This window comes from Ixodes scapularis, unplaced genomic scaffold (genome assembly GCF_016920785.2).
Source record: "Ixodes scapularis isolate PalLabHiFi unplaced genomic scaffold, ASM1692078v2 PGA_scaffold3__209_contigs__length_174095766, whole genome shotgun sequence".
Taxonomy (NCBI): Eukaryota; Metazoa; Arthropoda; class Arachnida; order Ixodida; family Ixodidae; genus Ixodes; species Ixodes scapularis.
Window position 1 is genome coordinate 30,934,544 of NW_024609868.1, and position 130,109 is coordinate 31,064,652.

General features: G+C 46.2%; 3 protein-coding genes across 5 annotated transcripts; 2 read left to right on the forward strand and 1 right to left on the reverse strand.

Moving 5' to 3' along the window:
- The first annotated feature begins 8,081 nt into the window (after positions 1–8,081).
- On the forward strand, positions 8,082–70,165 carry LOC8025481 (basic salivary proline-rich protein 2). Of its 3 annotated transcripts, none has more exons than XM_029969173.4 (9): positions 8,082–8,299; positions 33,623–34,391; positions 35,555–35,651; positions 42,132–42,261; positions 45,230–45,405; positions 61,692–61,913; positions 63,182–63,307; positions 65,665–65,997; positions 69,477–70,165. In XM_029969173.4, exons 1-9 carry the CDS (start codon positions 8,277–8,279, stop codon positions 69,497–69,499), a joined length of 1,899 nt encoding a protein of 632 aa, XP_029825033.2. In that variant the 5' UTR covers positions 8,082–8,276; the 3' UTR covers positions 69,500–70,165. The 3 variants fall into 3 exon arrangements, with proteins under 3 accessions (XP_029825033.2, XP_040356683.1, XP_029825034.2); XM_040500749.2 differs by lacking the exon at positions 8,082–8,299 and adding an exon at positions 11,954–12,532 and having other exon boundaries at positions 61,695–61,913; XM_029969174.4 differs by lacking the exon at positions 8,082–8,299 and adding an exon at positions 11,959–12,532.
- A 27,953-nt stretch (positions 70,166–98,118) lies between these two features.
- On the reverse strand, positions 98,119–107,858 carry LOC121837163. Its single transcript, XM_042292686.1, has 3 exons — positions 107,840–107,858; positions 99,553–99,714; positions 98,119–98,354 (listed from the first exon to the last, which is right to left on the reverse strand). The coding sequence occupies exons 1-3, from the start codon at positions 107,856–107,858 to the stop codon at positions 98,119–98,121; spliced, it is 417 nt and encodes a 138-aa protein (XP_042148620.1).
- Positions 107,859–112,648: 4,790 nt separating this feature from the next.
- On the forward strand, positions 112,649–113,239 carry LOC121837164. The gene has a single exon (XM_042292687.1). The coding sequence runs from the start codon at positions 112,688–112,690 to the stop codon at positions 113,237–113,239; it is 552 nt and encodes a 183-aa protein (XP_042148621.1). The 5' UTR covers positions 112,649–112,687.
- The last annotated feature ends 16,870 nt before the right edge of the window (positions 113,240–130,109 follow it).

Sequence of the window (130,109 nt, forward strand, 5' to 3'; positions counted from 1 at the left end):
GTTCAATAACTTCAACTCTACTCCTTTCTCGGTTCAGGAGAATACCGTTGTTATAATAAGCACAAGAGACAATGGCCCTATGAATATAAATTTTTTTATAGGAGGTGGTTACATAGTGGTCGAATGGAAGTACGACACACATACACACAAACACACATACACACACACAGGCACACACGCACACACCAAACAAGATTAGCATAAAAAAGTGACATGAAAATGTGGAGAATGCCGTAGATAGATGAGACTCAGGAGTAATGCAAGAGAGGAAATCTGGGGTTGAGAACGCTAAGCAAAACATCTGGAAAATACTTCAGCATGCGACATATACTTACATCGCAACAAATTAAAAAGGCGGCATCTGCACTAGAGTTGTTTTGTAGGAAAATAGAATTATTTAGTTTTTTTATTATCCTTGCAAGCTTCATAAATTACATCCCTTCCAGAGTGTAGCGTAACTAAAAAAAAAAGGTCAGACAAAACGATTTTATTAAAATTTGCCAAACAAGAAACGATACGTGTACAAAAGCTGGAAAAAGGGTTTCGCAGTGTTCCGAGTTTGCTTACTTAAAAAAAGAATATAAAACAATAAAAAGAAAAGGGAGAGAAGGCTTGCAAAAAAGGAAATACTAACGTTTATGTCATAGCCAGAGCCCTGACGGTCACCATTAGTTTAGGGGGGGATCGAAGAGAAAATTGTGAAAGTGATAAAACACTAGCATAAGCTCGGCTAAGTTAGATAATTTATCGTAATAAAAGAAACAGAAATCACGATATATATATATATATATATATATATATATATATATATATATATATATATATATATATATATATATATATATATATATATATATATATATATATATATTTATATATTTAATTTTTCGGTTGTTCGGAAGGTGTACGGAAACTAAAAGCGTGATGCCCGACGACGTTTCCGTATCTTTTATACTTTACCAAAAAGGCACTAAATACTGTTCTTAAAAAGTAAAAAAAAAAAAAAACCTAAAAACTTACATATTAGTAAAATATGTAGTTTTACCACGGCTACACCATAAGAGAAATATTTCATCGAGATCAGTTCATAAAGTCAAATAATACAAAATACATTTTATACTTGGAAACAGAGATATCGAGCGCAAGTATTACTCCTGGAAAATAAATGATAGAGGTAAGAGGAAATTTGACATATTTGAATATGATATCTAGATCATAAAAAAAGAGATGCGTAAATAAAGTTGTTAAAATATATGACGAATATTTTGACCTATAGCCACTGGCAACTTGAAAAAGGCGGGGCTTGTCGGATACCAAACATCTCATTATCGATCCTCAGCCAATCAGATAGCGGCATTCACCGATAAGAACCCCGAAAAAGGAATCCCGAAGCAAGGAGCGTGAACATAATAAGCCATCAGCATGTGTTTCTGAAGCCACAGTGACAATCGAAATGTAAGAAAATCCTAGTTATCCTCTCCCCCGCACTCACAGACAAACACACTCTTCTGCCCTGCCAGAAAAAAAAAACAACACAACAACAACAACAAAGAAACATCTATATTTCACGATCCAAGGCAATGTTCTCACAAACTTTGAACTAAGTTAACGTTACTCCCCCCCCCCGCGGGGTTTCATTAACTTCCTATGTACTAAAACCGCGTTCTCGAACACCGTGCTTCGAGTATTGCTGTGCAAATGCGAGGTTACAACAACGACGCAAACATGATTTCAAGCTGCATCCTCAGTCTTTCCATCGGATTGCGGCCGCATGAAACGCTCTTTTCAAAATATGACTCGTCAAAGACGTGTAACATAATTCCCAATTGCGCTAGTTAAATAAATAAGCTGAATTTAAAAAAAAAAATTGAATTGGGCTAGTTGGTTCATTATAATCTAAAAAAAAAAAACAACTTAAAAGCACACACACAAAAAAAGAACGTACGAGGAAGAGACACGTACAACACGGACTGGCTCTCAATTTCAACTGAATTAATCGAGGCAGTCAACCCCCCCCCCCCCCCCCCCCCCCCCCCCGTTCTAAAAGCATCCCGTCAACACAAACAGCAAATGACAATGCTTCAAACATTCGTATCAGTTTAACGTGTCTACACAAAACTATTAAGAAAAAAAATCCTTCTCATTTAGTAAAATCTAAGCCGTGCTCGCGCACTTGTCTCCTAAGGACTTCATAGATTACGCTTCAACCCTTTCAGACTCGTTATTTGCTCTTTTAATAATTTCGGTTTAGTCTAGAGGGGGATCAGACCTGCTCCGCATGCTGTATACTACAAGGTGTCCCCTCGACTTGTTACGACCCGCTAGACGATGTTCACGTGCTCTTTCATTGAAACACCGCCCAGTCTGTCCAATGTACTTGCGCCCTCATGTTAGCGAAATCTTATAAACAACATTAGAGGCACAAGACTTAGTGACTTGCTTGTTCGAGCATTGAACACGTGTCTTTCTAATCATCATAGGACGAACTTTTGTCAGCTTGCATGGAGCGGAGAAAACAGCATTGACATAGAACTTAATTGCTATTTTCTTAAGGTAGCGCGACACCTTTTGCAAATAAGGTATCATTTTTTATTATTTCTTTTTTGCCGTTTTTAGAATCAACCAAATTTATTAAAAGAGAAAATAACGAGACCGAACGGGAAATAGATGAAGCGTATTTTATAAAGGTCTCAGGTGACAACTGCGTCAGCACGCCTTCGATTTTACTAAATGACAATGAAGTTTCTTTTTTAGGTAGTTTTGTATAGACGCGTTGAACTGATACGAACGTTTGAAGCATTGTCATCAGTTGTTTGTGTTTATGGAATCTTTTTATCTCACACTCTAAGAAAAAAGGGAGGAGAAAGGTAGCAAAAGCGACTGTTCCTCCTTGTTGCGGACAAGTTGCCCAGAGAAGGGAGGAACGGCAGTTCAGATGAAAGGAGGAGGGCGAGTTGCTCCTTGTTCAGTTGGCGCAGGGGTAGAACATCGCGCTACTGCCCAAGTGGTCAACGGTTCGATCCCCAGAGAAGTCGTCTTTTTTTTTTTTTTGTAAAGTTTTTGTTTACCAAAACACACATAAACAAACACAGACCTATGAAAGGAAAATTAAAGTCCTTATTATTCTCCGAGACGTTTTCCTCCTCCAGGCAGACCGGAGAAAGCTTTCGCCCTCCCGACCCATCTTCTTTCGGTTTCGTTTTTCGAGCACATCGCGCACGTTGTTTAATAAATTAATGTTGAGTTGATTGAGCTTCAGCGGCAGCGAAGGCCGCCTGTAATTCCGTCTTCTAGTGCAAATGTGCAGAACATTTCGGTTGCGTTGATGTTTTTACCCCTAGTTTTATCAAACGAGCTAACGAAGCCGCTAGAAACAGCGAAGTTCCGGAGCAGTGCCAGCAGCGCTACATACACTGGGTAAGACGGCCGTCTCCAATTTGCGGGACGCACGCGGAACACGCGGAACTACGGCAGCGAAACCACGAGGAACTGTGTCGACGTTTTCGACGTTATGGAAATCGCGGGAACTGCGTCCAAGGAAGGCAGGTTTTCCTGCCGGCTGCCCGGGTTCATTCCGTGCTGAGTTCGGTTCCGTTGTCCCGTGGCGAGTGCCAACCGGCGTTCAACGTGATTCTTCTGCGTGTCAGCAACATCGTCAACGTGGTTCTGTATTTCTTCGTCTCAGCGACATCGTGATGGCAGTGTTGTGGGTTGTGAATAGAAGACTGGAATTATCGCCGATGTGACCGTGTGTTTGCGTATCAGTGGTGTAACAACAAGATGAGATGACGTAAACTGTCGGGCATTGATGCCGCTGGTCGGGCCGTTATCGGAGGGGCCGGGGTGTCGCAGGATGACATTCCGCTTTACATTAAAGAGTTTAAAACCACTTGAGGGATTAGGTGCAGTCGATCGACGTGTGGATAGTCATGTTGGAACGCTGGTCTGAACGGTAAGCTCCTATCGTACAGTGGCCAATGTGACTGTCGGTCCCCGAGAGCGATTGCGCTTTGGGGAAAAGACAACACTACGAAAGTATGACGGAAAGTACGTATATTTATAATGGAAGTTTAGCATAAAAAAAAGACAGGCAAAATAAAAAAAAAAAAAACGCTATCCTTTATTTTACTGTTTAAATATATTACGGTTCCTGTAGAAACTGCCCTCTAAGTGGCGCGCTGGGATGAGCGCTAGAAGTTTTCGAGCTCGCAACGGCGCAGCTCCGTACACTTAACAGTTGTCGCAAGTCGCGGCTTTGACTGCATTCAAGTTGATCGAAAAGCGATTTCTGTGCCCGTGAAGCATCACTTCCAGCTGAGTGGATATCCGCTCTAAAGAGATTAATTCAAGACGGCAATTGCAGCTTTGCGCGAACAGCACAAATAGAAAAACGAACACTACAATATCAATACTGGCTACGAAGGGCCATGCGGGAAAACAAACTCATGGCTTGGAACCACATTGGAGCGGCTCGATTTATTGGCTTTCAAATAATTATGGCATGATCGAGCGTCTTCTTTTTAATAAGAGATTCATCCCCTGAGCCATTAAAAATAGCCTCAGATGTATGACATTGCTGGAAAAAAATGAACATGTTCGGAATATATTTTTTTGCTTAGGGAGTCACCGAAAAATTCCGTACGTTCAAAACGACCACTATAAAAGACGGAAACGCAGGGCTCGATAGTAGTGATCGGGGTAGTGTGTTGTTGTATTGATGTTTGTATATGCTATGGCATACATGCCTGTGTATGCGTTCCATATATGTTGACTTGATGTTTGTAGTGTGCGCAACGTGTCTACATGTGTTAGAGATTCCGAAGAAAAGGAAACGCAATTGTGGCGTAAAGAAATAAAAATATTTTTTTGTAAAACATGAATTGGGCGGTACCTAGCGCCACCTAGCCTAGCTACGTGCGATTACTCTGCTTGACACTGCCATCTGGTGGCAAGCGATTTAACATCCTTTTACGCTACGCGGCTACGCCATAATTTCGTGTTACCGTGCTGAGATAAGCCAAGAGGTTGCTTCGGATTTGCTTTTTTTTGAGAGCGGCTTTTGGTTTTGCGGGCGAATGATTTTCACTCCTCCGTGATGTGCGGTTGACGCAACGGTTGACGAAGGAATTGTGGCTCGAGGAATTGCAAAGGTAGGACATGAAGTGCGCGAACTGAGTGCCGGTTGTCTCCGTTGAACATCGCAGTGCTGACGATGAGAAGACTGAGTCACTGAGTGACTGCATGCTTTCGAAACGTAAGTTTCTTTACCTGCAGGGGTAAAGAAACTTCGGAAATAAATACAGTTCGCGGAAAGCTCGTGTTACGTTTTTATTTCCTGCTCCTCTCGCTTCGTGCAATAGACTTCGTGTTCTCGTTAAGCCTTACCGAGCTCGATTTGCTCGATTCGTGGCCGCCATAATGAGATGCAGTCGACGGAGGAGCTTTTCCTCCCCTGCTTAAGGGACGAAAGTTTCTCCCTTTCTGAAGAAACATATGTGTCAAGAGCGTTCCTCCCTTTAGGGAGGACTATACTGACCCTTTTTTCTAAGAGTGCAGTGGGTTAGCAAGACGGGAAAGTATGTTCACGCATGTGTGCTGGGTTGACTGCCTCGATTAAATCAGTTAAAGGTTAGCGCCAGTCCGTGTCGTACGTGTCTCTTCTTCGTCCATGTTTTTGCGCTTTCAAGTCCCACAGGTCACAAATAAATAAAAGGCGAATCTGAAGCAACGTTTACCACGTAAAAGCAGTTTCATTGCGACACTCCTCTTCATGCTGCTTTACTTGTTTGTTTGTTTTTTTTTGTTTTTTTTTAAATTTTATTTATGGTTTTAACTAAAGTAAAAAAAGAAGAAATATACGGTTCGGGTGTCGGCATTTCACTTCCCGTTTCTCTTGTAAACGCCGCCATTTTGGTGCTTAGTGCAGAACGGCCTCCATTAGAGAACGTTAAAATTCACAAATCCGACTTTTTAAGCTTTTGTTTTGCTCCGTTACGGACAGTTTTTTTACATTTCTAGAGGTCTGAGAACTGTTTCCCTCGATCCCAGGTGAAAATATCCAGAGAGTGGGCTGTGTCCGCATGCGCAGCTTCCGATATTCGGCGAAATAGACCTTTTGCTCATGCTCAGAACGGAGTTCACAGCCCAGTAGACAAGGATAGCAGTTTGCAGTAGGCGATTATTAGAATGGTCCCATATAGCACTCAGTCTTCCCATTGGGCTACAGACCGATTAAACGAAGAACAACGGTCAGTCTTCTGGGGTGTGCATCGCGGGGAGGTATTGACTAATCCGACCCTGCGCATTCAATCGACTTTCCTCTGTTTTACATTTCGACCGTCATGCCGCGTCTTCCGAGACACTCGGATAGGCGGTAGCGCCCCGCTCATCTCCTTCACGTCTTCTCCGCTGGGTGGCGCCACCTGCCTCGGAGTTGCGCAGAGAGCCTAGATTCAAGAGAGAGAGCAACTCAAACCATGGAGAGCGTTTGCAATTTAATGGCGGACGCTTCCTACGCCCCATAGGTCGCAAGCGCGTATGCGTTCCGTGTTCGCGTGGCGAGGAGAAGAGCGAGCGGGAGGAGAAGGGTGGAGACGTCTGGAGGCGATCAGCGCGTTCGTCACCTCCCCGCGGCTCGCATCGCGAACGCGGCCCATAAATAGGATTCCGGGTTTTCGGAGGTCGTTTTTCGTCCAATTCGGAGGGCGTTTTTCGGAGTTTATTTTATTTCCGAAAATTCGTAGCTTAATTTCGCAGTGTTTTCCATGAAAAATAAGCAAATGATATTCAGGTGTAAAGGTATGCTACATAAAAAAAAAACAAAAAACAAAAAAAAAAACGCGCTTATATAAATTCAGATTTCTTCAGCATGATTTGGTGTTGGTACCATTGCCATTGGCAACATTAATTCGTCCCACGTGCAAAGTTGCACACATGTGTGGCTTCGATAAACGTCGATACCTTAAAAATAAACTCCTAGAGGTAGTCGCTGGGAAACGCGTATTCATCCCGTCCTATTCTATGCTACCCCGCGGCTTCCCGAGGTGGAGTGGTAAAGGATGGAATTGGGAAGTTTCAACTGCTCCTCTTCCCGATTTTATGCATTCTCTGTGGTCCATAGCTTTCACTCCTTACAAAAACACAACCTCTCCTTCCTTTTAAAACACAAAAAGGTATGGCCCAAACCGGAAACCAATACAGAGGCTTTTGTCGTGACCCGGAAGTACAATGACGCCTCGTCCTGAACCTTGACGAGATAAGCGGTAAGACCCCTTTTGTCAATGATCCGAGATTTTAAAGTTAACTGTGGTGGCATTTTTCCGGGACCATTGACCCTGTGCGCTGATCAAACTTAATTTTAAAATACCGTCTTTGTTTATCTATTTATTTATTCGGGGGACGGGGGGGTCATTGGCAGATCGAAGTTCGGAGTTTATCGGATAAATCCGGATTGACCAAACTTCTACCGGCGGGCGTTTTTCGGAGTTTTTCGGATTTATCCGAAAACACGGAACCCTACGCATACACCACGTGACCTCGATGGAGCAGTTGTAAACACTCCGTAATCTAGGCACACCAGGGTTGCGAATGACACACCACGCAGAAGCTTTGGACAGTGCCTACGCGAGCACGCTACACGGCATCTCAGACAATCTTTCGCCACCGATGTCAAGCCTAGAAGACGATCGGATTTCGGACGTCGCCTTCGAGTGGCGGCCGTCGGATCGACGCCACCCCTTCGCTACTATACACTCCGTTCCACCCTACAATGGACCGCACAGGACGCTACAAACCGTTCCGGCCAATCCAGTTCCGCGTCAGCGTCACGTGACTTTCGGGATGGGCGCAGCATTGCACGGGGTGCGTAGTCACGTGATGCATTCAAAGCTGTGGATTGGCCGGGATGGTTTGTAGCGTTCGTTGGCGGTCCATCGTAAGGGGAAACACAGTATACCCAATGTCGAGTTTATGACTCACGCGTCCGTGCCCGAGAAATGACTCGACCAACGCAAATAATAGTTGAAAAGAAAAACGAGAAAATAGGCCATGGAACGATGAATGCCAAACGATTCATGCCCGTCTTGGCCTATACTTACACAACGTCGACGTGTTGGTGCCACCCGACCGGCGAGCTTGACATATCGCATCTTGCTTGTTTCAGAGACGGTGTCTGAGGGCCCATTCGAGACGTGTTAGTTGAGGGTGCACCGTAGTCTCCAGAAGGAGCTTCGCGTATTCAGCAGCAGTTGCCTTAGCGTCCCTGGAGTTGCCCAGCAATGGTACAGTCCTGCGGTGAAAGTTAGGTAACATTTTGGTATTTCCGAATTTGTGAAGTATATTTGATGTTGTCTCAGAAGTCCCGGAGTGTATGCTATTCCGCGATGCATTGGAAACACCGATAATCCGTCTTATACATTTTAATCATATGAAATCAGTTTATCCAATGATGAGGATGAGCGTGGAATTGTGCCAGAATCGTCGTGTGGCCTCTGTGGCAAAAATGTGTCCCTCCCTTTAAGGAGCATGATATCGATCGCTCTCTTCTCATTGGTTGAACTGGTTAAATAAAGACCAATGATTGGTGTTTTTCGCGGGTTGCGCTGCAGTATACACTAACATATTTATGACAGTGCAACGTGATTTACGAAACGACGAGTTCACGTGCAAAGGTTTAATTCTGCTGGCACACATTTTGATTTTCAACGTTAAAAACAATTATTAGCGTGTTTAAATGGTCACATAAAAAAAGCGTTTTTTTTTTTAGATAGTGCTTTTGTACATGCGAAATCCTTATTGTTGTTTTGGGGGGCTTTGTAATATTGTCAGAGAGAGTGACTGCTTTTGTGGCGGCAGAAGTTTACTCCAATACCAAAAAGCGATATCAACTTCTAGCCAATAAGAACACCGAAGAGCGAATCACGAGGAAAGAAGCGTGAACGTAATACGTTTCTTAACATGTTTCTGTGTTTCTTAAGCTCTCAATTTCTATTAGCGCCGAGATGTTTCGGTGGCGCCCTCTTGTGGTTTCCATCCGTGACGTCAAGACAGGGATTCGCCTCGCCGTGACGTCACGAGTTGTTACACTGGCAACTTACCATCAGTTGCGACGACAAGTTCGACGGTGTCTCTAAAAACACAGTGGACGCTAGGAGATAGCCATCGCATTTTGAAACTGACATCGTCAAAGTTGATAGTTTGACAATGTTCTTATGCCCATGGTTTGGCCAATCGTGGAGAGCTGACCGCAGCGGCGCTTTTGGTCACACATCTCGCTAATAGCTGCTAAATCTCAGGGGGCGGGAAAACGCATTTTATTTGCCTTTTACACCGACAACTAAACATTATGTCTGGAAGAAAAAAAAAAAAATACCGTGATTTAACTTGTTTTTGAAGCAACGCAATTCTGACGCTTGGGTGAAACAAAACGGTTGTCCTATATTTGTCCACCCTTGTCGCAAAGTTGCGTTGCTAGAAGAAAAAAAGAGCGAGCTCCGGGCTTTCAGCTTCCCTGACAAGAACGCGCGCTCGTGCAGTGCAAGCACTGTTCAGGGCCACATGCTCGCGCTCGTGGCATCAGCTGCGTCTGGGCTTAAGGTGAAACGAGGTATAGCATCTTTTTCTGCTTCCGTCTCAGGGGTCTTTCAAATGGCATTTATGTCGAAAACCTTTGGAGAATCCGCGAACCTGCGCGTGCCGATTGGTAGCGAGCTGGTTCGCTACTCGTCCAAAGGCCTTCGTCATAAATGCCATTTAGATGGCCCGTGGACAGGGATCTTACAGTGTACGCGATTTAGCATTGTGCCTAATGTTCGATCCTCGCGAGGCCTCCGACGAACAGCTTGAAGCACGCTGAACGAGGAATAGACCGATCTCACCAAGCGTTCCACGCATGCGTGACGCCGCCATAACTGTAGTTCACAGGAGGGAGGCAGACGCCAGTTCACGAGAGAGCTCATGTCGCCTCGTGCTCTGCTCGCGCAGACCTCCAGCAGGGTTGTCGCGCGTGCAGAAAGACTACAGCTCCCACGATGCAATGTCGGCAGCGGTGGCGTACTCAAACTAGCTGGTGAGATTGGTCTATTAATTTTTTATACCCCACGCCCGCGCTTTCCCGCGGACTGTCCATGGAAACATATACGCGCTTCTGCATTCCCTAAAAAGATGGAAATGTGTACAGAAAATCGGCAAACAATAATCTTACTCTTGGCTACGCCCTGCGTTTTGAAACAGTTTAATTTCGCCATAACGGTTTTTGCGGAAATGTTGTCCGCGTCTCGTCAGCACTTTTTGAGTTTTGCTTTGGGGTCACATCGGGTTATAATATAGCCGACAACAAATGCTGTTCGCAAGCCTGCCAAACACACCATGTCAGAAAACTTTTTGGCGCGCGAGAATCACTAACAGGTGATAAAAATATATTTGCAAATGTACGCTACTGATCAACACTTTTTGGGTTGCCACTCACACACACATACACGCAGACACAGACACACGCACATAAACACACACACACACACGCGCACACACACACACACACGCACACACACAAAGGTGGTTTATTTTGTCACCAGAAATAATTGGGTATTTTTGTTTTAGTAAGACCAGGTTTTTACGATGTTTGACAAACACATTCGAGTCAACATCGGGACATGCTGCGATTGTACACCATTATACGGAGTGCTCGCGGCGTGTGGATTGGACGCGGTCACGGCGTTCAACTCTGTCTGTCGTCCAGCCAACGCGTTGGTGCGGTTCGCACGCGACGCCTTTGCGAGTGGAATCACTAGTTGGCGACTACCATTAATACCTAAGCAGTTTTACAGAAGTTTAATCACACTACATTTCTCGGTGTGACCATTAATCCATACCTTGAGTGGTACAGTCAAGTATCAGAAGTAATAAAAAAATTCACAAGAATGTACAGAGCGCGACACTGTTAGCGCGAACAAGCGATCGCCGGTTTTTCTAGTTTTTATCTTTGAAACCAAAGGATGTTATCAAAGTTATTATTGCTACGGCAAGAGCTCATTTAGGCCTATAATGTAGGCGATAAAAATTCGTGCTTGCTAATACTACATAGAAGTAAAATACGAAAATGCGCCAATGTGTGTTCGCGCTAACGGTGTCGCGATGTGTACCTTAAAAAAAAACTATGACACTTTTTTCCGCTTAAAAAATCACGGGTAGTTTTTTGAAACGTAATATCTGTATGAAATGTAGTTTGTGTGCTGATTTACCGAACACAATTGCATAGTATTCAAGTTTCATATCCCATAACAATCGACACAAAGTTTTATTCATTATTCCGAGTGTGCGCAATTTCCATTTAGTATACACAAAATATTTTGTTCCTTGATAAATGCGTTGCGTTTAGAGTAGCCGTTTTGGCATTACAGTTCTGAAACCAATATGCCACTCCCTCATCTAGCCTTACAGCGGTTTGTACCCCATTATTTAACCAGATACTTCTTTTATTATTATTATTAATCGGGTATACAGGTTGCTGCAGCTTTAGCAGTTCCGCTGACTTCCTTAATACAAGCTGCAGTGAACCTGCTGCTAAAGTGGCAGGTTCTTTGCCGCTTTAGCAGTTCTGCTGACTTCCTTAATGCCCATTATTGACTGTGCCTGGTATACAAACTAATCATGGTGCCTTATTATTCGCGTCAACGCTGCTCTCAAACTATGAACACTGTCACTGAAGAAATCGCCTCCTTGATCATTTGTGCAGTCCTTTCCGGTATACTCTTGACGATTAGCTGCCGCATGTCCGCTGATTTTCAAATTGTACATTTATTGAAACAGGTTGCCGACAGCTTTGGACACGCTCTGCGTTACTTATGCTTTCAGTGATTGCACACTTAAGCTGTTCTCAATCTGATCTTAAGCTGTCGGCAGCACCACCTCCTCCCTCTCGGGCGTGCCGCCGCATCGCGACTGCCTCCGCCAGCCACACCACGGCTCTCTCCCCAAAAAGAAGTTTCTCGGTGCTTCTTCTTCCACGCGGCCGGTAGAATGGGACTCCGCGGCTCAAAATAGCCGCGCGGCAGGGAGGGCCGACACACCAACTCCGTAATACCCGAGCCCAGGGTTTGGAGCCGGAGTCTCGGAGGGCAACGCCGCAAGCCGGTCTCCGAAACTCCGTTGGAGGCCGCTTTCTTTTGCCAGCTCCAAACCGGTGACCCGCGTAGGTCATCGTCGTCGCTCATTTTTTTTTTTTTTCTTTTCGTGTGTGCTGTAACAGCTCTCGATCTAGGCCCAACGTCGCCCCTGAAGAATATCGTCGAAGCAAAGTCATCGTGTCGGCGCGCGTGCACACGGCCGTCACTGACGACTTCGAGACAGGATCGGACAGTGGAGTTGCTTTTGTTTTAATTTTTTTGTTGTTAATCTTAGCCTAGTCTTCTGACTACGCTCTGCAAATGCGACTCAGCGTCCTTGAGTGAGAGAGTGAAAACTTTTTTCTTTTTTTTTTCGCTTGTGGCGCGTGAACGTCGGACGTGGTACGGATGTCATCCGGATTCGATCCGAGGTGAGAATTTTTCTATTTCCTTCCATTTTGTCTAGGTTAGAGAGTCCATACAAGCGGCACAGGAAGGGGTGTCACGTTGCGAGCCGATGCAACGAAGAAATGTTGCCAAGTGCCGTCTTCTTTCTCGGTCTTTTTATAGAGCGTGACGTTCGGACGCTAATTGGTCAAGAGCAGGAGTTGTCCGCCGCCTCGTGTGACTCGTAATTGGCGTCCCGATACATTCACTTGACGTGCGATGCGATGGGTTTTGGGCGACCGAGTTTTATCACACGACGATCACTAACTGGGTGTGTGTGAAGTGGTGAATACTATACGTTGGATGAAGGGAACGAGCCGGGACTTCACACGTGAACTGGAGCTAGGCCTATTGCGCTCGCTTGGCCACGACTCGTAACAGTGGAGACCCTTTCGGAAGTCACGTGCAGATTATTGTAAGGTCAAAACCACCGCGCAATGGCGGAGCTGAACAACCGACATCGTGGAACGTGCAAGTCATTCCGTAAGATGGAGAACGTCGGAGCGCGGACTACGCTAGAGCCGACGAGCCAATCAAACAGCATCGAAAGTGCAACGTCACTTCGCGCTCATTACCTTTATCTCTGGCTGTGTTCCTACCTTCTCCAACCCAGACGTATAAAGTGTGCCGTGACGTTGAGGATTTAAGTTCGCCATTGTGTAGGGATTCCACAGCTACCAACAGAGGTATAGTATTTCGAAAGGGGTCTATTGTCACCGCACCATGGGTCCTCGCAAGAAAGGTTTATTTTGCGCCGTTTCTTTGTTGTTGTTTTTTCATTAAATTATGTTTTTGGTTTTACATACTCCACGTGCTTAGTTTGGTGATAGACGTAAAAAAGAATGAAGCGCAAACGTACTATACTACAGGGCTCTTCAAAAAGGAAGAGTAGATCTGCAAAAGACAAACACATTCCGCACATCATTGGATAGAGGAAAATTCAAAGTGTGTCTCACCTATGCCTAGTGACCCGATGATTCGTGCGTTGCAAGAAATGAAGTACCTATTTGATGTCTATCGCGCAACATAACTGGTGTTCATGTTGAGTGCAAAAATAAATCTCAAGGGACCATAAAGCTTTAAACTTTGAACGTTCTTCTGTCTAATGAGATGCAAAATGTTTTTCTGCTTTTTTTTTTAACAGTTTGTTTGAAACAAAATTGTGAAATATTTTTTTTAATAACCCTGTAATTCTTATTTCACAAAGAGTTCAACGTTCTCCAGGCCTAGCTGTTTGCCCTTGGCGGTATAACAAAACGCAGCAACCGCCTTCGGATGTTGTCTCTGAAGAAACCCCGACTGCAAGCGCTGTACGAGTTTCACGAAACTTGCGAGTCATTGTTATTGAGACTTCACTTTCGACACTGAATTGCCGCAACGGAACGCACGGTCCGCGCCTAATTGCATCGTATTGTGCGTGCCTAAAAGTCTTCGCAGCAACTTAGGCGAGACCGCTTGTTCAAAGACCATTGTTTGCTGCCACGCGCATTGTCTGTCGAGCGCGTGCGGGTTTCGGAATAGAGTGGTCAGTTGGGAGCGGTCACATACGTATAGGGTGTTTTCACCGACGCCTTTTCGTCCCCCATGCTGCTGTTATGAGCAGCCTGGCGCGTGCACAAGGCGAGCACTTTGAAGATTCACTTCATACCCTCGAATTGGTAGTGAACAAAAGCTAATGAGTTTCATCACGCTGTCATCTAACAACAAAATGGCAGATTGACGTCATGTCAAAACACACTATTCGCGACTCTAACTAACTATAGGTGGCGCCACTCATTCTCCAAAATGGCGGTTATAGTGAGGGTCGGAGATGCGTGCCGCTGTTGAGCCTGTCTAGTGTGCTGGCTTCAATGAGAGACACAAATTATTTCTGGTAATACGAGGAAGCTGGGGTGTTATGAGCGCAGGTCACCTCTTTACCCTGAAAACAAGAACGGTGTTTGGCGTAACATTTACGCCAGGATGCCCGTTTTAATTCTGGAGTGAAACCGAAACTAACCTCTATTTTGGATTTAATTTCTTGCTATACTTCGGATTCTTTCATAACTCATGATGCGTTTCACATCGTAATTATTCAGTTAGAAAAGCTGTTCGCGGAAGCTTTATTTTGTGACATACATGTTCGATCCAGGCTGATATTTGAAGTTGTTATAGTTGTTTAAAACATCTGTGCTGATAGTTGTGCGTTCTCGCTGCCTTTTCTCGCTCAGATAATTGCCATCGGAAATAATGAACTGCGGTTTTTTTTATTAGTTCTGGGGTATTTAGATTATTAATTGGTTTAACATTATTCCCAGCACAAGAATAAGAGAATAATTCAAATTTTTACAATATGTCCGCAAAACGTATAAATTAATAAACGGTACGTTCTCACTGCAACAACCCAAAGACGGAATTCGAGTCAGACACCTGAAGTGTGTCTGTGTTTTTTATATGAACGCGGTGACGCATCGGACTTTATATTGCATCCAGTGTTTGACTGTTTGTCTATTTTGACAACAATGTCCGAGTTTTTCATATGCTAAAAAGAATACAAAATTATATCTTGCTGGAACGACTATTATGGCTTTTTTCTTGTGATCTTGGCTATAATTGGGGGCATACATTGCCGCGATTTGTATTAATAATAATAATTTTAAAATTCAGATATTTCTATGCGTAATTTTTCAAGCTCTAATATAATTTGTTGCTTATGATCTAACTTTAAACGCGCGAACAAATATGACAATCGAAAGTGTGCTAATTATCATCACTGGTGCCAATTGCAGCATTTTTAATTACAACGTAATAAAATAAAAATAGTCTAAAATCAATGAAAACATTCTAGCTAATGTGATAAATCCGTATAAAATTACATTAATTGTGGGTAAAGTATATTTTGCTATCAAAGTCGCGACTGTCGAGAATCTGCAAAACGTCCAAAGTCGCCGCCAATATCCTTCCAAGCCAAATGCCAATATATATATATATATATATATATATATATATATATATATATATATATATATATATATATATATATAAATAAATATAAAAAAAACAGTTGTGTTTTAGTTACCAATCTTTTCATAACATTTAGTTACTTTCATTTTTACGGTCCGTCGTTTTGCCTTTACAGTTTGAAGGATCGCCTACCTGCTTGTACGTCTGCTCACTGCAGCACGTTTCGTTGGCGTTGGAAGCCGGTGAAACAGTAGTGAGTTTTAGTATTGCGTACACGTGCGAAAGCAAGCGCTGTGTGCTTGCGTTAGCTTTGCGTGTTCCACACTGCGCGTGCGCGGAGCCCAAAATTTCGGTCTTGGATTGGCGCATGGCGATGAGGTGCAAGCACAACGTGGGGCACGCAACTCTACGCAAACGTACAGCGCTTTCGTTTGCTTTTCTACGCCATATTAAAACTCCCTAGTATAAGGTACAATCCCATACCAGCCGCAGAACTACGTTAGGACAGTGCAGAGTGTTGTCTGCATTTGGAAATGACATTTTGCGAGCCATGATCGCGAGCAGTTCCGCCGTGCCTGCTGGGCAGGAGAATTGGGGGACCTAGGGGGACCCTCACTAGAGCGCTTCCCGTTTCCGCCGAGGGAGGGCAAGCGTCGAGCTGGAGACGCGAATAGGACCACTGAGAAGACATTCGCTTTCATTTATTTTATTCCCTTATAATGACCTTAAAAAGAAGATATCCATTACGATTATAATTACGCCCGGTCAAAAAGTGAGTCATTAGGAAGATTACTTGTCTGTTTTAGATAGCGAGTGTATATAGACTCTAAGAAACATGATGAATACGTTTTGTCTTTACTGTAATACTTAGTATGAAATACTAATCACATGAAACGTCGTGGTGTGTGTCAGTGCAGAGTATGACGCTCCGCGCTGTGACACAGATTTTTTTGAAGGGTGTGACATTTTTTTTTCTCCATGTTATTCGCCTAGTTTTTTTCCATAGATTGCAGCGATGGGCTCTGCCATGTGCTTAGCGAGAAAGCAGACGCACCGGATTTCTTTGAGTGCATATAGGTTGAGGAACAAGGGTGACCGAGCATATATTCGCTTTTATTTATTTTACGCGCTCATTATGACCATAAATCAGTCTTCGGCAAGTTACCGAGAAAGAAGGGAATTCGTTACGATATAATTAGTCCCAGTCAAAACGCGCGCCTTCAGGAAGATTACTCGATTGCTTTAGACGTAAAACGTAACCATAACTTCTCTTATTACTTTGCATCCAAATTCCTCACCCTGGTTTATCCAATTAAGTTCAGGACAAGTCAAGGAGTTAATGTGGCAGATTTGCACGGCTTGCATGGGCTTCTCTTTTCTTCTTTGTTTAAGCTTTGCATTACATAAGTTTAGCCTTGATATATATATATATATATATATATATATTTCATTTTTTTATTTCATTTATTTGTACCTCACAAGCGTCCCAAGGGGGTATACATGAGGGGGGGAATTCAACAGTATACAAGGAAAACAGAACAGTTAAAATATGAACACACATCATGCAAAAATAACAATATAATTAAAACACGTGGAAAATATACATTTCAATTTACGCAGTATTGAGCACACGCACTTTTAAATTCGTCGACATTTACTAAAGTCACAATGTTGGCTGGAAGTCTGTTCCAGTCGGAAATTGCCAAGTGTAAAGGTGACGTCTGGAAAAGTTTAGTATGTGACGTTTGTAGTAGTACCTTATGCTGATGATCAAATCGAAGAAAAATACGGTGTGGCGGCTTTAATAGTTCAAACTTGAGGAGTCGGTTATTATAATAGATGTTATGGATGAAGGTTAGCCTAGAAAGTTTTCTTCTGATAGAGAGGAGTGGCAAGTCTGCTTTTTCTTTCAGCTGAGATACGCTTGTGTGTCGAGAATAATCTTTGTAAATAAATCTGCTTGCCCTGTTCTGAACTGACTCTATTTGTTGAATTAGGTAGTCTTGAGAAGGGGGGATTCCATATGATAGAGGCATACTCTAATTGAGACCGAACATATGATTTGTAAGCAAGTAAACGAACGTCCGGAGGTGCCAGATATAATATTCGTCTTAGAAAACCTAATGACCTAATAGCCTTGCTAGCCACATAATTTACGTGGTCCTGCCAGTGTAGGTTCTCGCTCAAAATAACTCCTAGATATTTGCAGTTATTTACTTTCTCGGTTGATAGATGTCCTATTGAGTAGTTAAAACTTAATGATATTTTTTTTTTTGTGGAGAAGCTCATAAATTTAAATTTTGAGGTATTGATGCTCATTTGCCAGCGATCACACCATAAAGAGAGGGCGGCTAAGTCATGCTGTAGTGAGAGACAGTCGGGCTAGTTTTTGACAGTTCTATAAATAACGCAGTCGTCTGGAAAGAGTCTGACTGTAGAGGAAGTGCTAGTGGCAATATCATTATTATAGATAAGGAATAACAAGGGGCCCAAAACTGATCCCTGGGGAACTCCAGACTTCACATTAATACTAGAAGAAACATTACAATGAAAGGAAACTGCCTGTGTTCTGTTGGTCATAAATTCCCGAATCCAGTTAATTAAAGAACTCTCAATATTAAGACACTCGAGTTTTTTTAAGTAGGCGTTTATGTGGCACGCGGTCAAACGCCTTAGAAAAATCAATAAAAATAGTGTCAGTCTGAAGGCGCAAATGTATGTTTGTGTGTAGATCGGTTAATAATTTAAAAAAGTTTGGTTTCGCAAGACCGGTTTTTCCGAAAGCCACGCTGATTTATGAAAATGAAACCCTTGTCTACAAGAAAGTTCATTATATGAGTGTACAAAACATGCTCAAGAATCTTGCATGGGACACTGGTGAGAGATATCGGTCGATAATTACAAAACAACGATTTACTACCAGATTTGTAAACTGGAGTGACTATTGCATGTTTCCAGTCATGCGGTATAATGCTCTGGTCTAAGGATTGTTGATAAAGCTGTGCAAGAAGAAGCCCGGCATATGGCTGTGTAAGTTTTAGTAGCTTGGAACTGATGCCATCGGCACCGGGAGAAGACTGGAGGGGCAGGTTTTGTATTATATTGTTAATACCATCCGGGTCAATATTAATCTTAGATAATAAAGAATGGTTGTGTGCAAAATCACACTGGGGCAGCGGGTAAGACTCTTCGGTAAAAACATCTCCGAAGTATATAAGCAACGAAAACTATCTAGGCGTTCGCAGCAAGAAACAATAAGTAATAACCTACTTAGCTCAAAAACTAGTATACCTATTACTCCCTATCAAGAATAATGGAATAATAACAAATTCACCCGCGCAAACGAAAGTGATGCCTGCGCAATTTAACTATTCCTTTGATTTTGTTTTTATTATTATGCTCGCCCACTGTTGAGATCTTTCCATTGATTTCTTCTTATTATTGTTCTTGAATTAATGAACATATATAGAGATGCTAGCGATACCTTTGCAGCCCCGACAACTGACTGACAGCTAATAGATTATTTATGAAGCTCGGAAGTGGGAACTTTACGAACCGAGATGCGTGGGTATTTTTGTATTGAAATCCAGGCTATGCCTGCCATTCCGGTGGCAACGTAAGGTCACGACGCGCTGCCACGCGGTTTGCACGGTTAACTTTCTAAGCCGTAGAATAAATTGTCGTTGCGCCGATAGACCGCGCCATCCCTTTCTTGATGCTCGTATTGGAAACTCCTCTCCTGGCAACAGCTTATTAGTACATTCTTGTTCTGTCTAACACATATTTTCTCGCATAATCCAGGTTGAAATGTTTTATTATTTTTTCGTCCCGCATACCAGATACGAAACTTACGTGACTTGGAACGACAGGAAGCAGAAAACGTTGATATATGCCGACCCACGCTAAAAGCCGAGCTCCCACTGCTTATAGTCTGCTCAAACTGTTTGTAATGAGAGCTTTTCTGCGATGTGGTTCCATTTGGAGGCGATCGGTCGAGAGCGTCTAAAACACGGCATCATCGGCGCTCGTATTCAGAAAACCAAACACTTCGATGTACGGAAGAACGGTACAGTGAAAAACAAGGCCTAAAAAAAAATCGTTTCTTTTTATGGCCTGGAAATTAAATGCGGCGACAGCCGAGGCAGCTGCGCGCTTTGCTGCACACAGACTACAGACAACCACATTGCAACGGTAATTTTCTCATTAAATATATAGCTGTATATGTTTTTGCTCGGTAAACATAGCGGATATTTTTTTCTTTTCTTCCGATAAATTTAGTGGGGATTTTCTTGGTAATGTCGACATTGAGACGGGGGAAGGCGGGAAACATTTCTCCCTTAAAATTAGCGGCTAAATTTTTCCGATAGATTTTGCGGAATGGTTTTTCCGCTAACGTCATGGGTGTTACGTGACGGCGTGATGGGACACTGGAATAGCTTGCCTGATAGTGTTGTCAATAATCCTCCATGACGTGAAAAGTTACTAGTACCTCCCACCTACATATCGTCGCTTCTCGATCACCATGCAAGATAGGCACACCATCGTGTAAAACTGTACCACTTTTCACAATTCATTCGTACCTCGAACGGCGCGTTCGTAGAACTACCTCCCAGCATTTGTGCTAACGTTAGCTAATGACGCTGTGTTTAAAACTGCCTTAACAATGTCACTATGTTAGTATTGTCTTAATGGCTAATTATTTACATTCTTAAAATTTGTTGTTGCTTTTTGTTTTCATCTTTATATACCTGTCTCCCCATCCCCTCCGTAATGCCCAAGTGGCCCGGTGGCATATGAAATAAATTAAAAAAAGGGTCGAGCGTATTTTTATTTGTAAAATCCTCACCTCAAATTCGCTGTCGTATTGTCTGACTGTCCCATAATCATGTTTAGTTGTTGCTGTTTTGGTAACCACGTCCGCTCGATCAAAAACAAGGTACGACCGTACGGCCCGTCACATCGCGTCGGCGTACATAGGCGAAGGCGATATTGATCCGTTTATACTACTGTCAGCGTTAGCGTATGGTCGTGTACGCCCCGGGCAATTCCGGGGACGCGCGCTGCTGAGCAGCACCGGAGAGACAACGATCAGCTGAGACTGTAGACTTGTACACGTTACTGAAAAAAGTAACCGGTTACGATTACAATAACTTTACTGTGAAAAGCGACCCGATAACTATTACAATTACAGCCTCAAAAAAGTAATCGAAAAATTTCTCTAAAATAATCAATTACTTCCCACATTACTTTTCATTTAACTTTTTTTTTGTTACGGTAACATAATTCTCGGGAAGTCTCGCGCTCAGTTGTTGCAAAAAAAAGAAAAAGAAAAGAAAGCCTTGACCGTTTTAGCTTAGAGCTGAGTGAGTGACGCCAAAACACCCAATCCCTCTCGTGAAAAAAAGAAATAAAAAAAGAGCCGCTGTTTAAATACATTACTCACAAGAAACTGGATGAGGTCATTTTTCATACCCAAACTTAGTCTCGGGTGTACCAAAGAAAAATATACCCAGAAAACGAAGCACAGTGAAGTAGTCTACTGATTTTCCAGGTCGCGTGCTTAATAATTTCGAAAAAGAAAGAAAAAATTGATCGTTGCCCAGAGCTGAGTGACCCCAGTACATCTAACCCCCCCCCCCCCCCCTTTTCCTAAAAAAAAAAAAAAAACTATATTGAGAAAAATTGTAATGGGTAATTTTGTAATCGATTGCAGTAAAAAGAAATTCAATTACAAAAATGGTTACTCCTTAAAGGAAGTTATTGAAGAATTACAAGATTACAGCAAAATGTCATCGATTACAAGTAGCCTATTATTTGTAACCCGTTACGTACAAGTCTGGCGGAGAAATGCCACGGAACAAACCAACCAGCGCCAGGGCCGTCATCGACCAGTAGCGCCGCGGTGGTCGCGTCTCGCCGTTTGCAGCGTTTCTGGCGGGCCGCACTTCTGCGTTTCAGATCGAGCGGCCGTGTCTGTACCCACTCCTGCTGCCTCGGCCTGTTAATAATTGGCAATAGGAAATAAATTAAAAAAAATATCCCGTGACACCGTTACACATGACACCATGACACCGTTACATGACACCATGAACTCGCGTCACGCCGTGACGTCACGTGAGACCCTGACGCCAGTGACTCCATGACGTCACATGACATAATGACGTAATGTGCCACGACGATCCTACAAGAAACACGCCCGAGGATCCGCTCCGAAAACACGCCAATGGAGAGTTTTAGTAAATCACTCCGATAACTCGACATAAGACATAAGACAGACTGTATTTTGCACGATGTATCACCGTGTGACCACGGCTTTAAGCGTCGGTGTCACACCGCGCTAATGGATCAGGCAAAAGACGCTGTTCAGACACCGTCCGAGGTGCCTTTCTCCCTTGTATGAACAAGTCTTGTCATATCGGTCATGCAAGAAAACTGTCTGCGGACGACTTCGAAGCCCACACATACATGAAGCACACGTGGTTCGAACGTGCTCGCGACGCGTACGCAGACAATTCCGTCATCGCGTCTGCAGAGAAACTACGCGTCTTTTTGTACGATACATGATCAGCGGGACCCCTGCTTTAGACTGCACACCTGGCGGCGATAAACGCGGACTTGTTCGTATATAAGTAGCGCGTCGGTTTCTCGTCTTCGACATAAACACCGAATCGTTCGGGATGAGTCTCTCCCGTTTTTTTCTTGTCCTCACGCGGGCGTGCCGTGACCTTTCCCTTCGCTCGTGTCTTAGACTGCATTAGTTTCCGGTGCAGTCTCGACGGCGGGGGAAGGGGCTAAGATAAAAAAGACAGGCGTGGCTCAGCGGGCCACCTCTGCCAGCCAGGCGCCCGCCCGCGCTCGCTGCGCCCGCGGCTCGTCACAGCGTGTGCGCTGCGGCAGCCTTCGTCTGCGCCCGTCTAAATTTACCCGCGGCGTTCCGCGCCAGTCGCACGCGACACGAAAGTAAGAAAAAGCCGGCTCCGCATTAACCCAGTGGCCCTGCAGCCTGGAACAAGCGAGAGCTATAAATACGGGGACCCCGTGTGTGCACGCCACTGTTTGCGCTTCTGTTCTTCGGTTCGAATCCTATAACGTAACCTGCCTCCTTCTTTTGTTCGGGAAGTAAAGGAAGGCCGGGGATACGCGAGCCTGTGGTGGTGACGTAACCCTCGATTGTATCTCCTCCAGACGTTTATGCCGTCTTCGAATAGACGGCATGAACGCACACTACAAAATCCGGAGCGCCTACTTTCCCACGAAGCACTTTGGAGGGCCTATCGCTGCAATCTGAGCGGAGGCCTCGCCGAATGACGTTGCTAAAAAAATGTCTAGACGTGGAAAAGAAAATGGTGTGCCCTGTGACATTGTGCTTGACGTTTCACCCTGCTGAGTCTCACAGCATATACTGTTAGTTTCCTTTTGGTCGTTCGCCACGGACCCTCCGTAAAGTGCGGCGAATGGCTCTTTCCAGTGCTTTTGCTGGGAAATACACCAGATCTCATGGAGTGTGCTGGCGAGAAGGATGGGGCAGGGATTGAAGATATTTTAAAATCGTTACGACTTTTTTGTTAATTAGACGTGTGTGTGGGTAGCACGGTAACAGCTACACTAAAGCTGCTTGTGTTCGCGCTACAAAACATAAAAACCTTTCTCTCTCTCTTTTTTTTTTTTTTTTTTGAACTACGAGAGCAATAAATTTGACTCAAGTAAAGTTCGTTGGACCATTAAAAAAAGATCGAAAATTCTGCGTGTCGCTTTTTTAATATATTTTTTTTATCTTTGGTTTTGAAACAAGTTCGCTATCTTTACTGGATGGTCATCTATTACAATAGGCAAAGAAAACAAAAAGGTTTTACGAAATATTTTTTAAATTTAAAATAAAGCTATTTTTTTATATATTTTTAGCTCTATTTATTTTACTATCGAAAAAAAAAAACGGGCGAAACAGCAAGAAAAGCTAATTGCCCACAGGCATTACCTCTCAATTAAATAGTTCTGATGCTCTTCGGACACACAAACGCGATATTCTGTCAACTGCCCAGACATTAATGTCACTACATTCACAAAGACACACGAGAGCTAAATGTACCGTAAAATACATCCGGCAATAACCGTGCATTATCTTATTAACAGTTTTGTTTTTTTAAAATGTACAACGAAAGCGCCCGGCCCCGACGTAAGTTTTCATCATGATTCCTCGCTAACCGTCGCCGAGAACGGCCCCATGAGTATGCTCCTACATGTCCATCCATTAGGGGCTAATTATCTTATTCATTAATCACTCCTCCGTGTCTTGGAACCTCTGGACAACGTCAATTAAACGAGCCTTTTCGGAACAGCTTTTTTTTTTTTTTTTTTTTTTTTTTTTGTAAGTCGTTTAACACGATTGATGCCTCGGAGTCGGCGAATTCAAGTTAATAAGAGGTGATGTTTAGACTTTAAGACTGGGAGGGAGCTTAATAAATTAGAAGGCACAGATGAAAGGTGACAGACAGCGTCTCAACAACGTGTCTCAATTTCCTTTCATGTGTCAGGGTTGAAACATCATGATTTTAATACGCACCAGCTCGCCTGCGCTTTGAACATTTTTTTTCGTTAACAAAAGGGTTTTTGGTTGTTGCTTCTGTAGTTACACTTGGTTGATTCTAAATCGTTTATAAAAGAAAAAAGGGGCGTCAGGTATTCAGTGTGTGTGAATGTCGAGACTGCATTACCTTATTGTGCTCGACCACCGAAGTTTTATTTAAAGAAATGGTGAACCGAAATTTTGATTTCAGAAAACAATGCAGGAGCTGTAGGCGGGACGTTACAATCCCTACAACAGTACTCGTAAGGCGATATCTCGAATGGACGGCCGTATTTTTGGAAAGGAAAGGTCGAGATTGAACAAGGCCGACGAGGCGCGTGACGTCAACATATTTCGTTTCCTCCTCTTTTCGGTTCGCCCCCTTAAGGCAGCGAGGCAGCGAAGACGCGAGGCCGTTCCCTCTCCTTCTTGAAGAAACAAGACGTGAATATATCTGTCAAATGCGGCTCCTTTTCTTTTAGGAAATACGGTCATCCGTTCGAAATATTGCTGTATGAGGGATGTTTTGGCGTTTTTAGCATCCCGTTGCACGCTTTTGCTGCAGTGTTTTGTGGAATCCAGATTTCAGTTCAGCATCCCTTTAAAGGCAAAGTTTAGGTAGTCAGTGATTTGCCTTAAATTTGACTCTACAGATTAGTAGACATAATGCAATGTAGTAACACAGATTACCACTGACAACGTTTTCTTTTTCTTTCTTTTTTTCCGAAGGCATTACATTTTTATCTTTAGTCTCAGAGTCTTCATTGCCAATACTGGAAACGTGACGCCAAATGTGGTAATATGGGGGTAGTACAGCAATTGTTCCCGACAGGTTGGAAGACGTTCGATGGTGTAAAATAAATGCTTAAAAATCTCACGCGAAAAAAAAAAATAACACAAACCCGGGCAAAATATTGTGTTTCTTAGACAGCCTGCTCGGGTTGTAAGTTTTATAATATGCAGACTTGGGTAGTATCGCGATACTGTAACTTACTTTTTTGCTAACTTTTAACTGTAACTCGATATAAAAATATATAACCTATTTTGTGAACACTACCACGGGTTCGGCCATGCGCGGTTGGGTCCCACATTAAACGCTACAAAATAAAACAAAAACTGAAAACTTTTTTTACGTCGAAGCAAAGTGCCGGCGCAGAAAGCATACGTTTTTCTACTTCTCTCTCTCTTTTTTTTTTTTTTTTCATCGCGCGGAAAAGCGCGTTTAGCATTTGCTTTATTTCAACCTTTTTGTGCGTGGCTCTCTGCCCCGTCTTCACCCTTTCCGGCCTGATCGAACACCCCCGCCTCTTCAGCCAAGCGACAGAGCCACCTTGCGGAAATGCGCAACGCGTAGACACCTAAAGCGCGAAATACACGTACGTCGAAACCGTCCGATCCGACGTGCGAACTGCCGGAATGACCTATGGGGGCGATGGTTTTCGTAGCACCGGAGAGCGTTGAAAACCCTCGCCTCCGACCGTCGTATTGCGTGATTGGACGTCGGATCGGACGGTTTCGTCGTACATGTGTTTCGCGCTTAACGGTGACCTGTTCAACGCCGAACGAGAGCCTCTGTCGACGGTGCCGCAGCAGTCGCGGCGATGGCTTTCTTTTGCGAAAGCGAGTCGCCGCCAGTAGACCGGGGCCACAGACGATGTTTCTACTGGTCGACTTTCCCTTTCCCAGGGGCAGTGAGCCCGTGATTCACGGTCGAGTCTATTGTTCTGCGTTGCATAGAAGAAATTAAAGAGAAAAGCGGAACGCCATTCCGAACTTTTCTAAAACCCAAGACGGGGGCTACAAAAGAGGACAAACACAAGACGTCTTGTGTTTGTTCCCTCTTTGTAACTTCCGTCTTGGGTTTTAGAAATGTTTAACTGTAACCACCTTGCCTGCCTTATTACGTTATCTTCACGCATTCCGAGACGAACTTGTCTTGTTTTTGTCCACTCCTTTCTTTACCTCGCTGAAACGAGAGACTGTCATGAGTGACAAACGGGAGGTGTTACCCTGGCCCGGCTATGAACTGCACTTTTCACTGATCGCTGCACACGCTGCAAAAAAGTAAGCGGTGCCGGGAGGTCCTCTTCCTCCAACCTCCGCAAGCACCTTGGGATGAGTTTAGATTTTCATTTCTGCACACTGCCGCTAGGCATGGTGACGGAACGATGGAAGGCTGAAGCGTCGACAGCGCTTTCCAGCCTCAACGACTTTCCCACCATTAGAATAGTTGTTCTAGGCCTGAATAGTGCACTGTCGTTCGGCGCACTCGTTGAGCGCCTCTTTAGCTAAGGCCGGGTTGTGCATCAAAAAAGGGAAAAGTTAAGTGATGTTTGAAACGCAGTTGCTGCTGCGTTACAACATGAACTAAATTTGTTATGATTTAGTCCATCTTGTATCGAAGCAACAAAGGCTTTGATTCAATAAAGTCGGCTGCAATATCTTATATCTCAAAAACTAAAATCAGAGTTTTCTGAGAGCTCTAAATAAATATAAATTGTAGTCATTGCGTGTTGTCATCAATATCTTCACAGCTAAATTAAAAAAAAACAAAAAAACACGGAGGTATCTTAACAGTAATTAAGTTATTATGACGAATTAACTGAACCTCGTTACTTTTATATTTATTTAACTGTAACTGTAACGTAAATACATTTTGACAAACTATTTGTCACTTGAACTAATTACTTTTTTTTTTTTAAAGTAACGTACCGAAGTCTGACAATATATGATGTCACCCCGCTGAACAGCGCGAGAAAATTTGAATGTTAATCTTGGCATAACCTTTATTGTTCGTCTTCTCAATAGCTATTTTGAACTCAGAAATAATGAATACCGATTCAGGAAGAGTAAACCCTAGGAATTTCGAAAATATGTTTTGACTGGGTAACTAAAAAAAAAATCTTCGGAGCTCCTCCCGTTTTCAGCTGGTCAAGGTTGAATTGCGGCGTACCACCCCGCGCAAACTATGGAGTGGACAGCTTACCGCCTAGTTCTCTTTACATCATAGCCGCCAACTCATTAGCTATCGTTTGTCCTCTCGGTCTTGCATCATCGTCTCTTTGATTCTTAAATCTCGACCGCCTTCTATTCATTCCGTCTTCCGAGTGGGTGCCTTTGTGATGGAGGCTCAAAGAAGGTTAATGAGCTGGGATTATGTTTTGTTTTTGTTTTCGTTTGTTCGCAATTACGCAGCCGTGGTTCACCGCTTATACTTTTGCATAGGCCAGGATCTTTTTGGATTCTTCGAAAACACGAGATTAATTGCGTTGTCCATCATGGTTCGTATGATTAGCTTTTAAACTTGATCAAACAAAGATTAGAGAAGGTGTCGTTCGCGGAACGTATACACCAAACGCCCCACTCGAGTCTAGTACTGTCACAAGAAACAGAACAAAAATATACATAAAATAAAACGTAGTGTTACAGTGACTGGCAGCTTTAAGGCTCAGTCATATTGCTAATCATCATACGAAAGGTACAGTGTGCGCTGCAGACATTCGAGCGTTTTCGTATTCACTTAGCGTTGCCGGTTCCACGCTGCGCGTGTGCCAATTCCAAAATGCAGTTTTGAGGCTCCGCGCACGCGCACTCTGGACTCGCAGACTTGTACGTAATCCGTTACAAGTAACGAAATTACTTGTAATCCCTTACATTTATCAGTAATTTTGTAACGGAATAATTACATATTTTCTAGAGTAATTTTAAAGTAATTCCCTTACATTTTTGACGTAACGGATTCCTTGTAATCCGTTACATTTTTTTTGTCAGAACCAACCCCCCCCCCCCCCCCGCCCCCATTCTAAATAAAGACTTTTTTTGTTGAAGTCGAATGCATGCAGTGACACTGTCACGCGAATCGACTAGCGTAAAGGGAGGTTTGGCACTCTTCAGTTCCTCAAAGCCTTTTTTTGCAACACCAAGCCCCTGAATCTACCCTTTTTTTAGACCTTAACATCAATGTCAAAAAAATCCAAATGAACAATTCACGAAAAGAAAAAAAAAAAAAAAAGGGGGGGGGGGGGGCAAGGTCTTTCCACTTTTTTTTCTAGTCCTTTTGTCTTTTCTTTGCGATCGAAGACGGAGAGAGGAGGACACCAAGTGATTGTGCGCCTCTTCGAGAAGCTCGAGGCGGTAAGTGCAATGAAAAGAATTAACAATGTCTTTCTCGGATATAGTGACTACGACCATTTTCATAATGTCACAACAGAAAACAAAGCTCCGTCTACCCTACCCTTTTTGTGAGTCAGATTTTTGCGAGCATTTAGAATATGGTAACAGTCTTCCTTTCTTCTTCTTCCTGTTTTGCCCCAGCAGGACGCATCTTATCTCAAGCAGATATTTTTACAAATAAAACATAATGGTGGCTGACGTAGACTTGATATACTGGGCTTGAGGAGAGGGTCAAATTCGTGACTGGGGCCATAGCGCGGCTTACTTAGTACTCTACCCTTTGCTGCCCGTGGTCCAACAGACGTCTATCTGGAGAACACCGGAGTAAACTGCAGTCGGTTCGTGCTCCGTGCGTTTTTGAACGGCACCAAGAAAGGTACACACGGCGAACGTGCGTTCACATTTCCCTGTTTTAACCGACGTTCTAATTAAGTGCTGTTATGAGTGTCCTTCTTTTTCTTTTATAACTGATATTTATATACGTTTTATTCACCAACGTCTCAAGTGAGGCTCGAACTGTTCAGAACCAAAGGAAGAAGAATATCGATCCAAACCTTATTTATTATTTAATTATCACCTTACTGTTACAACTATGTTTTGCTATTGATGACTTCTACAGCTTCGCGATTTAGAGAATGGAGAATTTTAGTAGATCCGTACGATGACTCCGATAACGATATCCGATACTTCGCCGCCGTCTTTGCGTATGCATCATATCGTTATCGGGTACCGTTATCGTGGGTATGGGAGGTATCGGAAGGATCTACTAACTGCAACGACGAAGCTTTGCTCTACATTCTCGAGGGAAATAGTACTTCCCTTGCTTCGCTGAAAAAGCTCAATGCAGAGCATGAAGCATTCGTGAGGAACAATGTGACACTCCCATCCAGTGCCTCAGCTCAAATTGTGTTCAGCGTAGCAGTCGACATATTGAGTAAGAGATAATGCAAAATGTCTGACGAGACATACAAGAGCCAGCCGTTGCTCAAAATACTCAAGGTCATTAAAAGGAACAGGTGGCTAGAATAAGAACTTGAATAACCCTCTTCCCTTTGTTTCTTACTTGAGGACGATAATTTTAAAAGTAACGCCACGAAAGTAACAGATTACTTTTTCGGGTAACGGTCAGTTACTTCCATGGGAGGGTAATTGTAATTGTAATAAATTACAATTTAGCCTTGAGTAATTGTAAATGTAATTCCTTACTATTTTTCAGTAACGTGTACAAGTCTGCTCTGGAGCACGCGACGCTAACGCACGGTGCTCGCGTTCGCTCGTATACGCAATACTTAAAGCTCACTATCATGACAGAAGTACCTGCACGCCCCGAGCTTGTTCGAAGAACGTTTGCTTCATACATATGAATGTTACGAACCTTACGAACATATCTGCATTGTATTGTATTGTTTTGTATTCTGCGGAGCAGTCTCTTTGAAACGGGAGTCTAAGTTGGGCACGCCAGAAAAGTTAGTTTTAAGAAGTTTTTTTTATGTCCAAGGTGACAGGATTGCGTCATACGAGGAAGAAACACGTCTCAGACAGTGTCGTTCGCAGACTGAGTCCATTGACTTATGTTCACGCTTCTTACTTCGTGATTCGTTCTTCGAAGTTCTTATCGGCGACGAATGCCGGGAATCCAGACCTAGTCAAGCTGTTTCTAAGAACTTTTTGTCTGGTAGTTTCTCCGCAATTTCTAGAAAATAAAGCTTGATCGATTGATCTCATTAGCTAAGAAACGATAATGAAATGATCGTAACACGCCGCGCGCTGCGCTTTTTTTAAGCTGTCAGCGAGTATCGGGTATTTGCCAGAACATTATGGAACATGGGAGCATGCGAGAATGTTTCAGCGAGCTGATAAATTGAGAGAGATGTTGAGACGAGAGCGCGTGGGGACGTCCGAACGCCGAGCTCTCATTGGAATGATTCTAGTGGGTAGCCGTAAAGTTAGCTGCCTTTGTCTTCACTGCACTCGTCAAACGCATTAGAATGTGGAACGCCGGCGTCGGGCGTTTGGCTTTTGCTTTCGGATGTGTATGACAAGCGCAGTGGAGACAAAGAGAACCTTTGTCCCACTGCAACCTAAAAAAAAGAAATCCGTTTATGAAAGACTTTTTGACGCCCAAAGAGCTCTTTCAGCTCGTGATGAACGGGTTCTACAAATCGCATATCATTAGCTGCGCCGAAATGAAACTATCACGAGCGTAGAAAGCCTAAAGGCTGCTTTTCGGTACGAAAATTTGAAAATATAGCTGACTATTTCGTACCTCCTTTCCTTCGAAAGTTCTCGGCCTTTTCACTCCGATGCACCCGTGGTGTCCAAGCACGTCAGCCGAACCCAGCTCACGTGTTGGACACGAGCAGTGCGTAACTTGGACGTATGCGCTCGTCAACAATCAAACCGTCGACGAATATTTAAATTCGCGTTCGCGGCCAATGAGTGCCGTGATGGCACTTATTATTACTTGAAAATCTGAAGTTCTATTAGTGCTTAAAAAGAACGGTGGAAGGTTGGAGTCACCGCCTCTGGTGCCAAAAACACGTCACGACCACGTGACTTCTAATTTTGCTTTTGAGTCGAGTGTCAAAACTGAGAAGGTAGAAGTTGAAAAATTATTTCATGGCTCCTTTAAAAGGGAGAGTAAACGGAAAGCGAGGCGACACCTGCTGGATACAATATAATAACCTTGATTTTCTCATTAAATTAGTGAAGGAGAGGTTGGGAGAAAAACAACTGCAAAAGAGCTTGACGGGAGTCCCAGTCCGTCAAAGGCCGTAGTGCTGGATTTTGTACGTCACTACCAGGGGCCAGCGAGCGGCTCCGATTGGATACGAGTGCTGTGTCAGCGTTCGGCTGGAGCTCGTGTCCAATGAGCGAGAAAACGAATCCCAGCCGAATTCGACGCAGCACTCCTGTGCATTTTGTGCCCCGCTTGTGGTATCAGGTGGGACGTAGAAAATAAAATGCGACGGCCTGGTAACCTTGTCATCCACCTCCTTCCCTTTCATGTATCTTATTTTTATGCCGCTCTTACGCATAAACCAAAATTATTTTCTTGTTTTTTTTGTGTTTTTTTACGGCGGAGTTGTTAAGGGCTAGTTTCCCTATGATCGTATCCGCCAGCAAAATCATGTCGACACAATACTCTGGACAGGTACCGCCATCTATGAGCGACGGCGGTAGCTGTCCAGAATGTTGTGTTTTATACATGGTTAAAGTCAAGGAACAAAGTGAGGAAACTGTAGAATAATGAAGGAGACTCCTGTATTCTCCTACAGTTTCCTCACCCACTCCACCTAACCCTGCTCACAACCCTTCTGAAGTGTTGTGTTTGCCGGTTGGCTGGTTGGCGCCGTCATTCATAGATGGTTCCCATTTTGAGCGGTGAATTTTTAGCCAATCATGACAGAGTTCTCTCGGAACGCCTGAATGACTTTCATGGTAGCAAGGTTTTTAAATTTGTCGATGATTATTTAGTTTTTCCTAACCATGATGTTTGTCACTTCCCCTCGGCGGTGAACAGCCTTTTAACAATTTTTAGCAGCGTCCTAGATCCTCTCAAGCTTACGCACGAGGTATATACCTGTGGACAACGTCATACAGTTTTTAGATATCAGGCTCACACTTGCGGAGCAACATCTGTGTTGGAAATACCAACCGAGAGCCTTGTTGCCGTTCAATTCATCCCATTTGAAACTCGTTAAGAGAGGAATTGTAAATTTGTGCTTTGTGAACGCCATCAGCAGGTCGTGTCATCATGCGATGTCTTCAAGTCTGAAGGAGAAGTCAGAACGCTTGGTGGCTACCGGTTTTCCGGGGACGCTCCTGGTGTCGGTTGCAGAAAGGGTTTTAAAAAAGCTACGAGTAGCAACGAGTTCAGATCAAGATATGGTCCAAAAGAAACAAAGAGTGGCGGTAGTGTCTTGCATTCACAAAACCGCACACAGTCTCAAAAAGATAGAAAACCGCGTAAATGCTCGGGTGTTTTTTTCTGCACCGGAAAAACTTACCAAGTTGTGCAAACTGATGGACCCTTACCGCAAACCACAGGCTGGTTGCGTGAAAAAGCATCGCTGCCCGCTTGTAGAATGCGCAGAAGGAGTTGTCTATCAGATCCCGCTGACTTGCGGCAAAAAGTGAGCGGTACAGACGGGAAGATGTCTAAATGATAGATTGGCGCGAACATAACCAAAAAAGTGAGCGGACAGCGTGACGGTCATTTGTCAATGCACTGCCATGACTGTGGGTGCAAACCTGAATTTAGTTTGTGCACTGTTATTAGAAAACATAGAGATAAGACTGTAAGGAAAATTATAGTTGCGGACCTGATAAAAAAAAAAACTTCGGGGATCGATGTGTCAGCGTGGCGTCGATCGATTTGGACGACAAAGAGACACAGCTCTTGCGAGCATTGGCGTGGCATGGGATTTGTTGATTGGCGCGATGATGCGGAGTATTCATACCCTTGATTTTCTAACGATTAAACCGGCTGAATTTAGCGCATTGTGTTGTCTCGTTCCTACTCTCGTCCCTGTCTTGAAGCGCTATCACGTTCTCAAAGTCGCTCATACATTGCGGCAACCTTTCAGGCCTTTCCACTCTGGCTTCCCGACTTGCGGCCGGCCATTACTTCCCACCATAGTACAGCTTCGCTGGTCTGCCTTCTTCACCAGAGTGGAAAGGCTGAAAGTTTGTTGTAGTTAAGTTATTGCTTTTATGGTTTCGGTTCTGTTGGGACAGTGCAAGCCGTATTGGAGTGGCGGATCCTGTCAGAATCGACCCCAGTCTGTTACATTGGTGTAAACAAAGTACCCCCCCCCCCCTTTCCTGCCCAAAACAAAAAAACAAAAAACTATATAGTAGCCTCGAAATACACTTGAACCTTTCACTTCGGTAAGTAATAGAACACAAAAGAGGACTTCTTGTCACCTTGGCATCTCCCAAAGACGCTCTACGTGCATAGCATTTATAGGTCCTCTGTGAAGTCATAGTGTCACTTGACGTCACGGTGTCAGTGACGTGACGTGACGCTGGGTGACGCCGCGTGACACTCTGACATGTCACAGTGTCACGTGACGATCGCCACACTGATGAATTACGGCAACACCATCCACTAAAGAAGATCGCTTCCCTTTTACTAGGGTCACCTCCTCTCCATTGAGGCTTCATGCCACGTACGGACACGAAAGCCCTAAGAGCTGACCGTGTAAAAGCTACGTATTCAAAACTACAGACTCGCTCACAGTGCAGTCCCAGCGCGTGTGAAACAGCGGCATAGCCGTCCTTTCCGCTAAACTGCATTCAGGGCCTCATTTAGTTTCTGGACAGCTCAACCCTACGGTTTGCTCCTCTTCTCCTTACCTGACGTTTTCCCTTTCTCTCAATGTCCGAACAGGCGCCAGGGCGGCCCGTTCAGCCCGAGCGTTCCGCTGACGCCTGGCGGCTCAGTGGACCCAAACCGCGCGGCCTTCGCCAGCGCCAATCGCGGGTCCCCGTCCTCGCCCAACTGGTCGCAGTCCTGGCCCCCGCCACCCCCCGAAGAATCCCCGCAACCGATGTTCTACAGCACGGGGGGTCTGTTCCCGGCGCAGGGACCGTGCACCCCGCCGCCCCCGCCACCGCCGTCCATGGTATCCCCCAACGTCCACCACAACGCCTTCCCGATACCCCCGCCACCCCAGCCGGGGGGAAGGGTGTCCCCACGCAGCGCCGGTCCCAACAACGCTCCTCCCCAATTCCCTATTCCACCGCCACCTCAGCAACGCGGTGGCGCGTCACCGACGGGTGGCTACAGCCCTAACACCGCGCAGTACCCGATTCCGCGGCCTCCGATGCCGCAAGGTGGCAAGATGTCACCAGGGGGAGGCTACAACCCCAATGCGGCTCCCTTTCCGGTTCCTCCGCCACCGCCGCCCGCGGCGCAGATCGTGACGTCATCGGGCGTCAACCAGCACATGGCACCTCAGTTCCAGCTGCCGCCGCCACCGCCATCTATGCTGCAGGGAGGGATGAGCTCACCCGAGGTGGTGGCGCCGCCGCCGCCACCTCCTCCTCCTCCAGCAGTAGCACCTCCTATGGGAGGCCCTGGAGGAGCACCACCTCCGCCACCGCCTCCGCCACCCCCGCCACCTGGGGCTGGTGGACCGACTTGGAGAGAGAAGCAGGTGACGTATCGCTCATTTCCAGAAGTTTGGCGTACTTTTGCCAATGAGCGATGCTATATGCACTACGTAGTGCACTTTAGACGGAAATTGCTATATGCACTACGCGGAGAGCTCATGCCGCTCGGGCCACCCTCTTTCGAAGTGCGCGTGTATCACTGGGGAGCTCGTTAACACAGCCCCCCGCCTGCGTTCACGACGCTTCGCGGCGACAGTATGCGGCTGCTAATTAGAAAAGTTAACCAGTACACGCCGCTTCGCGGCGTCCAGCCGGCAACCCAAGCCCCGCTGACCCCGATCTGCGAAGTCTGCGAAGTTTCATCCACAACATACGGTAATTTTTTTTTTTTTTTTAAGTGTTCAACGCAAAAAAGAAATATAAAAACCGCCAAATGCCTCGACCAAACCACGTTAAAAAAAAAAAAAAAACGTAGACCTACTGCGATTCGAACCCGCGTCCACTTGTGTACGAAGCGTACGCCTTAACCTCAAAGCTATGCCGGAGCTTAGGCAGCTCGTTGTGACTATTCGTTTTATACGAGACAAACGTAGTGCATATAGCAATTTCCGGACGAGCTGCACTCCCGAGTGCATATAGCATCACTCTTTGCCAATATGGCGACGTCATTGTCAAAGATACCTACGTAAAGAACGTGGCACAGTTGGCGCGATGTCAACCAGACTTCATTGTTCCGCGAAAAGGATTCCATATGATAGCGACACTTGCGCTTCCAGTTTTGCTAACAAAGAGCCACTAGTCGACCGAGTCTGTTTACTCCTCCCTTACTTTGCAAGAAAGAGAAAGCAATAACACACATTTCTTGATAAAAAAACAAACAAAAGAGTTAGATGGGCAGACGAGCTGGTGATAATAAATCATAATGTCACATCCGAGACTCTGGTGCCGAAAAATTGAGGAACTCTCAAGTCGAAGGAAAAGAACAACTGTTGTCTGCGCCTTCGACTTGAAAGTTCCTTATCTTTTTCCACAACACGGTCTCAGGTGTTATACATTGTGGCAAATTTGTTCTTCTCAGTGTGCTTGTCTAGTTTCAACAAGAATAGAACGGCGACTGATTCATGTGCTCCCTTCTCAAATAAAGGAAGGCCTTAAAAAGTGCGGTACATAAAGAGTAATTGTTCAACGCTCCATTGGTTTATCGCAGATGGCAGCTCAGGGACCTCAGGACTTCAGCAACTTGCCGCCTCAGCTGCACGGAACACTCGGCAAGGACAAGAAGCCTTTCACCTACACTCCGGGTGGTAAGTGTACTCCTCTGTCTTCTGGTCTGACTGCTATGGAAGTTAAGGGAAATGTTACACTATAGGGACTAAGGGCATTGCGGAACAAATAAGAACTGATTTCCTTAATTGACGTACAAACGTCATTTTGTGGTTACCCCCATCATTCATAATAATAGCTTTCCGTACGAGTTCATGAAGCCTGACAAGAGGTCGAAGAAACCTTAAATTTCACATGAAAAAACTGTTGGAAAAAAATTTATAAAAAATAATATGTACCATAAATTTGTCAAATCTAAAGATAGCGAAGATCTGTAAAAGTTTAGGCATACAGAAACAAACTAAACACATTGATCAAAAAAGGAAAGAAGCTAAGCTTCAACTAAAGCTTCAATATTACACAACACTGTTTTATATAATATCCAGAAAAATAAGCCAGAGAAATTATGAAAAATATTTAACCGTGTCTTAAATAAAGCCTTAAGCCGGGGTCACACTACTCAATCATCATACAAAAGATAGTCTGCAAACACGAGTCACCGCAACATCCATGGTTCGAATGCCGCGTGCTAAATTTCCTCCTTGAACAAGTTGCCATGCGGCATTCGAAGCACGGATCTCGCGATGACTCGCGTTCGAATCTTTATGAAGATTATTATCTGTACGATGTATAAGCAGTACGCCTACGCCGTTACGATCAGAAAGCCAGGTTGTGGAGAAACATTGTGGAGAAAAATTACGTTGTCTGGTATGTCGCTTGCGAGTACTTTAAAGGGTAACTGCAAAGAAAAAAAAAGTGTTTTTTAAACAGCCTAATTGGGACAAGCATGTCACAAAACAAATCTTCCGCGAAAAAACAAATTTTTTTTTAGCAATATTTACGCCACCGGACGTAGTTTAGTCGGAGTCACAACTTCTTTACTTTTGAAACTTCCGCTCTTTTGACGCGCGCGGAGTGGCTGCTATACGTCACTCCGTGACGTATAATACCAACTTTGTGGCGCGCGATTTAAAACGGACGAAATAGCCGCAAACTAAAATCAGTCTCGCGCATTAAATATTGCTGTAAAAAAAATGAAAGCCGTTTACAACTCCCTGTAACGCCGAATTAGAGCGCAGCTCTTGAGGAGGAGGAGGGAAGGGTACTGAGGTTCACGTGTTATCGGGGGGGGGGGGGGGAGGGGTGGTCACGTGACCTTGGAGGGGTCATATGACCCCCTCGCCAAGGTCACGTGGGGGTCACGTGGCCTGGGGGTGTCACGTGACCACGGGGGTCACCTGACCTGAAGAGAAATTTTCCGCTAGATTTAGCGGGGAATTTTTTCCGCTAGATTTAGCGGGGAAATTTTTTCGCTAGATTTAGCGGGGAAATGTTTCCGCTAGATTTAGCGGGGAAATTTTTCCACTGGATTTAGCGGGCAAATTTTTCCGCTAGATTTAGCAGGGAAATTATTCCGCTAGATTTAGCGGGGAAATTTTTCCGCTAGGTATAGCGGGGAAATTATTCCGCTAGATTTAGCGGGGAAGTTTTTCCGCTAGATTTAGCGGGGAAATTTACCCATAATGCACCGCGCGGTTACGCCGACGGCGACGGCGACGGCGACGCCGACGCCGCTCAAGCCGGAAACGGGCGCTTAAGAGCTGCGCTCTAAAATTTTGTTGTCGGCGGAAAACTTGTTTTGTGACTTGCTTGTACCAATTAGGCTTTTTGAAAATATACTTGTTTTTCTTTGCAGTTACCCTTTAAATGTCTACTTGGTTAACCTAACCAACAGCACTTCGAGCTAACAAACAAAGACTACCCATGTGTCTACATTTATAAACATATTTAATCTTTTTTTTTTTTTTCTTTTTTCAAGATTAACTGATGAGAATAAAGCAATACCAGCGTTCCGAAGCATAAATAATAGTAAAGGAGAAGATGCAGATGACCTGAATATAAAACCAATCAAATTTGCTATTGACTTGCTGCTGCAGCGTTAACGTTCATATTCAAACTTTCGATGTTTTTATGTGAATTTCTTAAACTTATGCAAATTGCTATGTTTGTTTTGATATTTTAAGGTTGCGATATTAACCTCTTAGAAAACTATCGGCCAATATCAATACTATCTATTTTTTCTAAAGGTCTATGAAATCCTTCAAAGTAAACGGTCGGCATCTTTGGAGTGTTTCTCTTTATTAACGGACTGCCAGTACGGCTTCATAAAAGGAATATCTACTGAATCCGCTTCGCTGTCCCATAAAGAAGTAATCATTAATAATATCAAAAACAAAATGTTCACATTAGCCATATATCTAGATTTTTTTTAAGGAATTTGACGTAGTTAATCATAGTATTCTTGGAAAGAAAAAAAAAATAATACGATGTAACGGTACACGAGATCATGCACTCAATTTATTTGTGTGGATGTGAATTGAGGGAAGTTTCAGTCTTCAGAATTCTGGACAACTTCCTTGTTCTTAGCAAGACGGCTGCAGCGGCTAGCATTGAAACCAAAATAATACTAGATGTGTTTAAGCCTAAAGCTTGAAATATACGTATGAAGTGACAAAAAAGGGGCAGTTGCAGTTTTTAGACATCAGGCTAAGCCTTACGGAGGATCCCATATGCTGGACGTACGAGCCACGCTCCAAGAAGTGCATTCTCCAGCTCAGCACCGCCTAGTCTAAGGTTGTGAAGCAAGGGGTGGCCTGTATATGTCTTAAGGCGTCTCTGAAGAGGCCTTGTGAGCACAGTGTGGAAGAACGTTTCGAGAAACAGGCAGCGCGTTTGTAGAGGGCTGTTTTTCCTTTAATTGTTTGGATGGAGGTGGCGGAAAGCCTAGTCAAGAAGATTAAAAGGACACATAGGCAACCTCGTGAAAGAAGCTCAGTAAGGCCAGTTGCAATTTCGCGTACAGTATGCACTATATAACCCACGATCTTAGAAAGATGGCTGACCGGTACGACGCACCAGTGGCTTTTTCGGCACCCAACAACCTGTCGAGACTGTGCCGTATAATCAACTCCCTCGCAGATGCTGCAAACAAATTCAAAACCAAACACCGCAAAAAAAACAAAAAAAATCACAAAATGCACGACGGGAGTTATTTACGAAGTTCCATTGTCATGCGGCTTTGTATACATTGGTCAGACCAGGCCGATATTTTAACTTTCGCGCACGCGAACATGACGCGGCAACACGAGCAACCTCATCAGGAAATCTGGCCACGCAGTGCTGCCGCTGCCCTTGCTCCCGCAATGGGACGACACCATATTTTTGGCCAGATACCCAGATAAAGTATGTAGAGAGCTACACGAGGCATTTGAGATCAAAACCAGAGGCACGAGGAGTTCAAGTGACACATAAATAACCTTATCGGCAAAAGAATGCAAATTTCTCGATAGAGCGGTGCACCGGTTGTACTCACGACTCGCGTTTTTCACGGCTGTACAAGGAATTGGTTTTTCAATAAATGTTAGTTGCGAGTGCGCCAGTGTTTGCGTCAACTTCTTGTCCCTACTTTTTTTTTTCGGTGCTTGTCTACGATCATAGACAAGCACATAGTGCTTGTCTACGGTCATGAAGCAACTGGTCGATATTGTCCCATTAATGCATGTACCTACCCAAACCATATAGCAGAGCCGTATATGCAGAGGGTTTGGCCATTTGTTGAGAAGTATAGGAGACAAATGAGGAGGCGCCATTGGCCGAAAGCGGGCTGGGCGTGTTCCAGGGCGTCTTCAGAAATTTGAAATTCGAATGTGGCCAACCAGAAACCGGAAATAATACCCTGGTGGTGGTCGCGGGAAACAAACCTGATAAGTGCATCGGAGTAACTCTCGGTGACTTAAAATACGGTGCACGTGATGTTTCAATCACAGTCATCCAAAATCATGGTGGAAGAGTGCAACTAGCGGAACGATCGACATAATCCGTACGCCAAGCGCCGAGGGCCGGGAATCTGCCGTCCGAGCGGTCACACTCTGTGCGAGCAAAACAGAGTTGAGCGGCGCATTCGTTTCTTACACCTTTCTGCATTATCATGATCGATGCATCACCTGCAGCCTATTTTCAACCATAAAAGGTTACAACTTTTAACTCTTACGCCCTTATGAAAACGACCAAAATTGTTTCTCGCTACCACCGTTAGGGGATTCTTTTCGGCTTCTTGTTGACCAAGAGAGCATGCCAAGCTCACTTTCTGCGTCTGGTGCACGCCCTGGCTCTGCCCGCGCCTCCCATTGACAAAACGCTCTGTATACACGGCTCTGAACCATGGTATCGCATCCACCAGGTCAATTTTACCACCTTTAATAAACACATTGAATCATAAAAAATTCAGTCATAATTGTCCATTTAAGGACTCTATGTTGATATTATCCACCTTATAAGGTGTATTTTTTTAATAAAAAACGTGTTATGTTAACTAATGAAAGGCGAAAGACACTTCTGTGCATAGGATTAAGAAGGAAAGTTATTATTTCACTGGTGTTAGATAAGTGCTGACCGCGAACTGCCATCTCGGAGCTGGGGCCTTGTAGCAGCTTTTTGCCCCCGGCTACCGTCTTTCTTTGCGAAATAAAATACAATTTATTTATTGATACTGTGTGATCATATCCCCTTCCTCCCCCCCAGAAAAAAAAGAAAAAAAGGGGGGGGGTAAATTTAAAAGAAAAACGATAGTATGTGCATGACGAAATGAACATTTATGCTTATAAGTTATTACCCGTGACAATTAAGACTACGATAACATTAGAGTAAAGGTCATGTAAGCTTTTACATGGGCCTCACATTTATGTCAATTTAATATTAAGCTGAAAGACACTGTGCGAAACGGTGACAAAAGATTTTCGCTTATGATGTAATGCTTCAGTAATAATAAAAAATAAAAAGCTTTTTGCTAAAAATAAAGTCTGTTTCCTACACATAACCGGGTATTAACAAGAAAAAGGAAAACTCCTGTAAACTTGAGACTGGAATATGACGTTGTACTTCTTAGTTTGTTTGTTTTTTGCTTTTGTTGTTTTTGTAAAACATCGTTTGTTACTTTGAGGCTTCCATTACAATATTTTTTATGTTTAAACTTCCAGCTTCTAATAACGTGGTAATGAAGATCTGAAACGCGATATTTTTGAAAGCTTTGACATGTCAATAACGGTCGACAGATGGAAGATAGCAGCCTAAATCTACGCAGGAAAGAATAACCCGATTTAAATTCATATGTTACTGTCTCTTCTGTGACTTCAGCGTTCGACCCGACCTCCTTTCTCTCCAGCGGAAGCCGGATATACAATACTGCGGCTCGCGTATGCGCTGTAATCAAGCTGCTGATTGAGGAAAAAAAAAACACGAAAAGATCCATTGAATTGAGTTTTGTGCTGGGGGTGCGGGGAAAAGGACCGATATAGTTTTCATTTATCTCACGAACTCTCCACCGGCATATGCAATGAAAAGAGCGATCACGCAAATGGAAATAAAACACTGGTGTAACATTCCTGCTTGCTGTGAAAGTTAGTGACAGTCTTTTTTAATCTAAACAGGACGGACCAACCTCTAATTTAGCGGACTTCATTGAGAAATGTCAATAAGGATAAAACAAACTTATTTTAAAATCAATGTAACTATTATTCAAAAATACAGTAAGAGCGATTACTTCAGTACCAGCTTGTGCCGCTGTCGTCTATCTGGCAATTATGCTGAAATTATTATTTACTTATATCTTTTTACGTTTTGGTTTACTGATACCAAGAGAAGGCTTCTTCCTGGTTTCATAAAGAGTGTTACTGTTGTGTCTTGACTGAAAGAACTTTTGCGATAAAGTATGTTAACAGCTCCGGCCTCTTTTCTGTTCCTTTCAAAGGCACTCTTCACTATAGTCGGTGGTAGGTTAAGAATTCAGGAAAAACTCCATCCCATATCTTTCCACTTTAGCAGAGTGCACACTGTAGAGAAGATCGCATCCTCTCCAGCGTTCGCTCTGCGAAAGTGGAGAGAAGTGGGACGAGTTTCCCCTCAATTCTTAACCTGTCACCGAGTATAGTGTTTTATTTGCATGATTTTACAATGAAGTGAAGGGTCATTGGCATGCAGTATTTCTAAAATAAACGGGGCACCCGTTCTGAGCTGAATACATTTTGCACCTCTTCTCAACTCCCTGCCCTCTTTCTGCCCCCCCCCCCCCCCCCCCCCCCACCCTCCGCCCTCGAAAAAAAGATAAGAAAAGTGGCAATTGAAATGGAGGTTATCATTTTTAGTAATCACCTGCTCATGCACGAAAACCAATATATCTACGTTCAAATACGCAAAAAAACAAACAAAAAACAATTGAACGAGGCATACATGTACGTAAAATAAACAGGCCACCAACGCCCAAGGGAGAATTAAAAACCCACATCTGCTGACATGGCGATTGCTGAGGGGTCACTGCGCCTCCGGCGTGTCACCTCCCCTCAGACAACGATGTCGTCGGCATTCAAATGAGCGGCTCCCGTTGCGTTTCTGCTTCGCTTTCGCAGGCCTTGATCTGTCCGAGATCAAGTCGCCGAGGATCCAGAGGCGGATTGAGGCCCGTCAGCAGGCAGCGGCGGCTCAGGGCGAAGGCTGGGGGGACCCAGCCAGCCAGGGAGTCAGCCGACAGATGGAAGGGTACTGACAGCCTTCCTGCTTCTTGTCTTTGCTTTATTTTCAAAACTTTTTATGACTCGTGTATAGACGTTTGTTTAAGTACGGCCTTTGGGCACCACCATATTGCTGCTGACGTGTGTAGATCGTCTGATAGTCAGTCCTTGCTAAGGCTTGCCCACTATTTCCAGACTGGCGCGCAGACAAAGAATTTTCAATCCACGGAGGCCAGACTAGAATTCAAAGCGTGACTGCCTGCAAACTTCCGTAGACTCTTTTTGAAATTCACATGACATTTCTTTGAACTTCGGAATGACTGATTCTACATTGGAGCGTGGCCCTAAAGCCCCAGGATACTTCTTCTTTAGAAGTAATGAGAACCAATACGAATGACAAAGCACATTCCTCTGGAACAAAATGGCGTCATTCAGTTCAGTTTCCTGTTGTGCGTAGCCAATCGCTTCCTAAGACCTGCAACGTCACGCAGTCGGCGCTTCGAAGAATGTCGCAATGTCGCTACTTGTAGGAAGCACGAGGAGCTCCTCTTATCTAGGAACTTTAGCGTAGCCAATCCTAGTAGCCGACGAGCGAAAGCGCAACGTCACTGCGTCAGTCACTTTCTCTGTGAGTGTGTTATTGTATGGGGGTCTTCTTCTAATTCAATCAAATGCAGAAAGTGCTCCGTCGCGTTGGGCTTTTACTTTTGGTTGTGTGTATGCATGTGCGTCCGCCACTGTGCAGGGATTCCACAGCTTCCAGGAGAAAGCAGACTTTTCAAACTGGCATTGCTGTACATTTACAGCGGCTATCTACCAGGCAAAAAAATACCTCACCGGTCTGTGGGCGTACTGGTAGAAATCGAGAGAGAGAAGGAGGAACGCCGAACGCCAGACGCCGGCGTTCGAACCACTAATCATTCCAACCAGAGCTTGGTGTTCTGACGTCCCCGCGCTCTATCGCCTCCTCCTCTCCCTCAATTTCTACCCGAATATATGCACGGCGTCATGGTATTGCGCAGAAGACAGCTAGCACACATGCTGAGAACCCGTTCGACAGCCCAGCAGGCGAAAATGTCAGCGAGAGGAAGATGATTATTGGAATGGTCTATATGCGTATAGACCGTTCAAGCGCGGCATGCGACAACATGTTCGAATCATTGAGTATAACCGGTAGTGCCCTTGAGAATACAAACGGTGTGAAGTAAGGATAAAGTTTCTGAGGACACTGAAGGCTGCCATTTTGTAAACTCGGAAGAGTTTCCACGTGAAAACAGTGAAATCGCCAACGCAGATTGCACCCCCCGTTATCAACAATATAAAAGAGAACCGGATGAATACTGCTCATGAAATATCTGTAGACAACGACAACGTCTTCCACGCGGAATATAACCATCAATGCGACAGATTCGTTATATAAACTGCACTTTCTAAATTGCCCCCATCCACGGTAGAGACTCCGAATGTCGTTTTCGATGGATGCTGACATCCCACTATCTAAACATCCAAACAGCAAATTTGACTTTTGCATTGTCCTTAAGATTTTTACGGTAGGCATTACATGAGAAGGTGAGACAGCAAAATTAAATGCATAGGAGTAATCAATCACTGTAGTCACTTCGTCTGGCAGTGTCATGGGCAAAAAACAAAACAGGCGGCTATCGTCCGAGACCGTCTCACAATTCCTGTCACCATTTTTAGAGCGCAGCTCTTAGGCGCCCGTTTCCGGCTTGAGCGGCGTCGCCGTCGCCGTCGGCGTAACCGCACGGTGCATTATGGGCGAAGTTTCCCGAAGGAACCCGAGGTCCTCCTGAAGGACCTCGGGTTCCTTCGAGAGGACCTCGGGAGAACCTCGGGTTCCTTCGGGAAAACCTCGGGAGGACCTCGGATTCCTTCGGGAGGACCTCGGGTTCCTTCGGGAGGACCTCGGGAGGACCTCAGGTTCCTTCGGGAGGACCTCGGGAGGACCTCGGGTTTCTTCGGGAGGACGTCGGATACCTTCGGCAACCTCGGGGGGGGGGGGGGGGGAAGGTCACGTGACCCCCCCCCCCCCCCCGATGTCACAATGCCCCCTCCCCCCCAAGGACCTCGGGAGGATCTTGTGCTCCTTCGGGAAGACCTCGGGAGGATCTCGGGTTTCTTCGGAAGGACCTCGGGTTTCTTCGGGAGGACCTCGGGTACCTCGGCGACCTCGGGGAAGGGGGTCACGTGACCTCCCCTCGAGGTCACGTGACCCCTCCCCGAGGTGACGAGACCCCCCCCCCTCCCCCGAGGTCACGTGACCCCCCAGTACCCTTCCCTCCTCCTCCTCAAGAGCTGCTCTCTAATTCGGCGTTACAGGGAGTTGTAAACGGCTTTCACTTCTTTGGTTGTAGAGTAATCGCCTAAACAGTCTTAGGCATTAATTATCTAGCTTGCTGATACCGTTGATACAGTCAATATACTAGTACAAATACCTCGCCATTCCGGGAAGCCATAAAGTAGAATCGACATAAAAACTCCTGAAGTTTTCGATTCGCGAAACATCACATATACTGAAAAATACATTTCAAGCATTATTTTTATGATTTTCAGTGCTCTACTGAAATAAAAGGTAACGCGCAGACGAGTTGGGGGCACATGATTATTGAAAAGCGCAGAGAAATTGGACACAGAAAAAAAAAAAAACATGAAGCAGTGCAACAACAAAAAAAGAGGGGACAACACAACGAAGTGTTGTCCCCCTTTTTTTCTTGCGTTCATTGTTGTGTTCTCCCCCCTTTTCTGTGTCCCGTGTGTCGAGGTTTTCTTTTAGTAATCAGTTTAATACGATTATTTTCGGGCTTTCAATTATACGTCCGTAAGAGGCGTGACATTTCACGACATAAACTTTAACGGCGCGACTTCTGCCTAACTAGGCTCCCCCACACTCACACGAAAGGTCCTTCCAGCAAGACCCTCGACGACACACGGCTCGTGCTCCGTCAACATCGTTCTTATTCCTTTTTCCCGCGCAGCCTGAACCTGGACGGCTCCCCGCAGCAAGACCGCTACGCGGACCCCAACCGAACGCGCGGCCAGGGCGGCTTCCGGTCCCCGGAACCGACCGACGCCGGAAGAGACTTCGTCCAGTCCAAGTCCTTCCGGGTCCTGCAAAAGATCACGGATACGGACTCGCCCGACTACCAGCCACGTACGCAAGTCGACCTTGCTCTCTTACCATGACTTTTAGCGAGTCGTTTTCTTTCTGCGCTCCGATAACGATACCGGATATTGGGACGACCCCCATTGCGCGTGCCCTGAATTACTGGGTCCTTCGGGCACAATACGGTTCCAGGCTGTATACGCCTTGGTATCAGGAGACTGAGGACTCTCCCGAGTTCGCCTTGCACCACCAACCCAACTGCATGACGTCACGCGACTGTGATGGCGCTGCTGTCGGCGCCGCGCATGCGCGGACGATTTAATTCACACGAATCTGGTTTCAGCGCGCGCGCTGCCTACACTTGGTGTGGGCAAACGCGAGTTTGTTCGTAAACAGCGCATTGGCGTATGGCCACTGACAGTTTAGGAAATGTCGGGCATGGTGAGTCCCGTGCATCTCATTATCGCTCTGCAACCAATCAGATTGCAGCTGATAAGAACGCCGAGGAACCAATCACGAAGCAAGACGCGTGATCATAATCGTTCTTAAGCGACTATAAACGCAGTTTGAATTTGGCTACAAGCTTCGAGCATCAGATTTAATAACGTAGACACGAGCTTTTGTTTGCCTCATGTGCCCACGCAACATGTGGAGGCCCGCAGGCATCCAGACTGACGATATCGAACAAAGCGCGCAAGGCTAACCTTAAAGAACGATTCAAACACTTGCGTTAAGTCCGACCGAGAGCGAGGGTTGCTATGGCAACAGCGGCGTCGGATCCAACGAAACCTTACAGTACATTTGCTCGAACGATTGTGCTGGCGTGTTGCACCAGTATTTTTTGCCACAAGATACATCTTTAACCTCTATGAGATTATTTACACCTTTCGCCCCTACCCGTCTTTTTTTTTGTTGGAAAGTACGAGATGTCACCACCAGGAAGAGCTGGAAGAGCTACCACGCATATTAACAAAAGCGCCCTAGATACAATCTATTAAAAGTGCATACTTAATCGTTGCGATCTCATTCCCATGCCGTTTTGGGTACTATTATAGTCTGACAAAAACGAAACCGATCTGTTAAAAGTCTAATTTCACCCGTGACACTTTACAATGGGCCAGGGAAGAACGGCCCTTTATCGAGGAACATTTTTCTTACCTTTTTAATTTCTTCTCCGGAGCTATATATATTCTGCTTTGCCGCGTATTTGTTTGTTTGCGTCTCGCAGAACTAGGTGGTGGGTAATTTGTTTTGTGAACGGTCCAACCATCATTCATGCGCTCTCCTTGCGCAGCATGCGCACTACGAAACTCACAAAGGCTCAGCTGCTATACTGAATATCGGATGTTGAAGACCTCTGGAGAGCGCTCGTGTACTGAAGTGGCCAAATTTCTCTTCTTCGGCGGAGTCGAAGAAGAGACTCCGCCGAATAATATAATAAAGAGCCATATAATTATGCGCAGTCGCCACTGTACGTTTACACAAGAAATTATAAGCATTTGACTCTACTCTAAACCCTATTGACTTTGCTGTTAGCCACCTGCTGCGACGGCATTGATTTCCTTTGTTCTAGTTTTGAAGTGGTTAAGAATCTTCATATGTGGGACACGCTTGTTTTTTTTTATATTTTTACTCGGTTTTCTTTCCTCTGTGTGAAAATCAATGCCACAGCTATCACCATCTCCGCTCTTGGCGTCACTCTTCGTCATGGTTTTTTATGCACGCAAAAATATAAGCGTTAATAAAGCTCCCATTGACAAGCTCTAAACTAAACTCACACACAAGAACACATAGAAAAACAATTTTAAGAGGCAGCAAAGAAAGCGATTTCAGCCTTGTCGCTGCCTTGGCGTCTGTCACCCGCATTTTTTAGAATTAAGGTTTTGTGCTGAAAAGTCTGCCCGAGGAACTTTAAAGTGTTCTGACAAGAAACGAGCGTGTTTCTTCCTTTCTTTTCTTTTTCTCGAATGACGATAACACAAATAAAAAATAAAAAAAAACTATGAATAGCAAGGCGGGTAAAAAGGGGCTAAGCAGGAAGGAGGAAGGTCTTAACGATTATATTACCTCTAAGAGCTCTCGAAAAGCCGATTGGCCATTGTTTCCAACGGACAACAAACCCGCCTCACCGTCCACCGGACTCCCCGTAGATCGCTGTGCGCCGAAAACAACATTAGGTCCGCACTTTGGCCTCGACGGGTTTTTGTGGAGTGCCGTTTGTAAGGCGAAACGAATCGGCGATGTTTTTTTTACGCTATAGTAAAACCCATGCACACACAATCCGTCTCGCATCCGCCGAGTGTACTCCATTACCAAGGAGTGGTACGAACAACCAAAGTTCACCGAGGCTCTTAAGTGTTACACACAAAGTGATGTCTCGTTAATATGGGCACCTCAGTTCCCTCCCCCCCCCCCCCCTCCCCGCCCCCAATAAAAAAGAAAGCTTTTATAATGTGAGTAGATTATTATAGCGAGACAAGAAATGCATGCATTTACCCTGTTCGTCCCCAAAAGTGTGTATATCGTAAGGTATATATGCATTAAAGAGTTTCAGGGAACCGTTTTATAGCACATCCGATACGGTACGTGGGCCCTCCGGTACGAACTGCGCATGCGCGAATCTTCCGCTCCCTTACCGTAATGAAGACTCGCGCAGTTCGTAGTGGAGGGCCCATGGTACCGTATCGGATGGTCAAAAACGGTTCCCTAAAACTCTCCATTAACGGAATCCGTATTACCGAGACACGACTGTGAATCGACGGTAGCGCCACCTGTCGCGTCTGCTTGTAAACGAGCATTATCAAAGACATCTCGAAACATACGTCGGCACCAGACATGTACACGTTATCTCAAAAAAGTAACGAAATACCGTTTCTCGCTCAAAAAGTAACTAAATACGTTACTCGTTACTGATTCTCAAGAGCAACGCGAGTTTTTTTTTTTAAGTAACGAGTTACTTTTCACGGTACTTTGACGACTAAATACGCAACTGTTTTTGTTTCATGGTTTATTGTTTTCTCTGTAGTAGTAGTTGCGCTTAAGCAGTAGCTGTCTCTCGAAGTTTTCGTCAGTTATGTTTCCCCGCTTCCTTGAAAATACATCTCCGGCGACGCCGAAGGGTCGTTCTACCGACGCGCTCGAAGGAACGGCATGCAGTGTTCTTCAGCAAGAGCTGGTGGATCTGGGATTCCCCTCTCTCTTGTGTTCTCTCTGCGTCTAAAGTTCGAAGTTGACAATGGGTTCTGTGCCTTCCCGCGTTGGCAACCTCCAGGTTTACGCTTGATCTGCACTCGGTTTAGAAGGTTCAACCAGCGAACCTTATCGTGTTCCCTGGGTGAAGGACATTCCCAGCTGTAGAGCTCAGTACCGCAACGTTTATCGCTGAACAATTCAGTCGAACTGTTCGACTGACGTGTTCAGCGATATACGTTGCTTTACTGTCATACTGTTTAACTTGTTTGTCGGGATACCTTTATCATAATAGATGCATGCTCAGGTTAGAATTAAAACAAAACGGTTTAAACGTTGTTGTACACATTACTTCTCAAGAGTAACAAGATACCGTTACTCTTAAAAGTAACTACATACGCTACTCGTTCCTTTTTTTAGAAAAGTGACTAAATACGTCACTCGTTACCAAAAATAGTACCTATAGGTAGAAGTAACTGGTTACTTGTAAGTTGTAACGCGTTACGTACACGTCTGGTCGGCACACACCTCGGCGCGCAAGGGGACTTCTATCGCGTTGTTGTCGCCGAACGAGACTATTATTGTGCGAAGGCGTGCTTCGATACGAGCTCGTCGAAAAGCTTGGCGTTCGGAAAAGTGCGTTCACAGAAGTGGTTAATGACGGAACCCACGTACAAATCGACTACAAACACGCCGATTTTTTTTTTAATTGCGTAGTTTTACGGGTGTAGCAATCATTTCGGTGAGAAGCGAAATAGGTGTCGCGTCGCGAGCATCTAATCATCGTTTCTTGGACTATAGAAATGCCGCATTATAAAAAAAATAAATAAAAAAAAACGTTAAAGACTGATTTATGTAACCTGACACTGGAACCTTGTAAGCCGCGCCCTCAGTTTCTTAAACTGTCAGTTATCGTACTTTTTTGAATACATTCTATTTAGCTACACTCCGTTTCACTCCGTGCCCGACAGGAGCGTAAGCTATGATCCGATAGAGTCGATCACGCAGCCCATAAAGCGCACCGTCATGGCGCTCGTCGTTTTTGTGCATTTGCTATCGCCATGGCTAAAGCAACCACACACAGAAAAAAACGCGTAGAGTATAAATAGGGTTTATTTGATTTAAATCGGATTAATTTTATTCAAATCAGGTATGCTTTAAAGCCGTGACTCTTTTTCATGCCTGTATTTTTAAACGTGGCAGATTGATCGATCAACCACTGATAGCAGTGAAAAAAAAAAGTTACCGTAAATTTGAGGTACAGTTTAATAAATAACTTTTTATCGGTGTAAACCTTGCCATACAAAAAACAAATACGATTGTGTTATTCTTTTTTTTTTTTTTAGTTAGCTAGAAAGCTTTATTTGTATTTTTTTTTTCGCGTTCTGATTTGCTCGCAATAAGACACTGCTTTTCTAGTTTTCATTCTTTCGAGTTCTGACCAGTGCTCGCAAAAACAAACAAACAAATGAATGAATGAATAAATGAATGAATGAATCAATCAATCAAAAGGACGTTACGTAACTACAAACGAACTGGAAGGTAGAAAGAAAGCTAAATGCTCCGAATTTCTCGGAAGAGCACCGCTTTTTACTCATGTTCAGTCTGACATAAACCTTTCTGGCTTTATCTCAAAAATTTTAATTTTTACGTCGCTCCAAACTTGTTCTAAAGTACAAAGTTAAGAAACAACCTGGTGCAATAAAAAGAAATCTTCGGTTTTCCTGAAATTTAGAGTGATATTTCTACGCCATGCTATTGTGTTTATTCATAAATATGTTGCACTATTTTGTTTCTTTCAAAGTTACAGCGCTGCGAAGTGTACCTTCCACGTCGACCTTTTTGCCCAATGCCAGACGGGATTATCTTTCGGTTCCGTGTATTTTATGACTGGATACATTTTTTTCTGTACTGTCTTCAAGTATTGGGCTCAAGTTAAAGTATTCTACTAATTAAACCAATACCCGCGTTGCTCGTCCTTTGCATTTATTTAACCAATAAGCCTGTTTTTCCCTTTAAAGTTACAAGTTCTAGGAGGTTTAGCCGATTTTGCCCGCTTGTAACCGCTATTACTACATTTTTTTCGGCAGGAAGTAGTAGAAAAGTGAGAACAGTGGTGCTAATTATATGGAAACACTCATATCTACATTCGCGATGAAATGGGAATGTTTAAGCCGCCAAGCTGGTTAAACTGTTAATGACGGTTGTAGGTCCGGCTGGCAACGGTAAACCTGTGACTTCACCGGCAGAAATTCGCTCAGACGTCCGTTAAGATTAAAAAGAACATATATATATATATATATATATATATATATATATATATATATATATATATATATATATGTATATCAGTGTGTCGAACCGAAAAAAATACGGGTTCGGTTACGGTTCAGGTTCAGGTAAATTTATTTTGTTCCAGTTCAGTTCCGGTTCGATTAATTCGATCCGCGAACCGGTTCAGAAATTATAAATGACAAATTGCAACATCAAAATAAATTACAAATAAAACATCTGAAATCAGCACATACGAAACGGGATACATCGTAGTGTAAGGCTCAGGGATTTCTACCAGGAATGGTTTTTTTATGTGCACTCAAAGGTTACCTCACCGACGTTTACGCATTCGGACTTCATCTAATTGGGTCCGACGCAGTAACTGTAAAATCCGCGACCTCCTTACAAACCCACTTACAAGTAGAACTCGCTAACTATCCCGCCACCTCGGCGTGTAAGCAATTGAAGGAACAGTGGGGAGAAAATACAGCTTTCTTTATTTGAACTAGTCTTCGGTAACTCAAATTAGACCCTTAAAGAAGTTTTCATTAAACAAGATACGGAATATGAAAAACACTTCACCGAACGCAACGCCAGAAGGACGTAATAGGATAAATATTAAAATAGAAGAGTTCGCTGTCTCACAAATATGTTAGCTTCTAAGTGCCTATACGAAACCGGATGCATTATTATCAAACTCCACAGCCTTTTCTTTTCTCATTCCGATGGAAGCAGGCTTCAAGAACTCGCGCGTTCTAGAAACGTGTTATGAAATGAGCACACAGCAGCATTTAGGATTTACGAGATTGTAGCAAAATAAAATCCCGTGACGCGATATTTTTTTTTTTTTTTTTTTTGCACAGCTTTTTAAATTTTTTTTTTTTCCGTGCAAGCCACGACCAGCGCAATACTGGTTCCTATGTCAAGATTCATGGATGCAGCGTTTATATTCCTAAGACTGAGTGGAGAAGAAAAATATGTAAGCGAGGTGTGTGTCAGTTGACGGCACTTAAAAAACAAATGGCATTGATAGCACATTCATTGTCAACAGCGCGTGGCCGAACCGTTTTGACATGAGCCGGTAACCGTTATTTTTTTTTTTCCGGTTCAGTTCCGGTTCGGGTTCATCGCGATAACAATATAACGGTTCGGGTTCGGGTTCAGTTCCGGAAAAAATGCCGGTTCGGTTCAGGTTTTCGGTTCGGTTCGGTTCCGGTTCGACACCCCTTATATATATATGTATATATATATATGAGTGAAATATAAAAAAAATAAAAAGTAAAGAAAAATTATAAGTAAGGATATCGAGCGCACAAGCTGCCCGTGTCGGCAGGAGGGTTTCTTGAGAAGTCCGTTCTTTGTTCCTCTTGAAACCAGACTCACGAATTCCTCTAAGCACTCACATGTATCGCAATAATTCCGACGAGTGCGAGAAAATTATTCAACTCGTTGCATCGTTCGACGTGACAGGGCGGAAATCGAAACGAAGTCGCTAAGCCTAAAGATCCACACAACCACCCTGATACCAATTTCAGAGTCACGAGTTTTAAAGGGCATCCGTTGTAACCCTGCCTCCACGTGCATGCACTTCGCAGAGGGACGTGCTATTGCTTCGACTCTCTGGCGGCACCGGTGCTAGGCAACACTTCTGTCAATATACTATCGTCCCCAGGAGCCAACGCCGGCATCAAAAGCGAAATGCCGAAACTCTTAAAAGCGGCGCGCGCAATACTAGTGGCACCCACCTAATCAGCGCTAAATCAGAAAGGCGGCAGCTCAGACAGAAAGCAAACACCGCAAGGCGGGGGTGGCCCCCTTGTGAACCTAAAGAAAGACTTTAGGGAACCAGAGACGACATGGACCGCAGAGCACACGCAATTATCGCCTGTTTTCTCCTGGTGCAGTTTTCTTTTCGGAGGAACTGATTGCCACATGCTTAGACTTTTTCTGTACGTTGCTTCAGAGGAAAGCCAATAACGCATTATATTTCCTTCTTTCTCTCTACTGTCATTCTTTCGTGAGGTCTCGGAGCCTTGCCATCGTGAGACAAGACAACATGCGCGCTGCAGTCATAAACAAACGAATCTGGTTGCCACTAGTTACGCCCTGACAGAACGTCTTGAGCCATGGTAACGACTTAAACCGTCTGTAGTGCACCTATTCTGTGGTGACTATCTCAGTAAACACAAAAAAGAAGATAGTAAGCAGAGAAATTTCGCAGCGTGTAAGTTCTGGATGTCAATTCTCTGTAGAGGATCGAGCAAAATCATCCAGTTCGTGCATTTTCTTTTTTGTAGCTACATTCGAAGTTGGTCGTTTTTCTAGCACTCGTTACAATTATTGCAGCACAGGTGAGTGATTCGCGGAATTCTTCAAACTGGTGTAAAGAGGGAAAAAAGACGGACTTCTCAAGACGCCCTTCTGCCGATGAGGGCAGCTAGTGCGCTCGATATTTTTACTCGGCAGTTTTTTTATGTTTTTTTAAATATTTTATTAGGATAAATAAATACAAATATTTTCAATCTTAACGGAATTCTTACGGAAATTCTGCCAGCGAATTCACAGGTTTACCATAGTCAGCCGGAAGTACAACCGTTACGAAAAGCAGTGTAACAAGCTTGGGCTCAAAACATTTCCACTTCATCGCAAATATAGGTATAAATATTCGCATATAATCTGCACCGCTGTACTTACTTTTATACAAATTTCTGTAAAAAAAAATATGTTAGTGGCAATTACGATTGTTTTCGTCCGGCTTTTGTGGAAAATGTTCAGCTAAAGCTCCTAGAACTTGTAATTTTAAAGGGCACAACAGGCTTATTGGCTAAATTAATAAAAATGGAAAGCAACGCAGGTATTGTTTCAATTAGTAGAATACTTGAACTTGAGCCCGGTACCCTAATAAAGCATAAGAACATATATAGTCATAAAATACACGCAATCAAAAGATAATTTCGTCGATAGCATTGGGCAAAAATGCTGGCGTGGAAGGCACACTTTGCAGCGTTGTAACCTTGAAGGAAACAAAATGATGCAACACATTTTTTTTATTAATAAACACAAAGTGTATTGGAGAACTATCACTGTAAATATAAAAAAAAATTGAAGACTTTTTTGTTTTAATTGTCCCTTGAAATTTAATAACTTTGTACTTTAGTTAGGACAAGTTTGGAGCGACATAAAAATTTCAAATCTTGGGATAAAGGGGTAATCATTTATATATCATTCGAAAGAACGTTTTAATAAGGGCATATTACATAAGTATAATTGTTGTAGCTAATTAATTGTCTTAGATTACTACTCAGAAATGTAATGACAAAACGTCAAAGGGGCCATGTTTCAGCATTTCTGACGCAAAATATGTAATCTCTACAATGCTGTGCATATGTAAATAAATAGTTCCCATCATCTATTAAATAAAAAAATATTTGAGATTTATAATATTTGTAGTCTGCATAGTACGTGTCACCAAATATGACATAAACGAAAACTTCTAAAATCGAATATACCGTTGTGGCGCAATCAAAACATTTTTCCTCTTCAAATATGTTTGTTTTGCAAAATCGTTTTTGGTAACGTCCCTTACATATGTTAAAGAGTAATATATATATAAAAAGATTGGAAAAAACGAGAAATATACTTCTGAACTTACGTGCATGATCTTGTCTGAAAAAAGCCCACTATCGTTTGTGACGTCACGGGTAGGACAGTCTGGTACAGACCAAGCAGATCTTGGATACCTCGGCTCGTCAGCTCGCTTCATGCGCTGTTAGGGTAACGCGCGGCAAAGCCTGTTTCACGCGTTGTGTTTATTTGGTAAAGTGAGATTTGCAGTATACATTTTACCGAAGCTTGAAACCGTGGCACGCGATAGTCGTGCTAAGAAACTCTTTCGGCGCTGAGGTGTCGAAGCGCTGGGATGGTGGTGTGCTGTTTTCTAACCCAGTGCAAAAAGCTGGATGATGAAAATAGAATATTCAGCGCTTTACCATACAACAACATCTACCAAGTCGAATAGGGTTCCTTTATTATTATTATTAGTAGTATTAGTATTATTATTATTCGCACAAAATAAAACTGAGAAAAGAATGTCTCGTCAGATTGAAAATAGAAAAGTGAAATTTGAGAACCTCTCCCGTGTAGTAAACACTTCACTGAAAGCGACTCCGTGTATCCTGTGGGTTCTAATGTGTTTTGTGAAAGCTGGTCTTTGATTAGTTCCAAGTTGATTTCTTTTTGAATTTTGTAAACCAGATACCACACATTTCCTCATAATAACTGACACTAAGCAGCGATTGCTGGCTTCCGGAGTCGTTTTAATTAAATCCTTGCGCGTTTCGACGCGAAATGTGCGGCCCCCTCGCGACCGAGGTGAATGGGGTATTATACCCCATTCACACGACCGCAAAGGTACCTTTCTCTAAGGGACCTTTATTCTCAGCGGCCAATCAATTAACGATCTTCCGCGCGTGGCGTGTGCTCGCGACCCAAGAGCACGGGCTGATTCGCCGATAGCAGAGGGACCTATGTTAAAGGTACCTTTATGCTGACCGTGTGAATGGGGTACTAGTAAGTCGGTGGCACTTCAGCGTTCGTATAAATGAGGTATACTCCTGCTATGAATTGTTACCGTTTGTGTTTTTAATCTCGCAGACCCAGATCCGCATAATGCGTGATCCGCTTCTCAGTGAACGGTTTTGAATTTTTAATAAATTCTTAGTAAATAATGATTCGAACAAATAATAACCCTGTCAGACGGGCACGCTAAATAAAATTTAAGAAAAATGAGATTACAGCTCGGCCAATCCGCGTGTTTAATACGCCACGTGGCGCGTGCAGGCGCCACGTGCAGAACCAGGATAACGGGCTGATTCGCCTAGCGGTGAATGACATTCGATCAAATTGACATTTACTTTTCCGTCTGACAGGGGTATTAATCAATCGCCGGAATTTGCTGGGTCATGTCCGACAATTTAAATATTTATGAAAATGTTTGCTTTTTTTTTAGCACAACTGAGTTGCGATGTGTCACTCTTTTTTGCCACATATGCATGCGTGAAAAGCTAAGTGTCAATTGCTGACGAGAATTTGCTCGTCAGCAACTGTCGAGTCAAAACACTTGGGTAGAAAGAAGCGTCGATATTGGCAAGCTCAATGTAGGTAAAACAAGTGTGCGGCGCTTTGCAAGACAACTGTTAGCGCGTGCGCAGCTAAGAAGAAAGCACGTCACTTACTCTGGTGAATGCAAAACCTTTTTCTACAACAGCATTCACAGATCCTAAAAAAAAAAAAAAAAAAGATTAGAGAGGCTGTGAATAGCTTTGACGCACGAAGCGTAAACTTAAGTGTGAAGCTACAGAGCTTTTTTGTTTATTTTAATATAAAAAGCAACTTTAAGCCGCTGTTATTCAATAGAAAAATTACTCACACAAAAAAGTCATTACACGTTGTTGTTGTTTTTTTTGTTCTTTTTAATAAATAAGCCGTTTTTGATCGGCATAGATGCGAAATAACATAGCCAGTCCTTGCTTTGACATAGGGTTGTGTGCTGGCATCCTGCCAGCTGCGTCACAGAATGGCGCCCGCGAGGTGGCGCCACCGAAACATCTCGTCGGCCAACAGTGCACGAAACCGCCCGAGTTTATAAACGGTTCAAGTTACTTTACGTCGCCGCTTCTTCCGATCACGTCACACGGAATATCCGCTGTCCCCCAGCCAATCAACCGAGTCGGTCGGAATGAGTCACGGTGACGCAGCATTTTCCCAGAGAGTTTGTTATCCGGTCGCGTCGAGAGTGCACACTTGGGGTCGAGGACCACTCCACGACGGGGCGCGTCGTCCCCCACGCACGGTCTCCGGGAAGCCACTCCGAGCGGTGTTTGGTGGCCTGCCCTCTTTCCTACACGGGGGCCGCCACTCAGAGTCCGCATCAATGATCCGCGTGTACCGTAGGGCCTTCCGCGCTCGCCGCTGTGTAAGCCACCGCGCTCTCGTGCGCCATACACGACCCCAATTTCAGAGCGGCTTCGTTTAACGCCAATTGCCTCCGACTGCACCCCGCGCGACCACGCCCCGGTCCGGTTATTGGATCTTTCCCGAAGCTCGTTCCAGCGTCGGAACGCGATGAATTGCGGATGCGGACTCCCTCTGCTACCACAACTCCGTTTCGCCGTACGATGGAGCGCGACCGACGCTACGGGCCGACCCGACCAATCGGGCGCTGCGAACGTGTCACGTGACTATGCGCGCCTTCAGAAATGTCTTATATGAATGACCGTATCGAGAATTGGGCAAGTAAGGTGTATAGATAGGGTGTATACGTGGACGAATATCTGGGGCCCTAAACTCGTCAAACACAAAGTTCGCGCCGAAGTTGACGGAGCGCACCGATTGGACAACCACGACGATGACTTTGCGCTTTTGTCGCGGACGTCCAATCAGCGCGCTCCGCGCACTTTCGGCTCCAACTTTGTGTTTGACGAGTTTAGGTCTCCTGGGGCCCTAAACTCGTGAAACACGAAGTTGGGGCCGAAGTTGAGGGAGCGCACCGATTGGACAATCACGACGATGACTTGGCGCTTTTGTCGCCAACATCCAATCGGTGCGCTCCGCGAACTTTCGGCCCGAACTTTGTGTTTCACGAGTTTAGGGCCACTGGCCTCATTTGCCCAATTCTCGATGTGGCCATGTATGGCTGCATTTGTGTGCGGGTCTCCTCGCGAAGATCACGTGACATGCGCAAGCCATTGGATTGGCTCCGTCGGTTCGTATACCGTCCGGTGCGGTCCATCATAAGATGAAATGAACTATACTAACGCGCGATCCAGTGGCAGTGTTTGTTGGCGCTCGTTTTTCTCGTCGTGAGCGTGTTGGTTTCGTGCTGCTATATTTTTTTTTTTTCTCGGGTATATCTTGTGCGGATGTGTCCTCGCTTCCGTGCCTGCTGCTGACAGGTCCTTGTTTGTTCCCTTTCCATTTATCGCTTTAGTTGTCTTTTTTCTTTTTTTTAATCTTCGAAGATAATCTAGGGCCGTGCGGCTGTTGATGCTGCCAATGTATTGGTGTTCTTCTTTTCTCGCACGCCGTTATATAGTTCGTGCGGCAATCATTTATCTTTCGAAGCTGCTTGTGCTTTGGAATTTATCGTATTCCTGCGGCGTTGAGCGTCTGCGCGAACGCGGTCGGAGGCCGGGGAATGCTCCAGTAAAGACTGCGTTTCACGTGTTGCGTTTACGTCGTAGACTGCGCTATTACGGCTTCTTGACGCTTGTTTCGTCAGTACGCTCTATCGAGTGGATTCGTGCTCTGGCTGCTAGATCCGTTTTCGACTGCCGCGTTAGCTTTTAGCCGTGTATACGAATGTTGTTTCTATTGACGTCTGCCTTCTCACTCAAAATAAGCCCCCTAATGTGAGTTTAGCTTCGCTTTAATTTTGATGTGGCTTGCTTTCTTTTCTTCTTCGTTCTTTGACTCAATGGTGAGGATGGCGGGCTGTCTGTTCGGCCTTTTGGTTTGATGTCACTGATCTACGCGCTCCAAAAATGTACGTGAGTTCGCTCTTCTGGGATTTTAGGCGGATCTCTTTAGTATCCAGCGTGGAACGTAAACGCACCCTCGAGTCGCTTGAGGCTTGACGAAAAGCTGCAAAAATAGGCTTTTTTTTTTTTTTTGTTTAATTTTCAATAATGCATTTGTAGACAAAGACCTGTACACTTTGCCACCTCCTTGGCGCTCGGTAAGTTCGATCCACTCGAAAAATGTCAGACCGTATACTCTTCAAAATAGCACCTTTAAATACGTATGTTGTGTGCCGACAATCGACGAATGGAATTTACTGCCCTACGTCTGCGTGCATACTTCGATCGTTGACTGTAGTGAATAATAATAATAATAAATAAGGCATATTCGCAGTATATTATAAATACAAATAAATGCATCAATAAAACTTTCCTGCAGAGCACGGCGACAGCCAACGACGGCGAAAAACAAGGATCCCAGCGAATACCAAGTTCCGTGTTCTGCGGCAAAGTGAACTCACCGGCTTTTCATCCCTAATTCCAAAGATTGTTCCGGCCATTTTTTTTTTTTTCCAAGATTGCAAAATGTGTTTGAGGTACTGGGTACAAGATAGAGAGAAATGTAATTAAGAAAGTGTAGCAAATACTCTAGACTAACTGTATTTACAAGATACCAAAATACTACCAAAAGTATTTGAAATACAGTATCTTGACTACAGTATTTAAGATAGCCACAAGCCTAATACATACTGAGCCTTGTGCGTCAATTTTCTGCAAAGCACTGGAAGAGTCAAGCACCGACGCCCAATGAATTTTTTCCCGCGAAAAATGATGTCTCCTCCGCGATTTTGAGCATGACGTCCCATACGCTCAAATGAGGCTCGGTACCACATCGTAGAATTAATGAATAACTAGAAAAGCTTTTTTTTTTTTTCCTTGTCCACCGCCATTTAATAGGTTCCTTTTCTAGATCTTGTCATTGGTTATTCGAGTGTTCTAAGGAAAAGAAGACGCACGTAATTTTTTTAATCGTTCTTTTTGTGTTTGTGTGTATGTGTAGAGGATGACGGCAAGACGCTAAGCAAGACGTCTGCGCCATCTAGTGGCGCCCAGGTGTGCCGTATTTCAAGGGTGACCGCACAACGCCTGTCTTTTTTTTCTTTACTGAAATCTGCACATTTGTTCTTTACGCTTTCTTCCACCCTTGAACGCGAACGTCGCCCAAGGAGTCGTAACATGTTTACGCAATTACATCCTCAATGTCCAGAATCGCGGACTTGCAGAAGAAATGAAATCTCCGGTGAACTGTACCATAGAGTTAATGAGAGCGAGCATTCAGCCCCGCTTTGAATTCCTTTCATAAAGTGCGAAGCTCGGTCCATTCTGAAAGAAGTCCTTCACTTGGGCAACGAACGCTTTGTGCGCACTTCGTACATCGCACAAAAACCGACCGGTCGGTCGGCAGCGCATCCTCGTTTCTTTGCGCAACTAACGAGCGTATTAGTCGCGACTCGCAGCCAGCCATGCCGCGAAGAAGGCGAAGCCACTTTGCGCGGGAAGTGTTTGGCGCCGTTAAACCACTTTTCCCGCGCTAAAACAAACGCGCGCGCTGTTCTACCGATGTGGCGCGAGCTGGCCAAGTCGCGTGCGCGCCCGTTGGTGGCCGCCGCGAGGGCGATGATCATTTGTCTGCCAGGCACGCCGCTGGACTGGACGCGGAGGAAGGAAGGAAAAAAGGGATGCGAAGAAACGTTTCTGCCGCTTTCACGTAACGTTGGAACTGTCAATCGGGGACAGCCGTAAGGGCGAGGGTGGGGGGAGAGACCGCGTCGGGCCGCGCGGTCTGCCCTGCCGTCGAGGCTATCCAGTTGAAAGCGAAAGGTGTGCAGTCGACCACGAGGGTCGAGATGGAGAAAGTGCTCGTGCGAGTGGCTCCCTACGTGCCCTACACGAAGAGTAAGTCTGTGCAAGTTCCTCCGCGCTCGTGGCCATGTGTGTAATGATGCTTAGATTCTGGGCGGGGGAGCTGTTGCGGATGGAGTCTATTTTGGGGACTGGCGAATTGTTGGCCGAAAAGATGTTGTATTGTTTTTGAAAAGCGTGTTATCGTATTTGTTTTTTTAATATATATATAAATCAAAGGTTCGGCAGTTGTTGATAAAAAAAAGGCGTATGCCAACTCTCTTCGCATACAAGCAAATCATCTTAAAAGAAAAATCTATTGCGCGGGTGCGTAGAAGAAGGTATACTTCGTGTATAATATATATGCATATATACAATACCAATTTGGTTTTATTTGGCCGCTTAGATGTCAATCTTTTGTATAAAGAATTAGCTAAGATTTTGCAGCGGAAATACTAGCAACGTTGGTTTTAAATCAGGGAATACGGTGTGTTTGCGTATAGCATTTCGATCCAGCAGACCGTAAAATATACTTTGTGTAAGATACTTCACCTCTGCTAACCTGCAATACTTGGCGCGGGCGGAAAGAAAAATGTTTTACATATATATCAAGAGACAAGCCTTGCACTTGAAGTTTGCGGTTACGGTACCAGCTATTCAGAGCTCACACCCTTCGAAATACAGCGACTGTACGTGAATTTCTCCAGATTGTTTTGCCAATTTTCCGCTCGTGCGTAGATCGACTCATTGTTCATAAACAAGCGCGCGCGCTCCCCCACAGGAACATAGGGTCATTGCGCGAGCGCTTTTTAACCGTTTCTCAAATAGCGAAGCATCTACGCGTATCCGTTGTTCCACAGCCGGAGCCATCGCCTTGACCTAACGTCGTAAACACACGAGTTGGCGTACGAACAAACTTTCACGACTTCTTGCGGGAAAGCTCTTGCCGGCAATATCTCGTTAAGAAAGAATTTCCCACACTTTGTGTCCGGTTTTGAAACGGAGAGCGACCGGCTCGAGGTCTGCCATCATAACGCAGGGAACGCACGACGTAAACACACGGCCCTCGAAGACATCTCACTACTCGGAAGGCCGTTCCGCCAACAACGTCGTGTCTCTTGTTTTGTTTCTGTCTTCGCGTCTTTGGGTTACAAAGCACCGGTCACACTTCTCGTGCACATCATACCAGAGACACAGTCTGTAGACATCATGAAAGAATGATCTGCGTGTACACGCCTCGTTCATGTTCAATGAATGTTATGTCTCATACATACGTATGGACTTCGAACATTTCTAAAGACGGTTTTTGAATGGCCAACGACTATCCATACAAGGAAGAAACACGCTTCAGACAGTGTATGAAGACTGACCTTTGGCAAATCCTTTGTTCTTTTTCCAAATGTTTGGGTGTACGCTAAGGTGTTCCCTTTGTTTTCTGACGTCTCCTCACAGCAGCGCCTCCGCGGCCTCGCGAGGAAGATGAGATGCGCTTCACTGGACTCCGCCGGGACCAGATCCCGTCGCGGTCCTTCCAAGTCCTCCAGAAGATGACCGGTGCCGACGACCCGCAACAGGGCTACCAGCAGCAGGGCTACCAGCAGCAGGGCTACCAGCAGCAGGGCTACCCGCAGCAGGGATATGGCCAGCAGCAGTTCCAGCAGGAGCCTCCGCCCGGTGAGCGCGGGCCACTGACTCCTCGAGGGTAGAGAACTACATGTATTACAGACGACGGCAGTAAAGTCGCGATGGGCTCCCGACAATTTTTTACAGAAGCTATATAGTTGTACCTTAGCGGTGGATAGTTTCCCGGTTGGTCAGAATGGGGCGTAAAAGCGCTGATAGGAAGGTATGACGGAAAAATTTCAATCAATTTCAATCAATTTTATTTCCTCTCCATCTGAGAGGGGAAGGCAGGGAAAAAAAGCAGCATGTCGCTACTTGACGAAGCCCCCGCCTCCCCTTTACATCCGCAGCGCAAACCTCCAGTATGTTAATTTCTTTCTTTTTGTGTGTGTGTGTGTGTATGCTTTTTTGTCCAGAGAAAGGTCACAGTCCAAAAAACCTTCATAGTTTGGAGTTTTCAAGTCCCTCCTATCTGCTTAGACTAGCTTTTTTATGTTTGAGTTTTCGATCGATCAGTTTATCGAACAGGGGGGGCGAGTGATATCGCTCCCGAGTGGTGGTCGTGCAGTCTCAGTGGAGAAAGGGAGGCAAAAGGGTGTCCACCCCTTTCTCCACTGAGACCGCATGACCATTGGAGCATGGCGTTTTTCATTGGTTGCACTCATGAGAGGAAAATCCAATGACTGCGGTGGCCAATGGGAAGCAGCGATGTCCGAATTCGCTGCTCAATATGGTATAGCTAGTCAGCTGGCAGATTCCATAGTCCACAGTTCGGAGCTCTCGTTTTTAATCCGCTGAGTAACTTTATAATTGGATTTTTTTTCTATTATAATTAAGTGGAGATAGACCCGTCGTCGTGCCTGTAAACGTGACTGGAAAGTATTCGTTCCAAGGTATATGTAATAAAATCGTTACACGACCCTTTTTGGTTTGCGTTTGTTTGCGGGCCTCTCGAATTTGGCAAGCTCTCGACGGAATCTCGAGCCGCGCGCCTGAAGCTTTGGCGAGCGCACTTAGTGACTATTTTTGTGCCAAATGTTTCTTCGTGCGTATGCGCTCGTCGCCATAAACGCTCGGGGATACGGAAGATGTCGCAATAACCTTAAAGCTAAGCCCAAGGAATGCACAGGTGGTTTATAGTACGCGCCTATTTGGCCGACCAAATAATTTTGTAGAACGCAAATTTGAGTTGTTTTTTGTTTTGTCTTTGTTGCATTGGGCTAGACACGTGTAAGGTCAGTGTTTGGTAACGACGAATGCGAGTATAGTGGACCATAGATATCGCTTCGAAGACGTGACGATCATTATTATTCCTACAGATATTCGTGAGTACTGCAACCATCCGGAAGAGCTGGACGATGCCACGGTCAACCCGCGGTACCGAGGTCCCAACATCCCGTCCAGGTCATTCAAGGTGCTTCAGGAAATGACTGGTGCGGACGGCAGTGAGTACACAACACCGGCATTTCTTCTTAAAGCAATGTGCCAGAAAACAGGGGGAGAGGAGGAGACGCCAGAGCGCGGTGACGTCGGAACGCCGAGCCCTGCAGTTGGAATGATTCGGACCTTTCTTGTTCGTGTTGGCCTCACTGCATGACGTCACAGTCCCACGTGGTGTCATCATGGTGTCATATGAAGTCACAGCGTGTACCCGACTCACAGTGTCACGTGATGTCACAGTGCCACGTGACGTCATGGTGTTACGTGACGCTACAGTGCCACGTGATGTGACGTCGCAATGTACGCGTTAAATTTAGCGGGAAAATGTTTTCGCTAAATTTGGACACAAATGCCATGATGCGCTTTCGCGCCTTTATTGTGTCTGACGGAATTTACAAGCCGGGCGATCTTTTCTGCAGCGATATAACTAACATTTCTTTTCTTTTTTTTTTTTTTAAGACGTGATTTAATAGAAACAATGAGTGTCGTTTTGGGGTAGTCACCGAAGACTTCATTAGGTCCGACCAAGTGAAAACACGGTTAGTTCATATTTGTTTAAACTCCGCGACTTCCGTCGGATCACAATCGGCGGTTTACGTTCCTTTTCCTTTTTAACCTCATTAGTATTTATTATTAATTGGGTTCGTATCTTATAGCACACTTCCTTTATCGCGTGCGTCATTACAGACCGGAAGTTTCTGGTCATATAAAGATAAAAATAAAATATGCGCACTCTTCCTCCTGAACAGTTTCAATTTCTTATCTGCTGGGTAGCGCACTGCAAACACTTCTTCTGCCTCGCTCGTAAATGATGCAACCTCAAATTCTGATTACATCTACCGACTTCCAAAAGATAAAGGAATTAGCTGGAATATATTAATGCGGAGCCGTTTATTTCCGCGTGATATTCGCGTATAAGTTCTCCAGTCCGTTTTGTCCGAAATAACTTTCTACCGCGGGGGCTTCGAGGAAGGACAAACGTGTTTTCAAGACCGCTATTTGACGGCAAACTCACCAAGGCACAAAAGCGAAGAACACGCCGAACATCTCTGACACCAATTGCAACTTTCCTTATGGCCGGCATAACTAAGGTTGAGGCGGCCGATAATGTATTGACAACCGTGGGCGTACTTTACCAGAATTTATCCTGCCCGCATTTAAGACGAAAGACACGTGAAGCGCTGGAAGTCGTGACAGTGACTCTATTCACGTTTAAAAAAGAACAAAAAAAACTTGGGGATTCTCGTCCTTGTAGATGCGCACACGCCACTTTTGCTCGCGGATGATTCGCGTCATTTCCTCTGAAAATTATTTCCCACTTCCATTTTTAACTTCAGTTTTAGACGGAAATGTTGTGGTTGTAAGTCTCCTTGACCCGGTCTAATGGAGGTTTCTCGCGTGCCCAAAAACTTCCCTCGAACGAGTGTGCCTGCTCCGGGAAATTTTCTTCAAATTCCGCAAATCATCGTAACAACCTGATGACCTTTACACACAGTTGGGAGCCCTCGATGGCGATTACTTCACCCAAAACATATTCGTCCCTCGTTTCTGTATAGCGTATTCCAGCTAGACGTATTAAGTAATAATCGTTCTTTACCAGGTGTTCGATCACGTGGGTATTGTCCCATGTCCCGTAGTGTACAGAAAAGAACGCGTTCATACATATGTGCGTGGTAAGCATGGTTGCTATGCGGAGAGAAAGTCGTCTGCGTCTTGCGCAGGAGTTTCGGTGACGTCAGAACGACGTCGAGCTCTGATTGGCTTTGATTGAAAGGAGAGTGGGTAGACGTCAATGCTAGATGCCTTAAAATCTACCCAATAGGTTTTTTTTTGTTTGTTTCAATTAGCCAATAAGATTCTGGCATTCTGGCATGATCGCAACCCCTGTGCAAAAAGCAGACGAACTTGCGCTCCGCATACGGTTGTAAGTGGCTTGCACGTGACGTCACTATCTGGATTGTGGAACTGGAAATATAACTGGAGTCTGTCTGGATTTCTGGTTTTCTGAAATTCATCCTTTGTCTGCAAACTGGATTTCAGGTTTCCGGAAACAATTCCAGTTAAATTTCTAGTTCCATAACTCATAATGTAAAAAATTATGCTAGTTTTTTTTGTTTTTTTTTTTTTCTGTAGGGAGTGCACTGTGAATGCGGTCTTTCCTACTTGTTCTTGCCTAGAAAAAGTAATTCGGCGATGCGATATGTATGCTGAAGAAGATACGCCCTCACCAGCAAAACCACCGCAATGTCCGCCGGTGTGACGTTGGTGCAAGCCACGCATTCGTGGGCGCAACAAATATCAACTTCACCTGCTGCTCCAAAGGTGGAGTCGTTGAAGCAGCGCGTGGTCCTTCTCTCGACAGCTCCCTTGGCCCCGTCAGTCTTCCAGCATCGTCAACAGCAACAGCAACCGCGACAACAGCAACAGCAGCAGCAGCCCGGACAGCCCAAGCCGCGCAAGACGACTCAGATGACCATCCAGCTGGGCGGTCCTTCTAGCGAGCAGGGCTACACGGGACCCCCGGCGCAAGGGGGTGTCGTGTACACCCCCGAAAAGGTGTTCCCGCAGCCCAACGTGCCGGCGTCCATGCAGGAGGCCGAGGCCGAGCCGCGCAAGTACACCGGCGGACACATCCCGTCCAGGTCCTTCAAGATGCTCCAGGCCATGACGGGGGAACCCCAGGGGGGACCGCCCGGTAAGGGGTCTCTATAGCTACTTAGCGTCCCGCTGTTGGCTCCGAAAGCCTTTCACAACGATGATGAAGAACCATCTTCGTATTCTTATTTCTATTACCTCTTAGAATCTATAAAGCATCGACATGCGAATGCGAACCCAGGGATCATACCTTGAATCCCCACTCCTGCCCGTTTCAATCTAGATGAGTATCGTACCGACGTGCGGTCGTATTGAAGACCTCAGACTAGCTGTGGTACCGCACTGTCTAAATTTCACCTCAACAGCAGAGACACCAGACGCCCATTGGGGCTACCTTCCCTCTGGCTAAACACACACACAGCACACTTATTTCATGTGTGATATAATACGGCCAGGGGAACATAATGGAGGGGACTGATCGTCACGATACGTAGAATATTTAGCTAAAATTTGTTGACTAACTTTTTTTTTTTAATTTGTGAGAATAGACATAGGGTTCCAATTAGAAACTTGCTGAGCGCCATCGACAACCACTAAATCAGTATTTTTTTTTATAAAAAAGGCGCGGAAAGCGCAGTAGTGGGCTGAAGTTACCGCTCGTGCAACAGGCACAAGGCTGGACCTATGTTAAGAGAGGGAAACACTGCGCACGCGCGTTGTGGCACCGCTATAGCCTTGCGTCTGTTGCACGTGTGGTAACTTTAGCGCTCCACCGTGCTTCCCGCATGCTCCGAGCCTTTCTAATATTGACTGATCCAGTTGTTTTCGATGAAGCTTGGCAAGTTTCTAATTAGAACCATTTGTTCATTTTAAATAATTAAAGCGTTAATTGACATATTTTAGTTGATTAGTCGACTGCTCGTTACGATTAGCACCCCTACACACTGTGTCTCTCCAACCATAAGTTCCAGGCTTCCTTTCTTTTCAACACTTCTGTCTCTCTCTCTCCCTAACCATACAACTCACCTGCAGAAACTGCATTAGTGTAGCTTTCACGGCTTCTTTTAAACAAATCTGTCTAACTTAAAAAGAAACACCCTGCATATATTTGTGTTCGTTGGTATTTAATATTTACACCAAACAACCAGCGGCGCATTACAGCGGGTAGAGCGAGAAGAAAGCAACACAAACTCTGTTCTTGAAAATGCACTGATATTGAAAATGGGGTAGATACTGTAGAAGCATCAAGATTAAAAGTCAGGTTTATTATCCGAAAGGAAGGACGCCATGTCATTATACATAAACCAAGACAGCAGCAGCAGATTCCACTCAGTACTTCTACGAGGGACGTAATGAATATTTCTTAACTTAGGCGCTGCACAAAATGTTTCTTCAAATATTTTTTTTTTTAAATGGTCCGCGCGACTTGAGACATGGCATGCCCTCAGCTTTGCCATTCGCAGCACAGTTTTTCAGTTTTCTATAGTTTATCTACAAGGTACATTTGATGAGGTTCCCCTCACGTGCCTTAAATAGCAAGTCTTGCCAAAGAGATTTAGGGAATCTCTTTTACTTTCTCTAGGGCTTTATACAAAGTTTAGGATAAGAAACTTCGAAGAGTATAGCCAGATTTTTTAACGGTCTGGGTGACATAAAGATAAAAAGAAGAAACCGAGTCCCACAAATTGAGCATTAGTGTTGCAACGTAATTTTTTATCGTCAATAAAATTTCATGATTGGGACTAGATCGTCCTTCGCTCCACAATTGACTTAGACACACTTATCAGAATTTAAACTCAGTGCCAAAATCTTACACCGTTCTGATACTTTCAAGTCAAGTCAAAATGTGTTTTTATTTGTAAACAGGATGTTAGTTAATAACACTTATTCAGACTTACACTTATTCAGTCTATAAAGTCTTCAGACTTATTCAAGCTTGCACTTATTCAGTCTATAAAATATTCAGACTTATTCAGTCTCTAAAATAGGAGCATAACTAATATTGCGCTTCCCGGAACGCGTCTCCGACTCGTGTGTTCAGCGTCCAATGTGGCGCGTAAGTTTGTCTGCTTCTTTTGCAGGGGTTCTGGTGACGTCACAACGCCGAGCCCTGATTGGCTCTGACTGGAAGGATAGTGGGTAAGCCTTCAATCAGAGCCAATCAGAGCTCGGCGTCTTTCCGACGTCACCACAACTCCTGCACAAGAAGCAGACGAACTTGCAGCGGTCCCGAAGGGGCAACAAATGACGTCACAAAAGCCGGAGTGTTACGCTGTCAGGTGTCGCGATCCTGGCGGTTGGCCGTGGCAGTTCCGGTCAAAAACAGGAGTAAACTCGTGTGTCGCTCTGTCGTCGCGGCGTTCCAACTCCTGTCGGTCGAAGCTTCCGCGGACTGTCAAGTTGGAGAGCCACCTGCAGCAGAACAGGCGTCTGCTACATCCACCACAGCTGTTGAGGCGCCGCCAGGATCGCGACCGATGGCAGCGTGACGTTTCTATGATGTCATAAGATGAAAATCAAGAGACCATTTTTTTTTTTATGCCGTGTTCACATTAGTTGGAGACGCCATCCGAGCACCATACGAATTATACCTATAGTATAGTGACCGACAATTTAAGAAACGCAGAGCGTGGTGAACCCCCAAGTATCTTACTATCGCTCAACAGCCGATGAGATTGCGCCATTAACCAATAAAAACACCGACAACCCACCACGATACGGAAAGCGTGAATATAATATACTATAGTCCCTACGTTTATTAAGCTGTCAATGACCTTAGTGGAATGTTTTGCTGTTGTTTTTCCCCCATTTTAGACGTTTGACGCTGGATGCAGGGTAAGGTAGGCCGTTGAGCAGATGTTACAAACGGAAGACTTTGTGTGACTGTACGGCCGCAAGCTACCGCGTCCCTGTCCATTTCATAAAAAAAAAAAAAGCAAAATAAAATAATAGACACACGAAAAACGATACGAGCAGATCTTTCACGCTTGCCCCTTGTTTTACGTGTTTGTTCTGTCTTTTAATATTTTTTTGTTTGTTTTACTTCTACAAACACGATCATTGATTTATTTATCGCAGCCATTAATTTCCAACCGCGTAAGAGCGTCGAACAAAGGTATTTATACTCGAAGGAATAATTTGCTTGAATAACAACTTCATTAAGATCATTAATCATCAAGTCAGAGAGGTTTTGCCAAAAACCTGTCCAGAAGCAAAAATCCAAATCCAATGGGTGTTTTCGGTTTCAACCGATTTTGTATTTTAGACATTGACGGATGTTACTTTTTTTTTTCGGTTAACACCGGAAAGTCTACGCCCTAATTACTGATCAACTAATTTTCTGCAGCCAATTCCAATTTGTAGTAATCTTAAAAGCATGTTACCTGTTTCTAAGTATTGAATATTTTATTACATTTTCGTGGTACATATTTTCTAGTCAACGATATCACATTACCTCGTTTATCCTCAGTTTTTTTTTTTTTGTTTTTTTTTTCTTTTTTAACGTGCCGCAAAACTTTGTTGCGCACTCATCCTATTGTGTATGTAACATGGTGGCTTTTTTTTTTTTTTCTTTTTCAGATGACGGCTCGACAGAATATTAGAAGTCGCCCCCGGACACGCAGCAACCAGTACAACCTTTCTTTTCGCGGCAGTTTCGAGTGCGCCGCCACCCAACACCAACATGATGCTGATCTTCAGCTCGCGTATAGCCGATTTCGACAGACTTGGGAATGTATGCGTGCGTCGCGCCAATATTTTGCGTACGTCGGCATGTTCGTGATATCGACAAATACGCGTTTGCCAGCGATTCAACTCTATACAAAAAAAAAAAGTTTGTGAGGTAATTTTTTTTGCGGACACGGAGTCAACCAGTCGTGGCACGAAACAGAAAAATCCCAACTCGTATTTTTTTTTTTTTTTTTGTCTAATTATATTTTGAGTTTTGCGATTCGCTGAGATTCTTGTAATGTTTGCCGGGGATTCGTTGTCTCGTGTTCTGTAGGAAAGCAAACTCACAGACCCTCTTTTGTTTAGGATGTACCAATACTCGCGAGAGAAAGTCTGAATGTTTACGCAACAACGGTTGGGATTGGGGGAATGCTCCCCTGCGGCATAAAACAACATCCTCTGATGAAATAGCTTTGCAACAAAGCAAGACGCTCAAATGCTATTTAGACGCTGAGAAGATACTTGTTTCACAAATACTCATAATGCTTTTGTTTTACTTTTTTTTTTAACGTCGCGATTGCAGCAGTTGTGTTTCCGGATGGGAAAATGAAAGTAGGCGTAGAGACTTGGTGTTTGCTCAAGTTGAGTGTAGCTGAACCTGAAAAAGGTTCGTCGCGCTTTTCAGGTGCTAATTAGACAGCCGATGAGGATAACAGTCTAGTCAGTCCTTTCTGTGTGTGTTCTGACATTTTGTTTTCTATACTTTTTGTTTGTGTATATTATGAAAGAAAGTTGTCGCTTGCGATTTAATCCGTACTAACGTCGAGAACAAAAAAAAAATGCATTCGAAATTGTCGTTTTCGTGCACATTTCTATGAGCCAGACAATTAAAAAAAGACGATAAAAACAGTAGAATGTCTTTAGTTTCGATAAATTTCAGGGTTTTCCTTATCTATGAGGATACTCGAACATTAACGTCATATCGTTGCCTGTCTGAAGATTAATTATAAGGTCAGCGACAGCTTAAGGAACGCGGGGCGTGGCCTATTATATTAATTCACCCTTCTTGCTGCGTGATTGGTTATTGGGCATTCTTGTCGGCTAACGCTGCAATCTCATTGGCTGCTGAGCTGTAAGTAGACGTCCGGTACACGCCAAGCCCCGCGTTGCTGTTACAGACCGTATGCACATCTCACTTTCTGTTTCGAGTTCGATGACTGTCTAAACTTGTTAGTGGGCTAATAAATTTGCTTTTGTGTAACAATCGAGGAAAAAAAAAAACGAGCTCCTACAAAACAGTCCTAGGGCCCTAAGCTCGTCAAACACAAAGTTGGAGCCGAAAGTTCGCGGAGAGCGCCGATTGGACGCCGGCGACAAAAGCGCGAAGTCATCATCGTGATAGTCCAATCAGCGCGCTCCGTGAACTTCGGCCCCAACTTTGTGTTCGACGAGTTTAGAGGCCCCTAAACTTATGAGGCAGTTTGATATCAGCCTGTTGGTTCACCTGTATTACAGGCCGACTCAAAGTATCCCGTCCACACAAGCTCCAGTGACCCCTAAATCGTGCAATTGAACCAACGGGTTGTTTTTCTACTGTTTCTTTACATAAGTATTGTCACGTCTGCATTTTTGTTTTTTCCTACACACACTCGCGCACACAAACGAAAAAAAGGCAATCGTATAAAATGGTTTGGTTATTTCTTTTATTACTCGCGACGGCCGCTTTGGTTTCTCGCAAAGAGCAGCCGTCTTTGTTGGATGCTGCTCTTTCGCCTTGTTTTTGTTGAACATACACCGACCGTGGCCGCGCGTGCTGATGAAAATAAAAGCTCGTTACGTCACGACGTTGCGTACGAGCCTGCTTGTTCTCAAACGCGGAATGCAGCTACTTGTTGTTTCCAGTCCCGCGCACTCGCTAACGAAAGAAAACAAATAAAAAAAGCCACAAAACTAAGCGGCGACTAAACTTCCGTTTTCATCGGCAGCCTCTAGATGCGTTGCTTCGATTCCGGCATGCATCGATGCGCCACACCGTATACACACCACAACGTCCGCATTGGCGACGTCCTCATTGTTCGAATGAGATAAGACACAACTTCCTGGAGACGCCTTACCCGCCTTTAAGACGGCAGTCTCCCCGATGTCAAGTCTATCGGGAAACGAAATAACGAGGAGTCCTCGTAGTAGTTGTTGTTGTTATTGTTGTTGTTGTTCTTTTTGTTGTTTTCGCAAACTCGTCTTGAGACAAACCAGGAAAAGAAAAAGAAAAATGGCGGTCCCCAGCTTTTCTTCTTAAAAGCCACAGAACGAAACCGCGACCGATTCTCCGCCAACTTCATTACGACATTCTCGAAACTCCTGTTCCGCAGGTGAAGAGGCCGACGAGAAACAGAACGAAAAAGAGAGAACACGTAGGCCACGAGAGAAGGACACTGCGGCTGAGGCGACGGTGCGCATTTCAAAGTCAGACGTCCTTTAGTACTTCCTGAATGAAAGTCGTTTTGTCCGTTGTCGGTTTTCGTTTCGCTCGCTCTTTGACTGCGAGCGAACGCCACACGTCGAAACGCCGGTTTCCTTCTGAAATATGTCACCTACTGTGCCGACAGTCTTCCGCTTGCGAGATGAACCTTGATTCTTTTCTTTTCGACGTGTCATTATACACAGAGTCCCCTTTTGTTATCTTCAGAATAAATGTCAATGGGTCATTTCATCTCAAACGTCCCCTAAAATAGAGAAGTCCCCTGACAGGGACTTCTCTTCAGGAAGCGTGATGACGATAGAGCGAGATCCCTACTATGCTCCGTTCCATTTTACCACCGACTGCGGTGGACGCTACGAACAATCGCAGCCAATTCAGCGTTGTGCACGCATCAAATCACCTGCGCGTCGCTGCGGCGCTCTCGAAGGTCACGTGACACTAACACGGCATTGGATTGGCTACAGTACCACGTAGCGTCCGCTGCGGTACATCGTAAGGTGAAATGTTTTTGAAAGGAAAGGACCGACTGTAAGAAAGCGCAGAAAGAACGAGGGGTCTTGTTTCGTATGACCTTACCACTGACTTGTATGATCGGGAAGCTGGCCAAGAAAGAAGTTCAATTTTCGTCAGAGTACGGTGCTATGACGATGAATGAAGCAGGTCAGTCGGCACAATCAAGTCGTTCTGCGGTTCGTGCGCGGATGCTGACGAGTGTAAGTAGGACATTTTTTTAATTTTTAATTTTCTAAACTAGGATGATAGTTGTCTCTAGTTCACTCATCCTAATGTTCCAACGGATCTCTTGAGTTGCAATGATTGCGGCATTTCCGCTGAGTGGAATTTTTTCCCTACATCCCACGGTAAGAGTGCTTGCGACGGAGTAGGGAAACAGTGAAGCGTTTGGCAGCAGGGGCCAGTATTCAAAGTCTCTTTCAGAATCAAATTATGACGCCCTATCGGCTGTTCACCTGGGTTTAGAATAACACTAAAAATATTACAATTCTCTAAAATAAACAAAATGGTTGAGAAAGAAAAGCGATCCTGATTAAAAACAGGATTCAGCTCAGCGGTCCCGGTCCAGGGGACCATGGAGTTTTCATCACTTCAAACTAGCATCACCTTCAACGCTGCTTACTGGATTTACGTCCTATTCAGAGACACAAGAATTTTCAGTTTTAAAATCGATTTTAGGCTTGTTGTCCTAGTTCAGAAATTTCACCAATGAAAATCACAGCAGCAGAAAAAAACCAACGGGGCGTAAGCCTTTGACTGCCGCATGACAAAGAGCATAGTGCTGCTGCGATCTGTTCAACACCATATACCCGGTGTCTCAAAGAACGGCCAGGCTCTTCAGAGCGACCGCAAAAATCGGTTTCTTAACCTATCACGCTACGATTTTGTACAGCGTTGCCCACAGATGGTGCATTTTTTTCTATAAAACTTGCAAAGATCTAACTTGTCTGAGGAAAAAGTAAACAAAAATAAAAAGGCTTAACTCCTATGAAAACGCAGCAAAAGCATTGGTCTTCAAACAATAGGGCGCCCTATAGTTTGAAGACCGGTGGCTTCGCTGCGTTTTCATGGGAGCTAGGACTTTATTTTTGTTTACTTTTTCCTCAGGTAAGTTCGATCTTCGCAAATTGTATAGAAAAAAAGCACCACCTGCGGGCAGCGCTGCACACAATTGTAACGCGATAGGTTAATAATCCGATTTTTGCTATCGATTTAAAGTGCCTGGTCGCTGTTTGAAACACCCGGTAATTTTCATATCGCCTACTCATGGGGATTTTGTCCTGATGCTTACGTGTGTCCTGACACTGACAAGAGGGCCAAATAGCGGTGTGAAATAACTGACCTGCTGGTGAATGTGCTGCCCCGATAGCGTTAAAACAAACAGCAGATATGACAAGCCGCGCTAGATCACAAGAGGACTCCGCCGGAGGAGGAGGAATAATCTTTATTGATTTAAGACCAGGTTGTTTTCGTAGACTACGGTTCCAATTACAGCGATTGGAAAGCCAGGGAAGCAGAAGCAAGCCTTTTACCATGAATATATACACCACAACTTTTCTGCGTCTACCTGTGGTAAACACAGCTCAAGACAAACAATCGTGCGTTTCGTCCGGCTAGAATGTCGACAGTGGTGTGCTGTGCGGTGAAGAGGAGCTAAGAAACTTGTCCGGGTTGTGACGGGAGAGCTCAATATGTTTTTTCTCCCTTAAAAAAAAATCATTTTTTTGAAAGGCAATAAACTTCTAAATTCGTTATGTTTACCGTTTTTACTTGGACCACCTTATGGTAGAATAACCTGTCACACATCGGTCATACAAAAACTGTCTGAAGACATCTTCGAAGCACACATATGTAGAAACAAACATGCTCCAAAGTAACTGTAGCTTCATAAAAATATATATATATATATATATATATATATATATATATATATATATTAATTTAACCGTAATCATACATCCTTAAAAAGAGCTATATATTTTTTAAGCAAGACAAATCACACTATGTTAACGGAAAGGAGCATGTGACATTAAACGGCAGAATCAGACTGCAATCGACGTGGCATAGTCTTAGAGGCTAGAATCATTATGCACGTTTGAAAGGAACTGGACGCCGAAGAAACGCGGGAGTGACAATGGCGTGGCTTCGGAGCATAAAACTCGAGCCGACATCCGCAAACAAAAGTCGGTGGACTGCACGATTCGTGTCTCCTGCTCGTCCGTAAAACCACACGCTCCCCGTGGCGGTGGCAGCTTACAACGAGGAACAAAAACCGGTTGCGGACGCGAGATGACATCACTGGCCCCTCTCCGCCACTCTATGAATTTATATTTTTGTTTTGTTTTCAAACCGTTGGCGGCGCGGCGAGAAAAACGTGCGCCCTTGTTTTGTATGGTCGTACTTTGTAAGGATATAACGCGACCAAGACTACCGCTGAATTAAGTTAATGCTCGCTGAACAGTATGTCTTCGTTTAAAAGTGTGGCGCCTGCCGGGATATATACGTATATGCATGCTTCTGCTGTCCGCGTAATAGTGGCGAAACCGAAGCTCTTGTAGACGAAATTTGAGCGGAAGGCGGTTAGATTCAAGGCTAAAGTCTTCTTGCGTAAACGGTATGGCGAAATGGCGAGTGGCCAACACGTATACTTACCGAGAACTCCTTTTTTAGTGCAGGCTGCCGTGATCCCTGGAGTCAAGGTTTCTCGTGAGGTCGAGTCAAAAATCGCTACGCAAATTAAAAAGCGAAAAGAAATTTTTGAAGTAAAGGTTTTATAACCCAACGGATAACCCTACAACGGAATTACACCAGGAGAAAATAGCCTGCGCATTTATTTACTTTGCTGCAGAACACGTAGGTGCCCAATCACGACTAACAACGTAAAAGATCTTCAACAATTTTTTGTAAGTGCTCAGAATATTGATCAGTCCCGAAACTACTACATGGGCCGGAAAACTGAACATGTCGCTTCACTTGCTCATTGCCTCTGTGTACGTCTCATTATTTAAGCTATACTCGTAATCTCAACTTGCACATTTGCTACGATCCTTCCGTTGTTCGTAATGATTGGCAACTTCAGGGGTCTGCAAGGAAGTGAACGTGCAGCGGCACAGGTTTTATTTTAGAGTATGGCAGGGGAGAAACGAGACAGAGGATGATTGGGACTCCCTCCCGTGTGGGTCCGGCCCAAAGTCTCAACCCTGTCTCCAAGTGGGCCCGGTGCTGGGATAGCGCCGACTATGTATAGAGAAAGTTCGTCAGCTTCTTCTGCATGCAAATGTATAGTGGTGACGTCAGAGTGCCTAGCTCTGATTGGCTTTGATTGAAGGATAGTTGGTAGACTTCAAGGCAGTTTGCTTTGAGGTCTACCCACTATCCTTCAATCGAAGCTCGGCAGTAAATATTCGTTTGTTCGTTGGTGGTACTTTGGTCCTGCCAAGTTTGGCAGGCTGATGGTCATTGAAGTTCTCGGGAGGCGATGGAGACTTTGCGAGTTCTTTGGCGAACCTATTTATTTTACAAACTATGTACATTTGCACAAAGTAGTGGAAGTTGGCATATTCAAATCGAACAGGTCTTATAGGTGTTCAAATCAGTCCAAAATCGACCTCCCTCGCCCCGTCCGAGGCTTTTGAAGGCACTCACTCCCTCGCCCTCAGGGAAGTTTTAACCAATAGCTTCAAACTTTTTCGAAGTCACGCGGCGTCAACCCTCCAATGGTCAGCTGGGGGCCGACCCGGCCATACATCATGTTTGCAACGGCCACGGCTGACAGCTCCGTAACTTTGGCACAGCCTTGGGTTCCAGACAGAGTGGCGCTAGAGCAGAGCTTCTGGCCCGAAACTCGATCGTCACCAGCGTACCCTGTGGGACGCTGGAGCACACAAGAAAACACGCACACACACAAAAACAAAACGCCCCCTTCGCGGAAGAGACAACGTCTTTGCCGCGGGGTGCCTGCTCGGGAGGACCGTGGTCACCCGTCGAAAGTAAAGAAAACAAAGACAGCCGGGGTGCGTACGCTTCTCCTCTTCCCCACACCCCCGCACGGCCGTGGAAGGAGGACCACCCGATGAGGGGGTCCCTCGCGACTCCTTTACACCTCCCCACCAAGAGTGTTTCTGGTCCTTCTTGGACCTGCTAAAATTAATTAACCCTCCCTCTAAACGAAAAAAAAAAAAAGAACACGATAACAACAACACAGGACTGTGGAAAACCAACACAATCCCTCGACAAGCACAATGCGCGTACGCGTGGTGCGCGTATGCGTGCGCGAAATTATCACAAAACCAAAAGGCAAACCACGCCGAAAGCCGGCTGATGCTTACAAGTTAAAACCAACAAGGAAAAAATTCACTTGGCGCGAAGTAACAAACGGCATGCAACACTGACAACAGCTCTCCCTGTTTTTCGCTTAAATGGAGGTGCTAGTCACGTTAAAAATAATTAAAAGAAATACGTGATGGCTCTCAAAAGCGCGGATGGCTCCCGGCGCCTAGCTCGTCTTAACCCCCCCCCCCCCCCCCCCCTTTCCCCCCCAGTTCGGAACGGGCGCCGGCCGTGTCGCAGGCCTCCCAACATTCGTTTGTGGTTCTGGACAAGGCGTCCGCATTCCCGTGTCTAGCGCCCTTCCGGTGACGGACTTTGACGTCGTACCTCTGGACATCGAGAGCCCACATCGTTATCTTCGCACCGCGAGGGACGCTTAGCGTCAGATACGTCAGGGGATTGTGATCGGAGACCACCGACATGGAGGCGCCGAATAGCCATACATCGAACTGTTTCAGACTCCAGATTACCCCGAATGCCTTTCGTTCGATCGTGGACCACCGCATCTGAGTGGGTGTGAAGCGGTGACTTGCGAACGCGACCGGATTTTCTTTCCCGCACTCTCCCAATAGCGCCAAACATGCTCCCACCGCGATAGCCGAGGCGTCAGTGCAAAGCCAATAGAACCTTTCCGGATCGGGCGTGTAGAGCGCCACTCCGTCGCACAGCGCTTTCTTGAGTGACGCAAAGGCCCTGTCAGCTAGCTGCATCTGCCCAGACAGTCGCTTCGGGACCCTCTTACCTATTAGCTCGGTGAGCGGTTTCGCGATCTCCGCATAGTGGTCTCTATAATACCCGCATAACCCCAGCGCGCTACGCAGCTCCCGCTTAGTAGTAGGGACAAATAGGCCCTCGATGGTTTTCTCGGGTCCGCCGCGTGCTTGCCGGACCCTATACCACGTGGCCGAGGTACCTGATCTCAGGCTTAGCCACCTGGCATTTTTCTACGTTTGCCGAAAGGCCGACCTGCTCCAACGCCGTGAAAACTGCCTCCAGGTGTGCCGCGTGCTCAGCTAAGGTTCCACTAAACACGGCATTAAGGAGTTTTCGTAGATCGTTTTCACCGTCCCGCAAGGCCCTCCGCAACCCGCTACGATAGCGGGAACTCTACAGTCAAGGCTATCGGCGCGCAGGCGCAGTAGCAACTTCGTTGCGAAACGCTCAGCGGAGGGGGCAGCGAGGTCTACGAAAACTCCCTATTGTCATCGAGGTACGCGCAGGGATAGCATTCAGGCCCGCGGAGCACCGAGCTCATGATCCGCTGGAACGTTGCCGTGGCGTTTTTTAGCCCGAAAGGCATGACGCGCCACGCGAACTGCCCCTGGCGGGTCACGAACGCCGTGGCCAGCTGCGACTCACTCCCGGGGGCACTTGCCAGTATCCCCTCCGGAGGTCGATCAGTGTGGCGAAGTTGGCTCTACCAACGCGCATGATCAGGTCATGTGGGAACGGCATCGGGAATGAGTCCGTCGTCGTCACGGAGTTGAGTCGTCGATAGTCGAACACCGTGCGAACGATGTGCGCGTCTCGTCCGAGGCGATTCGTGTGACCATCGGGAAGTTGCACCTCTTGACACCCCTTCATTTCTTGTGAAGTGCATTCTATGTCCCAATAGTAATCGCCTCCCTGAAACGCCACGCCAATCCTTTGTACACGGCCCTCGCGGCCGTTTGCCCACGCTTCGGCCAAGGAGGGGTCCCCACATGTTGTTCGCGGAACTTCGACCGCTCTGCGAGCCCGTCCTCTGTTTCACTGTCATCCGTCTGTGGCAAAGAATGGGCTCGGCGCAGTCCTCAACCTCTGTTTCGGTACTGTCCCCCCTGATATCTGCGCTTTCCCCGAGCTCCCGTGCAGGGCTGCTCACCGCCGACGGCACCGCCTCCCCTGCCTCTACACTTAGCACCGTTCCGACCGCGCCTCCGCGTTTATTGCTCCGTGGAGCTTCTCCCATGCCTCTCCGGAAAATAGGCAATCAGTGCGAGACGTGAGTCGGTCGGTCAGCGCGCAGAGAATCGGCGCCGCTTCGCGAACTTCAGCAAGAGAAGAACCCCTGTCGAGGAGAGCCAAAGGCAGCAACACCAGGCTCGCCTCCACAGATTCTCCGAAAGCAGATTCTAGACGAATCTTGCCGCAGGGCGTTCTGAGCTCATCGGGTATCATGGCTTCCTTAACTACGGTTATGTCCGCTCCATTGTCGAGAATGGCACCGAGTTTGCGCCCCCCACAAGCTATTCGGGCCGTTGTGAGCCCACTGGGTGGCGGCGAGCGCAGCTCGGTGGTGACCCAAGCAGTGAGCTTTTCGGTTTTAGTGCTTTGATGCTCCCGTTTTCCCGGCGGCTCGTAGCGTGTGGACAGTCAGCTCTTAGGTGGTCCAAGGAGCCGTACCCGTAGCATTCTTTCCGCTGGCCCGTACTCAGTCTGACTGCCGGACTTTCGTCGCAGCCGCGGCTCCTCAGCCTCTTGCTCTGCCTATGCCTCCTGAGCCCTCTGCGTCAACATTCCTTGACGCAGCACCTCTACCCTCGGCCTGCTCGTAGAGCCTCATCAGCCTCAGCTCCGGCGCCCTGTGCCAGCTAGGGTCCTCTTTCAGGGTGACGTAACTAAGCGCCTCCGGCGACATCCTTGCCTTCAACTGGTCAGCCACGAAGTCTGAATTCCCCTCGCTTCCAAGCTACTCAGCCGCGTGGCGAATGGCATCCACGCTTCTTCCCTCCTTTTAGTGGCGTTCAGGAATCGTTTTGTGTACTCACCGGGCGCCAACTGCAACTCTTCGAGAACGGTCTCCTTAACTCGAGTGTAGTCGTTAAGCTCCGCCGCGGTGCGTCGAGTGGCTAAATACCGAACTTTTTCAACCACGTGCGGGAATATCAACTGGCCCCAAATTGCCCTCGGCACGCGATATGTCACGAAGATGGTTTCTACCGCCTCGAACCACACGGGCACCTCGGCCTCGGGTGGGAATTTCTGAATGACGCCCGACAAAGCTTTAGAGAAATGTCGTAGGTCATCCTGCTCCCCACGTTCGCTTGTCTCCGCCGGTCTGTCCACCTCGGCGCGGCGGTTGGCCGATCGAACGCGCTCGAGCTCCATCTCGAGCTCGAGAATTTTTATGAGCTCTCTCGCTTCCTCAAAGTTGAATTCGCTTTGGCCCTCGCTCACCACCGTCGTGGTGCTCCCGCCTTCCCCCGACGCCCCTTCGCCGTCTCTCGTCCCTCCGGTGCGTTTGTCCAGATTAAAATGCCCGAACCTCGTAATCATACGCCCTGCCCCGGCCTACTGCAATACGACCACTCCCCTTCCAAAAAGGGAAACAAGACTGAGCTTACTACTTTGCAGGTCCGCGTGGGGTGCGCGCCAATGTAGCTTGCTGCTGGTCGTCCCTGCCGCCGGCTCGATGACTCCGTCGTGAACAGGCTGATCCCTGCAGGATCAGAGGTTCACCCGACGAGCGACTTGCCCTGAAACACGCACAGGACTCTGCTGGTCCTTGCCACCGACTCCTATGGCTCGGCTCGCAGGATCTCACTCGCTTGGATGCACAACTGCTCCGGTTCGTCAGGAACGCTTGGCTGTCGTTCCCAGGACATAGCTTCCCTCGAGACAGGTTCAGGACTCCGCTGGTCCTAGCCGCCGGCTGTGCTGGAGCGGGTTCCTGGGGTCACGTGATAATCCGCCGTGGGCTGCGTTTTCTCGCCAGCACTTGAGTCTCATTTGTGATCTTCAATCGCTGCCGCAGTTTTCAAGAACATCCATGCCGACCGCGCCAGTAAATGTTCGTTCGTTCGTTCGTTGGTGGTACTTTGGTCCTGCCAAGTGTGGCAGGCTGATGGTCGTTGAAGTTCTGACGATGCGATGGAGACCTTGCGAGTTCTTCGGCGAACCAATTTATTTTACAAACTATGTACATTTGTACAAAGTAGGGGAAGCTGGCATATTCGGATCGAACAGGTCTTACAGATGTCCAAATCAGTCCAAACTCGACCTCCTTTTTTTTCAAACGTATTTTATTTTGATCCACACGCCTGGCTTGGTACAGCCTCACTTGGTGTAGAGGGTGGGAAAAAGGGAAAGTGAGATGGGGGGGACGATGGTTAAATGAGGGTGAGGGGAAAGGTTGGAGTGGGGTGGGGTGACGACGGTTAAATGAGCCTCTCAATCCCGGAGTACCGGAGAAATGCGATGAGAGATGAATACGGTTTCTTTGCGCCACTGAGCACTGCGGTGGCTGGTCTTGTCCATTAATTCACTGTACGTAGTTGGCCGGAACTCGGGTGGCAATTTCGCAAGCACTTCTACGCGTTTCCGCGAGGCCCCGAGGCAGTCCCACATTAAGTGAGAACACGTCGCCGGGATCCCGCAGTGCTGGCAGTTTGGGTCCGGGCCGGGATCCGCGGAGTTGGTGGGCTTGTAAAAGCGGGCTCGCAAAACCGGTGTCATTAGGGTCATGGTTTTCAGCCGTTGACACCGGCTCCCACCGGGAAAAACCCCACGGGATCGGGTGAGGGTCCGCAGGCAGAGAGTGCGGATAGCTGGGCTTTTCGAGCGAGTCGCTCCTCTCGTTTAATCTCGAAGAGGTCTGTTTCTTGTTCTTGATGGACGGGCGGAGGGATGAGGCCTGTTGAGGGCAAATCAACGGCGTGTAGCTGCGCCCTTGCGACCTCGTCTGCCCGCTCGTTTCCCGGGATGTTGGCGTGGCCGGGAATCCACGCGATCGTAACTGTTTGGTGTGCTTGCGCGGAACGGATACAGGTTCAGATTTTCTCAACTGTCGGGTTGCGTGTGCCTGGGTGGCAGAGCTCCCGAAGTGCTTCTGTTGCGTCGGTGTAGATCACCGCCTTCGTCACGTGGGTCCTCCGACCCTCGGTAGCGGCCCGAGTGGCGAGCAGAATCGCCTGGAGCTCTGCCGCGCAAGAGCTGTTTGTACTCCCCGGCATCGTTTGTTGCCCGGTTTCGCCTCGAGTGGGCGAATGCCAGGCAATCGCTGTGCGTCCTTGCCCACCTCGGGCAGCGTCCGTGTAGAACACCTCTGTATCTTCAGAATGTTCCGCTACCTCCTTCAGATGGTTGAAGGCCTGCGTCATTCGGCGTCCGAGGTTGTTGCCGCCATGGTTTTGGGAAAACGGCTTGACTGGCGTGATGAGCTCGTTGTCCCATGGTGAAGGTGGTGTCGGGAGGAGCGGGCCTTCCGTCAGGTGGGCCTTCCCGCAGATGGTGTGGAAGAGTTTCTGTGGTACGTACAGCCGAGTCGTTTCTCCTGGAATTGTACCATTTCTTTGTCAACTTCTCGTAACGTGTTAATCTGAGCAGCCTGTTCCAGTTGCTCCACGGGAGTGAATTTTGGAAGGCCAGTGACGACCCGCGTGGCGGCCCTGTTCATCACCACCAGGGCTTGCTCTTGGCGCGTAGTTAGCATTAGGTAGTTAAGTCCGTAGATCACCTTTTATACAAGCAATGTCCGGACCAGGTTTTTGAGTAGGCCTTCTTGTGCCCCCTAACTCGTGCCAGAGATGTTTCGGAGAAGTTCGATGCCGTCTTTACATTGCTTTCTAACCTGCTTGATCCAAGTGGCTGCCCCTCCACATTTATCGAAGGGGACACCTAGAATTTTGAGGGTGCTGGTTTCCTCGATGGGAGCGCCGTCGGCTCTCAGTTTGATTTCCAGCCCGCTCTCATGGAGGTCGTGATGATGTCCAGGGCTCGTTGCATGTAGCGTTGTTGTGACTTGGCCATGCCAGCGGTTGTCCACACGGTGACGTCATCTGCGTATATCGTGAACAGAACTTCCGATACAGCCTCCAAGGCCAGGGAAAGATCTGTCATTGCCAGGTTGAATAACGCCGGCGAGAGGACCGCTTCCTGTGGGACTCCGATGTTGTTGGGTTTCCATTGACTCCTGGTGTTGCCGATCGCAACCTGGTAAGTGCGGTCTTGCAAGAAGGCATTGATGAAGTTCAAAAGCCTGCCGCTAATCATGCGCTTCTTTGCTGCCTCAACGATGGTCTTGTGAGGGGTGGAGTCGAAGGTCTTGCGTAGGTCGATGGCAGCGATTGTTCGGGGCTGGCTCTTGAAGAGTCTCCGCTCGAACATGTAGTAGTGAATCATTGAAACGCTGCCTTGTGTTGCTAAATGGGTCTGAAGCCCGTCTGCATGGGATGAAGAGCTCCTGAGGTCTCGAGGATCCATGTCAGACGTGCGTTGAGCATGCGTTCAAAGACCTTACAGAGATTGGATGCAGAGGTGGGCATTTTAGGCCACCCTCACTCACCTTCACCCTCACAGCCACACTCACCTAGGCTTCTCACTCACCCTCACCCTCACAGCTACACTCACCTTCAGCCCCTCACTCACCCTCACAGTCACACTCACCTTCAGCCCTTCACTCACCCTCACTGAACCTCACGGCCCTCACGCATTCACCGCCCTCACGGCCCTCACGCCCCTCACGGCCCTCACGCCCCTCACGGCCCTCACGCCCCTTACCGCCCTCACGCCCCTCACTCACTCACGGCCCTCACGCCACTCACGCCACTCACCGCCCTCACGGCCCTCACCGCCCTCACGGCCCTCACGCACTCATAGCCCTCACGCCACTCACTGCCCTCACCGCCCTCACGGCCCTCACCGCCCTCACGGCCTTCACCGCCCTCACGACCCTCACGCCACTCACCGCCCTCACGCCACTCACCGCCCTCACGCCCCTCATCGTCCTTCCGGCCCTCACACCCCTCACGCCCCTCACGCTCTCATGGCCCCCACGCCACTCAGGCCAGCTTCAGATGGGGCAATTTCGCCCAGAAACTTTACGTCGCAACACCAGCAACACGGGCCGCCCGCGATCACACGCAGCAACCAATTGCTGCAATTTGCCATCGTCATCATAAAATGTTATTTTTCTTGCACTATTTAGACAGAATTACGCGTTATAAACGTGTTTTTATGCATTTAAATCTCAGTAAGAATACTAATGCACGTTTCTGAAACAGTTTATTTCCAAAAAAAACGATCGATTTCAAACCAGAATTAAGTCTTTCGGTGTCATCATCACCGGCACGAGGTATCACGTGAAAATTTTGCGTCCCTGATTGGATACAGCCGCTTCAAACGTATTCGAATTGCTCCGAGTTGCTTGCTTATTTCGAGCCGGACCCGATCTCAGCAATTCGTTTCGATCTAGGGAAAGCTAGAGAACAACCTGCCATTAACACCAAAATTGCTGAGAAAGATGCTCGATCTGAAGGGGGCCCCACGCACTCACCGCCCTCACGCACTCATGGCCCTCACACCACCTCATGCATCACCGCCCTCACGGCCCTCACGGCCCTCACGCCTCTCATGCCGCTCACTGCCCTCACGCACTCATGGCCCTCACGCACTTACCGCCCTCACACCACTCACGCACTCATGGCCCTCACGCCACTCACCGCCCTCACGCCCTTCACGCACTCATGGCCCTCATACCCCTTACCGCCCTCACCGCCCTCATGGCCCTCACGGCCCTCATCTCCCTCACGGCCCACACGGCCCTCACCGCCCTCACCGTCCTCACAGCCCTCACGGCCCTCACCGCCCTCACAGCCCTCACTCACCTTCACACTCATGAATTTTCCTGGTTCAGAAACTCACTCACCCCCACCTCACCTGTGAAGATGAGGGTGAGTGAGGGTGAGTGAGGGCCCTCATGAGTGAGGTTTGCCGAGGTATGATTGGATGTCAGCGAGATGGGCCGAAGGTTGGCGATGGTGTGCGGAGTCTTGCCGGGTTTCGGGATCAGGATGACGGTCGATCGCTTCCATTCGGCAGGGATCTCCCCTTCAATCCAAATCCGATTGAATTGGTTTAGAAGCTCTTCCATTGCTTTCTTGGGGAGGTTTCGGAGGGCCGTGATAGTAATGTGGTCAGGGCCAGGTGCTGACTTTCTACTTGCTGCGCCAAGAGCCTCGACGAGCTCCCCCAAGGTAAATAGTGCGTCAACTGGTTGATCTTGAAGAATGGGCTGTTTGGTGTAGACACTCTCCGGTGGAGATTCGGCTTGCTGTGGGAAGAAGTGATCTCCCGCTTCCTCCGCCAGTTGTTCGTCAGTGATGTTGAGACGGAGAGCCAGACTGCTCCCCTGTTGTGTGCTTTGGTCTTTCCGCTGAGCCCTTTGTACGTATTCCAGACATTGCGGTGGCCCGTCTTGTGGTGCAAACAGTTGCAATGTCTTTGCCGGATTGTTCGGACGACCTGCTTTATATACTTCTTGGCTTTGGCTGTAGCGTGCACGGTTCAGGCGGATCTTAATTGTGTAGTGATCGCTTAACCCAATAGATTTGGAGCTTTCCGAGGCGTGTGTCCCACAAGTTAGCCAGGTGAAGGTCGGGTGGTGGTGAGTCAATTTTTACCTGGTATATTTTCCTTGCTTCCTTGAGAGCCCGTTGTATTCTCTCGTTCAGTGGGAGTCTCTCCAGTCGGCTCATAGCTGTGCAAAAAGTGTTGCGTTTGGTAAAGGCCACTTGTCGCTTTGGGACAGTCGAAATGAGGAGGTCGGTGTGGATAGGAAGACGGTCACTGCCTATCGCATCTTGCAAAACTTGCCACCTAATCCGCAGCTTTGGGGACGTCCAAGTTAGGTTGGGGGAAGTCTCGTTGGGATTTTTAACTCGCGCTAGCCGGGTGGGGGTAATCGGGTTATTTCACAGCTGAAGATTGTCATTCTTGCACGCCTTCTTGATGTTTTTGCCTCGAGTGTTCTTGCCCGGGTATCCCGGTGTCGAGCGTTGAAATCCCCTGCCACAATGGTGTGGCGTTTGGGTTTCACGAGCCGGTTGATCCAATCGGCGTCGTTGGCTTCCACGGACGGTCGTATGTACGTGTTCTGTACGTCGATGACTGTGTCTCCGAGCTTGACCTGCGTGCAGACGCCCTCTTGGACGTTTGAGCAGGTCAACTCGGAATCTAGCTGCATTTGTGAGTGTTTTCTCTTGATGAGTGTGGCCACAATGCCGTAATCGTTTGCCCTTCTTTCGATGCTCGGATTTAAATACGTGTGGTAACCTTAAATTTTGATTTTGCCTACATTAGCCTCTTGGAGGAGAATAATGTCAAGTTGGCGGTCGTCGAGTTCTTGCAATCAAATTTTAAGGTATGGTAGCTTGTCCAGCAACCCTCCACAGTTCCATTGAAGGATCCACAACGAAGCCTTTGAGCTGCGTTTGTTTTGCTTACATAGATTCTGCCTTATGGATTTTTGTGTTCTTGCGCTAATGCTTGCAATTATATGTGTTAATGAGCCTGTGTATGGATGCCTTGAGCGCGCTAAATTGTTTTTCCATTTGCACGAAACCTGCTTGATGAGTTTGAAAAGTTTGTATGATCATGTCGGGCTGCTGGGGCTGATGCACTGGCGATACCACGGGCTGGAGGACTCCCGCGGTGATGGCCGCATACGATGTCCCCCCATTTTGGAGCGCTGGTGGGGACGCAAGTATTAGGGCAGGCAGAAGAGGTAGGGGCTTACCATGTCCCTGTTCTGGGTTTGATTTTTTCCGCTTGTCATAGCGCCGTGGTGGAATCGCTCTATTCGGGCACTCTTTGCTGGTGGCCAGGTGGGCTCCGCCGCAGTTCACGCACTTCGGGGCCTGTGCGCATCCTTCCCTACCGTCGTGTTCGGAGCTCCCTCGCACCGTCCGAGGCTTTTGAAGGCAATCACTCCCTTGCCCTCAGGGAAGTTTTAACCAATAGCTTCAAACTTTTTCGAAGTCACGTGGCGTCAACCCTTTCAATGGTCAGCTGGGGGCCGACCCGGCCGTACATCAAGTTTGCAACAGCCACGGCTGACAGCTCCGTAACATTGGCAGAGCGTTGGGTTCCAGACAGAGTGGCGCCACACCAGAGCTCCGGGCCCGAAACTCGATCGTCACCAGCGTACCCTGTGGGACGTTGGAGCGCACAAGAAAACACGCGCACACAAAACAAAAAGCCCCCTTCGCGAAAGAGGCGTCTTCGCCGCGGGGTGCCTGCTCGGGAGGACTGCTCTCACCCGTCGAAAGTAAAGAAAACAAAGGCAGCCCCGGTGCGTCCGCTTCCCCTCTTCCCCACACCACCGCACGGCCATGGAAGGAGGACCACCCGGTGAGGAGGTCCCTTGCGACTCCTTTAAAAGTTTACATCGGCGTTCTGACGTCACCACTATACCCCTGCAGAAGAAGCAGACGAACTTGCGCTCCGCATAGGTTTAACCAGGGGAAAATTGTCGACTCCCTGGCCGGGGGGAAGAGGCGGGGTTTGATGTTCTTTAGTAGAACACGTTGCTGGGCTAGTTGGTTGATCTTAGTTAAACATATAAAATAGCGCAAAACAGACGAGGACAAGAAATATACAGGACAAGCGCTAACTTTCAACTAGTTTTACTCAGGAAAAGCAAGCATATGTACACACTGCAGGCGGAGCAGCAACCAGTTTTACTCAGGAAAATCAAGCATATATATTATATACGCACGACAGGCGAAGAGTCGTGTGTATATATGCTTGCTTTTCCTGAGTAAAACAAGTTGAAAGTTAGCGCTTGTCCTGTATATTTCTTGTCCTTGTCTTTTTTTGCGCTATTTTATACGTTTAACGTTGATGTTCTTAGTTTTTCAGCCCGGTTCCCCCAAAGGTCGTCCTGGTGATATTCCACACCGCCTTGTGATGGTTACAAAATTGCAGAGGGGAAGCAAATTGCTTCCCCTTTGCAAGCGATTGCCCGTTATAAAGGGTTAGTATCCTTCCATCCATCCATCCATACATCCATCCTGAAGCGAAGCGTGTGCGCATGCGCAGTGCCGACAGCAGCGCCACCTCAGTGCCGTGACGCCAGAGAGTTGAGTTGGTGTATACACTGTAAAATAATCAGAAGCGGCTGCTTTCCCGCAAAGCACTTAAAGTCGATGCAATCTAGGGAGAGAGCGCGGCGAATGACGAGTGCGATGACGTTTAGACCTATAAAAACAGTCCGGGCTTTGAGAATGAGCATGACTTTCGCCGTGCTCAACGCAGAACTTTTTTTTAAATTTTATTTTAGGTTTAAAGATATTTTTAGTTTTGCCATTGGCTTACCTCCCTCCGTAGATTGCAGTAATTGGCTTTCCAAAGTGCTTGGCGGTAAAATAGACACGTTGGATATTTTAGAATGTACATTATGCTGCTTCGATACACATTACTGGGAGGTCGAGAAGACACGCTTCATCCCTGAAAGTAGGATCTGCGACTTTGTGACGCCGGATGTTCTGTTTCTCACGTCACGCTGCAAGTGTCACATTACAGACTTTTTTATGTTTATTTTCCAGGATTGGCTTTCGAGCGCTGGGGCGCTCGAAGTTGCAAACTCTGCGAAAACGTCGGCGATCTCGACGACTTTCTCGCCGAGTGTCAAACTTAGACATCCCGGACGGGACAGCGGATGACCGCGGGCACATTTTTTGAAAGCTGCATTAAGGCATTACTGCATTTATCATTGACTGTTGTTATTGCGTACGATTGGCCAGCTCCTCTGGATCTACACGGGTCTGGCTCGCGTACCAAACCGCGCTCGTGGACTGATCATTTGGGAAGATTTGCTCCGATCACGTGACGTCGAGTGACCAATGGATCACCCGCGTTTGGGCAATTAGGTAGGGTTCTTTTAAAACATATAAAGTTATTGACAGCGTAAATAAACGCAAGGCATGGTTGCTCGTCTTCACGCTTCTTGCTTAGTTATTGGAGCGCGAGCTTTGGGGATTCAGTAACACGTAAGCCGCCGCACGCGCAGCCAGAGCCTGGCAGATGGCAACGAGAGTGTGCTAGATGCGGGGCATCGACTGGTCTCTAAACCTGTCACCGACATATATATGCCTCGAGACCCAGACTGACTTTAAGGGGAGTGTGCTTTTGTTAGTCCGTGGTTCTCTATGAGGCACGTGGCGCCTCCCTCTGTCCACAATGCGGACGGAGACAGAGCATCCACAATATACAGAGCCCATAGCCTCCTCTATACTGCAAAGCCTGGCAGATCGCCACGAGACGCGCCGCCGAAAGTGAAAAGGTAGAGCGGCAGACAACGGATGAGAGGAGAGCCAGGTGACGAGCGCCCCAATGCGGCGAGACGCCGAAACACACTTTTCCTGAGTGAAGGAATGTCCGCTCGTGCTCCTCGCGTTCCCCGCGCTGCAGCTTCTTTTCTCGTGGGGTTTGGAAACCATGTGTCGGGTCCTCGCCGCTGCAAAAGCTGTGCGCTGAATAACAGATTCCCCGAGAAATGCTCTCTGCTACCAGGTCCTCACACTCCAAATATGGGACCGGGCGCTCCATGGCTCCGTCGTCGAACTGACAGGCTTTCTGAGTAGAGGAGGCTATGAGAGAGCACGAGCTCTTAGCAGTTGATACCAGTGCGCGATCGCTGCATGGGAGCCTCTCGTGGCTTCGGCCTCGCATCCGTAGCATTCGTTTTGCTCCAAGCAAGTGTAAGACAAAACGTAGTTCTGTATTAGGGTGGCGATGTCGGGTAATTGGTTCATAATGACACTGAATGACATAAGGAAAAAAAGCGCACAAAATACAGGGTCAAAGTAGAAGTGTACACAGGACAAGCGCTGACTCTTAAATTAACTTCAATGAAAAACGAAATCAGCAATACCGAACACATCCCGGGGAAATTTTAGAAGCCTATGCGATTAAAAGAAAAGGTACAAAATGCGTCAGCCGGACATCGCTGAATTTACACAGCAAACTGACAGCAAAGGCCGGGATTGCATATTTAGACACGTGTTGATTGGCCACCCCGGAATGTGTTCGGTATTGCTGATTTCGTGTTCACTATATTTTGTCCCGTCCCGGTTTTTTGCGCACTGTTTCTCCTTTTGTCCGTAGTTCTGTTTTACACCACATGGGCCGTGCCGATCGAATCTTGAAGTGAATACAACCACCACTGATCTGTATCGAAGTAGGCTGGATCGCGGATCGGGAGTTCGTCGGTGTCGCCACCGGCGGCCATTGCTTGACACCAGGCAATACACGCAAGTCTATGGGAGAAACGCACAAAAGTAAGAATATTGAAGCATGTACGCTGTGCTCAGAGGCAAGTATTTTATGGCGTGCTGCGATCCTTATGTCGGGTGTTTGGAGATCGAATCGGTATTTTTCAAACGTTCGAACGCCGATTAAAAAAATCAAATGTACCGGAGCACCTACGGCTGAGCTGGCAAGCTTACTCTCGTAGTGGAGTAAACAAAGGAAGTTGCCATCAATAAGACCACCCTCGGGGAAGCCCAGAAGTTGATGAATGACAAAGAAGTTCCATCTTGACCGCGGCTTTCCGGGAGTGAGCGAATTCCGCGTAGCAGACCTTCGAGCTTGTCGTCTGCTAAATCCAACTCAACGAAACCGCCACCGATTCCGCGCTAACTCTAGGTAGCTCTCGTCTCATTGAGCTGCACTACATTTTTCGCCCAGCGGAGTCACTCTCGACCACAAAAATATTTATTTATAAGAACTGCGAGGGCTGTCAGTTTTAATGTTTGCACGCAATCTTTTTGACGGGGTTATAAAAAAAATGACCATATAGTTTCAGTGCTGACAACAACTTAGAAACGGGGGAAATTACACTTTTTCTCGTTTTTCCCATAGAGTCCCATACATTTGGTGGTGTCAATCAATAGCCGCCGGTGGCGACACTTGGCCCCAGCTGCCGAAGCCGCGGTCCGCGATCCAGCGTACTACAATAGCGATCAGTGACAACCACATTTGCTAGATACAGACCTGGATTAATAACGGCGGAAACGGGGTGACGCGCGCTCTACAAAATGCCGGGCGTTTGCACACTTTTCTTAAAGCACTAGGGCATGCCAGCGGTCTGCGGAGAAAACTCGGCGTATGACGGGACCGAAAATATGCTTAGAATCTTATACTTCAAAATGAAGTGAGCATGACGTGAGCATGCATGTGAAACTTCAAGCTCCGTGCCACATCGCTTTTTGTTTGTTTTTGTCTTACATATTGTTTTGACTCACAGTCATTCGTTGGGTTCCCTCTAAATGGTGGATTGGTGATTGGTTCACCGAGTAATGCGGAAAAATGTATGTGCCCGTGCATTTTTTTTTTAAGTGCAATGATGCATGGAGGTCTTCGAGAGATGTCTTATTGTTGGCCATTCGCAGCACGTGCTCAGAAACCAGCTCATCATTTATCTTCCGCTAGGAACAGATGTCCTGATTGGGAGGAACACACGTTCAATCTGCGTTGCGCCCAATCAAGACTGTTGTTCTCGGCAGACGATAAAATTAGGTTAGTTCTCAGCATGGCGCTGCAAACGACCAACAACATGGCGTCCAGCGATACCCCGATATGCGGTCTGTGCGTCTGTGTGTGCGCGTTTATACGTGTGTTTGTTCGTGTGTGTGTTAGCGAGCGAATGGGAGAGATGAAGCATGATAGAAAAATATGTAGATAAAACGAGCGATGGAGGTTATAGGGAAAGACACAAAAATATAAGAAGCTTTTTTTTCTTTTACAATGACATTAGCGCTGTCTTTCTTTCGATCTCAGGTGAAGCGACACCGTTTCTTTTATTATCATGTTTTTATTGTAGCGTGCGATGGTCAACACAACGGTAATGCAAAGTAAAAACACCATTTGAAAAAAGAAATGCGTCCCGCAGCAAAGTTTGTGCACAAGTAACACGCTACTCTCGAACAAGACATCTTCACTCTTCCACGAATCTTCTTCGGTATCGTCGACACCGTGGACAAGTCCCATACGACGCCGGACTTCAAAGTGGCAAGACATGGCAAGTTGTGAAAAGTATATAGGACTAGTATACTGTATCCTCTCCAAATGCAACCTTCAAATGCACTGGCAAACTCTCGACCGACATCATTCAATAAAAATAATGTAGAAACAACAACAAATGATACCCGAAAAAGACAAACAAATATTTCCACCGAGTGCCGACAGTGCAGTTTGCGCTTGGCATCGACTTTACGGCGTTCTGTTGCGTGCTCCGCGACAACTTCCTACCGCCACGACAAACACCAACATTTTGTCCGCAAACACAACAAAAGCCGCTCGTCAGCGACCTCGACATTATTCGATCGGACACGAGCATGTTCTTTATGACCTGTTTTGGGGCGCTACAAGAAGAGCTGTCCGAACAAACACCCGAAACGTGAGATGAATGGACAGCACCGTAGTTGGCTTGTCTTCGAACAGTGTTTGTTGGTTGTCGGTTTGGTGTTTGGGAGAACATGCTTGAGCTCACGGATATTCGAACGCAACAGAAATACGCAGCGGTTTTTGGTCATGAACAAAATGCAACATTGTGACAGATCTTCGTTGTACGGCGTGTGTTTGAGAAGTATGCACTACGAGACATATGGTTAACAACTGACACACAAACGCACATGCACACACTAACACACTGAGAATGTGTTTTCAATTTTAAAGCGTGTCAAGATTGCTCTTTGTTTTTTTGGTTTTTTTTCTCTTTTTTGTTTTTCATTACAGCCGACGTGACGTGAAATAACTTGCGTCAATAGCCCGCATGAGCTCAGCATACCACTGATAGGCCGGCGCACCGCTGCGCAGTCATGTTCAGTCACGATGGGAACGAAACATGCTAATGTTTAACGGCGAACGTTGCATACTGATAAAAAATATGTTGCAGTTTTATTTATTTTACCTTTGACATTTACACATAAACACGAATTCCATGAATTCGAAAGAACCATAACAGCTTTTCTAAATGTCAATTCTAGATGGATAAACAAACCAAATGTTACCAAGGCAACACATTTATAGGCGTAATTTTAAACTCGTTCCAAAAATAGCCTAACAAGTGTGCTACCTTCACAAGCTCAAAAATAACCAGAAACTTCTCAGACCTTTTCTAGATTTCTGCATCCATCGACGACATGACAGTGTGGCACATTTCTTAAAGCCATTAATAAAATAAACATGCACATATAAAGTGTTTGAAATGGTAACTCGTTTTAACCGAAAGCGACTTACTAAACGCTTAAACAAAAGAAAAAGCGTGTAACGTCTCGCAAGCCTGAAATAATGGTCCCTTACAGTGTCCCCTTTCTCTTCACGGCGTAATCTCACCTCTTGACCATAATAAATCGTTTCAGACAAGTTTAAAATCAATCCTCCCGTTGTCATGCTCATTGCCTTATTCATCTTCATTACATTTTGGGTGTACTTCCGAACGCTTTAGCCCTTAAGATTCAATGGGTTCGAATGCTTTCGTCTTCTTCTCAATAACAATCATATTTTAACGACGTACGGAGGCAAATACTCATATTATCCTTTTACTAATATACCATGTGCGCGCTGTAGTGCTACGTCAGCACGTACACATACTTTAAAAAAAATACGCAGTTATCAAAATATCATGTTTGAAAAAAAAAAGGTTAAAAACCTACAATGAAAAGCCTCTCTGCATTATGCAATTAGAATCCTACGTAGTGTTCATTCTTTTCATTTTATGTTTACCCCACTTTATATCAAATTAAGATACTATCTTGGGACAAAGTTTTTGTATTGTAAACAGCTCAATGTAAGATATGAGCGTCCCATACGACGGGGCGGTAGAGATGAATGTAATCGGCTTTGAGATAGGTATAATATTTTGAAGACTAAGTGACCAGAAACGTACTTAAGGGGTGGTGCCCAAAATAGTGTTTGTCTCTGTCTTTGAAGAAAACGCCTGCTTGATGTAGGACGGAATCAAGTCTCCTTTTTGTACTTCCCATCGTAAATGGAATTCCACAAATTCCGGTGCGGGATTTTTGTCGAGTTGTGATCTACGTAAACTCCCACCAGTCATCTCCCTATCTCGAACTCGCGCTCTCTCTTTCTCTCTATCTCTCTTATCTTAGTAATACAATCTCTGTTTCACAATATAATGCAAAACCGAACAATCTGCCTACATTAAAAAAAAAAAAAGCGGTATGACAATACAGAATGTTACGAATAATATTATCGGTTAATATGCTGTACTATAATGATCCTAACACCTCCCGGATGCGTGGCCTAGTGCGTAAGAACGTACGTTATTCTTTTCTTTTTTTTATCTATGGTCACATTTGCGACTACGATCGCCAAAGAACTCAAAGCAGTAAGTATCCTTCATGACGAGCTGATAATTAAAATCTGTGTGGTGGCAGTTTTTTTTTTTTTTTTTTCACTGCATACGTGTGCATTATTAGAAACGCTGCCTGTTCGCGAGCTCCCTAGAAACCAAACTTCAGTCACGCTGCATACTATGTGTGTGTTCGTCCTCAATGTGCTCCAGATATCAAGAACGCTTCAAGAACGATTCTACAACGAGTCCCATATCGCTGATTTTAATGCTATCTCCTCGTCACCCAATGCAATTGGCGTAGGCATGCTCTATACTCTAGGTGTCTTATATTGCTGTTCCTAACTTCTCATTTTTTGCAAAGGGAAACGTTTTCAGGACTTGTGTGGCAGTGACTCTATACAACGACGTTCCTTGTTCATGGTGACATTCTAGGGAGGATGATCCGAGGATTATCCCTTCGTGGCGAGCGATATCTACTAAAATCTGACATTGTGACAGTCATCATATTTGCCTGTTTCGACCTGGGCCTCTCCGAAAGAAGGGCGCGGTGGATTTCGGCGGCTATTGCACGGACGTCCCACGCCTTTACAGTTCATCACTGTCCAGCTTTGGGTGTGATGCTCCCAAACTGTGTGCTCGGGACATTTCGAAACCGATGTTTGCTTGTCGGCTGCTTTGAAAGTGGACAAGACATACAGACAATGAAAACTAATGGTACGCTAACGTTTAAGGGAAAGCTGCCGTGCCACATTGGAACGCTGAGCTACTTTATTTCACTATCATCCGTCCTTATCCGTCACATCGGTCGAATTCAGCTCTCTGAAATGTGCCCTGCACGGCACTTCATTGACCCATTCTCGTGTGAGTAAAAACGTAGTGGCGCTTCTTTGCGAAAAATACCCTCTAAACACTCTCATTTCTTCCCTTCACTGCTCTATACGGATCATCTGCAATGTAGGACTCTAAGAGCTTTCGTGGAGAAATTGTCGTCCCTATAGATTCCCAAAAAACATCATGCACGTGATCAAAGAAAGAAATAACTTTTAAAGGAATGATAAACTAGACAACAAGTGTTCAAGGGATTATAGATTAATTACAAAAAGAAATTTTGTTTCGAAAAAAAAAGAAAGAATTAAGAGCACACACGAACTACAGAACAGAGCACATTACAAGAGAGAACTGTGCCAGCAGGCTATGTATGCCGTTAATAAGCGATGCATCAGAGCACTGATGATGTTACAAGCTGAGCGAGAAGAATAAGCATTGCCATCACGTGGCACGGCTGCTTCTTGCAGTGACCATATTTCACGAAGCGACAACGAAGAGTTTTAGATTAAGTGGTCTCAACGCCTTGCATACCCTATGCAGCTTGGAGAACCCAAAATCATTGCACACCCGATGCAGCTCGGGGGATTCCCATTCTAAAATTCTCTAAAAATTCGTTAAAACTTCAAAGCATCGTTCTTTTTTACTAATCGATCCTGGCGGTGTATCTTTCGAAAAAAAAAGAAAGACCAGTGGAGCGTTTGGCCAAACAGCGTTCAATGCACTGTGACAGACCCACATCATCGGAAGAACACATGCCACAATAAAGAATCGTGCTTTCGATTTATAAACAGCTCTACACGGCGAAAACGGCAGTAGAGGAAACGACTCTCACGGGGACAGTGGCGTCGAACGTCAACTTTGCAAACTCGAGCGTGAGCGCGCGTGTGTGGTAAGCCTTCGGACTAACAACGACCCCTTGCGAGGAACGCAAGAAGTGAAAACCAGAGCAAAGACAATGTTAGTCTACAATGAGTCGCGACGACACTAGAATGATGCGCGTGCACTTGAACGCGACGAAACAAAGACAACCAACAAAAAAATGTACACACTCTATGTATACTATATACACGAACAGCTTTCGCGATTGACATTGACGACGAGTGCTTCGGCAATACCTATCTCTTTTTTTTTTAATAGAAAGTCTACGCTACGGCTTCACTGAAGAAACTAACCGTCGCACGTGTAGTAGTATAGTGACCTGCGTCACGTGACCTATATCTCAGAGGGGGGACAAGCAATGCACCCTTCACAAAATGACCAACTTTTTTTTTTTTTATCGGTGGTTTTCATCCACACAATGTTCTCGAAGCTGAACTCAGCCCCGCCAGCTCTGTTCGGTGAAGAACAGTGTCACATCTATAAGCGCGCGTTCGCACATAGTTGTTTTCCTTTGGATCTAGAAAACTCAATGGTAAGGTTAACCTCAACCTTGCGAACAAAGTTAACAGACCGTTTTCTTAGCGAGACCACAACGGTCTGTAGAGAAAATTGCGCTAACACACATAAATTAACCATGACCACACTTTACTTAAACGTTGTAAGCGCGCAGTAAAGCCTCAGATCATTTACTCGCCGTTTAGTTATTGAAAAATAAACTCCATATAGCATCTTACTTTTTAGCAGAGTGTCGAGATGTGTTTAAAAAACAATACATATTATTTTGAAAAAAAAAAAAAAGGCCGACAGACGTTTTACAGTAGAAAGGGTCGGCGCACATTCAACCACACATAATAGATCCCTCCGAGCAACCGGCCTTGGCACTGATTTGCCAGCCCTCACAAGTGCCGAACACTCGCGGTGTTAAAAGTGACTTCTTAGCATCCGATTCTCGCGTTTTTACACGCAATGATCGAACCAAACGCACACGCATGCTTTAACATTCACAAAAGCAAGAAAGCAAAGGCACACTTCCGAGTGCGTCACAGCCCAGAAAGAAGTGCGAACATTTTCAGGGAAGAAAGGTTCACTGCAACGACGTCTCCTATTCAACATGAGCTTACATGATAAACCACGAGCGCGAGCACGTAGAGACCCGGGAAATATATTTTCGGAACGGTATAGACCGATCTCACAAGCCAGCTTGACTACGCCACCACTGCCGCAATGCATCAAGAAAATTTTTGTCCTTCTGCACGGGCGAAAACCTCGCTGGAGCTCTGCGCGTGTAGAGCACCAGAAGGCACGAGCCCTCGCGTGCATGGCCGTCTGCCTCCTGTGAGCCGAGACACGCATGCGCCGAACACTTAGTGAGATCGGTCTATTGTGCTTTTCCAAAAAAATATAAACTCGCGCTTGTAGCGCACGAACAGTCGACTTAAAATCAAAGCTGTTGGATTCTAACATATTTTTCCCTCGCCGATGCATTTCAGAGCAATTGTCGAAACACGTAGCACCACACAAAATTCATAGATGTTCTACCTTGCCTTTTACAAAAAAAAAAAGAAAAAAGAATGCTGTTTTTGTTATTTTTATAACCTATAAAGTATGTTGCATCGTAAGAACAGCAATAAGCTCCGTCCTCAAATCCCAGAAGAAAAAAATGACGCCAATGCAGTTATTGGTAAGAACGGCCTATTTCTCTTACGTCACGGAAATAGAAAAAAACATACGTCAGCGCCCTTTTTGTTTTTCGTATGCACCCCCGAAGACAAAGTCCACTTTATGCCAAATGAGACTCGGTGCTTAGGCATTGATCGGAGTGTTATTTTGTAGGCGGAGCCTCCCCTGCAGTTCTTAAGTCGCAACAAACTAAAGTCACTGACAGCTCAAGAAACGCAAGAAATGAGCATCTCATTATCGCCTCACACCTGATGAGACTGCGGCATTAGAAGCCCCAAGAACCAATCAGGAAGTTAGAAGCCTGAACACGATAAGCCACGCCCCTCGCTTCTTAAAATGTCCCCGAAAGCCTGAGACACCGCAAGGTGTGGCTTGCTCCGATCGCCTCAACGTTACGGGACAACCAGTGACCTCGCAGCACGATCGTCTGTCCGTTCAGAACAACGAGGAACGCGAAAGCAATCTCAAGAACGTTGATCCTTAAATGACGGGTACCCTAAAAAAAAAATTACGATAGATTAGTTATCGGCGTCGTGGCCGTCTTACCACGGAACCCATCTTTCCCAGAGACGATGTCGAGATCGAAGCTCTCCGAGCCGACCGCAGCGGCTATGGGCGACGAGCTCCATAACCTGAGGTCGACCGTCGCGGCTGCATCGTGCCTCCGTACTGCACCGAGCCCCGAAAACGAGCGCTCGGAGCGACCGACGAGGGGCAGTATGCGGGCAATGGGTAGCTTTCGGACACGCTGGCGGCACGTCGCGTTATTTGAAGACCCGCGGCGAGGCAGAGGCGGCGGCGGCAGCCGTCGCCGCAGCGACCAGCGCGAGGATCCAAGATGGCGCCGCGCGGAGGTGGGGTCCGCCGTTGCAGCCGTCGTGTTCGCAGCTGCAGTACTTCATGAGCACGCTGAAGGTCCCCGCGCGTCGCATGCAGCTGGCTCCCTCCTTCTCCTCCCTCAGCCAACCGCAGTCGCGGACGTAGCGGAAGTCGCTGTATACTGTCGGGGAGAAACCGAAAGAGCTGCCCTCAGCCCGATGCTCCGCACTTTCTAATTAAGCCTACGTCTAATTAGATCGACGCTACTAAAACAAATCGGTCGTATGACTCGAATAGCAAGCTGCTTTGGAGAACCCGCTCCAACCCTTACTTCAACGTCCAGCTCCACTAGAGTAACTGTATCTGCTCCGCTTGCGGCGCAGAGTGTAACAGCGGTCTCAAAGTTTTGACACCAAGTATTACGGGAGAAGCGACGGGCTCGACGACATGAGGCGCCGGTGCTTCACATGCACCACCGTACGTATACGCATCAAATACTACAAAAAGAAAACACTGCGGTTTTGAGGTGGGTAAAAGAGAATACCGATTTATTTTTATTGTAGACAGTAACACGTACATTAGCTATTTTAATAAGTTGTACTACTCAGCTAGATCAAGCCGTCTTTGAAAGTTGGGAACGTCGGTTCGACGTCAACCCCGTGTACGTCGAACTGAATTTTTTGGGGTGTATTATATGGGACAAGGGGTGTATGTACTACACCCCCTATTTCCGAGAGTGTACATTGACCAAGAGACAGTCTGCAAAGGCTGTCAGATACGTGTTTGTTCCCTCTATGGCTGTTCTGCCACACTGGTCACACAAGACGCACAGCCCTAGCTAGAGAATTTTTTGTTGTTGCAACTCGCACCTGTTACGAAAATCTGGACGACCAGCGCATTTAGAATATTCCAGGCAAAAATATGGATGGAAATCTGGCTGGAAAGCATCACAAGTTGTCACAGGTACTTATTTAGTCAGTCTGCCTGTGAACGTCGATTTCCTCACTATTCTTGCCCTGGACTAGCACCGTAATCACAAAATCACTAAACGCTTGTGCTTGATTGAAAGACACTGCATTCGGTGCAGAACGTAGTTTTCTTCCTGCTCTGGACGGTGACAATATATTTGAGGGATGTATTTTCGCCCACAAAATTGTATTTAATTACAATTGTATTTGAAATACCCACCTTTTAGTATTTAAATACACACGTCAAATACATTACCCAATTTGTAATTAAATACAAAGGGAAATACACAAAGTATTCGAAATACGTATTTCAAATACTTGTATTTGAAATACTGCCCATCCCTGCTTCTTCTAACGGTGCGACTGCGGCTTAAAAAAAAAAAAAAACACTCCGTAAGTTGAGGGTCTCACCTTTCTGGACGATCTTTCGACAGACCACCGCTTTTTTTTCCGGCGGCAGGTGTTCTCTTGACCGCATGTCGCAGTTGACCAGGTCGGAGGTGATGTTGTTGAAAGGATCCGCGCAGTTCGGGTCGTAGGCCGAGTTGCACCTCCAGCAATAGATGGCCCATCCTGAAGAGAGAAAAAAAAATAAAGAGGAAATTGAAAACAAATAATTTGTTGCTTTTTGTTATTGCAAAGAACTGCCCGTAGCAAGTTTACGAAGCGGATCACCAAACAGACCCTTTTTCAAAAGTCCGCGCAATCGCCTGTCCGCCATTGCTCGATCACGTGCTCTGAGCTCCTATTGGACGGGAGTGATGACGTCAGCGCTCGGCGAGGGCTCGGATCCAATCACGCGCTTCGTGTGTCCGAACAATGGCGACCACCAATGTTGCTCGATGCACTTTTGGACAGGGTCTCTCTCCGCCGGAAGAGCGCGCGCCTCCTAGGCGACAAAGCCGTATATAGTGCGGAAGAATCCGGCGGTCACCTAAAGGAAATTCAAAGCGGGGAAGAGATAGGTGCGGCGCCAGCGTTCGGTTGAAACTCGTATTCAGTCAGCGGAAACACGAGCCCCAGTCGTGGGTCACGCTGAAATATCAGCTTTACGACTTTGTTATATATATTCGCTTTCACACCAAGAACCGTAATAAGAAAGAAAAACAGAAAAAAAAAAAAAAGAGATCGGCTTCTTGCCCGGACCATATTTAATATTCCCCTTTTATGCGGAGAATTATGATGGATGTAGGTGCGTTTTAGATTAGATGTATGTCATTTTGTCAAGCCGAACACGTTTCAAGCGCCAAAAGACCCGATTCTCCCTTCGAGAATAATTTATTGTAAGAACTATTTCGCGCCGCGTATAAACAAAACGCAAAAATTGATTTTTTTTTTTTTTCGTCTTGATATGACAATGAATACACAGGTGTTGGCAGAGCCGTTTTGGTGCCTCCGAGGCGGAGGGCCGCGGTTTTCAAGGTCACCAATTAGTGCGTTCAAATTCGACTCAAGTTGTTCGGAATCTGACGAGAGCGCTGTAAGCGCCGTACGATTGAAAGAACCCCGGGTGTTCTAGACCCACACTAAGTTATTCAGCAGTAACTGGAGAGTGCCAGATGACAACCTTTCGTTTGTTGGATAGACTCAGACGACCTCCATCAATTATTTTCCTTTTTGTTTGCCATTGCCAGTACACGATTATTGTCCCTATTCGCTCTTTATCGCGTGAGTTGAAATGTGGTGGAGCCAGTGTGTCAATAGCCCCCAACCATTTCCGGTTCTATACTAGACGTCGGATCTCCCAGTATTTGGAAATCAAATATACACACTATCTTCTGGAGGTGGCCACTTATGTCACTGTATGACGTGATTCACTCTTATAATAAAAGAATGATGAGCAAAAAAATTAGAAACTATACGAGAACCGTCGTCGGTTGTCGCACAGTTCCGTCATCGCTGAACCAGTCATAAACAAAAAATGCCCAGTGACTTGCGCTTTTGACGCTGCTTGATTGGTAACCATTATTTCGTAGAGTCGGCCGCGAAGTAAACGAAGTATAACAGCTTAAGAAACGAAATGATGGTCGGGAACTGTGGCAGGTCCCGACCATCATATAATTGTACCATAGTCCGTCAGATTATGGCATTAGCCAATAAGGACGTCGAAGAACGAATTCCGAAGCAAAAATACTTTCAGCCTTTCCACTCTGGTGAAGAAGGAAGACCAGCGGAGCTGTACAATGGAAAGTAATGGTAGGCCGCAAGTCGGCAAGCCAGAGTGGAAAGGCCGCCGCCATCTATGAGTGACGGCGGCAACCAGATACGTGGCTTGCCGCCATCGCTCATAGATGGCGGTAGTTGTCCAGAATTCGGTGTTTTCATTTCTTTGCGGGGGACACGATTCGGAGGAAACTAGCCCTTAACAGCACCGCTGTAAAAGCATAAACTGCTCCGCACAAGGAATATTCCAAGAGCAAATGTGTTCCTTTTTTTTCCCCCAAAGGGGATTTTATATAAGTTAATCATCGACAAACGCATACTAAAACGGCACAACGAGGTACCACTTTTAACCACTGGTATTCACTGGCATGCACGCATAAAACCATTGTAAATAAACACTTTCCTAGGCTACAAATAAACGCTAATTTGGAAGCTGTGTCAATTTAATCATTGCAAATGCTTAACGCATTTTTTCAAGCAGACTACAATTTAAACTATATAATCAGTTCTCGAAGAATGTGCTTGCCACGACCACTTTTTCGTTGAGATTGACTCGAATAAATATTTTATTATTTTGAATAGGTTAACGGTTTCTACCTCTGATGTGCTGCGCAAGATTTTGCGGGTAGATCAAAATATTTTTTGTAAACCTCTCTCTTGGATTCATATCACGGACTAGGCTAGGCCCTTCATTTGTATTTTCGGCGTCTGCTTGTGCCCAGAAAAAAAATGTATCAGCATCGATTCCCATCATTGGAGCTGTATAATAAACAGTTTCAGAATGGCACGTTTGTTTTACGTGCAGAGTCTTTGGTAGGTGTTTGCGAGTAAACGCGTTTTGCCCCTTCCATTCAAGGTGAGTATACACAACGAACAAGTACGAGACACGAATGTAAAAGTATGCTCGTACCAGTTTATTAACTAAGTGACAATGCCACAACTCTCTTACCAGTTAGAGATATCAACGTGCTTAGTGCAGTGTAACCCTCATAAAGAGTTGTCTCGCGTAAACTCCATGGTAGCCACCCAGGACGGCATCGTTGATTAATAAGACGAGCTCTTTGTGCACACTCCAGCGATGTTAAAATGAGAAACTCGCTCTCGCCTGCGTTCTGTAACCTCATTACACGGGCATCCTTAACCACAGTTAAGTGTAACTTAGGTCAAACCTAACTGCGGTTAAGGGTAGCCGTGTAACTATGGTTACCGGGGCACCCTTAAGAGGCACGTACCCTCGTACAGTTCACACGGGCTTAGACGGGCACCCTCGTTTAGTCCAAGTCTCACTTTCGACGATAAAAGTTCTCCCACTAGTACGCTTATGTCTCTGATGCACCGGTGTTCGAGCCGCGCAAGGCAAGGAACGTCCGCAACCAGCGATAAAAAACGCAATTGCGGCTAACTGTCGTGATACGTAACCATCGCGCTAACCTTTGCAGCGCGACTGAAGTTCGCCTTTCCGGCGGAACCACTCGCACCGCTGCAACGCGGAAAAGCCTCCGCCACTAACGGTCCCTTTTCCGCCTCGGCGGAGCTTGGCCACATGTTTGCCACAAAAGAACTTTGACTCTAGTCGGTAGTTGCTTTGCTAACTTAGAAAGGGTTGGGAGGAGCTACCCCTGAACGCTTAACCTGTCAGCGACTATAGTGTGGCAGTCGTTTCAAAATGACGACAGTCTAGAAGCCCTGACATCCAAAAAAGTAAATAAAAAACTCGGCAAAAAAAAAAAAAAAGTTTAGATATGTCTTAATTAAGTTACTTGAAACCGACGACGCCACTCTATACCACTGATGCCCAAGCGCAAGAGTTAGCGCCTCTCAACAAAAGTTGTACGAAATGACGACGCCATTTTGCGTCGCGCGTGTTGGCGTGAAAAAAGGAGCTACGCTACGTTTTACCAGCGTGTGACAAAGTGGGAAGGCTAAGGGCGCGGGACCAAGGTGCGGAAGGCGCTCATCCTTCGGGAGAGCCCGTGGGTGGAAGCAAGCGGAAAGGCTAGGGGCTCGCGCTGCTTCCCTTATTCCTTCCGCGGTAGACGTTATGTTTGCGTAACCGCCGCCGTTCTTACTGAGAAAGCGAAAACGCAGAGTTGAAACTTTTCTCTCTCTACTGGAGAATACATTAGGCAAAGTACATTTAACCCCCCCCCCCCCCCCCCCCCCTTCCCTTTTTCGTGGGGGAAAATGCTGGAATGGTCCGTCCTTGAGTTCCACTTTCCCCAACAACTCCTTCCAGAGGGGAAAAAAATCTGAATTCACCGACGAGGCTTCATGTTTTTTTTCTCCCCGAACACACCAACCTAATTAGGGGTGGACAGTAAAGAAACGGAACTGTGCCTCGTAATCTTCCTTCGGTTCATGTAGTTATCCTCGCCGTTTCGCACGGTCACAACGGCCGATGCTCTTTCAGAGACTCGCCAATGTCCACCCAAAAAAAAAGGGGAGCGCCAGCAGCGCGGGCATTTATTGCCCTAATGGCTGTTCAAGATGGCGGCCGCCGAGCAGTTTCACCATGGGCCGGCCCGGCCCCGTTTTCGTCTCTCTAGCGGTGCAGCGCGGTCCGCAGAGTGGGACCCCGCCCGGCGCGCTGCTCGGGTCGTCGTCGGCCGCTCCCTTCGCTCGATCTTCTTTCCCCCGAAATGTCACAGGTCAACGAAAGGAACCGTCGGTTCCCCGCCCGACTAAATCGACAAGAAACACATACAAAACTTGGAATCGACGAAAGTGCGCCGGCGCCTGAAGTCGCCTCGTCGTTGCGAGTCTCGACGCGCTACTGAAATAATGGCGTTATGAATAGATCGTGCAGGCGTGTTTACGACATTCAGATGGAAAAGAGGGCGAAAATAAATGAATATAGGGTCGCGACGAGAAAAAAAAAAAGAAGCTGGGAGACAGAAGGCATTTTGAAATCGTCACATATGCAACGGCGAGCGCGCGCGGTGAACCCAGACATTTTGATGCGAGTTTGAAATGGAGCTACACTTCGCTTCATGCATAGCGTACAACGCTTTCAAAGCTTAGTGGACCGAGTGGGTGACTTTATCGCGTCTTACGGCAATGCCACATAGAAGACAAGGCCCACGCGTTATGACGTTATTGTTCGTGAATCCCCCGGAGATCCGCTAATACCCTCTCTCCCCACGGTCCCGTCCCTTCCGTCGTTCGACGCGTCACCATTTTGAGGACGGCTGCTATGGTAACTGCAGCTTATTAGTATGGAATGCATATGCAGTGATGGAGGAGGCATTTGACCTTTTGTGGCAGGTTTAGTAGCAGGCAAATCAGTGGTTTGGAGCAGCCACTCACGCTTTAGGAGCAGATGCCAACATCTGTTAGCACATCATTTGAGGGAAAAAGAATTGATTGCATTGCTAAATTTGATAATGACTAAAGGTTTGTCCTTGATACAGGAGCATATTACTTATTACCTTTTGCAATAAGAACCAATAGGGAACAAAAGGTACATAGAGCTTTTTTTCTTCTTTTTTTTTTTTTACAAATAAGGCTTTGTTCAGAGAAGGCTCCATTTACAATGGGTACTAATCAAATTGATGACAAATGTATCACATTTCAGTTATGATAAAGCCTCCGTCCCCTCCCACTTTTACACCCGGTAGTTTATTTAGCCTGTATGTATTGTTAAAAGCAACATAATAGCTAACACGCCTATCAGTAAAAATGCGCCTCCCAAATTTGATCGTTACCAAACTCAAAACTTGGATTTTATAAACTAAAAAAAAAAAAAAACAGTCACCCACAAATATTATGAAAACCTACTCTTGCGCTTACATTTAGTCAAACAAAGCACGGCGTATGTTGTTTTTTTCTGTCTCGACGCAGCATTTCAAAACAAGATCATATAATTGAGATCAAAGAATGTGGACCTGCAATAGTCCTGAGCATAATTTACATGTATATCGTACTAAACCAGACGCTCACCTATGGCAGCAGCTACTCCGAACACTCCGGGGCAAGGCAGTGAAGCTCGACGCGCGTGGGCTGGTGAGAGGCGCCATGGAGGCAGACAGAATAATCAACTGATCTCACCAGGAGTACAAGAGCCTGGTTCCGTCTTATCGCAGTACCCGCCATCCTACTTTGTATTTCGCAATGTTTGGTCGCGACTTTTGGCTCCTGACATCGCCGACACCGTCTGAAATATTATAGGATGTCGGTGATCAAGCCGTTAGCGCATCAACCGGCCAACGCGATGGTCGAGCAATCTTAAAACTTCGTTTCGCCTTAATTTAAAGCGCAGCCGACGCTACGAGCTAATGCGATTAACCAAACAAGGTCAAAGCGCGACATCGAGGCACCCTACGTGTTCTTCCATAGACTAAACCAATCAAATACAGCGAATGTCCTGTGACTTTCGCTGTCATTGTGTGTTCGCGTTGTGTATGTTCGAGCCTTCGACTGTGCTCTGACCTTAAACACCGTATATGGTGAGTAGAGACGCTGTGAAATGCATACTTCTACCGTTTTTCTTTCTGTCTACTTCTTTGAATATTAAAGTCAATCAATAAAAAAAGATATCAATTTTCTTTCTACCTATCTCGGCGCAAGTATGGAGCAATTCTTAGCCAAAATGGAACTTTGGCGCAAGATGTAGCAGACTTTCGCTCAAGGCGCAATTTGGCGCAAATGGCGCAGCACTTCCATCACTGCATATGGCTTGAAGCACAGCGTCTAGATGGCGTTTTTCACCGTATTCTATGGAACACAGTTTTGAAACGAAAACCTAGATGGCGCATCAAATGACGGGAGGCGAAGGGAAGGGGGTAAGGGACCCCTCCCCACGGGAGCTCCACAACTGGCCTAATCTAGTAACGTCGCCGCTTCTACGCCACATTGCTTATACACGAGTCTTGTACTGACATCAGATCGACGGCCATTGTGGCGGCCTTGTTGCTGAGAGCGTAACCTTCGGCCGCATACTTTTCGCACCAATGAATAGATGTTTTTCTCGACAAGAACGAGTAGGAATGACAACCGGCAGGATGCGGCGACGTCACATGCAAGCGCATGGAGGTGCAGAAGAGAGCGCGAAAGCGAAATTCTATAGATTAAATCGCGCACTCACACCAGCGGCTTTGAAAACGTTGTAAACTAGAAGTTGCTCGATTTCTTAACTATAACTTTTTTTTTTTTTTTCTTTTTTGGAAATCTGCGGTTTTCCAACCTACGAGGTCGGAACACCGCAAACGCAATTATAACGAGTGGTTTCCTCCCGGCCGGCAACGATAATTTGGAACTGTTATTAATTTATCTTCCTAATCAATCACTTCCCCCGGACCTTACAAAGATACTGCAAGACCTTTATACCAACTTTTACAAAGCAAAATCGACACGCGAATAAATAGATGACAATAGTAAAAAGGTTCACCCTTTTCATGTTACTTACTTACCTTCCTTCTGATGATTAAGGAAGAAAAAAAGGTATACCCCATACCCCCCCCCCCCCCCCCCCCCCTAAACAGGCCTCGTGTCTCACTCATACAAAAGGCAGACTTTGTTCGAGGCATACATATACTCCATGAAGCAAACATGCTTCGAACGTGCTCGAGGTCTGTCCTCAAATAACTCCGTCATCGTGTCTGTACCGAACAGCGCGCGTCATGTGTATGACAACTCTGCTCAAATGACATATGAAATGCACGTTGCCATAGTCCTCGACAAACATAAGAAACGAGCGGGGAGTGGCGAATTCCGAGCACCTCATTGTCGTTTCTTAGCCAATGAGATTGCAAGTTTACCTGATATGAGCGGTGGATAACCAATCCCGAGGCATAAACATAATAAACTGCGCCCTGTTTTTTTTTGTTGTTTTTTTTACCTTTGTCACCCATTATACAAAAGACACGGCTTACAGACCGTCTTTTGTGTATGATGTACTAGCAACGTAAAAGCTGCTCTAAACTGTCAGTGGAAGTAGCAACACTCGTCTTTTTATACGCTTTTTTGTTTTACATTTAAGCGCCGTTGATTCTGCTATCTAAGGTGCTCTACTGAGGAGAGTTGCCCCTGCAGACAGAGAGGTTACTTAATTTTTGTCAGCAGGCAAAATTTTGGTGTTTCTGTTGTAGCGGTTGAGCATGACTTGTTTAAAAATTCCGATCTTGAAGGAAGAAAAAAAATTGAATTTTTTCTAAATACATATTTTAAGTATTCTTTCGAAACAACTTTTCTTTTCTTTTTTTTTTTTTTCCTCATTCGGTCGTTTACGTTTAAACGTCTTTGTGAATGGGGGAGACACACAAATTCCAGGCAAAGCGGTAAAGAAAAATAAACGCGAGCTTTAGTTTGCATTTTGCTGAGGAAAAAAGGGGAGCAAGCCTACAGAGCTGCTCCGCGATGTGAGTTGCACAAAGTGCGGCAGTTTCCCTAACTAGATTGTCTCGTTTCATTAGCCCGGCACTGTTGCTACATAATTTATATCCGAAACAGCCGACAGCCCCTTTCGCTCCGTAGCAGAATATAACAACAAACAAACAAACGCAACCTGAGCGAAGCTATAGAGACGGGTTGCTTTCACCGCCTTCCACCAGGGCCATGTTGCAAAGCCGATTAGCATAGAGCACTGCCCTCGGTGAAAAGAAAAGTGTAGTAAATTACCTTTTTCCGGCAAGAAATCGTTTGGCGAAAATTGCAACAGCGAGAAAATAATCAACGAAAGAGAAATGAGCCTAAAATGTTTAGCGAAACGGAGCTTGAATATTGTAGTAGTGGGGCAGTGATGGTAGCAGCAGTCAGCAGTAGTAGCAGTAGTAGTATTAGTAGCAGTAGTACACTTGCGGACAACTTTCTGTGGCTGTGCCGTCAAAACTATGGGCGCACAAGCGTTCGCGCACCTTGAGCGCCAATCAAAGGTGTGCACGCGCACTCTTCACTTCTTCTCAATAGCCCTATAAAGTTGTCCAAAAGTATAGTATAGTATACTCTGTTTCACCTTATGATGTACCGCGAAAAAGGATACAATCGCAAGCTCCTTGCTCTGGGGCAGATCTCGGCGGCACAAGCTCTCGTGCATTAAGGGCAGCTGCTATCGCTATGAGCTCGCGCTTCTAGCCTTCGCTGCGGTACAACATAAGGTGAAACGGAGTATAGGAAGCATTCACTGGCGGGCCATAGCTGTGTGCACGACTGCTGAGCGCGTGCTGATGGCGAGCTTCTACAGTTCTTTTGTAACGTGCATTCCGCACCCTCAAGATTGCCGGTCTTAGCAGCCTTTTAATGTGGGCTTGTTCAGAGCATGCGCTCTAGACATCACCCACATATATTGCGCCCAGTGAAAAAACAGTATTTCGGTTAAAGAGAATGCCGGCGCCGCAGAAGGCAAGTAGCCTATACCGCGAAGGCCTGCGGCGCCGCATCTACGATGACACAGTGTACAGATGACATAGGGGTGCCGACGATGGTTAAAATGTAACTTGGAGACGAGGGTGAGAGGATGACGCTGCGTGCTTTGAGTGGTAGTGGTAGTAATTGTAGTTCTCGGCTTAATCGAGCAATCCTTCAAGCAGGGCACTTTCTGGTACACTGTTGTTTCAAAAGACTCCTTTTTGTACCATTTAGAATGTGACTTGTTGCCCGTGAGTTATTTTATTACGAAAGCTAAGTGTCATACAGGTTAGTGAACATTCTGCAGCAATTTTAAAGCATAAAATGCTTTTTCAACCGAATCCTCTCAAAGTAAAACTTTGTCCGTCCATCCGTACATTTCCCCGCTAAATTTAGCGGGAAAACTAAAGTCGCGTTAAGTCAGAGTATCACCTGACACCAAGATCTGACACCGTGACATCAATTTCCCCTCTAAATTTAGAGGGCAAATTAACGTCACGAGATCTGACGTCATCTGATGTCAGGTCACGCGACATCGTAACATCACGGTGTGAAGTGATACCATGACTTAATGTGACGTACGGTCACGCGACGCCAATTCCTCCGCTACATTTAGAGACAAAATTAATTCAGAGTATGTTCTTCACTCCCCAAAATAACTGCTTAATATTTTCTAGAAGAAATGAAATGGTCACTTCAAACGGTTTTTATGCTGTGCAGTACTTCGAATATAAAGCTTCCTGGTAATTTTATTGTAGTCCTCAATTATACATTACACGAAACGAAAACGCGTTTTCTCCGGCTCGAATCTTTCAAGGAACATTCTAAAATAGTGGTTCGAAGTCGTGCTTCTTGACCTTTTCTGGAACACTCGGCAAAAGCCATCATTTGCGTAGTGATGGATATCATGGATATCATTATCACCTGAATCGAAGGCACCTTTACAGCGTGCTCTTGGAACAAAACGCGGTATGACGCATGTGTTAGGCAATGAATTTCCAGTCGCACTGAAAGGAATACTGAACCAAATAATTTAGTGTCCACAATAAGTGGCGCACGTTCTTTCCACGAGCCAGGAGCCGCCGGTGTGCGCGAGCACACGAAACGAAATTGACGTCATAGTCCCCTATTCGCGCTTAAAGGAGCGATGCAACAATTTTTGTACTTTGCGCAAATATCCGCTTAAAACGGATCCCTAACGTAAATGACCTATGAAACACGCGCTCGTTTTTCACCCCACGCAATAGAAGTCTCAGAAAAAAAATTAAAGAAAAACGAGCAGCGTTCACCCCCTCAACTCGCAGCGAGAACAAGCGGCCACGTGATCTGGAGCCGATTATATGCCACCAGTGTTGATCATAGCCACGCGCTGGGGTTGGCAAAGCGCAGGTCACACGCTGAGTTCTAGACATTGTTATGGCTCGGCTGTTGTCGTCGTTGCAGCGATTGGACACGGGTCACTACCCGAATGCTTCTCGAGCTAGCAATTATCACGAGCCCAAGTCGAGTGCCCACGCAATGCTCGGGTCTAATCTATGAACCGCATTCAAATATCGTCACTTGGGTGTACTGCGATCCCTACGTTACGTCATCAAATTTTGCGAAGGAGAGATTGAATGAAAATTATCGCTTTTGTCCTTGAAATTACGCCGCAACAAAGGAGTTTCTTGGCCAGTGGCGTTGCGTGTGAGTATCCTTGAGTTCCAGGTGTTCCAGTAAGCTCGTGTCAAGTGAAAAACATTCCAGTTGAATATCGTTGCACAGATCCTTTAATATGAGAGTGAAATGTATGTGCTTCCGGCCAAAGGATACAAAGGACAGCCTTTCAGCTCCACAAGTGAAAGCTATGTGCTTGTTAGACCAATTAATCGCTTCCCTTTTACACCAGACCCCACTCGCGGAAAAATGGTGCGCAAATTATTATAGAAACTGAAATGTTTGGTTCCGCATTTCTTGAAGCAGTTCAATTATCCCTCTCCGATGATAAAATACGAAGTCCCTCGATCAAAAGGAAGAGTGAGATCCGGCACTAGCAGATATCATCAAAACAAAAGCAGCTGGTTTGTTGGTGCATACGTGTTGCAGGATGAAAATGCGACTAAGGCCATAAAGCACTAAGAGCCAAGAATAAAATTAAAAAGTCCAAATTGTTGTGTATACAATTTTTCTTTTACGGATCAACATCAGTATTTGATAAGCCTTAAACAAAATCTTGCAAAAAAAAAAAAAAAAGAAACTTCTTAGCACAGTACACTTGTAAGAGGGCAATTAAAACTGGTTCTTCCAAGAGTTAAGCATCGACCAAATTTACACACTACTCGCACACTAAGGGTCAACTTGGCCCTCAGCGGAGGCGGACAGATTGATTGTGTTTTCTTAGATTATAAAAAAAGCGTTCGATACGGTGTCACACGAACTATTATTATACAAATTAGAGCGCTTGAATTTTGACACGACTATTCTAAATTGGATAAAAACGTGTTTGTCATCACGTCTTCAGCGTGCTGTTTTAAATAGTAAAGCTTCAAATACTGTTATGGTAACATCTGGTGTACCGCAAGGGTCTGTTTTGGGTCCATTGTTGTTTCTAATATTTGGTAATGATATCATTGACGGTGTTAATTCACAGGTACGATTGTTTGCCGATGATTGTGTTGTTCATACATCCATAACAGATGAGGGGAGTTCCACGCGGCTGCAGGGTGATCTGAATCGAATAGAGCTATGGTGTAAAAAGTGGAAGGTGAAGTTAAACGTTAAAAAATGTGTCCATGTTAGTTTTACTCGCAAAACCAAAACAAAAGTTGAAACATGTTGCCAACTGAATAATGAAACCGTGACAAAAAAGCAAATAGTTAAATATCTTGGCGTCACTCTGTTAGCTGACTGCACCTGGAACGAACACATTAATAACGACGTTGTTATGAGGGCCGGCAGAGCACTTGGATTTTTAAAACGAAATTTAAGGAAATCAACTAAATCTATGAAAGAGCTCGCCTATATGTCTTATGTACGTCCAGAGCCAGAGGACGCCTGCACCGTTTGGGATGCTTCTCAGCAAAACCACATTGTTGCTTTAGAAAAAAAGTCTGAGTTGTGCCGCTTGTTTCGTTTTGGTGCGGTACGGCCTTTTTGAGAGTGCAACCGACATGATCAAAGAACTGGGATGGTCTACATTGGCAGTCAGACGAAGAAATTTGCGCTTGAAGTTTTTATACAACATCTACAACAATATAACAGGGACTAATATCTAATTTTACTTATTACCACCAAATTATATTTAAAAAGAAGACCAAATTCATCAGATTAGAGAATACCGCGCAAAAACGGAATTGGACACAAATTATTATTTTCTGTTAAAACAAATAAGGAGTGGAATGCCTTGCCCAGTGCGATTGTGTGTGCCGCGAATTCAAAAATGTTTTTTTTTTTTTTTCGAGGTTATTCGCCCTTTCCGATAATGCGTGATGGCGCTGCAGGACAATGATGAATAAAACACAAAGAATGCAGTATGGACGCTAACTAAGCTGGAATCTGTAATTAAAGGTAATCGTGCAGTAGTAATTATCCAAATACACGGCCCGGTATGCCGCCCCTTTGTACAGATGTGTCGCTCTTGAAAACAAAACAGGCTCCTATGCGTGTGCAGTGCCCCCACAGCGTATACGCGGGTAAACAGAATAGCTTAAAAGCAACGGGCCAAAATAAACCGGGATCGGCAGGACTGGGACTTCAACTTCAGGATGCGCAAACTCTCACCGCACGTGCTACCGAGCTGCGCTAACCACCCGCCCCTTCTATCTTCTTTTTCTCTCGCTCTTTCTGTCATTACACGCACGACAGAGAAGCGGAAAAAGACGAAGCCCCGAAGACGAAACGAACGCGCCCCATTCTCGAGCCCTCGCTTTCGGATCGGACTCTGAATCCCGAAGGCGGCAAGGCGGCATCCAATCCGAGAATGTCCAGGACAGCGGGCAACCGGCGGGACGTCCGATTGAAACCAACTGCCAACTGAAATGCACCCGGGCGCCGCCAGGTCCTAATGGAAGCGGGACTACACACGCAGGTCAGCCTTCCGGTCGTTCTCATCAACAGGGAGGGACTGTACGTCATCATCGCCGTGCTGGGAGTGTCCATCCTGGGCTGTGCGTGCGTCCTCACGTACTCCTTCACGAACTACACCAAGCTGAAGAAGAACGCCGAAGAGGTACGCAACTACATCTCCTCCAAGACCAAGCTGGCGGCTCAGAGTGGTGGCGGCAACAAGCGCCTCGTTGCCAGCACCGGGCCGAATGGTCATCCGAGGAACAGAGGCAAGAGCGTGGCCGATCTCTCGTTGTCCGCAGCCGGAGGCACTGCCGGAAGTACTGCCGGAGGCGGTGGACCTGTGCCCTTGATGACGAACGAGACGTACGCTATCGTCGCCAAGCAGAGCTTGGAGTTAGAGGTGAATCAGAAACAACCGTTTTTTCGTCCAGACCAAACCGCTAGGGTTGTGTCCGCGGCACTTTTGAACCAGAGCACAGTTGTCCACAGTGGTAACGCGGCCACAGCATCGACTTCTACTCCAAGATCTCTGGCGCCGGCGGCCTAACCCGTGGTGTTCCTCGGTGCTAAATGAAGTGTAGTGTATGAGTGCTTGGTTTCTGACCTTGATTGTAAGGCGACGGCGGTGTAACTGACTTTTTTCCCCCGTCCCGGTGTCGTAATTATTCGGTCTTGAATTGAGCAGCGCACAAATGATCTAAGGCACTCAGAGTTGGAGAGAAACTGATGCAGCAATTCCTAATCGCAACAGCGAAGCATAATGATAGTGACTAGAATGTTTCAACTAAGGTCAGCAAATGTTCAGTGTTACAGGTACGAAGGTCGTGCGGGATGATTGTGATGCATGACTAACGTCACTGGCGCACGCACACTTGACATCGAGGTACTACCGGCTCGCATTAAAGCATCCATCTTTCAAGTAAGCGTGTTTTCATCTATGCTCGCGGACGACTTTCTCTGGCATTTCAGACGAAGTGATCAAGTGTGCGCGCATAACTTTGATGGGCGCTCAAGATATGCAAGCGCACGCGCGCCCATAGCTTTGAGTGCATAGCCACACAAAGTTGTCCGCGAGTATGGGTGTCCTATCACGGAATCAACAAAATATACACGCGGCATTAAAAAAAAAATGCAAACAAAGAAGAAAAAAACAACTCACCACTCTTGTCGTTGTCCGACTCAAGAGATCGGCAATCGTGTAGCTCACAGATACTCATATCCGCAACAAAACCAGTCGCAGCCCGAAATGACCGAGTTACCGAAAAACACCGCCAGGGGAAATCAGCCGCGCTTGCTATATGAACGTGTCCGATTGCGATCCTTTCCAGCCGACGCGCCTAACGCGGCTCGCGTGAATCATACCATTTTTTTTTTGTATTATTTTTTACAAACAAAACAAAAATGAATTGAGGGGTCCTAAAAACAGCTCGCCGTGTGTAAGCCTGGGGACGCAATGTGGATCTGGCACGCGCACACGACAGCTACATTTGTCGCCGGCGATCGATGGCACCGCAGCCGCCATTTGAAAGTCCACCTTTTTTTCTTTTTTTCTTTTTGGCGGACTTCATTTCCCCGTTCTCTTTTCAATTTCGTTTTAAAGTGTGAGAGGGTTGAGGCAGTACCCTGTTGTGACGTTTGCGGAGAGAAAGACTCCGATGAAGTTTAAAAGCTAAAACTGGCGGATGGACGGGAGAAATGAAAGAGGGGGCGATTTGAAAAATGGGAGAGTTCTTTTTTCATCGACCCCCCGACGATGCAGAAACACCCCATTCGCTTTGAGAGCAGATCTCCCTTTCTTTTCTTTTTTTCTTCTTTACCTCTCCCTCTTTCTCTCTCCCGCTGTCCTCCCCCCCCCCCCCCCCTTCCCCCGTTTCCCCACCGCCCCACCCCTCAGAGGGACGGCATCATCTAATGATAATTTATTAACGAAGATTAGTCACTGCACCACGTCATGAGTCACACTGTATCGTCTCATCACTCGCGTGGCGTCGTTTTGTTTCGGTGTTTTCCTTGGTTGTGTAATCTGCGGGTGTGGCCTCCCAACTCGCGTGCACGGTTCAGTCCACCCGAAAACGCGCGCTTACCGGAAGTATATATGGAATGCGAAACGTCGGATATGGCGAGCCTCTAGCGGAAGTATGGCGACGGGTAAGGTAATGACGTGACGTCACGAGTGATTATTGGCCCATTGCACTTCCCGGATGGATACTAAGAATAAAAGGTAGTTCGGAGCTACGAAACAATACAAAGAAGCGTTTACGACGACAAATGATACCCCCCCTCCCCCAACCTGTAAGGTTTCTCTCCATTTTCTGTTTATATCTCGTTCTTTGGTTACCTCCGCATTTTAAAACTGCCCGTCGGTTATAGTCGGTGACAGGTTAAAAGTGAAGTAAAAGCTCCTCCCATGTCTTCCCAACTTAGTGGAACGAATGCTGGAGAGGAAGTCACCTTGTCTCCAGCGTTTGCTCTGCTAAAGTGGAAAGAGGTGAGAAAAACTTCCGAGTCAGCTCATGGCCTGAGATTCCTGGTGCGCAAAGCTCTCCCCCGGCTTTTCCAAACGCTCGGATGCCCAGCAAAAGGAGAGTATAGCACAGCTCCTCCGCAGCTCCCCAAGGTGGGGCGAGTTCGTGGTTACACCAACATCACAAAGGTAAAATTTACCCACGCAACAAAACAGCATAAAAAAAAAAATTACACGAGCGGTGTAGCATTTGAACTCGAGTTTAAAGAGTCTAAATCGCTGGCGTGCCTCGGCTCGGCACGCTTTTGTTTCGCTTTGGCGCTCTGATCGATTTGACCCCGAGCCTAGAACAACCACACGTACAGGAGGCTATGACCGTGCGAACGGAACCACGGGGAAGCACTTGTCACCAGCTGCACGGCTGAAACTCTATAGCACCTGTCACATTCGCCAACAGTCAAGGTACTTCAAAAACCGGGCGGGATCCTCCCTACCATGGCGTCACGCGAGCGTATGACGTCATATACCGGAGAGAAGCGGCGGCAGCAACTCGTGAGAGCCTTTCTCAAGGAACGACCGAGTTCCAGGAGAACAGCGCATATATGTTTTGGGCCTCGTACGTCTCACTGAATGAACACGCGGCAAACACTGCGCGCCAACATTTCCCATACACCGTGTTAGCAACCTGTCTTAACGCTCGAACGCCACCAACAGGCGGCAGATGACATGGATGTAAATATGCAGTCCAACATGATAAAGCTTGTTCGGGTGAAAAAACACAAAGGCTGCCATTGTCGCGCAGCAAAACCAGTCTTTTGTGGTGCCATCAGTGTGGAGAAGATCATTAGCAGACACCACACTGTCCTCGAGCAGTCGCCATCGACATTGCTATACTCCGTTTCACCTTCTTTTGTACCGCAGCGAAGGCTAGAAGCGCGAGCTCATAGCGTTGGCAGCTGCTCTTGACGCACGAGAGCTTGTGCCGCCGAGGTGTGCCCTAGAGCAAGGAGCTCGCGCTTGTAGCCTTTCCTGCGGTACATCATAACGTGAAACAGAGTATAGCCCCGATGGCTCCAACACAAAGCGGAAGCACGGAGGGCCAAACCCAAACACGTAATCTGGAGGCCTTAATCTTTTTTTCGCTCGATTTGTTTAGCTTTTGAATATGCGTGCTTATAATATGGCGTACAATATGTACGAGAACTTTCTGCGACATTTCTGAAGAGAGGAAGAGTGTGCGAGTTTGCAGCTTTAACCGGTTCATAGCCATGGAAAGGCGTCTTCTTGACATGCTTTCTGGAGGAAACACAAAAGAAGTTATAAATCCGGGATTGAACTAATGTAGAATTCAGATGGTTGGGAATCATTTCTAAAATTACAACTTTGAAGTGAGATTCTGCAAGTATCGGCAGAGGGAGCTTTCCTAGATCGTTCGCAAGAGCCAACGTTACTAGAGTAACGTTGGCACTATTGGCGACGTGCGCGACCGAAAGCGTCGCTGTGGTCGGCCTTCCACGATTGGCCGAACGCTGACTATGACGTCAGAAAAGGATTTATCATCGACGGAAATAAGAGGAATGAAAGGACTTTAATTCTGACGGTGTTGGCAGTGTTCCTTTGAGAGCGCAATGATTTCAGGCTCCCAACATGCTATTTACAAACACCATCAAACTTGTTGTTTGCAAGGTAATGACGTCACAAAAGGGAACCGTAGGAGGGCGCCACTAAAACATCTCGCCGCTAATACTCCGTTCACCCTTAAGCTGAGGCAAGAAGCTCCGCTTCAAAGCAAGCTTTCTTCCCTTGCTAACACAAGTGTGAACGCGCAGGCACGCGCAACCAACCATATGCGCGCTGCGGTAGCCAGCGAGCTCGCGTAGAAGGCGGAGCTTCAAGTCTGATGCAAGCGGGAGTACAGTGCGAGCTAGCGTGAGCCCGTGCCACCACGTTGAGCGCGGACTAGGCACGCGTCCGCAGGGCCCGCAATCCGCAACCGCAGCTTAAGATTCATAAAAGTGTGCCTCCCTTCTATCTGTGACGGCACGGAATTATCGATTACCAGAGACAATTTCTACGGTGTGTGTAAACAGCAGAGTAGAGACTTGCAGTCACCGCGTCCTTAAACCAATACCGTCAAAGTTGACAGTCTGACATGCCTGAATGAATGTAGAATTCATCGTACACAAGGCTTCATGTCCTAGTTGGCGTTTGGTCAATCGTGGAAGGCCGATCACAGCGACGCTGTTTCAGTCGCGCACGTCGCCAATTTTCCTGCGAACTCACGGAACACCTGCCGCGATGGAGAGCTTTAAAAACATCATGGCGCTCAGTTCGGTGCTGCGACACCTTTTTTGTTTATTTCTCTTGTATTTGTTTTCTTTTTTTTTCTAGTTGGAACATGGGTTTGAAATTGTGTACCTGCTTTCGACTTGTTTCGTGCTTTGTTGTCCCCTATCGTGGACACCGTGCAGAAGATCGTTTTGAGAGCGTTTCCCAGGAATAGCCCAAGTATGGACAGGCGCCGATCGATGCACCGCAGCTGTTGTGAACGCTTCCGCAATTTAACGCCTACAGCGCGGTGTTAGGTCTCAAAACTTTACCGCAATGCCGACATCATCTTCAAACCCAGAAAGAAGAGAAGACTTGCAGTCATCGCGCCCTTAGACCAACACCGTCAAAGTTTACAGTCTGACATTGCTCTTACTTATTTTTCTTTTTTTCAAGGGATGTTAGCAGACATGACCTCAACAAGTCTCAACGGGACGCTGTTCTGCTGGACGTTGTTCGCAGGGAATGCTCAGAACGACGCTCGAGGACAACTGTTTCGGGCATTTCAGAAGAAGCGAACACCGCGCGTGAGACAACTTCGATCGGTGCTCAAGGTCCGTGAGCGCACGGGTGTACCCGTAGCCTGGGCTTTACTGCCTGCGAGGAATGCACGCGGGTGCACGCTCAACGTCCATTCCACACAGTCAGAATCGTTGTTCTTGGAAGACGAACCTAGTTCCGAGCATGATCTGCTAACAACGACCAACCATATGGAAGAAAATAGTGTCGGGGAATCCGCTTCCCCTCATAGCTTGCAAGAAAGAAAAAACAAAAAAAAAAGAGCCCCGAGGATAGGAGATGTGGCGGATGTCAAGTCCAGAACTCAACTAAGGCCGATAAAAACAATACGTTTCTTCTTTTCTACTCTTCTTTTACATTTTATAAATAAATTGTTCGCGTACGTAGGTTCCGTTAGGATATAACGCTAACGGTTGGAATAATATGCCAAATTCACTGAATTGAACGATGTATATGTTCAAAAAGCATTTTTTTAGCATTTGCGTAGAGAAAATGAATTCCGTTTTCGGCAACAGGTGTTATTCCTCTTTATGTAGCCGCGTGTACCGCTGGCAGCCATTTTATCGCTGAAATTGTTTCGAAAATCGACACTCGGCGCCTAAATCAGACAAAGATTGAGTTCTGAAACTTTCAACCTTTTATCTCAGCCACTATCGCTACAGGAGTTTGTGCTTTAGGCGACGCTTAATCTGTTTTCGAAATAAGAAAAAGATAAAAAAAAAACAAAAAAAAACTTAGTGCTTTTTTACGTTGTGAAGAAGGATAACCAGCGAAGCTGTATTGGGAGGACTATATTGACAACTATATCGATTTATATGGTTATTGCTATCTTGACTGAATAAAGACATATACACGTAACTTCGTGGTTGTTATGGACTTCATTTTCCTCTCATTCGTTACCACAGTGACCATTGCTTTGTGGTCGCTGTGGTACACCGCGATCGGCTGTACTGCTATGCTAGACACGTTCTTGCCAAAGGTTAACTATACACGACCGGTGACGCATGGTCGGCACGTTGATGTCCGTGTAGCACTCAATTCCAAACCGTTTCTACAGGAAGGATACAATCCATTTGCGGCTAGCTTCTCGTCACTTTCGCGCCTATTCGCGCTTTTGCTCTCGTTGTCGCTCTTTTGAGGGCACGTTCTTCTTTCCTCTACGCGAACTATGTGTGGCCTGCCCATTGCAAGTCCAAAGTGCAACTGCTGATGACGTCGCTAGGGCGATGACTACGTCAGAAGAGAACGAGGCACTACGATTGGTGGGTATAGACTGTGACGTTTTCTTATTCTTTTCAGTTCCTCCAATCGGGAGCGAGGAGTACCGCTGGCGCACAGGTGGTGACCTCCTTTGATTGTTCACAATCGTTTCTGCTGCGTTGAACGGACAATCGCACGGCGTTGAAGGCGAGTTAACGTGCAACCTGCTGCGCTTGTCTCGAGTTACAAATCTTGTCTCTACACTTTACTTTAGGTCCTAAAGTTTGCTCTTCAAATATGTGTACTCCTTCACGTGTGTGCGGTGGAAGCAGTTCATTTTTACTTTTCTTTTTGATCTCGTAAAAATTTTACCGATTAACCGGTTAAAAAAATTAATGGCCATTGAAACATTACTCGATTAATCGGTAGGATAATCGATCAGTTGCACAACCCTAATAACCATGGGCGGGACTCCAAAGGTCTGCCTTCATGCTCCGCCACTTGCGGCAGACAGAAATGCATGGGAAAATGGCGGACCTTTTCCTCTAGAGTTAGTATATATGAACTCTATATACGGTTGCGACTGCACTGCCCTAAGAACCAGCATGGCGGCGCTCACACGAAAGTTGCTCTAGTTTGTTCTCTTCAGTCTTTTTGACACTTCCGAATTATGACGCGAACACAGAACTCCGTATGGAGATGAATGAAAAAAAAAAGATTATTGTAAAGTTTGGCCGTGACGAAATTGATGCTGTACGTGTTCTTCCGAAAAAGATTAATAAAAATAACTGAATACCGTTTATCATAATTTTCCCAAGGAGTAATGTTATTCGGCATCCTTTTCGGGAAAGGTAACACAGTCGTTATTTCGTTACCGAAGTGATAAAAAAAATCGATAAAAGCGAGCGATCACTTGTTGACTATATCGCTTTTTTGTGCACCCCGATTAATTGATTGGTTGTCAGAAACGTTTATTACGAGGCAAAAAGATGTGCCTATACGTGTGGGCTCTCAGTCTCCCCCAATATACGACGATGTGTAAAGACCAGTCGATCTATGCTGGAACGCAAACTGAATGATGCAGATAACTGCATCAGGCACTGATTGGCTCTTCTCTCGGGTCACGTGACATGACGTTGAAATGTAGTTTTTCCCTATGCAGTTCGAGCTATGCTCGTAAAATGATGCAGTTGGCGGTGACGTCAAAATGTCGTCACGATGCACTTTGACGATGCAGTTAACTGAGTGGTCGATGCGAAGCCGAAGATCAATCTGCATCGTAAAAAATGGCGACCCTAACATATGCATCTCTACTGGTGGGTTCGCCAGCGGATCGAGTTTTTAGAGATCACCGGGATGCTTTCGAGACAAGCGATGTGAGGTTTGTGGGCGAATACCGGTTGACCAAAGGGGTGACTCGCTGGTTGTGTGACCAGCTTCGCGGAAAACTCCAGCGATGTCTTGAAGGGCCCCGTGTGCTGACGGTTGAACACCAAGTCCTCGCAGCTGTACGCTTTTACGCCGCTGGCGGCTTCAAGGGAACCGTCGGGAGCGACGAAAACATTGGTATTTTCCAGTGCTCTGTGAGTCGCGTAATTGGGGACGTCACCAACGCTATCATCGATTGCCTCGGATCGAAGTGGCTGTGTTTCGAACAAACTCAAGCAGAGAAGGCGCTTACAAAAAGGAAGTTTTTCGAGCGATTCAAGTACAGCGGCGTTATCGATAAATATTCTAAATACTCTTACACGATTTAACACGATTGTGTTTTCATTTGAGTGCACCCCATATAAGCGATTTGGCTGATCGAAAAACCAAGCAAGCAACGGCAACAGGCTTAAGTTGAGCTAGTTCGTTCATACTTCAGGTAGAGAGAGATATATATATGCTTTATTTTAAAGCAACTACTTCAGGTCAGGCCAGCTAAACTAGAATAAACATACACATAAAGAAAAGACAATACACACCGTGGGACTAACAACTGATTTTCTTCTTCCCCCTCTTCTACTGCGAACCCAACTTGACGGAAATATTCTCTTTTCTTCTTTTTTGCTTCCTACTTCACCGGAAATTTAACCCCGAAAGGAACATTCTTTCTTTCTCGTGCAGCACGAGAGAAGTTGCACTAACGCAGTCAAATATAGTCAAAAAGTAAAATTTGTCGTTAGTTGTTTATACAGCAGGAGGTTAGTCTGCCTGAACATGGCGACATTGTTACCCACTGTAGATAAGCAATTTAGCCAGTGCAGTACGACTGCTAGCCCGGGGTCTTTAACATGCATCGCGCAGCACACGACCGCACGCTGGTACGATGCTCATCCAGCAGATCGAAACGGGCAGGAGCGGGGATTGAACCCACGATCCCGGGGTTCTGCAGCGCGAGCTTTCGCTCCACGTGCTCCGAGCTGGTGTGCGCTAGAGCCACTCTATATGGCAGCGTAGCTGCCAGAGTAGCGACACGACGCAAAATTATCTAGATGCACGACGTCAGAAGCGCTGATTGTGATCTCCATTTTGGGCCTGGGAGGTTTCCATGGTAACCCAGAGCCGTATATGGGGAGAGTTTGGTCAGTCTATGATCTCGCCGCCGTATCGCGCTCCTCCCGAGTGAGCCAATCAGCACGCGGCGCAGAGCGAGAGGCATGAGCGCATGCGCGTGAGCTCCCGGCTGCTCCCAGCTGAGTAGGGAGGGCCGCCATCTTCGATCATTCTCCCGGCGGAATGCGTTGGATCGGCACCTAAATCTCGATTATTGCCTTTTATATCGCTGGCTCTGGCAAAGAAATGACATTCTTTTATTCCTCGGTGGGTTAAAAAGCTAATAAATTAAGATTTTTCGGCGTATGGCCACAAACTTTTATTCAGGCGAAAAAGAAGTCGGCCCGTAGCAGACGACGCGTAGCCTCAGCAGTGCTCTTCTCCGACCAGTCTCAGACAGCGTTGCTCAAAAATGGCGGTCGTCTCCTCTCTGCTCCCTTCTTTCTCTCTCGCTCCTTCGGCGCTCTCCTCCCCTTCATTTACTTTTCTCCTCTCCGGCGCCTTCGTCGCCACACCTAAAGCCCCTCGATGTGTTTGCGCTTGTCTTGCAAGTAGCGTCAAATGCGCGAGTCCACGAGGCCCATGTCTCGAGCGGCCCTTGGAAGCAAATGGCGGCGCAGCACTGAAATGAGCGGGCCTTGGAAGCGAATGGCGGCGGAGCACCCGCTCATGGCACGTTTCTCGAGCGCTTCCACAACAATGGTTGGCGGTACTTGTGAAAAACGCTTTTATCAAGGGACTTTAGCCACACCCACTGGCCAAACTCTCCCAATATACGGCTCTGTGGTAACCGTGCTTCTAGCGACGCCGGGCGGCAACCTTTGTAGTCTAGTTGATATCTCCATTCGTTCATTGAAAAGTGGTATAAGACGCTTGGCATCGCGGTACGGCAAGAACCTCTGGAGGAACGGTGCTTGTTTTTTCTGAAAAGTGAGACGATTTGCAGCCCAGGGACTGTCGGGCGGCGAAAGCTGCTATGGTATCGTACGTGCACGGACAAGGCGAGTGGTTTTCGGCGGCGCCGGGATGGCGGCCGCTTCGTGGGACGAAGGTACCGTCTTAGTACTTTCGGACTTCGCTCCGATGGAACAAAATCCGATTACGCCCGCCACGACAGTACGATTGGCTCGGAACATGGCTGCTGCTCGACTGCCCCATAGTGAGCGGGTAAATGTTTTGCATCATACTTCTTCAAGACCCGATCATCCCTTCAAGATTAGATTTTCTCACCGACTGGTGAGGCGCGACGTCGACGGGGTTCAACCAAGAAGGACGGCATGGTGGTCTCTAGGGAATCGTTGACGCCATCAAAAGAGACGGACGCCGGATATGAGGTGTTCTTGCCGACAGGCCAAATGGTCGTTCGGAAGTTTACCGGCATTCAAAAAGTCAATATTTTTATCTGGTGTAGCACAGATATTCGTGTTAAAGGGGCGACGAAATTATGTTTAAACTTCTTCGTCCTTACCTGTCATCCTCAACTCAAAAGAGAACTGTGAAATCACGCAGTCGTGACATGCTAGGGCACCGGTGCGATGACCCCAAGCTTTCACCGTGCTTTTTAAGCACACCGTAGAACTTGGCATTCGCAAGTGATGATAAGTTTTGTCAGGACACTCATTGGCCAGGAAAGCGAATTCAAATATCCATGGACGGATTGCTGACGAGCGCATACATCCGAGCGACGCAGTTTTCGTGTCCAATGTGTGAGTTGGGGTCGGCTGACGTCATTTTGGCCTTTGTAGGCATTGTAAAGAGGATATTTAGAACCATACACACATGATGATAACGTCATAGCAAACTCACATTAAGGAGCACAAGAGGGGCCCAGGTACAGAAAATAAATATTACACTCGATCGTAAGAAATAAATACGTCTGTAACTTGTTAATTACAAAAACGAACACACCTCTGAGCTCCTAAGTTTAATAGTATGTGTTGATGCATTGTTATATAGCAGGACGTTTCATATACGTCACTTTAGCAAACGTCAGTTTTTCACTTGAAAAACAAACAAAAAAACACTGCGATCAAATGCAAGCTATTGCAAAGAAAGCAAGTTATATCGAAATCCCCAGAACTGCCAGTTCATAAAATTGGCGATGAGTAAAAAAGTTTAAATATCATAGGAGCTTCCTCGCTATAAAATGCTGTGATTATTCGGTGACTCAGGGCTGAAACAACTTCCCCTAGGCCCTACACGCGCCGTATACCTTTCGTTATGATTCTCAGAAATTTAGACATTCAAAGGAAGCTAGAAAAATTCGAAAATTTTATCCTAAAAGCTATGTGGAGCGCAAGTTCGTCTGCTTCTTTTTGCAGGGGTTGTGGTGACGTCAGAACGCCGAGATCTGAATGGCTCCGATTGATGGACAGTGGGTAGACCTAAAAGCAAGCTGCCTTGAGGCCTACCCACTATACTTTATTCAGAACCAATCGGAGCTCGGCGTTCTGACGCCACGACAACCCCTGCAAAAATAAGCTGACGAACTTGCGCTGCGCATATCGTAAAATCGTTGATTAGTATACTTGGGAGTTGTGTGAATATTTATACAGCGTGTAGTTAGTCAGCCATTTCAAAGTTGCGACGAGTCACTCGCTGTACATGAGCAATTTAGCCAATGCAGTATAACCGCTAGCCTGGGGTCTATAGGTCTTTAAACATGCACCACGCGGTAGTGATACACAACCGCAGGCCGGTACGATGCTCATCCAGATCGAAACGGGCAGGGGTGGGGATTGAACCCAGGTTCCCTGGTTGATTAGTACAAAACGTAAACATCGCAAAAGGTTCCTAACCAAACGTTTGTGATCATGCGGTTACCTGGGGCAGAAACAAATTCCCCAAGGCAAAACATGTGACGCATGGATTTCGCATAGACTCTCGGATCCTCCAACGTTCAAATAAAGCTAAGAGAATGCGATAATTGCATGCTAAATGACTTATCGATCTCCAAACACATCCGGGAACCCGAGCACCGCTAAGGCGATATTACTGATGCTGTGGCACAGGTGCTAATATCCAGAGCGATCTTGCACAGAAAGGGTCGAAGGTATAATTCTTTCAGATCTTCACGTTATACCTACGTGAGAAAGCACGAAGAAGCCCTAAATCGTCGGTAAGCTGCGGCATATCACGACTTCGCGCACCGAACAAACTCGCATCCACCAGCTCTGGGCGCTGCCATCTTACCGATGACATCACGGCTCTTGAGAGGTCACGTGACGAGTCGTCACTCAGTTGCTACGGAAACCGAGCCAGCTCAGCTCGTTGCTATGGTACCGCGTGTGACCAATCGCGGTGAGAGGCGGCACAGGGAAAAGCGTGGCGCTACTCTGGCAGCTACGCTGCCATATCGAGTGGCTCTAGTGTGCGCTAACCTACTCAGCGATTCTCCGAAATTCCCTGCAGGGAAAAAAAGAACGATGTAGTTTCAACTCAATCGCCACAGTTCGGTGACGTCACCGGACACGTCACGGTGCAGTTCTCTTCCGATGTAGTTGGTTGGCGATGGAGATTAGGCTCCTCCCACCGGCGACGTCACAATGCAGTTTCTCCCCCGCTTTTTCCAGCATAGACAGACAGAGCACCCAAAAAAACACTTAGTGTAATAAACAAAAGACAGGAAAACGATGGTTGTATAGTTCCGCTGCAGGTATATTGTATTGGCGACTCCAGCGAAGTCGACGGCACTTAGTGGCTAGAACAAAAATTTGTGGCGCTAGATTCGCTCTCAGTGTTCTCAAGCAAACACAATGTCTAAAATAAAAAAAAATAAAAAAATAAAAAAACGTTAAAGAAGGTTTAAAAACACGTAGCGTAAACACGTAAAGACGTATTTCTCTCCTGTACGACGGATCTGTCAGATTGGTCATACAAAAAACTGTGTTATTACATGTTCGAAGTATACATATGTATGAGACACTAACATACTTCGAACGCACTTGAGTCGTGTCCTCAGATAATCTTGTCATCGTGTCTGCAGCAAAAACCTCGTGTGTTTTGAACCATGTGCGAGCAGTGTCGGTGCAGACCGTATACGCGTAGACAGTACGCTCTGCGTTGCTACGGGAAGCTCTTGCGGTCACTGTGAAGCATGTATTGAGTAAGGAGAAGGTTGGCCACGCGCACGTGCACACCGCGCTTTTGACACTTTCGTCGACTCCCACTCAGGTCGATATCAGTCTAAAAAAAATGAAGAAAAAAAAAACTTTACGCTTTTTCACTGTGGTGAAGAAGGAAGACCAGCGAAGCTGTACTATTGTGGGACGACCTCAAGGACGACTTCTTGGATGACTTCAAGGACGACGCCTAGAGGACGGCGTCTAGGACGACGACCTCAAGGGCAACTTCCAGGGCGACCTCGAGGACGACGCCTAGGATGACCTCAGGGATGACGTCTAGGACGACCTTAAGGACAACCTCAAGAACAACCTCGAGGACAACGTCTAGGACGACCTCAAGGACAACTTCTAAGGCGACCTTAAGGACGACTCCTAAGACGACGCCTAGAAAAATTCAGCCTTTCCACTCTGGTGAAAATTATACTGGAAAGGCGGGAAAGGTTGCCGCCATCTATGAGCGACGGTGGCATCCAGGCAACCAGCAAGCCGGTTGTCTGGTTGCCGCCGTCGCTCATAGATGGCGGTAGCTATCCGGCGTTTTGTGTCGACATTTATTTGGTGACGGACACGAAACTGGGGAAACTAATCCTTAACAGCTCCGCCGTAAAAACAAACAAAAACCGGCGGTACATATTGACGACGCTGTTGGCTTGGCTCGTCACTTTTGTTTGGCTTCGGCTACCAGTGAGAACGTCACCCCATTACGTCTGCCTACCCGTTCAGAAATAACGGTAATAACAAAAAAAAAAAAAAAACACGAGGCTTTGTAAAGATCCACGAACGATATGTCCCGCGCGGTTCTAAATGGCAAAAGGGAAACGCGATCAATGTCTCACGGCCGCACACTCCCTTCGAGCGGAGGCACATTTTCGGGTCCGAGGAGAGAAAGCGAAACGAAGTAAGAACGACAAAAAAAAAAAGACGAGGCTACCAAAGAAGGACAAGACAGGAAATCGAGGTCTCGACATTCTGAAGCACGACGGGATCGGACGCAGAAACGCTGACATGGCGGGACAGCGGCAGCAGCAACCTCGCGAATTATAAGCACTTTTCGGGGGAAGGGAAGAAAAAAACAAAAATAAAGGCCCGTTCTTCCTTGGCCCGAGGCTTTCGCGACGGGATGCGGCGGTTCCGCTCGCTCGCGCGAAACCGTCGTGCAGAATATCCGCAGCGACTGCATTCGCGTTGTCACTTCCGAGCTGAGACCCTCTTGGCGCAATTATATTTTTGCGAGTGCATGGCGACAAACCCGCGAGGCGCGTACACTCATGCGTGCTCTGTGCAGCTGCGGCCTTTGGGGAGAAAATGAGTTGAGTTGCACTCGACCGAGTTAGTTGTATCCACTGGATGCTCAAAAGGGACAATTCAACATATCTTGTGTGAATGCGCTGAATTTAAGGAGGATCGACAAGTGCTGGAACAGGGATTAATGGCGTTGGACTCGCGGCCCTTCTGCTCGTCAAAAGTGCTTAGTGCCTGGGACACAACGGACCAATTCATGAAGGCCACGAAGGCCTTGGTAATGTTCCTCACGAACACGGAATTATCAGACACTTTGTAGGGTGCTTAAAAATGACTGTGAGATTTTGAACATTTGTACCATTGCTCACCCTCCTTGACAACTTCACCTCATCTTTCTTCATCATCGCCATACCTTTTCTTCCCCCTCCCCTTCCCCCCAGTACAGAGTAGTCAACCAGAACCTACGTTCAGGTTAACCTCTCTGTCCTTGCTTAATAAACCCTTCTCTCTCTCTCTGGATGCTCAAGAAATTCTAGGCGTGGCTTATTATATCCTAGGTTCGTGACTGGTTCATTAGCGCTCTTACCGGCTACTGCCGCATTCTCCTTCACTGCGGAGTGTGAACGACAAGTTCGACGGTGTTTGTAATTAGCATGGTGGAAGCTGGAAATTATTGCGCTTTTAAACCAATACTGCCACCGTCAAAATCGAAGTTCTTAGATTACTCTTATTTCCGTCAATGAGGAATCGTTTGTTGACGTCAAAGTCAGCATTCGGCCAATCGTGGAGGGCCAACCACCGCGACGCTTTCGATCAGTCACATCGCCAATAGTGTTCGTTTTGTGGCCGACATGCGTTTTACATTGGCGCTCACCGAAGGTAACGATTGCTGAATCAAAACTGTGCAATGCGCTTATTCAGTCCGCTAGCTCGAGGTCTGATAATGTTCAGGCCTCGTTTGATATTCGAAGTTTTAGAATAGCTTAGGACATTGCACTGCACCTGCGCAGAACTTGTGCGCTTGCGCAGTGCGACGCCCCAAAGCTGCTCGGGGGAACCACAGCGTTGGGGCCCCCCCATTCTAAAATCCTTATTGTTAGTAGAGATGTTTGGGTGTGTGAAAAAAAAAAAAAAAAAAAACTCGCCAAATGGCCACAAAAGAAAAGATAAACAAAAAATATTAATGAACAAAACAAACAAAAACACCGACTCGAACATGACATTGGCTTCGACAGATCATTTGGTATCGGCTGTACGTGCTGAAACTGCACCTGAAATGACACCCGTAAACGACAGCTGCAAACAACAAAGTATACGTACGAATTCAGACGTCAGGCTGGTTTCACACTGATGGTCTGTTTTACACTCTATAAGCCAGCGCAGGATTTTCGCGTGCGATTGAGCACCTATTTACTCGCGACTGGCCTATGCACTCGCGACTGGGCGAAGCGGGATTGGCGCTGCTCGCTTCTAGACGAGTGCTGCGGTATGTACAGACGCGAGCGTGTGACCTTGGAAGGTGCTTGCACGGGGGAGCTCGTTCTCCAAGCGCTGCACAGCTCCATGCTGCCGTGCCCGTGCACAGTTGCGCTGCCCGCACAACCTACAAAATACACGGTGTTCGACGCAGACATGATGGCAAGATTATGTGCGGACACGCCTCAAGCACGTTTGAAAGCACGTTTGCTTCACACATGTCTGCAGACAGTTTTAACGTGAAACGTATACTTCGGGTGCTCAGCGTTTCATGAAGCCTGATAAGAGTGGCCGCGAAGCTTGATGCTGATTGGTTAACGGGGCACGTCACGTGACCAGAGGAGTAGGCGAGGAGGGGCTCGACCACCTGTGCGCAATGAGGGAGGGTATTTTCGTTGTCGTCTTTATGTCGAAAATTTTGTTGTTTAGAGCAGCCTGGCGCGTAGTCAAAGGCGAACCTTCGAAAGATTCATTTAAAATCATCAAATACGTACTGCACTGGGGCCTATCAAAGCCCCTGGGCCTAAAGGTTTCACCGCGGAACATGCAACAATAAAAAAGGCGGATTGACATAACGTGAGAGCACCCTATCGAAGGCTCTGGTAGATCGCCAGGTCTGTTAGCCCTGTATACGCGAAACTCGGAGAATCGCTACACGTCTGTGATGCTATGGACGCTTTGCAGCAGGTGTGCATGAGCGCCGCCATAACATGACCTTCGGTTTCTGCTTCCTCTTACTCCGTTTACTTCACTTCATCATAACCATGGCAGGCCAGGTTATTGCCATTCTAGCTTTTACTGCGTCCTTTTCCTCGCATTGGCCTTTGTGGAGGCTGGTCAACGCCCGTTTCAGGGGCTCGGTGTCTCGGTGTAAGACAAGAGAAGGTCAGCAATGGCAGAGCCGCCGCCATGTCTCTGCACGTGCGGGCAAAGCACATGCGATTGCAAGCAAGTCAAAGTCACATTCACGTGCACGCTTCGCGTGCTGGTGCTCATGCCTGGCAATGAAGCCAAAGCTATACCCGTGCACTCGCCCATATTGAGCGCCGATCGCAGCTCTGCTCGCGCGCTCTTCACTTCTTCGGAAATGCCAGAAAAAAGATGTCCTCGAGTACAGGACGTTTCACGTATGCAAATTTGACATAAAGTTTTGTGTGACCGTTGTGAAAGGACCGTCACGCGAGAAAAAGACCCAACTCAGACAATCACACTGTCTTTTGCATGATGCACGAGCAGTGTGAAAGTTTCTAGAAAGAACCGCGCAGGACGCCGAGTGGTGCTCAGCGACGCCGAGTGGTGCTCAGTGACGCACAGACAGCGGTCAACCTTGTTTCGCGCATGAACATGCATGGCTATGGCACACAATACGTCGCTCTACAAAACCACGTTTTTTTTTGTTTTTTTTTGTTTTTTTGTTTTTTTTTTGCGTTTGTTTTTGCGCGGTTCAGGGACACCGTTATATCTTCGCCTGCCTAAGCGGAGCTGGAGGTTCGGTAAAGTGCCGCTCGTGCCAAGATAAGCGAGAC

Coding starts and splice junctions, on each gene's coding strand:
- LOC8025481 (XM_029969173.4), top strand. CDS start 8,277: ATGGTACAGTCCTGCGGTGAAAG. Junction 42,262..45,229: donor GTCAGCCGACAGATGGAAGG/GTACTGACAGCC, acceptor TTTCCCGCGCAG/CCTGAACCTGGACGGCTCCC. Junction 65,998..69,476: donor ACCCCAGGGGGGACCGCCCG/GTAAGGGGTCTC, acceptor TTTCTTTTTCAG/ATGACGGCTCGACAGAATAT.
- LOC121837163 (XM_042292686.1), bottom strand. Junction 98,355..99,552: donor TCGAAAGATCGTCCAGAAAG/GTGAGACCCTCA, acceptor TCTCCCCGACAG/TATACAGCGACTTCCGCTAC.
- LOC121837164 (XM_042292687.1), top strand. CDS start 112,688: ATGGAAGCGGGACTACACACGCAGGTCAGCCTTCCGGTCGTTCTCATC.